Genomic DNA, 118,553 nt, shown 5'->3' on the forward strand with positions numbered 1-118,553 from the left:
TTTTAAGATTAACAAGGACCTTCCTAAAAATATTTTAAATTTATGTGGAACTTACCCTTAAAGTTTTTAAATTTATCAGGGACCTACCTGTAAAAATTTTAAATTTATCAGAGACTTAGCTACAAAGCTTTTAAATTTATCAAGGACCTACCTACAAAATTTTAAATTTATGAGAGACCTATCTGCAAAGTTTTTAAATTTAACAGGGACCTACCTGCAAATATTTTAAATTCTTATGAGACTTACGTGCAAAGTTTTTAAATTTATTAAGAACCTACCAACAAATATTTTAAATTTATCACAGACTTACATGCTAACCTTTTAAATTTATTAGGGACCTATCGCCTACCTACAAAGTTTTAAATTTTTTAGGGACTTACCTGTAAAGTTTTAAATTTATGACGGACCAATTTACAAAGTTTTTAAATTTAACAGGGACTCACCTGCAAATATTTTGAATTTAACCGGAACTTACCTACAAAGTTGTTTGAAATTTTCAACGAATTACCTATAAAGTTTTAAATTTATAAGGGACCTACTTACAAAGTTTTTAAATTTTAGTAGGGACATCCTGCAAATTTTTTAAATTTATGAGGGACTTACCTGCAAAGTTTTTAAATTTATCGGTGGACCAACTTGTAAATATTTTAAATTTATCTTAGACCTACCTACAAAGTTTTTAAATTTATAAGGTACCTACCGACAAAATTTTTAAATTTATGAGGGACTTATCTGCAATGTTTTTAAATTTATCATAGACCTAACTGCAAATATTTAAATTTTATCAGGACTTACCTGCAAAATTTTTAAATTTATGAGGGATTTGCCTGCAAATATTTTAAATTTATCATGGATTTACCTCCAAAGTTTTAAATTTATAAGGGACTCACTTGCAAAGTTTTTGAATTTAACAAGGACCTACCTACAAATATTTTAAATTTACGAGGGTCTTACCTACAAAGTTTTTAAATTTATCATGAAACTACCTGTAAATATTTTAAATTTATCAAAAAACCTACAAATCTTTTAAATTTATTAGGACCTACCTATAAAATTTTAAATTTTTCAGGGACTTATCTATAAAGTTTTAAATTTATGAGGGATCTACTTGCAAAATTTTTAAATTTAATATAGACTCACTTGCAAATATTTTTTATTTAAAAGGGAATTACCTCGAAATTTTTAAAATTTTCAACTACTTACATGTAAAAGTTATAATTTATATGGGACCTACTTGCAAAATTTTTAAATTTAATAGGGACCTAACTATAAATATTATTAAATTTATGAGGGATCTTCTTGATTCACTATGATGCACCGACACTTTAACATGGGTTGTGTATCCGTGTGCGACACGTATCCATGTTTGTTACTTTAGGATACTTTATCGATACTAATTAATGAAATATTTAATTTATAAAATCGTAGTACACTAACACTACCATAAATTTTTTGAATAATGACTAATTTTAGTTAAAAAAAATTAGTCACTATATAATGACCAAATTTATATACCAATTTAAAAACTAAAAATTATTAGCAACTAAAATAGTTTCAAAAAATTATAATTAGTCTCTAAATTGATAATTAAAATAGTTTCTATTATAAATTGATTTCTACATTGGTCACAAATATTAACTACCAAAGTTTTGACTACCAAAATAATTGATCTCTAAATTGATTTGTAATTAGAAAATTGGTCTCAAACATATTTTTGGTTACTAAAATTGGATTATTTGATAATTTTCTTGTAAAGGTACTTTTATGATAACAATAATTTATATTTTTTATGTGGACAACTTTAGTACATATAATTTTATTTTGAATTCACGTAATAACAATCATATATTTATTATGTTTTTAAGAATTATTGTTTACTTTTCGATATTCATATATCACGTATCTATTACGTATCGTATCTTATTATTTTGAAAATAAACATATCGACATATCAATTATGTGTCATATCCAATACACGTATCGTATTCATACATCATAGTTGATTCATGATTCTTCTTGTGTGTTTGTGTAATAAATTTTTTGTATATAGAAATTTTAGAAAGCATAGGTTATACAGAAACTTGATGAGATTTATATGCATTTGAAGTATCATAGGAATTTCCAGTTCTATATCTCTTGGAGAAGTGTTCTTTTGTGTTCAATTTAGATTCTTCTACGATAATCGTGATGCTATTTTTTTTTTCTTGTTAAACCAATTTCATAGTTAAGCGTGAAAACTCTAAAATCCAACCGATTACTCAAAAAGCCACTGCTCAACGATTCATGACATCATTTGACTCTCACGAATTCATGATATAGTTGACATTGAACTGATCAAACAGAACATCATTCACACATATAACTATTCTTCAAGGAATGTTTTGTGCTTTACCTCTTTTACCCCCAATAAGGATAGTAATCTTGTTTAGTTAATTTAATAATTTATTTTATAGTTATTTTTTATTTTATATTATTTTTTCTAAAAGTAATACCTTTTTATAATTTATTTTATTTTAATTCTTAAGTTTAAAAAAATAATTCAATCGAAAAAAATTATATTTAAAAAAAAGATAACTTAAAAAAGTAAAATTAATAAAATAATTATTTTAATAAAAAATTTACTAAAAGAGTAAATTTGGAAGACAAAATGTAGATTCTTTATATATACCAGTGAAAACATATTCACTTTTCTAATTTTAAAAACAAATATAATGTTAAATTACAATTTAGTCCTAAATGTTTTTTCCAGTGATATCTTAATTTTTGTCAATTTTGTTCAATTTGGTCAATTTTTTATAACTTCGTTTTAATGATGAATGGTAATAAATTGTGATTGTTACGTGTCACTTCGTGATTTTTTTTAAAATGTCCACGTGTCAACCTAACAGCGTGTCACATGTCAGAATCAATGTTTATATTCAATTTGGTATATTTTTATTATTTTTTCTCAATTTACTTCCATTTCTTTTTAAAATGGAAGAACTTTTTCTCTCTTTAAATGGAGACCAAATTTAATTTTATATAAATGTTATAATGATTTAATTAAAAGTCACATTTTTATTAAATATTTTTTGTTTAGGTCTACGATTAATTTAAAATTGGAATGAAAATTGTAAGGATAAGGATTAATATAATTGATCTAAAATTTTAAATTAATTGTAATATTTCAAAAAATATTTAATAAAAATTTAAATTTTAATAAAAACATAATTATAACATATATAAAATTCAAATTTGGTCTGAATTTGGAGATGGACAAAATTACTCCATTTAAAAAAGAATGAGATTAAATTGAATATAAAATATTAACTTTGACACGTTGGCACGTTGTTGGGTTGACACATGGACTTTTGTTCCTAATTAAAGAAAAAAACGAAGTGACAGGTGACAACCATTGTTCATTACCGTTAATCATTAAAACGAAATTAGCAAAAAAGACCAAATTGACAAAAATTGACAAAATTATGACCTGATTGAAAAACAATATTAAGACAAATTGACAAAACTGACCGAAAATAGACACTTAATGTGTAATTTAAACTAAATATAAATGATTTTTTAAACTTTATTGTAAATATTTTTATTTATTTCGTAGATAATTTGTTTGTATTAAAGATACTTATTTTTGTTAAAAGAAATAAAATAAAAGAAAAATTAAATGAATGAAACAGTTAAATCTAACAATATTACTTAAAAGGCGAAAATGATAAAACAATTGTTTTAATTTCAAAAAATGATTATTTAGGTAGGTAAAATTGAAAATATAAATGTGAACAATACATAAATATATATTATTATCATTATTGTTATTATTATTGTTGTTATTATTATTATCAGTAAAATTACTGAAAAGCATGTCCGCTTGTGTCTCCAATTTTTTTAATTTTAAAAGTGAATATAATAATTTTTTAAATTTTATTGTAATTTTTTTATTTTGTAGATAATTTTTTTATTAAAAATAATTATTTTATTTTAAAAATATTAATTTAAAAGAAAAATTAAATAAATGGAACAATTAAATTTAAACAATAGTTACTCAAAATGTAAAAAAGTAAAACAATTGTTTTAATTTTAAAAACGATTATTTATTGAAGGGTAAAATTTAAAATGTGGATAAATAGGACATTCTTTCTATATAGATTAGTGAAAACACATGCTTGCATGTGTGTTCACTTTTTTTAATTTTAAAAATAAATATAATTTTTTTTTAAAATTTTGTTATAAATATTGTAATATCTCAATTTTAGCAGCTTAAAAATAATAAAATAGGATATTCCACTTTACTGTTCAAAACAGATAAACAAATGTATAAAGTATATTAATACAGTCTTACAAATGATCAGACTATATAAATATATCAACTATACATACCAAACATTTCTAACTCTAAACACAAATTAACTACTTACAACAACTTTCCACTGAGACCTCCTTCAACCTAAAAGATAGCTCCTCAACCTCCAGAGGTGTCTCTGAAACTACATCCACCACTGCTCCCACCGAATAGGTGATCATCGCAAAAGGAAAACATACAACACAAGACAAAAACACAGAAGAAGGGTAAGCTAATGACTTTCAAAGAATTTTCTTAAACAATATAATATTGATATATCTAACAACTATAAACAAGCATATATTCACACACACATATTTCTAAACTACGACTCAACTAATCCGGATACATGCATTAAGGTCGGATCCAGTCAGTTATGCACTTGTAGTGGCATCTCATGCTCTGCAGAGCGACAGATTAAGAGTCAAAACTCTACCACATACAAGGTCAGTCCGTTAACACCTATGGTCAAGAAAAAATCCCTAGGCTAGGACCTCCTGCTCCTCTCACCACATACCCCATTCCTCTCTACTTGAGAATTTGAATGGTTATTAGAGCGTCAGGATAACTGCCAAGACAATCCCTACCTCAATGCATACACTACCACAATCACTACTAATCCTCCTTAGGTTAGCATCAACCAATCTCAACTCAGTCTTATATAAACAATCTCATACCATATACGCATCATTCATAATAATTACAAAGCTTCTATGAGAACTAAAATACCACCCAATTTAACTCCAAAAATACAAGTTTCAGATTCTGACTCACTTGCCCAACTAGTAGTACTCGCCCAGCCACTGGCTCATGCTCGCCCAGCTAGTACACTTGCCCAACCACTGGTCAAGGTCTGAAGTTTCTTACTTGGAAATTCGCCCAGCGAGCAGCACTAGCCCAGCCACTGACCCATGCTAGCCCAGCGAGTAGCACTCGCCCAGCGAGTATGTGAATCTGCATAATTCTGCAGATCAGTGTTCTGCATAATCCTGCATATCAACTTATTTGCCCAGCGAGTAGGCTCGCCCAGCGCGTAAGCAATTCTGCATAATTCTACAGAAACTAATTTAAGCATAATTATACCTATTCAACCAATCCATACAACTCCAAAACCTCCACCAAAGACCATTCGAGTATTAAACATTAATTCTATCAAAATATTCACACCAATTGCATCCAATTGCACCCATAACATACAATTATTCTCAAGCAACAGATAAAACCTAAGTATTTATCGTTTTCAAACATCACAACCCAATTCACATATCAAACACATCAGTTAATTATAGAATAATCATATAATAACAATCCTAACAGGTTTGTGAAACATAACAGACATTAGCTTCCCTTACCTGGTATCCTGCTTAAACAACTCTATAAACGCCAAACGTCTCTAACTCCACAGGATGCTCTATCTACATATAGAAACATCACAAGAACGATCAGGACATACCATTATGATCACTGATCAACAGAGACTCATATTGATAAATAAAATGACACATGCAAGCAGTAGAGTGCTTACATGCAACAGAAAATAGAAAAAGATAAAAAAGACAACGAAAACTTAACCTACACGAACGGAGAAACTGATCGGTCCAAATTGAAGAGCTCATCGAGAGGATCAATCCTACGGTCTCGGTTCTTCAATCAGACGACCAGAAAGACAGAACTTTTAGAGAGAAGTCAGAGAGCTCTAGAAAAGTGTTTTTTAGAGAGATGATGTGTTTTAAAATAATGAAACTCGTTTATAACAATTCTATTTATACTAAAACCTTTTTAATATTAAAATAATCGAGTCTCACTATTTTTAAACCACTATCACTTCTAAAGTACCATTTTTTGGGATTTTACAAATATCTTTTTATTTATTTTGTAGATAATTTTTTATTTATTAAAGATACTTAATTTAATTTAAAAATTATTAATTTAAAAAGAATTAAATGAATGAAATAGTTAAAACTAATAAAATGATTATTTAAAAGGTAAAAATGATAAAACAATTATTTTAATTGTAAAAAATGGTTATTAATTAAAGAATTAATTTAAAAATAGAAATCTATGACACCAAAATGGGATATCCTATATATATAAACCTTTATATATAAATATAAACAAGTAAAACTACACGTGAATAGCGAATGTGTATTCACTTTTTTTATGACAAAAAATAATGAAATTATAATTAAGAAAGTAATTTTTTTTTACAATTTAGTTTTGGATAGTTTTTATTTATTTAACTTAGAAAAAATGGTTAAATTTAAAAATCAGTTAAATTAAATAAAATGATAACTTGAAGAGTAAAAGTGAAAAAAAAGTGGAATTTTTTTTTTCCAATATATATATATATATATATATATATATATATATATATATATATATATATATATATATATATATATATATATAGGTTCTCATTAATTCAAAATGTGAGCACTATTTCTGCCAGATCTGATTAAGAGAAATTTTAAAAGTGTATTTTAAAAAAAATGAAATTAAAACAATTAAATGAACCTCAACAACTTACAATTAAGTTTTTTTTTTTTTCTCTCTTTATGTTTGTTTAAAGAGGGAATAAACTCTGTTAACTCTCTGATGAGAATGGGAGATTGTTAACCACACATTAAGGATATACTTTGTCAACAAATTGCGTATAGAGTTTAGATGCATGATTGCTTTAACTAGGTATCTATCTTACTTTTACAGATATCACAAGTATATTTAAATGTTTTATCCGAGAATTGACCTTAAAATGGGTGTTTAACTTAATTTTATAGACATTATAATTAATTTGTACATATTATTACTGAAAAAAAAGTAATGAATTTTTCTAATTTAAAATATTATTTTGAGCAACATTGCTCCTATACTAAATTTGTCATGAAGTAATAAGTATAAAAAGTTATCTTAACCTCTCTAAGCATCAAATAATTGGGCAGAAAAATAAGATGGTGAGTTGCAATAATGTTAAGAATTAAAAGAAAAAATGCATCAATCTAGTGAAAAAAATATATTTTCATCGTGATATTACTAAAAATTTTAGCAAATGATTTAAATTAATTTAATTCTTTTAATGTCTTTTTTTAATAAAGAAAATTATTAATAAATTTGGGTGGTGAAGAATATGCATATGACATCCAACATGAGATCAGAACATTTCATATTTCACAAGAATCTTTAGTACAAAAGAAATAGGACAATATTCGACGTGACAAGTCTTTCATATTTCAATTATGAGAAGAAAATTACAAAAACAAGGATAAGGGTGAATATGTGGTACTCATTAACCATCTTCCAATTGATGCATATAAGATGTATATATAACCTTATCAAGTATAAGCTTATTTTCCCTTTGAATAAGTGAATTAATCTTTTTAAACATACCAACCTACTTCCTTTCTCATTATCAAAATAAGTATAAATCTAATTAACATTAAGTGAAGTTGTTTTATAAATATATAAGTTGTGAGATTTTTCAACACTGCACACTCACCTCTCCTTAAAAGAAAATGCAACACGTGTAATAGGTATAATAATCTCATTAGAAAATGTAAACTAAAAGAATTTTTATGTTGTTTACTATTATTGTAGATTGCAGATCCAATAAGATACATCTACCTTAAATAATCATATCATATTTCTTGATATTGTAATTGACTTTGGCTTAGATTAAATGACCCAACGTATCAACCATTATGCTTGTTATAATTACTCTTACACACTGCATATGCAAATCAAAGTTTGACTTGATAATACAAATTCCCTCAAGAATCTCTTATTAACAAGTTTCACAGTTCTACAACTCAAAATAAACCGAAAATACAGGATAGAGAACTACTAAATTTTTAAAAGTACATTTTACTTACTTTTATTAGTATATTAATATGAGCACAAGTATTATAAGTATTATTAGATTCTTCGATATAATTTGTTTTCTCTTTATTTATTAGTGTCAAAATTTTGCTAGCTAAGACTTTATTGCTATAATCTTATGTTTTCCTTCAAGGTAAAAACTGGTGGTAGCGCATTGTGATGAGCTTATAAGAAAATATAGATTAAAAATATTTGTAATTGGTTGTAGTGAAAATTGTAACGAGGAATGTTGATACACCCATGCATACATAGATAATTACAGGAGATGAAATGTATCCACAAACACCCATTGACAAATCACGATGCAAAACTTAATTATACATATTATTTTAGAAGAAACTTTACATAGAAAATTTTAAAGATATGAGATGAACTACTAAGACACGATGCATTACATTTGTCATACTATAACAAAACTTAGCTTTACAATTTAAGTTATTTGTATTTACAATTAAACTATGTCTTGATGGATGAATATATAATAGAATTTTTTAATATATAAATGCTTTGATCATTATATATATATAACAAATTACTTTTTTAATAATAATTATAAAAAATGTTGAATATAAATCAAAAGTGTCTTACATTACATTTATTTATTTTTTACTAATTCTCTACTTTCTCTTTCTCTTTTCTTTTTTAAAACCAATAATATGACTAAATTTGCTTAAATTTTCCTTTGTCAACAACCATGACTTTTGAAACCTAAAAAGAAAAAAAAAACAATAAAAATTATCTCTTACAGACAAAAAATAACACACTCTTATCTCAAAACAAAACACTAAATATTAATTCATTACACCCATGCTCATAAATATATAATAAATTTGTTTTCTCTATTGTATTCTCTTATAAAAATATAAAAAATAATTAATAATTAGCTTTAAAAGAACTGTAAAACTAACAGTTATGTAAATACTTTCATAAGCTTTTCATTATTAGTTCATAGTTATTTATATTTAAATACGCAGATGTATCTCATTCAAGTTTTTAGGTCATAGTTTTTGAGTGTAATTATATCTATAAGTGATGGATATTGACTATTAATTTTGGAGAAGTGAAAATAATATTTCAAAATTTATGTTTTATCACAATCATTAGTACAACAAAAATAAATATATAATTTAATTATAATCATAAAAAAATCACATATATCTAATAATAAATCATAATTATTGAATTTATCAATAATTAAGCCAAAACATATATTACTAAAAAACATTTATTTCCCACAAGTTTTTGTTTTGAAATTTTTTTCATAAAAAATATTTACAAATTTTGTTATGAAAAATAACTTATAAGAAATTGCTATCAATTTTTTAGTAAAATATGTAGGGTTTCACATAAAAATTTGTAGAAAATGCTTGTAAATTTTAAAATTTTGTAAAAAATAATTATTCATGAAGGAATTAGAAGTCAATTAAAATTTAAAAAAAATGACAAGAAAAAAATTCTTATAAATTTTATAAAAAAATTGCAGAAAAAATATCATAAAATATGAAGAATTTTGATAAATTTTCGGTTATATTTTTTTTAATGTAAATAATTTATTATGTATAAAAATTTATCTTCTATTTTATTTCATAATCTTGTTTTACAAAAACTAAATAAATAAAATGTACTTCTTATTCTATTCAAGATTGCTATAGTTCAAAAATAATTGATAGATTTTTAAATTTTAATAATTAAGAATATTAACAATAAAATATTGAAATTAAAATTTTAAATTAATTTTTTATTGAATATGATATTAACAATTTAGTTATAAAATTACTAATTAATATTAAATAAATATAAAGGTGATAATAAATATTTTTTTTTTAAATTCATTAAATAATTAAATTTATATATAATTAAATTATTTTTTTAAAATTATAAATATATTATAAATTTTAATTACTAATCTATAAAAAGTAAAACATTAGGATGGGGACATGGTTCCTGCGGACCAACTAAGGTCTTGGTCCGCCCCTGCCTATAATCGTTCTCTGTCTTTCATGAATTAAGTTCTGACATTTTTTGTAATTTTTTTCTATTACACATGTTGTTCCTATACTATATAATATGTGTCTGCTTTAAAATATGTAATTTACTCAAATAATTGTTGTAAGTGTCAAAAAATAAAATGTGTAATTTGAAATAAGCAGATGAAGTATTGATATAATTTACCCAAAAATCATTTATTTTAGTTAAATTATTATGATAAATCAGTTATTAGAATTCAAATTGGTTTTGCCTTCAGCCTTACAATTTTGTCACAACATCATGTTCCACTCATGATACTAAGAGACTTTTCAATCTTATTTCTTTTTCAACTGTCAGACTCATGCCTAGGACAAAGACAGAAGAGAGGCAAAAATAAAAACATAATATATATATATATATATATATAGTTTAGTTACTTAGTAGATTAACAAGTTATAAATAAATTTTTAAATAGATATCTAAGTTATTTTAAAATTTGTAAAATTCTAAAAACAACTTTATACAATCTTTTAATCATGTATATAGTGTTACTAAGTTTTAAGATAATTATTAAAAAAATAATAAAATTACCATACATATTAAGTTAAGTTCAAATAATTTTATGAAATATATTGCTTATTTATATTTAGTTTTGCATGTGTAGGTATCTATCAGGATTTTGTTTCTAATAGAGTGGTCCATAAATAATTGTATAGATTGGAACTACAACCTTACAACTAGTTTTATTACTTCTTTATTTAATAATTTAGTTTATATTTGAATAAATAATTTCATTTAATATTAAAATTTATTAAAATGTTGGAAAGTAAAATGTGAGACATCAAACATAATAATTAACATGAATAGTTCCCTATATTATAACGAATAGTAAGTCGCATTTCTAAAATATGATTTCATGATAGATTTGAATATTTTTTTTTATTTTGACTATAATACTTTGAAAAACTTATTTTTTACAAATTTTAATAAAGTTTTCTTTTCAAGTTACATCAAATATTTCTTTTTCTTTTCTAAGATATATCGAACATTTCTTTTGTCTAATGAGGTAATGAGGTATGTTAATTATGTTGACATTATAAAAATTTGTCAAAAAATAATTTTTCTTTTTATTTTTAATAAAGTTGTACTTTATCTATACAATTTCACTTATTTTTATTTTTATATGAAAATTTTATCTATGAAAATCATACACATAAACACACACTACAAACTTAACATTAGTGAAATTGCTCGTTAAATATTCCATGGCCTCAGGTAAACTAATTAGAATTGTAAACTAAATAGAATTTTAGGTTGCTTACTATATTAATGCAAATTGCACAATTCCTATAAGGCACATCCACCTTAAACAATCATATTACCATTTTCTGAGATTGTAATTGACTTGGACTTTTATAGAGTAAATGACCAAATTTAAACCCTCCAACCATTATGTTTATTGTTGTTAAACACTTTATATGTACAAAATTAATGTTGACTTAAAATGATCTTTGAAAGTCAGAATTTAAGCACCAACCTCTTTTTTTTTTTTCATGGCGTGTTATGTTAAAGAGAGTACCTACAAAGGTAAACCTTAGACGTAGAAGAGTTTTATTGAATAATTATGGTTGTGCCCTTTGTAGAGAGCAAGAAGAAAGCGTAAGTCATTTGTTCTTTGATCGTAAAGTTGCCTCTAAAGTCTGGAACATGTGCAACAATTGGGTAAGGATCTTGAATGTCCACTATAATCAGCCTTACGAAAGCTTTCTACATTTCCATGTATTGGAACTCAACCATAAAGGGAATGATATTTGGAAGGGGGTATGGGTGGCTGTCATGTGGAGTATATGGATACATAGGAATATTTAGCAACGCCATATCTAATGCAGAAGAAATATTTTGTATGGCTCAACTAAGAGTGTGGGCATGGATGAAACATAAAAGCACTAAGGTAAGCTTCTCTTTTTCGGATTGGTGCATGTGTCCTATACACTGCATCAGATCTATAACATAGCAAACCATATAAATATTGGACTACAAAGGTAAGAACATTTGTGGGGTGGGTGGTTAGATGGAAGGTGGGAGGGAGGGGGAGGAGTTGAATTTTAGCAAATATATTCTAGGTTTGTTTGGATACAGGTGTGGATATAAAGGGCAGAAGGGACGGGAAGAATGGGCAATCAAAAGCTACCCATAACAAGGAGAAGGCATGTTATTACAATGTCAAAGGGTGATTGCTAAAACACTCATAACTGGGATGAACACATGTCGAAGGCATAATTAGGAAAACAACAAGCACTGAACGAGGGATATTGATGCGACGAAAGAAATATGCAATGTGTTTTCAAGAGCACCCTGTGAAACCTCTATATGGAAACAAAGACAGTTGAATAATTTCATCAAAGTCCTGGAATCATAGCTAAGAGAAAGTGATGAATGGTAAACCAACCACAAAAGTTATAGGTGTGGAAAGATGTAGGGAGTATAGCAACACAAATTCTTGTATGCTCTATTGAATATGCTTCCCTAGCAATGCACACATAAATCTATATTGCTTTACAAGTTATAGATGTGATAGAAACACCTTCATTTGTTTGGTTGGTAGGGATTTTTGATACCAAATGTACATGTCATTAACCTTGATATATAAAGGTAGAATAACTGGAAACACTTTATATATATTTTTTGTATACGGGTTGGAGTACCCCAAGTACTCCACTATACATATAAATACTTATACTTTGTCGATAAAAAAAACGATGTAATTAAAAATACGATATCAATTTTATAAATATTAAAAAATATATTAAATCGTTTATAGAAGAAACCGACACATATATATTAGATAGGTTATATGAAAAGCCTATATAAATCTAGATTTAAAAAATAACAAGAAAATTAAGAATACTTATATGGGTTATAAAAAAATCATATCTAATAGTTATCTTTTTTTTTAACATCACTATTCACGTTGAGCTTCGTTTTCTCTCTTTGAGAGAACCCTCACCCATCTTTTTCTCGCTTCCCACCACGTTTCATATTCTCTTCTTACTACTAGTATCCTCTATATTTGATGTAACATATTCTAAATAATCAATCTACTATGTAATTTTTGTACTAGTGATAGTATATCCTTATCCTCTGTTAATGTTGTTTTTCCATCATTCCTCTTCATCATAATGATGCCAGTACTTTCAATAGCAGTCAAGGTTGCTATCAATAAGTTTCATCTTTATTAAAACAATAACAATCACTCTCACAGAAAAAGCCACTCTCATCTGAATTAAAACCAAATACTAATTTATTAAAGTTAAAACACACATGCTCATAAGGTACAGTTCCTCTAAATTATTGTTTTGTCTATTGAATGTTACTATCCTCTAACGTGATACATCCCCTCTTGCACACATTCGACAATTAGTCAAAACAATTAAATGGAAAATAGGGTTCTATCTTCACACGCATGTGACTGAGGGACAATAATTCGATGTATAAATAATTGAAATAGAAATATCTTGATAAATATTTATTGTTTGGATGATAAATTCGAAATCAAACTAAGGTTATTTTGGAGATAAATATTTCTTTTATCAACATTAGTTGTTAATTTGGTTAGTAAAGAGAGTTGGTCCCATAATCTTTTTGATCCTTTATTTCAAATCTTTCGAATCAACTTTACTTTAAACTGTTAACGAAAGAACTGAATGTACAATTTTTTTCACTCTATTCTCACTTTTACCAATAGTTCAACCAGCTCCCCTTGAACACGATATGTACGTGGGTTATTAGTTTTCAAATTGGTTTTGCATTCGGCCTTACACATCTTGTCACCAACTCTATGTCTTACTCAAGATACTTAGTTAGTGCCTCTTCAGCTTTCTTCTTTCTCAACTTTCATTGTCTCGTACCCGTGACCAACACAACTTTCTAAAAGAGAGGCAGAATACAAACAAATAGTATAATTAAATAATTTTTATTTTAAAGTTAAATGCATCACACTCTCATAATGATATTTTTTTTTCAAAACGGTATAATATTAATTTATCACAATCATATATATGTGTAACCCAAAAGAAAATGAGGTGTTTTAAAAGCTAGCAGCAGAGAGCGTATGAGAGGAGAGGAAGAAGGCGAGGCTGAAAGACGGAAAAAGAGGAAGAGCGCGGTTTCTTGTGGGTGGCACAAGAAGACTTCGTAGCTGGTAAGTTTTCCTTATTTTGGTTATATATAGCGAAGATTCTCATCTTTGGTGTGTTTTAAATTTCTGTATTATGGTTCTGTGATTTGCCTGGTTATATCATGTTGCCTACGTGTGTTTTAAATGATATGGGGCAAACTAACCGTAAACACGTTATAACCCTAAATGAGATAAACCCAAAACAATTATAGAGAGATGCAAAGGAGGAGCCATGTGACTCCATGCTTCCGTCCCTTAGTGCAGTCCTAAATCAGAAGTTTGCATTTCAGAGCTTAAAGCTGCAGCTAAGAACCAAAAGGGGTTTGTATGTGTAAGTTGCAATGATTCCATTCAACAAACTTTCATTGGGTTGTTGGCAGCTTCAATGGGTTGATTGCTTTCATGAAAAAACATGTGGTATTCTGCATGCTCTTTTTAAAAAAAATGATAAGATATGATAAGTGTTTTATAAAATATTTTTTTTAAATTTGTAAATTTCTATAAATAACTTTATACACCCTTTTAATCATGTACTCTAATAGTAAGTTTTAAGATATTTATTACAAATTTAATGAAAGGGCCATATATTGCTTATTTGTATTTATTTAGTTTTGCATGGTACAGGTATCTATCAAGCTTTTTATATTTTTGTTTTCTGACAGATTAATTCTCCATGAACAACCCCATAAATTTGCAGTACTATACAGTGCTATACAGCTAGTTATTATTATTATTTTAATATTTTAGTATACATTTTAATTAAATAATTTAATTGTACATTTTATTGCTATTTAAAGTTATTAAAAGATTGGTGAAGCATAAGACATGGAACGGGAAGAAGAACTGCATGAAGCCTTCTTGAGCTCAAGCCATGATGATGAATCATCACACGTAACAGAATCCCGTCTGGAAGAGGTGCTATCGGACACCACCATACCCTTCTCCAAGCGCATCCTCTCGGCCACATGGATCGAATTCAACCTCCTATTTCCCCTTGCAGGACCTGCAATCATCGTTTATGTCATCAACAACCTCATGTCCTTCGTCACTCGAGCCTTCGCCGGCCACCTCGGAAACCTCGAACTCGCTGCGGCCAATCTCGGCAACAGTGGCATTCAGCTCTTCGCCTATGGCCTCATGGTAAATTTGTGTACGGATCACCAGTTACCAACTTTATATATCTTATATACTCATAAATAGTTGTGGTTATGTATTTGTTTTTATGTGTGTAATTGATTTAGCTGGGTATGGGAAGTGCTGTGGAAACTTTATGTGGACAAGCGTACGGAGCAAATAAGCATGAGATGCTAGGGGTATACATGCAGAGAGCAATTATTGTTTTAGTTGTGACTGGGATTCCATTAACGGTGGCGTATATCTTTTGCGAGCCTATTCTTCTGTTGTTGGGTGAACCCCCTGAGCTTGCTTCAGTTGCGGCGGTGTTTGTGTACGGTTTGATCCCGCAGATCTTCGGTTACGCGGTGAACTTCCCCATACAGAAGTTTCTGCAGGCGCAGAGTGTGGTGGCGCCAAGCACTTACATCTCCGGGGCTACGTTGCTGCTCCATGTTTTTCTGAGTTGGGCGGCAGTGTACTGGTTTGATACTGGGCTGATAGGGACCTCCTTGACACTGAGTTTGTCTTGGTGGATCATAGTAGTGGCCCAGTTTGTGTACATAGTGCTTGCCCCTAGGTTCAAGCGGACTTGGACTGGACTTAGCATTGAGGCCTTGTCTGGGCTTGGGGCTTTTGTGAAGCTCTCGGCTGCGTCCGCGGTTATGTTGTGTTTGGAGACATGGTATTTTCAGGTGCTCGTGCTCATTACTGGCTTGCTTGACAATCCCCAGCTTTCTCTTGATTCCATCTCTGTTTGGTAAGTAAATCTTGCTTCAATCAATTACTATATTAACCCCAATAATCAATATAATTATATCCGACTTTTAAAACGTGACTTCATAATATGTTTGAATGTACGATTCTTATTTTTTATTTTTAACAAACTTGAATTTTATATAAAGAATTTCACTTTTTTCAATTTTTTATATTAAAATTTTATAAACTAGCTTAACTTTTTTTTAATGTTTATATATATATATATATATATATATATATATATATATATATATATATATATATATATATATATATATATATATATATATATTCTAGTCAAAAGTATCGAAGTCTCATCTATTAAAACATTCAATGTATTATATATTTCCTTTCTCTCATATGCCTCTCTTTATCTCCTCTTTTCAGTCTCAAATCCTTTTAGTTCTTTCGTCTTCTCATTGTTTTATTATTATTCTCCTTCATTACTTTTTTATCGCCTATTATCCCTTACCTGACCTGTCTCTTTAATATCTTTTTCCACTTTTATATAACATCATAAGTCGATGTACTCTTTTTCTTTATAAACTATTTGATCTAGTATTGGACCGACTAGTTGGACTTAACACCACACAACTCTCACCATTTAGCTCTTTAGTTTAGACCATAAAGATTAAAAGAAAAATGAGTTCAAAATGACTTAATTTAAAAGAAAATCGATTGATTGGACCTATCACTACACCTCTCTTAGTCTTTAGTTTTTTGGAACGTAAAAGCTAAAAGGAAAAAACAGTTTATTATGCTCCTATTGACTTGGATCTGGGTCTTAAAAGTTACACAAATTTAAGGGTTGGTAAACTTGTAATAAACTAGAAAAAAACCATGGAGAAAAATGTGAATAAAGTTCAAATGGGTATACAAGTGAAACTAATGTAAAGTAGGCCAATTTAGCTAAGTATTTGAAAATCAAATAAGACCAAAATCATGTCAATAAAAATGTGAACAAATCATATAAAAAGGAGTCTTAAAGTCAAATTTTAGAATACCTACACACATGAATGATCATACAATAAAGAAAGAAAAACTCAAATCTCACCATCCGGTACACTTTTTTAGTACACAAGATGAATGTCCACATAGTGTGGAAAGTGAAACTAAAAGAATGTATTTGGTAAGAAATAGCCCTGGAGCATAATTTTTTACTGTATGCAGCATGTCAATATCAGGGTTGCTGTTCAACATAGGAATTGGATTTAATGCAGCCATAAGGTAAGGGTTTTGTGCATTGATTTTGCAACATGCATATGTAGATATAGATATGATAAAGATGTGATTGTTGTATGTAACAGTGTGAGGGTAGGTAACGAGTTAGGGGCTGGGCATCCAAAGTCTGCAGCATTCTCAGTTATTATGGTGAATATGGTGTCATTCATTATTAGTGTGATAGAAGCTGTGGTAGTCCTTGCTCTTCGTCGGGTTTTAAGTTACGCTTTCACAGATGGTGAAATAGTGGCCAACGCTGTCTCAGACCTCTGTCCCTACTTGGCCGTTACTCTCATTCTCAATGGAGTTCAACCCGTCTTATCTGGTAACTAATTAAGGATAATACTATTATCACTACTAATAATGCTATTTTTTCTAAGAAATTTAATTGACAGGTAATTTTTTCGTGGGTAATTATTTCTTATAAAATTATAAAATTTGCATGTATTTTCTACAAAATTTGTTGTGAAACATGTTTTATACAAAATATTTTGCAAAAAAATTGACAGCAATTTCCTGCAATTTTGTTTTCATAACAAAATTTATAAGTATTTCTTACAAAAAAAATTCAAAACAAAATTAGTAAGAAATATGAGTTCTTTTTGTAGTGTGTGATTCCTATTTTTTGACTCTCATCCTTGATTTCTTGATTTTTTGATGTGGTTTAGTATGGATCATAGATTAAATATACCAGTATTTTTTCATTTCAAAGAATCAATAACTCATACTAAATCACGTCAATAGAATAAATGATGAAAATAAAAAAATAGGAATCATATAATTTTTCATTAATTAAATAATATATATTTATTGTTTTCAGTCAATATTTTCTTATTTTAATAATTAAATAACTGTAAGAGTCACTACTTTCTGTAGGAGTGGCTGTTGGGTGCGGATGGCAAGCCACTGTGGCCTATATCAATGTGGGTTGTTATTATTTGATTGGAATTCCTTTGGGTTGCATCTTGGGCTTCAAGTTCGGCCTAGGCGTGCAGGTAGCAATATTTATTGGGCCTTACAAATCAATTATTGTATTTACATCATTAAAATATATTTATGTAATACTATATACAGGGAATATGGTCGGGAATGATCGGCGGAACAATGTTGCAAACTCTCATTTTATTATGGATCACACTTCGAACTGATTGGGATAAAGAGGTAATATTACTTTATCAATGACTAATTAAGCATTATGATTCAATATTCAAATTTAACACTTAGGTATCTGTATTGGAAATTATTCATTTCTCCATCATCAATGAAACTAAATACACATCAATTGTTCCTCCACCTTTTTATTAACCTTCATTTTGACACTGAATTCACCAAAAGTATGTAAAAAAAAATCTATTTTGTTTCGTTTTATTGATCATATTCCATGTATATGATAAACTTTATGAACATAGGTAAAAATAACGAAGGAACGATTGGAGAAGTGGGAGAACCAGAAGAAACAGGCTAAAGTTGAGAGTTGAAATGTTTCATCTTGTAAAAGGAAAAAAAAAAAGTTGGTAATAAAAGGTGTACTCATAACTATTTTTTTAGCATATTTAATAAGACAAATTGTACTTCCTTTGGAACTGTTGTTCAACTCCACTGCATTTCATGATTTAATTCATTAAAAAAATGTAGCCACAGTTGCTCTGTTGTGGGATTTCTTTAACATAGTCATGAGCCTTTCAATTCCTTCAAGCGTTTTGTTCTTTATTGTGTCCTCATCTCCTTCGTTATAAGAATTCTTTAATCTAATAAATCATTTTTTTGACCTTGAATATGTTCTCATCTCTTTCATCATGAAAAATTATGTAATTTAATAAAATCACCGTGGACATTATTCTCTCTCATACATACTTTGTTTTAACTGTTCACCATATGCAAGAAAGAAAAAATCAATGATAACTCCAATAATTATATCGGAAAAAAATTTCTAAAATTAATTTCTTCTTGTACATTTTATCTAGAGATGTAAAAACAGATAATTCGGTCCAGTCCGATCCATCATGGGTTGACCACTTAGTGAGTCAACTTAACACAATTTATCTATTAGTGAGCCAAAAAAATTTGAACCTGACCCGATCTAGCACGGGTTGGTAGGTTAAACAAGTTTACCCATTTACTCAATTAAAAAAATACAATTTTTTTTAGTCTAAAAAAGATTAAATTATAATTATGATTAAAGTCTAAGTAAACTTCAAAATAGAATCAAAATACAATAATCCAAAAGGATGTTAAACTCCAAATACAAACCAAAATCTCAAAAATACAATTATCAATGTGTTGGTTAAAAAAAATCTAACCTGACCCAAATAAAAAGCTTAATATAATAAAAAACACTTGTATGATTATTTATTTGTTAGCCGAGTCAAAAATTAACACTACTGAAATTTGTAAAAAAAAAATCCTGATACATATTGGTGTTGTATCTCCCCATTGAAACAATTCGTAACAATACCTCTCAAGTGTGAGACTTTCAATACAAGGACCTTAATGCACTCGTTTGAGCCGGTTTTTAACTATCAACTCTGATGCCACTTGTTCTCATTTCTAGTAAATGTGAGACTTAGACTATTTTCTCTTGTACCCATTCAACTTCGGTTACCAAATGTTTTTATCAATTCTGGTTGCATTTAAGAATAATTCTATAGTTATTTATTCTATTTTCTCTTATTCAAGAAGTATTTCTTAAGAACTTGAAGCATTTGCTAACCGAAGTTTGAGAAAAATAAATAATAAAGACAAGTTGAAGCGATTATTTTTTTCTCCTTTCTCAATAATTTGAGGTTCAGACGTTCTTAAATTCTCTTTTAAGTGAATCAGGAAAGTAATTTTAGCACCTTGGAATTCAACCGGTTATATCTGGTAACTACATTCGTCCCTATTTTTATATTTATTTATTTAATGTTTTCAATGTATGTTTTGTATAAGCTCAGTTTTCTACTTAATACTAATTATTACTACGTTCTCTATACTAAATTATCTTCAGAGATAACCAAATTAAACTTTGGTATTCATTACAAATCTTTTATTTTTATTTTGAGGTAATATGAAACTAGTTTGTATTCTTATTTTAATAATTTTTTATAGAATTTACTCCCCTAATAGTAGGTCTATTAAGTGAAAAGTAAATATTAATGTTTTGTAAAGGATTAACTATAGAGGTATTAGTTGGGTGCGGATGGCAAACCACCGTAGCCTATATAAATGTGGGCTGGGCTGTTATTATTTGATTTGAGTTCCTTTGGGTTGCACTTTGGGCTTCAAGTTCGGCCTAGGTATACAGATAACAGTATTTATTGGGCCTTGTAAATCTTTCACTGTATGCATACAAAAAATATATATTATTTATTTGTTGTCTTATTTTTGAAAACATATTTAACAAAAATACATTAGATATAATGGGTTCAATTGAAAATTTCTGAGTGTAATTTTATGTTCTACCATCTTGTTGAAAATTATTATGAATAATGAAATTATTGATTTTGTAATTATTCAATATTTGAAAAGCTGATGGGAAAAACGTATCCCAAGTATAATGAAAATAAAAAACAATAAGAAAACAATAGGAAAATACATAAATTTACTTTGTCATTTATTTGTTTATTTTCACATAATTGTCTCAAATGCTTTTATATATATATATATATATATATATATATATATATATATATATATATATATATATATATATATATATATATATATATTACATGTTTTATAGAAAGACTTGAGAAATTCTTTCTCAAATTATAATTGATATCATTTTTAACTCAAAATTTTAAGAAAATGAGTTTAAATTATTGTTATGATTATGTTATTTTTGTTCATAAATCAGTCTTGCTATTGATAAATATTCTAGCTTCTTTTCTTTTTTAAATCATACTCTACATTTTCACACTATCTTGTTTTCTCCTTCATTTAAATATTTTCTCATTTTATCCTGTTAAATTAGGATAAGTTGGTCTTCATCATAACATATATTATTTGTAAGTACGTATCCTTATTTCTTGATCATAGCATCATAATGATACACTTGTGTCATTACACATCATTATATTAATTAAATACATTGTAGTAGTGATAGCTCACCCACTTATGGCGCGACTAACATTGTTATGTATTTAACCAAAAGTCAATAAAAGTATTAAAAAGGAATATTAATAAATTTTCTATCAAATAATAATAATAATAATAATATTATTATTAAAACAAATAGGAGAACACTAAAACTGTGATAAAAATTGAAATGAGGTGAGAATATTGATGCTCATGCATGCCCCCACCATTGACTTTGGTCAGATTCAAAGCTTTCCAAAACGTGAAAGCGTGCTAATGGTGGGGTGGAGTTCAGCCTCTTCATACAACAACCTGTACTTTTCAAACAAATGTGCTGTGCATGGACCGCGCTGCTCCCTCTTGTCCCTTCACATTCGCAACAGCTACTTCTCGTTATTTTATACCATAATTAATAACAAATTTTATTTTATAAATAACTCGATTTAAAGTCTACTTCTTTAACAACGATAACGATCGATAACGATAAGAATTTATTGGAGAAAGAATTCTGTGGTGAGAAATGAGAGAACAAACTACATGTTATGGATGAGGAACAGAAGCACAAGTTAGCGAAAATTTGTGATACGGAAGAATTGTTAATTGAGAAAATGTAAATGATGTCTCATATTTACTAGCCAGGCTGGGTTCTTGCAACAGCAATGGGAACATTTGGTTGCATATACACCTGTACATGCCCAATTATTTAATGGTGAGAAGTGTACACAATTAGTTGCTGGATCACCAAGCTAGTGTAGTGGAAGCTGTATTTGACGAGTTGACTCTTTTCTCCAATAATTTTTCTCATTAATGCTTGCACTTACTTTCACACCTAGTTTTTAATTATTATTATTTCTTTTTTAATTCACATTCAGATCTTAGAATGAAAGAATCCTAACTTGCAACCATGTTTACCTTAAGAATTAAGACTTCTATCAAGTTCATGTTCCATCCATAAGTATCTGAGAAATTATCCAATTGGTAACGGAACAAAAGAAAAACGTCAAGTAGTGGAGGATTTTCGTACCATAAGATAAGAAAAAAATTGATGTCTTTTACAGTTGAATAATTATAATATACATCTAGTTGATTTGATCAGAATGAAGTTGTATTTGGGGAAGTTTGTGATTGTCCCTATTAATAATACATTATCGGACACAGATTGGGATCAACTAGACAATGTAATTGTATCAGCACAACGTGTTCCTGATTTGATGTGGCTTCGGAATTAATTAGGATGTTCATCGTCATATCATACATATAATCCAATATCAGATGGCAATGGCAGCAACCATCACATACTTAACTACTGCACCGTCCACTCCCAATGTCATCATAACGTGTCCTTTTCAAGATTAATACTCATTAAATTTGTGTCTATCACTTGTGCAAAACCACATCAGCGATTGCAGCATTTCAACACTTTTTATTTTTAACTCTATTTTTCAATAAAGGAAGTCCACCAGATTTTCTCATGAAAAATGGGATAGAGGGATGATTCAGAGATTACAGGTATAAATAATAACTTAGTTGTGTCCATTGTTTTGATTAAAGTATGGCTAGTTGTATATGATAGAAACAGTGTCCTAGTAGAACCTTTCAATATTTCAACTCAAGCACTTAATAATATTTATAGCTCCTCTGTCACCTCTCCAAACTTGTCAACAATTCGTTTTACCAAAAGACATTTTCATAACTTGAGACTGCAATAATGAAACTTATTCCACAAGAGACAGAAATCGTTGTTTCATCTACCTCTGCATAAGAAAGTACCAAAAGAGAGAGATGGAAAAAGAGGAACAAAACAACTCAAAATTGATCTACAGGCAGAACTGATATGATTTCACAATCTTTGTATCAGCTAAAGAAAAGACATAAAGAACAAAAAGACAGAAACATGAGATTGTGTCGCAGAAAACACGAGTTTCCTAGTAAAATGTTTACACTTAGGTAGTGATGATGAGTTGATGAGAGGAGGAAGGGTAATTAATGAGGGTCTGTGATTGTCTTCCTCTGGCAAAGAGTCTCTTCCATGTTTTGAGTTGAGTGATGAAGTTTCCATGAATGCCAAGTCTGAGTGTGGAAACACCTGATATAATTCTCTTCCTCAGCCTCATTAGCCTCTTCCCAATCTTAACCTTCAACTTACAAATTCTGAGTCTGAGGCACGATGGCTTTCTGCGTGAATCTGCTTTCTCCAACACTTTGTGGATCAAAAACTGTGCCCTTCTGTGGATTATGTCTTCAGGGTCCTCCTTCTCCACCTTTGAGTAAGCGTATGAGCTCCTACACAGATCCATTCTTCTTCAAAAATGAGTTTTTTTTTTTTTTTGTTTCTTTTCTGGAGTGAGAGAGTGAAAGAGAAAGAGGAGTGATAAGTTGATAAGCATAGAGAGGTCTGAAACTAAATTTATAGTGTAGTTTTGGGTGGTGGGGCCATTGAAGGATGTCATGTGCACTAATTTTTTTGTTGAAAATAATGAAGATGATGACTGTGCCTGAACTGGCGTGTATCATTTTGTCAAAATGAATCCTTCTCCTCAAGTACAAACTGCCATGGAAAGGAGAACTCCAACCATTATTACTTAATCATCAAGTATATAATTCAATTTAGGATAACAGATTAAAAAAATACAATTTATTATACTTTATAGGTTGGTTAGATTTTAAAGTAATCTTTTTCATTCAATCTAAGAAAATTGTTCAATTGAAACTAAAAAGTTAATTTGAATATTCCAAATGAAATTCCAACTTAGGTAGTGTCATCCCAGTCTGAATTTTTTCTGCATTTTTTGTTGTGATTTGGCTACTTACAAAAACCTGGATAAAATATGACATGCGTAAAAAATAAACCAGAATAGATTTAGAAAAATCAATGTATTCATTTTTAAATTCATTTCAATTAAATTGATTTTGCTAACCCGTGTTTTTAAAGAATAAAAAGAGAAAAACATCATCTGAAAGCAGATTAAGCAACCCAATTAAATTTTGTTATTTTTAATTTCATAATTATTGTAGTTAGTACTTATGAATTAAAGTCAACTAATTTAATAAGCTTTTACTTATCTTTTTCATATATAAGTCCGAAGATTATATTATTATAGAGGAAGAAAACTAGAAAAAACTATAACCAAATTAGTCACAAACTAACTTTCAATCTCTTCCAACTAAAGAACTATAACTACAACTCGCAATTTAAACATTTATCTACTGTGATGGATTTGGACTCTTAGTAACTTTTTATTTGTTCAATTTGTATTAGGAAATTTAAGAAAGTGAAAATTTCTAATTTGGTGAACACTGTGACGTGAAATTGAAATTTTGTGTGGCAAAGAAGTAAACGGAGGGACCATATTGACGTGTTCGGCCTGCGGGAATTATACTAATTTAAATAATGATACGTTGACCACAATAATTGTAATTATATATTCATAAATTATTTTGATTATAATAATACCATCACCAATAAATAAAAAATTAGATTCATGATAATATTCTCAACTCAAGAATTTACAGATGAAGATACTTAGAGATTTTTAAATCTTATAACTGAATAAATAATGATTTGTTATACATTAGAAATATTTTTGTGACATGAATTCTCTAAGAAAAAAATACACTATTTATAAGTTAATTTACAAAATCAGATTAGACATAATATGTTGTTATTATGATATGGTTGTGGTGTGAATACTAATAGAATTTATAATATCACCGACTACAAGAAGCATATTCTGAAATTCAAACATTCATTTAATTGTGCTATAGTTGCTTTCTTTCTCGTGATGGAAGCACTTCTGAAGTCAAAGAAACTCTTTTAAGTCAAAGAACAATTTGAGAAAAGCATGAGCCTTGCACAGTGTAAAGCAGACCAAATTTCTAAGGTAGGGATCTTTAAATTCCATCCATATAATCGTACTTTATTTGGCACCACTTCTTAAAGAAAAAAAAAATTATTGAAAATGATTAAAAGTAATTGTTCGTCAAAGAAAAAACGTCAAAATTTGCACAAACAACACCCAACTCAGTATTTAATATGTACATGCCTAAATGTGTGTTCCACTCCTTTTAGTGTGAGAAAATGTATTATTTTAAGAAAAAAACAAATATTCTAAGTAAAGGAACATTTACATTTTTTCTTTCTTTTGATAAGAGAGCCATGTCCCTTTTTAAAGCAATGTCTACATTGTTATTCAATGATATACAATATGTATATATATTAGAATTATTTTATAATAGAACATTACTAACCATATCTGACTATATTAATAGGTTACTACAAATAGAGGTTTTTTTTGGACAAGCATATATTATATATGAAAAATTTCAAATATTTGATATGTAGGATAATATAAAATATTTACATGGTTAATTATTTTTATATATAATTATTTAGACATAATTATTGTGTTATATTTCATATTTTGAGTAATTAAATATAAATCATGATGAAAATAAATAAATATAACATTGTTGTGCTATAGAGTTAAAGAATCCAACAACGGAGTTGGTTTAACTCATTTGGACCTTAAGTTGAAACGTTATCTATCATAACTTTTTGATTATGGTGGTGGGACATTAATCTATTCATACCATTAATTTTTGTTGTGTTCTTATCATTTTTTGTATTACTTTCTTTGTCCATTTTCTTCTGCTCGTTATTCCTCAGTTTTTGCTTTTGTTTTTCTTAAGTGTAATCATTATAGATTTTGGTTGTCTACTAAGATAAAGATTCTTCATCATCAACTTTCTTTCTTCCTCTGATTATTCTTTTGTTAGCATTTGTCCATTAACGTTTTCTAATTTTTCTCTACTGTTAAGAATTTTTTTAAGCAATTATTCAACAAATTTTCACCATGATTTAGTTGGATGTTTACTATAAACTTTATTCATAAATATTTTATCAAGGTAATTAATTAAAATCATTATCATTTTTGAAATATCCATATTTGATTATAAATTCAATAATATATTGAATTATTTAATTTTAAAAAATGAATGATTAAATATACAAAGTTATTAAGATAAACTGTCTGTGTGCATAATGTGAAAAGTAACATCAGGTACAAGGAAGTATTTTGAGTTCACTTTGTTTAAAATGAATGAATCATGAGTCTAATCAAGAACCATATAAATTTCTCTAATAGATATAAGCATTAAATTACTCAGTTAAACCATATCACAATGCCCAAACTATTTCTACTATATGTACCACTCAAGTTTTTCTTCTCACCCTTCTAACTTAAACATAACTAACATTACAGAATAAGTTTGGTCCTATTCACAGGGCATTCTGTAACTATTTCATTCTAAAAAAATTAAAAAAATCGAAAAGATTAGAATTTTGTAGAGATTGGATATAGCTACTAATTATCTGACATGTATATAATAAATACTTCATTGTCGATTCTACAAGTATGAAAGTCTTTCGCTTTCTAAAATTAACTCACACCTTCTTCCTTTTAATTATCTTTCATTTCTCATCAGTTGATGCATCTCTGTTATAACAATCACTTTTTTATAATGTAATGCTCTTCACCCTTCAAATAAGTTTTATAAGTATTTATGATCGAAATCTTTTGTATGCCATCGTATTATAACATCCCTACGCAGAAGACAAATCAATGTAACGGTTGTAAATTAATTAATCCTTAACGTTTTAAGGAATAATATTAAATAGAATTTTTTTATAAAATTTTAACTTCCTATTTTCTATTTTTATTTATCAAATAGAAGATAACGGTACCTAATGCCCATATTACAATTATTCAAATCCTATATCTAACCCAATTAAGAGACGTAAAGCTACCACTGCTATCAATCAAAATTATCAAAAATTTTGTAATATGAAAATTATTGATTAGCACTTAAGATATGGAAAATTCAAATGAATTGTCATTATATTACTTTCAGAACAAATCTCTCTTGGCCTGTTTTAGGTTTATAAGAATAGGAATAGTAGACATTATAAAACTTTATAAACGAGATTTGAATAACTAATCTGTCTTTGCATTACAAATTTAAGAACAAAATCTATCATTTAAAGAGCTCCTTAAATATTGGAAGAGTTGTAACCTATCTTTTATAAAATTACATATTTATAATTTTCACGTTTTTACAAAACCCTAAGTACAATTAATGGGCTCTTGTAGAATGATAGTATGAAGAGGATGAATCATATTCAGTCAGCTGTTCGTCAAAATTAAAACCAAACTACTAAAACAATAATTAAATTCAGGTATTCGTCAATTCCCACAACACATAAACAGTAAAAAATGAGATTATGTAATATAAAATATAACGAAACTAACAGTTAACAAAATTATTGTACAAGCAGCTCAATAAATTAAAATATATAAATATATGTTTAATACTAAATAACTTATCAAACCAAATGTAATGAGAAGTAAAAAAACAATAATTTAGCCGCAAACACAAACATCATCAACTAGAGGAGGTATCCTCAGAAAGGCAAAAATTTCCCATGTAACGTAATGGATCCAAAATAGAAAATATGGTGGATTTATAATCCAATCTTAAAAACATGGTAATGGCAGAGGCGTAATATCAAAGTACAAACATGATAATAGCATAATGCATAATAGATTAAGTAAACAAGTATTCCGCAAGCAATTTATGGATACAAAAGACGGGTCCCATAAAATTTAATGTCATTACGCAAACAAAGGAAAAGGAGAAACGCAAGACGATGGTGATAAGTATGATAAGATTACAAAAGGAAAGGATAAACTTCTCAACTGTATCCTATTTGCTGCTGTTGCTGAGGAGGTTGGTAACCGGGATACCCCGGATAACTGCCATACACGTTTGGATCTTGACCAGCAGGAGCATAACCATAGTTTTCATAACCTTGTGCATACCCATAGTATCCACCACCACCACCATTCCACTGGTTTGGATCTGCCTGAGCCTGATAATAAACAAACAATTCATCCAACCTCATTTTACCAATTATCACCAACTTTTGGAAAACAAACAGATTCACCACTATATAATTACCTGTTTGTTTGAAGGACTGCGTCCCCATGACAGACGAACATTCTGTCCACCCAATAGTGTCCCATTTAGCATCCGAAGTGCCTCTTCAGCACATTTCCTGATGCATCAAAATAAAACCACTATCAAAGATCTGCCAGGCTATAAAATGCTACAACACGCTGAACTTTTAAATTCAAATCGGATCAGATATGTTTACCTGTCAGCGAACTGGACAAAACCACATCGCTTGCCTGCTGGAATCTTCACATGAACTAATTCTCCATACTGGCTAAAAACTTGTCTCAAATGGTCATCGCTGACATTAGCATCCAAATTGCCCACAAAAATCTGCAATTAAGACTTAAGTCAAAAAAAGTGGGGAAAAAAAGCAGTTTCAATATTGCAAAGAAGTACGCACAGTTGTATTATTAGGATCATTTTCGTTCTGTGTGCCTTGAGCTTGAGAATTCTGATATGATGCTGCATGTTCAAAATAAAAGTGAAGTAAAATAACGAATTATACACAATTAGATGGAAACAGTTCATGGGAAAAGGACACCGAAAACGAAGTACAACAAAACAGTGCAAACATGTACCAAATAATTATTAAATAAATAAAGTTGCAACTACTTGAAAAAAAATTCTATGTATGAGCAACTTATAGCATGCAATTATTTAGTACGCAATCTACTGATCAACAAATTAAGACAACCGACCCCTTACAAGGCACCACATATATCTACAAATAAGATAAGATGAAAGCATGCCCAATGAAACAAAGTTAAAAATAGATAATAAATACACTAGCTAACTAGATAATATGTAGATAATAATAAAGCAAGGTGGACAACAACTTAAATTAATCAAATATAAATGTAATAATCAGAAAATTTCAACCGTTCCTATAAATTTAAGTAAATTCAACAAAAAAGTTGTCATATAGCAACAATTGCAGACAACTACGTTTAAAGATTATAGGTCTTGGCAACTGCCAATCCCAAAATATCTACTTTAAAATGACAAAAAATGCAACTAAGCTAAATATAAAACTCCAGGAAAGAAAATAATACCTAGTTTAAGTTGACAAGGAAAAAGAAAAAAAGAAAGTGAAGACAGCATGGGATAACATTAAAAAGTTATATAACACAAACATAGACAACAGAGAACCTTTAACTCAATCGTTCTTGCAGTAATATATAAATTTTCTAGCAATTGAGAAAATAAGATGTCAATAACAACGGTTTGAAAGACTGTGCTAACTGAAAGGAATGAGCAATATAAAGCAAACTACAACTTCAATTGCATGGCATCGCACTTAGAATTTGGGAATAACTGAATGGGTACAGAGCCTATCATCATGAAATATGAAACTACACGACAACATAAACATAACCAGCCAGCAACTGTAGTTTCGGGAAAAAACAAAGTATTAAAAACTGCCACTCAACATTTTTCTCCTATTACACTAGAGGTTGGAAACTGAAATTAACTGACACACGATGGAAGAACAGATGAAATTACCAAACGCAACTAAGTGTTTTTTTGGAAAAAGGGAATGTTACAAACGAAAGTAAATGATGTACTTCTTATGACAAGAAATGGGAGTAAATTAAATGAACAAAGATTAAGAACGGAGGGCTGAAAAATAAGAAACTAGAAAAGTTGCAAATGTAACTGGGGTAAATTCAACCAACAAATGGAAAAGAACTCGAAATTGTAGGCGAAAAAGAAAATGCCAACGAAAATAACTGGCAAAACATAAACAGGTAACTGACCTAAGCAAGGACATGCACTAAAATGGTAACATTTCAGCTGAAATCAGTTCCAGGCTCCGGGATGACAGAGCCTCTTGACACCCTGCTTTGAGACAATAGGAGTTCTATAAGACTTTATTATTATATATAATTTATTTAGCCCAAATTTTGAAAGGAAATAGCAGGAAGAAATGAGTTGCGGCTGAAATCTTCAAGTGAGTAAGAGAGAAAGATATAAATTGATAAAATTTGGCATACACCAACAAAGATATTTCGACACATACAACATTACATTCAATCAGTATCACTCATTTAATGGGGACAGCTCAATTTTCCTTCACCCAGATGCAAGAGACATTAATATTCGCAGAAAACAAAACAAAACAGCATAAATAAAAGATACAGACCTTTCGGCTGAGTAGCAGGGGTTTTGTTACTGGCTGGCCCAATTCTCATGGGTCTTGTTGAACAAAGAACCCCTTGCATCTCAGTCATAGCCCTCACTTGTTCACTCTCATCCGCAAACCTAACAAAGCCATACCCCTTAGTCCGACCAGTTAGCCGATCAATAACAACTTTTGCACCCTTTACGGAGTTGTAACGAGCCCTAAATGTCTCTTGGAGCAAGTAATCAGTAACATCTGCAGCCAAGTCGCCAACAAATATTGTGTAGTCAGGAGAATCATCATGGCGCCTTTCACCAGCACTAAAACTTGCCCAATTCAACCTGAAACTCTGCCCCCCATTTGGCATAATAGCCCCATTATATGTCTGAAGAATTCTCTCAGCTGCAGCACGACTATTAAATTCAATAAACCCGTAACCTTCTGATTGACTAGTTTGCTTATTTCGAATCACTTTGACAGAGGTAACCTACGATCCAATAAAATCGGACTTCAATGCATATAAATTAATACAAAATTCAAAGAAACAGGCACAGTACATCCCAAAATAGGACCGTAAAAATATTCAAATTATGCCAAAAACAAATATCACAAATAAATTCGAAAAATAAATTCGAATTTGAACCTCTAGTTCCACAAAACATCACACTAGTATATTACATTCTGTATACAAATTCAATAAAAAGGAAACATATACTCGTAAAAACATATATTCACGAAAATACCATTCAACTACTTCAGACAACAGTATACTCATAGTATACAATAGTATGAATCAAAAAACAAAATCGACCTAAAATGTCACAAAAATAATCCTCCAACGCATAAATCATTACAAAATTCAAACTAAAAGAAGGCATAAACTTTTAAAAACCTAATGCCTCTAAAATCCTAAAAGTACTCAAAATTAACCTGAACAAAAAACTAATATTGTGTCAACAAAAGCAACACAAACCACGACCTCAAGAAAACGAAAACGAAAGGGTTATCATACCTCGCCGGTAGGTGCAAAGCAGGTGTAAAGATAGTTTTCATCCATCCAGTACTGCAAATCACCGATCCACAGGGTCCGGACCTCGTCAACGCTGGCGGGCTGCTGCTGCGACGAAGGCTGGGCGGAGGGGGCCCACATGGGAGGAGGCGCCTGGGGCTGCGGCTGCATCATAACGTAGGGTTGCTGCTGCGGCGGCGGCTGCTGATACTGTTGCTGTGGCTGCTGCCCCATGGTGGGAGGGGCCATGCCGAGTCCTGGCTGCTGCATCATCTCGCCACCAACAAATCAGAAATTCTAGAGGGAGAAAAAAAAAAGAGCGAGAGTGAAAGGGGCAAACTGAGAGAGAGAATAAGTGAATGGGTCTCGATCCCCTTTAAAGCAAACTCAAACCCTAACCCTAAAAAGGGAGGGTGCGGTATGGAACCAATGAATGATTTTGGATGGCGTGATGGGCACTACTTTTGTTTTTCTCAATAATAAATAATTAATTTAAAAGATTGATTGATTTTATCGGTTCCTGATTAGGTGGGGGACTTTGATTGGCTGAATTGTGTAACCCTGAAAAAAAGTGTGAAGAGATTGATCTCCTCTTCCTTAACCAAAACGTATCTCCAGATTTTTTTTTAGGTTAATTATTTGTTTTGATATATTCTATTTACTGGAATAAATATTTATCTGTAGACATATAATTAATATTTGCAATTTTTAATAGATAAATATTTAAAAAAAAATAAGTGGTTTTGTGTTGTGATAATGTATAAGTTGTAGCACATATGGTGATTTTATAAATAAAATATTTTAAATTATTGGTGAAATATTCGATATTTTCCTAAATATTATTTAAGTTCTCTCTAGTTTTGCTAAAGCAGCCTTCACACTTCCTTAATTTAACTTTTTTAATAATTTTGTTATTAATAAAAAAGTATTCGTCAACTTTATTAATATTTATTTTTCACAAATAAAAAAAATACAAGGCATAAGATAATATAGTAATAAATCAATAAATTTGATCCATATAATTGTTCTTAAACTAACAGAATATTTTTGACAAAAATATAACTTTTCATATGCTCATAAGACGATTTATAATTGGGTGTCAAAATACTTATTTTATTGTTGTTTGTATACAATAGTTAAATGTAAGATATGTAAGTTTTACTGTATATATAAAATACAATAGAAATAAGAGTTTACTTCAAAACTATAATTAAGGTAAGTGTTGTTAGTATAACGTTAATAAATGTAATGGTAAATTCGTATAAATTTTATTTAGATCTACAAAATAATCTGAAAACTAATTTGTATGAGAGTTAAAAATTGAATATTTGTTTTAATCAGTAATCCTCGATATATTAAACTTTATAAGTTATTCTTAAACTGGAAACAATAAATACACTTTTTGAACTCCATAAATACTCACGAAAGCATATGTACAATGGGAATTAACAGATATATGAATACTCACAGTGAAACAGTACCAAATCATGAATATTGAATATGAATATGGATATTTACCACATTTTTCTGATAATAGGTTAATATAAAAATAGTGGTAAAAAGTACGATCAAGGTGATCTGGTTTACGTTAGACTAGAAATTAAATCATGAAAAAATACTTTAATTATTAAAATAGTTGAATTACATAAATAAATTTGTTTTGCACGTTTTTATATTATTTAGGGTTAAATATGTTTTTATTTCTCAAGTTTTAGGATTTAGGGTTAAATATGTTTTTATCTCTCAAGTTTTAGTAAATTTTGAAATTAGTTTCTATTCAAAATTTTATATCAATTTAGTCATTTATCTTTAAAAATGCGTGTATTTAGTTATTCTTATCAAAATTTATTAAGTTTATTTGACACTTTAAATGCATTTTATGATAATATTTGAGTTAACATTGAAACAAAAATGTGTCAAACGGTATAAACAATTCAAAAGTATCATAAATGCACTTGTATATATACCTCGACGTGAGATGATGTGTTAAGAGTCTCACATCGACTGAAAATAAGATAATTTCATAGTATATAACTCGGATGCAAACCTTACCTTACAAGTTGTTTTTTTTTCTGATGATTTTTCTGAAAAAATCTATATGTCCCTTTCTCCTTATAAGTTTTATCTACATGAATTACAAAAACAATCTTGCACATTTTTATAATTGTTATCACTGTTTTTTTCTCGTATTATGGTCTACATTTTTCAATTCAATAACTTTCTCAAATAATACAATAAAATACAACAATCATCATTATTACAATTAGTGTAGACACAGGCGCGATTATTACAACTAGCATACACACAGACGGAGTATAGTATGTTAGTAAGTGATTATATTGTAATGTTAATAAGTTAATATATAAAATAAATTTAATTTATTAAAAATAAAATGAAATGAATAGAAAAATTAATTGTTAATAAAAAAAATAAAACAATTTTATAGAAAATAAGTAAAATTAATGATTAATTTCAAAAAAATTAATAAATAATTATATTATAAAAAATAGAATTGACATTATGAAATGTGAACAGAAGATTCTCTTCGGTATATATTCCGTATATATTGTTATACACATTTTGCGTATTTTTTTCTCGGACGTGAAAGTTATTTTATTTGTTTCAAGTTTACTTTTTATTTTATCAGTTATCATCCATATTAAATTACTCGCTTTATTTGGTTTCATTTTCTTTAATTCATTCTGAAGGTGGCATAGAAAAAAGAATTTGGTTTCATTTTCTTTAATTCATTCTGAAGGTGGCATAGAAAAAAGAAGAAGAGAGAATATAAAATATGGTTGTTGAAATTAATAAATAAAATGAAAAGTTAGAAGCAATAGATGAAAAGATTATAGTTCATTAGATTGATATAATAAAATAATTTATTTTTATACGCTACATATTTAAAAGATCATTCATAAAATAATTTTCAAAATACTTTAATGTAAAAATAATTTATAGAATTAGAGTTAAAATAAATTTAAAATAAAAAATAATAATATTATAAAATTCGACAAATAGAAATATGTGTATTATTTTATTGATTTTTGTTTTAATTAATTATATAGAAAAATGATATTGCAATAAAATATAAATTTATATTTTTTATTATCTGCTATTTATTATATAATAATTGAATTAGTTGTACATAATCTCTCTTAATTAGGATAGTTTTTACAAATGAGATTTTTCAATTGGATAGAAGAGAGTAGAAATAATTGAGATATAATGAATACTTTATAAATTAATATGAATAAGTAATCGAATTGACATTTTTAATCTACGGAGGATCTTTAAGATACTTTTTTTATTAGTATTAAATATATAGATGGTAGGATTTCTAAGTTACGTATAGGATCTAATATGGGGTTAAATCAAGTTTTGGTATTATTTTAAGATTTTTTAATATGAATATATATATATATATATATATATATATATATATATATTTTGTAATTTGAAAATTTCTCTGCTCAATTTAGAATCTCTAAAATAACGTCCCTCGTTGAACTAAATTCCCGCATAGAAGAACTTATCAGGAGGAGCAAACGAGTAAAATATCACACCGTTTTTTAGTCCATTCTCCCAATTTCATCAAGTGCAGTCTTTATATCATTCGAACGCATAACGTAGCCTCGTTTCCTTCAGAAGTTAACAAATGTTCGTTATTGTTGTTAATTTATTTTTAAAATTTTAATTATTTAATACTAATAAAAATACTTTTCGAAAAAAATGTAAGATAAATTATAATATTTGGCTAAATTTATCTGTCTAAATTAGTTTACAAAATAATAACTTTTACCAAAACCTTTAACCCGCTTTCTGACTGGAAACTGGAGTGACCCGTTTTGCTACCAGGACCTGTTCTCACCGTTACCTAAACATATTGTCTACAAGTGTATCTACTCCGGATTTTACTGAAATTGTTTTTCACCGTTGATTACATAAAGTGTCCCATGATTTCGAGATGACAATTCCGAGCTCACAGATCACAAATGCGTATGCCCCTATATTGTGGCATTGCTCGTCAATTCCATAATAACGAGTTTGTGTGGAACGAAAGGAATTTAGAATTGGGTGTTGCAGCTCAACTTCGTCATTGTTTTGCGGGCTGGTACGAAACAAAACCTTCCATACTTTTTCTTTTACTTTCTGATTGAACATTTGAAACAATTGATCTTATTGTCCAATCAGTTTTGGTTTCATTGTCTGTTGCATGAACTGAATGGGTGCTGATTTCATAAGCTATTATTGACTCCTGTGCCCAAATGCTTTTTGGCATTTTTGCTTTCATAACCTTGTCATAGTGGGAATTTGGCTTGTTGAAGTGCAGTAGAGTTACGAGAATTTGTGAAATCAGAACCATCGTCTAATTTCAAGTGCTGAAAGTTGACTGATTTAGTTTCACTGGAGTCAATAGTGTGGGTATAAAAAGGAAAAGAATCTGAGGAATTGGGGAGACAATGGATTTGCATCTGAAGAGTCTGTTCAACAGATTTCAGGAGCAGTTTGGGTCTGGTCCTGGTCTTGGTCCTGGATCTGGGACTTGCATGATGAGAGTGGATGGCATTGCTCCAAATTTCATTAAATCTGTATACAAAGCTTCTGCGGCTTTGTATAGAACTGAGCCGTGGAAGAGGCTGCGACCGGGTCACTTGTTTGGCATCCGGGTTGGGAAAGATTCGGATTGGACTGGGAAGAAACAACCTTTTCCATGTGTTCAGTTCATTGGAGGGGATGGAGGGGATGTTGGATTCTACATGTTTAGATCAGAGAATGATGCTAAGAAAATGTTAGGGTCTAGAGAGACCATTCACGTTCCAAATGTCGAGGTTCTGAGGGTGACATACGAAGTGGAGAATTTGATGTTCCCTTCCAACCGGAAGATGATTAAGTCTTTGTCATTGGAAGCATCAGGATCTGATCGATTTCCTGTTATTGATGTTGCTCGATGCACGCCTTCTGGGGATCTTCGATTTAGAAATCCAACCATTGAAGAGCTTAGGTTTGTTTATGCATTCATGAAAGCCATTTCCCTGGTGCACTCCTTACTTCAAGTTGACAGGGAAAGTGGTCCAAAGTATTCCACAGTGGTGTCTTTTGAACCTTTTATAGAGACTGTTGATGTTCAGTGGCCTCCAGATGTAGCCAAGGGGGGTTATGACCTTGTTGCTGTTACTGTTTCCCACCCGCCGGGTCAGGCATATGAAGAAAGATCTAGTAGTGCTAGTGCTGGCTCTACTCCCACCAAGTATGTTGAACCACCTATGGAAGACACTTTCAATGACACAAAAGCATACTCAGGTACTGGCTTGAGACAGTGTGCAATGTGTGAGAAAGAAGTGCACGGAGAACAGTCTCTTTGCTGTGGGCGGTGTAGAGCAATTGTTTACTGCAGTTCAATCTGCCAGAAGCAGCATTGGAACGACACGCATAAAAGCATGTGTGGACTTTACAAAGCCATGATGGAGAGGGAAGAAGAGCTGGCTATAATGATTTTTTTGTTCCCATGTTCTGCTGACCAGCCTTGTAAGTGGCTTGAATCATTAGGAATCCACCAGAAGGGTATGTGGAGAAGAAAGTGCAGCTGCTATTCACATTGCCCTTTTGGTCTCCTTCCTGTGAAAGGTGGGCTACAGGAACTATGGGGTGGAATTGACGAATATGAATACCCTCATGACTCTCCGTTTAATAACCATTTCATCTCAAGTCCATTTCTTCTCTCTGGTTGGTCCGAGTACTACAACCTTCGCTCACTTCCATTGTCAAGTCCAGTCGCCGACATTCTCTCGCATCCATTGACTGTGTATCACATACTAACTACTCTTAATATAAGTTCAAAGAACCTTATATTGAAAGGGAAAGAGGTGATTGTCCACTACCTTGGACCTGAAGGTGAGTTAGATTGGATGCCAGCATTTGCAGAAGTAGGACACTTGCTTAATGGACTGGGCAATGTACAAATAGTGATGGTGGGACCAGAAGTGCCGACAAATTTGTCGGGTACAACCTCCGGAATAGGTAGCAGAGTTAGAGTGAATCTTGTAAGGGGTGTTTATCAAGTGGAAGCCTCATACCTACCTTCTCCACATGTTGTCATTGCTCTAAATTCTAGATTAGATAGCTATACTAGTTGGGGTGGAGCTATTGATTTAATCAAATCACTGGGGGTGCCTGCTTTCTTCACTGATCAATCTGAACTTTCATGTGTAAATGCTAAGCAAGTCCTTCGTAACGCTGGATTGCACATCACGCATCCGGTTACTCCAAATCCTTTCCGGGCCCCTGTGAAAAATCTCACTGCTTCTTTCAATCTTCCTTCATACAGCAATGGTTTTGTCTTTGGGGTGAATACTTGAATGCAGTCTTAAAAATTCCAAAAAAAAAGTTCATATCTACTGTCAATGTCACGCATTCTAAGACTGCAACCAATTTCACATTTTCTCGGTTGTCATGCAATTTGTTGAACATCACAGCAAACTAGAATATCCTTGTCAGATTTGTTGAATTATGTATATTGATTCTGTTTGGCCAGAGCTCTTGTATTAGTCTCTGAGTTATGGACACTGATTTTTATATAATTCGTATCTTGAGCCTCGGGTGGGCTGAGTTCTTTGGTTGTTTTCCTCTTGTCACATTGAAGTCTGTATCAGTTGTTTTGGTATAGTAGTAATATGATTGTGCTCAACCCCTTGTGACCAAGTTGTTCTGGAAAGAAATAAAGCAATGTCAGAAGAGTTATCCAATGAAATTCATGTTTACACTGCATCAAGTATATGTGACTGCCGTTCTTAACTATAGTTTTACCAATAAATATAAAACTAAGTATCGAATTTGGCGATTACCAATTCAAATGGTCATTTGTAGTTGATTTGAAATTGTAGAGCATGAGAAAAAATTTTGGATGCTTAATAAATAACGGGACGTTGCCATGATTGGAGGTGTCTTTTGTTAATGGTGTGGCTTTTTAGAGACCGCAGAGATATCAGAATATCAAAATGGGTTGTTCTTATCTGCATTAGCATTTGAATTTTTTTAGAAAGCAATTAAAGGAAAAAATAAATTTTAAGAAATATTAAGAAAGCAATGATATATAATGTCATTTTCATTTTCACGATTAAAGAGACATTCTTTTTACATCTTGATTGTGCTGGAAAGATGAATGAAATAAAAACCTCTTTCATTTTTGCTTCGCTGCTAACATTAAAATTTTTGGAGAAAATAAAAAACTAATTATATCTTGTATATTGTATTATGTCAATTATTTTAAAATTTTTAATTTTTCCCGTCCCCTCCTTTCCTTTTTTTTCTTTTCAAACATATACTAATATTTGTAAGTGTAAACACGAGTGGTCAATTACTCGTATTTTCTATTACTCTCCTTTTGATAAAGAAGGGAGTTACATTTTTCCTTCTTTCCTCTCTTCTGTTGAAACTCAGTAAAATTTTGTTCTGTTGAAGCATTTTTTTGGATAAATAGTTAAACGAAATACAAGAAAAAATATGAAACATTATAAATGCAATAAAAAAAAGTTAAAGAAAAAAAGGTATAAAATAATTGAAAAAATTGAGCTGTGCAAAAATAACATGGATAAGATTATAAGGGGACTAAAAGTTATGCAAGAGATGGAGAAGAAAGAAAAGAATGAGATCCAAGTATCCCACTGTTTAGCAGCCAAAAATGGAAGGCAGTGATGAGACAGACTCTGATGAGTTGCATTCATCATCCCAACTTGCCCACTTGTGTGTAAAAATAAACCAACCAACCACTATATATTCTTTTTTACCAACACCACAAAAGCCAAATCAACTACGAAACGAAAACTCTAAATTCCATCACAATGGAGTTCCCAACATCTCACTCCCTTCCCTGGCAATACTGCATCCCTTCTCACCTTCTCTTTCCCTACACTTTCACCCCTCAAAACTATGTCCACTGGACAGAAACCCCTGAATCTCACGTTTTCTCAGCTGACATCCCTGGTATGCACCTTAATTACCCATGTGGCAAAACAATACTAAATAAAGTCCTTTCCTTAATAGTGTCTTTCGTTTTCTTTCTTTCCAATTATTGTAAAGGGCTTTTAGATTACTGAATATAAACAAAACAAATTTATTTAACTTTCCAAAAGGATTTCTATCAGAGGAAATGCACACCGACCAAGCACAAATTCTGACAAAAACTCTAGTATCAGAATTTGTGTATGTTGCCTTTGATAATTTCTGAGCCACACCAACAGTGATTTGTAATAGGTTATAGGTGAAAATTGTGGCTTTTGTCATAATTTGCAAGATATTTGAACTGGGTTTGTTTATTTGATGTTTTGTTGTTGTGGTAGGTGTGAGGAAAGAGGAGCTGAGAGTGGAGGTTGAGGATTCAAGATACCTCATAATCAGAACTGAAGCAGTGGATGAATCCACAGAACCTGCAAGGAAGTTTGAGAGGAAGTTTAGGTTGCCTGGGAGGGTTGATCTGGATGGCATCTCTGCTGGGTATGAAGATGGAGTTTTGACTGTTACAGTTCCAAGATCAATTAGAAGAGGTTTCTACATTGACCCTGCTGATGTGTCTGAGAATTTGGAAGTTCTAGCCAGAGCAGCTTGAATGAATGAATGAATGAAGGGTCCTTGTTCTAATTAGGAGCTATACTGTTTACTGCATGTGATTGATTTCTTCTTGATGAAACATTGGTTATGTTGGCTTTCCATGATTTAGGCCATGTTCTTCTTATCTTAGTCACTATTGTGTACAAAATTGGTGGTGAGTTATGATCCATTTGTACTCTGTTGTTTTCAAATGTGACATCCAAGATTTCAGGTCGCAGATATTTAGCTAACTTTTACCTAACTTAGAGAAAAAATTAGATGACACTAAATGGTACTCAAAAGTGTTTGGGTTGTTGATTAATAAAAAGTGAATAACAGAAAAAATCTTGCCACCAATAAAAACAGGATCAAGTGGATGCAGATATTTTTGGGTACTCCTAATCGATATTTTATCTTTATCAAGTTGTATTGTAAGGAATCTATGAATGGAATATTTTCCTGTCCCACTCCCACTGGGAAAAGAATCACATCCACGTGATCAGACCGAGCATCAAATCAAATGAATCAGGAAAACCTTAACAACTCCTTTATAACTTCAGAGATTTCAACCCTAGTCATTTTAAAGAACCTGAATGTGCTTAGGTGCATGGTCTATACTTATAAAAAGGGTGGAAATTTAGAAGAGAAGCTTGAAGAATAACTTACCTAAGACAAGGCTCTATTTAGATTCTATACACACCTGTGAAGTTTGGAGGTTAAAGGGGATTCAAAGCAAAAAAAAAGAGGAATGATTAAAGAAGAAATATATAAGAACAAGAAAAACAAGACATTTGTTTTCTTTGAAAGAAAAAAACCACGAAGGATTTATAGTTGCATCCTGTTAAAAACTAAGTTCACCCTGTCCATTTGCTTTCGGCTTTCTTACCGTTTTAAGTCCAACTTAATTAACTCACATATTTTATTATAACCACTCATACTTTCTATTCTCACCCCCATATAGCGTATTATTTTTACTTTGTCAACTTAAACACAAATATTTTACTCTGTTTAAATTTAATATAAAACCACATGCACCACAAACAAACATATTAAATTAACTATTTTTTTGGAACATACATTAAAGTTAATTACCACTAGTTAAATAATTTCACAAACTTATTTTATCACATAAAAACAAGTTTTAATAATTCCTTAAAAAAAATCATCCTTCAAAATTCATTTATAAAGGAAATAAAATATAAGTCTTGCATTTCCTCCCCCAAGCTCTTATGCAACATCACCCGTTACTTACTTAGATTGATTATCTTAATTAGAATAATGTTTTTTCTTCTTATTTATTTGATTCGTTGATCATTGATTAATATGAACTGTTATGACCTAAAAATGAAATAACTTACCTTACATATTACTATAATTTTTGTGATTTATTGTAACAATTCAAACCTAATCAACAAATTCTTCCTATCTTAATTGCAAGATAAAAAATAGATACATTTTCTTTAACACAAATTTTCATATACTCGTGTCAATTTCAATATAGCATGATGGTTTTTTTTTTGTTGTAAATAAACTTTACTAAGGATAACATCTAAAAAATTAAAAAAATAGTATTAAGAAAAACAATGTACCAGTCGATTTAGATGTATGATTCATCACCTAATTCATTTTAAATTATAATCAAATAGTAATTTTCCAATCAATCTTTAAAAATTAAATTATAGTTTTTCAAACACTAAGTGATCATAGATAGAAAAAAAAAATCATATATCTTTATATTATAAAGTGTTTGACATCTCACTTTAGTTTTTTCGAATAGCTTAAACAAATCATGCTTGAAGTAAATTGGAATTAATAATTTCACAAAATGTTTATGTAATTTGAGAATTTGATATTTTTTTAACTAGATTTTTATAATGAATATTTTATTCAAGTGACACGATAATCTCGGTGTTTATCTCTAAAGCTTTCTAAAGTGACATGTTTCCATATTCTTAGTCTCTGTCTTTTGTTTTTCACTTTTATACTGGTGTTTCATGTGATTCATAGCTTTGAATCAAACATGTTCATATTTGATCTTCATGATTATTGATTTTAAAATTTTAAATCCGTGTCGATTTAACTTGCATTTGACTCGAAAAAGAAAAAGAAATAATTAAAATAAATTAACCTTCATAAAACATTTATAAAGTAACTTCATTTTATATAGTTGTGAACTTGTGGACCAAATTATATAAATTTTAAAAAATTGAACAAAATGAATAGTTTTTTTATTTTTTTTACATAACAAAATTAAATATCTAATTAAAAAAATATTTACATAAAATATTATAAGTAAAAAAAAATTAAATATATTTATTATTTATTACAAACAAACAAGAAACCATACTATAAAAAAATTAAAATATATTATAAAAAAATATATATATTTATATTTATAAATACATTATGGTAAATACAAATATTTAATTATATTTTATCTATATGAACAATTTTAGATAAAAATGAAGAGAGAACCAACTTACAAAGAATTGCAAATGAACTTATAATCCCTCTTTATTGTTATTCCTAATTTTTTAGTTGAGTTAGTAAAATATTAAAAAAATTGCATTTTATTATAATTAATTAAGTGCACAACCTATTTATATTTTTTTTTCCTAAAATTAATCTACGACCAAAACCAGGCAAACTAAGAAGAGTAACGTGATTGGTTCGTCAACCCCACGCGCTTCTTGATTCGTGCTGTCTTTGTCATTCCTCGTGTCCTCATCTCCTTCTTCTTCATCTTCTCTTCAAATCGCTTCTTCTTTTGTCTGTTATCTTCTTCTGTCACATTGAAAATCATCACACCGTTTCTTGGTTTCTCATTTTCCCCATCACAGTTAAATCTTTTGATCCTTTATCCAGTTCTTTGTAACCAGAGATTAGGGAACCCAACAATGGCTCAAGCGGTTGAAGAATGGTACAAGCAGATGCCCGTTATCACGCGCTCATATCTCACAGCTGCAGTTGTCACCACCATCGGATGCTCCCTTGATGTAAAACATCTCTCTTCGCACTCTCACACTTTTAGGGTTTCCAATTCCTTTTCTGCTTATCAATTTGGCACATCTAATTTGGGCTTTCCGTTACCAATCTCTTGTATTTCGTTTGTTTGTTCGTTTTGAAAATGAGATCGTTAATGTGGTAATCGGGATGTTTATTGTTGGTTTCAAGAAGTGCTTAAAGAAGCTGTGGTTGGATTGAGTTTGTGCTAGCTCGGTCTGATGAAACGTTTGTGTGATTTCTATAATTTGTTTGCCTGGTTGGATTGACTTCGTTTTGATTTCTCTGATTTGAGAACTCCATGTGACTAATTCTTTGTTGACTGATTCTGTTTTTGTGGTCTTGCAGATAATTTCTCCTTATCATTTGTACTTGAATCCTCGATTGGTGGTGAAGCAGTACCAGTTTTGGCGTCTGGTTACGAATTTCTTGTACTTTCGTAAAATGGGTAAAGTTTCTGCTGTTTACTGTTTAATGAATTAATATTCTTTGAGATTGGTTGTGGTGAATGCTTTGATTTTTAGCTTTCAGTTTTAAATGGAAAAGGTCTCAATTTTTTATTTCAACGTGTTTGGGACACTGATTTTCGTTTCAATTTGTTTTCGTGTTTGTGCATACATAGATTTTTTTTTTATCTCACTTGAGAGTAACTAATTTTATTCTTAGTGATAGAAGATCGTATAGTAAAATCTCCCTCTCTTAGGCAGTTAGAGATGTATGCGATAATATGATAATGAATGTTAGCGCTCCTGATTAATTTTCTAAATGGGAGTGTACATATTTTGAAGCATCATGAATCCAATCCTCACATGATGAAAATTACTATAGGAGAGCAATTACATTAAGTGAACTGCAACTGTTTTTAGAAGAACACTAGTGAAGAAAGGCTACAGCTGTAGGTGGGATATACCTACATTTTGGAAAAGGGGTCAATCCAATTGACCCTGACGAAATGATAAGGAGAATGACTATGAACATGATAGTTCCCAGAAATAAACTACTTGATTAAAGATATGAGCTTTTGTGGGCTTATCATAAGCAATGAAGCTGTTTTATGATATTTATTTTTGTTTATTGGAGAGTATATCGTGGTCCTTGTTCCGTATACACACATGGTCATAGTTCTTGACTTTACTGAACCCCTTGTGAAATTGGAAACTAAATCTAGTATTTCTGATTGTGGTGCTTTTGTAGTGTTATGCAAGGGAGACTGAAGCTTGTATTGATGGTTTGATGTGTATAAGTTAGTAAACTCTTGTATCAAATGGGTGTCTATTGTATAAAACGGTTGCCTCATCCGCACATCCCCTATTTTCTTTTACTTTTTTTGTGTCTGTGGTCTAGGTTATCAAATGCTAGATTATTGGATGCATATTGTATTCACATCTTCAGCACATTTAGTTCTTGACATTCTCTGTCCTGCATATTGTTGTTTGTATCATCATCGTCTGAAATTTAATTTGAAAATTGTGCATCTTACATCTAAATTTGACATGGTATTTTCTTATTAAATGCGCAGATTTGGATTTTCTGTTTCATATGTTTTTTCTTGCACGTTACTGCAAGCTTCTTGAGGAGAACTCTTTCAGAGGGAGAACTGCCGATTTCTTTTACATGCTTTTATTCGGTGCCACCGTATTGACCGGAATTGTTCTTCTTGGGGGGATGATACCGTACTTGTCAGAGTCGTTCGCAAAAATAATATTCCTTAGCAACTCATTGACGTTTATGATGGTAAGTCGCATTTCTATATATTTATTGTTCACTCCTGGTGTTCAAATCGGTCTCAAATAATCTTTTTTTTTTTTCAGGTTTACGTGTGGAGCAAACAGAATCCCTTTATTCATATGAGCTTCCTGGGCCTGTTTACTTTCACTGCTGCCTACCTTCCATGGGTGCGTAAGCTGTATATGATACGATAACAATGAACCGGTTTATATTTAAAAGAATTTATCTTTGGTTTTGATATTCTGCTCAAGTTCAAACCTATAATCAAGGCAACCTAACCTTGAAGTTAAATGCTTGTAGGTTCTCTTGGGTTTCTCTGTACTCGTTGGGGCCAGTGCTTGGGTGGATCTACTGGTATGCCTCTGATATATTAGTATTGATACTTGATTCCTAAGCAATACATTTTGTGAACAACAGGTTGCTAATGTGAATCTTGACTGCAATGTTCAGGGAATGATTGCTGGCCATGCATATTATTTTCTTGAAGATGTTTATCCTCGGATGACAGGTCGTAGGCCACTAAAAACACCATCATTCATCAAAGCACTGTTTGCAGATGACCCAGTTGTTGTGGCACGGCCTGCCAATGTCAGATTTGCCCCCCCACCAGCTGATGAACTTCACCAAGATTGAACCAAATGGGTAGAGGATTAGCAACGGAACAGCGAAGCGGTTGACCGTGTAATATATTGATTTAAAACATCCTTTTTCGCCTGCATTTGTTAATTATTAGGATTTAAGGGGCAATATGTCGAATGTCAGAGTTTTAACTGAATGAGTTCCTCTTTTTTCACTGTAGTTTATCAGACACCACCCTGTAGATATGATATTAATATCCTCTTTTTATTTTTATATTTTTCACCCTGCACTCACAAGTTTTCTTAAAACTAATTAATTCTTCAAATTTGGTTTTTCCATCTATAGAACACTTTTAAAATCTCATCTTTTAAATCTAGTTATCTGGGAGTTTATGATGAATTTGAAATATAAATACTTTAGTGGTCAAAAATTAGTGAAAAAATGATTCATTTTGAAGTATCTAAAGGTACTATCTAAACAATTTTCAAGATAAAAAACAGTACATTTCAAAATCAGAGAAAAGAAAAACATAGATGTCAAAATTATTTTTTAATTAAATTAAGAACATATTTCATCATGAATTTTAATAAATTACCATCAATTTCTACCTAAAACCATATTGGAAGTGTATATGTTGAGAAAAACACCAGTCCTAGTGGATCTATTAGTGAACGAAATAAAGACCTAATATAAGTGGCTATTCTATGTCAATGGAAGACCTATGTTGACCTAGTAAATAGTATTTTAGTTACTTGTAAGAATTATTTTAATAAATTACCATTAATTTCTACCTAAAACAATATTGGAAGTGTATGTGTTGAGAAAAGCATCGGTCCTAGTAGAAATATTAATGAACGAAATAAATACCTAAAATAAGTCGTTATTCTATGTCAATGCGAAGACTTATGTTGACTTAGTAAATAGTATTTTAGTTAATGTTTAAGAACTATTTCTTCATCTACTCTCTACCCACAGAAAAAAAAAAAAAAAAAAAAAACTAGAGTTATTAGCAGAATTCAACTCAACCGGCGAAGCTGACTGCTTGTACTGCTTGTACTTCAAAATGTAACCACTGAAACTATATAAATGTGCATGATTTTGTTTAATTGATTCATTAAAGAGTAATTGTTATTAGTTAAAATTTTATATTAAAAAGATATTATATATATACGATAATAGTGTTTATTATTATTATATTCTGAGGGTGTGTGTGTGTGTGTTTTTTTTTTTTTTTTTATAAAGATTGATTCGAGGGTAAGGATTTGGATAGATTTGAGTAGGGATGACAACGAGGCAGGTACGGGTTTCGTTATCCTATATCCATTTTCGTAAAAAAAATTCATCATCGGTCCCATACCCAAATCCAACGGGTATTAAAGTTTTATCTCATCCTCATGTCCACCGGGTAACGAGTATAATCTCGTACTCATACCCGTACTCGTTTCCTTATTATTTCAATATAAATTTTAATTAATTGTTATAAAATAATAAAAAATTACGGTAAAGAAAACATAACATTATCAAATATTCAATATTAGGAGGATGGTTGTTTCTTCAATATCAACTACTTTGAAATAAATTATAATTGTTTACATTCTATATTAGAATACCAAATAAAATAAAATTTCATGAGAGCTAAAACATTTATTAAATTTGCAAACTGCAAACATTAATGAAACCTAGTTGATAAAATTTAAAAATATTTTTTTAAAAAATTAAAGGAAAACAAATATTCAAATTAAAATATATTTTAAATATTTATTTACTTCAATTTTTTAAATTCTAATGAATCTATTTTTTTATATACTAATAAAAATGATAATACATCACTTAATCAAAATGACGCAAATAACGAATAATAAACATAATAATAAAATTTTAACATGGATATTGTATGTTTTAAACTCCAATATATCTTGGATGGTGATAAAAAAATATTCATGGCAATTACATTAAATTTTGATATTGTAGTAAATAAAAGTTATTTATACAATTATAGTGAAAAAATTACAACATGATTGATATAATGAGTTAGAAAATAAAAAATAATTAGATAAAATATACTGAAATAGTATTTTACATGATGAAAATAAAAAAAAAATTAACAAATGTATGTCTTAGAAACAATTTGAGAAACTATTGAAAGAAATCGCATAAAGGAAAACGAATGTATAATTAAGGGTATGATAAAATGAAAAATACCTTAGACATCTAAGAACACTTTTCAAATATCAACATATATACTCAATGATCGAGAAATAATTGTTTTAGCGAAACTAAAGAGTTTTTCAAATGAAACAAAAATTAATAAAAATAAGTAAATAATTTTTTTATATTACGTAGTAAATGAAAGGTTTATGCTATTAAACACTTAAATTGAGGGTATTAAACATACTAATGTGAAAGGAAAATATACAATAAATAAAAATATTAAAAAATAATAGAAATATTCAAATATGACACATAAATATTTTTTAATTGACATACATCATTTTAGCATAATTACATAAATGTTATAATAAGATGAAAAATCTATTGGAGATTCAAATGAGTTTCATGACAAACAAAATAATTAAAAGAAATAAAAAATTGAATATATATATATATATATATGGTTACTTAGTTAATTGTGAATATTTTAATGATTTAAATAATGACGGAGATATAGCGGGGATGAGTATTATGACGGTATATGTACATCCCCATAACCATCCCCATACTCACTTGAAAAAGTCGGGGATTTCCCATACCCATACCCATACCCAGTCAATGCGGGATTCTCCGTCAAAACGGAGACAGGTTCGGACAATACGCACGGAGACGAGTTTAGTTGCCATCTCTAGATTTGAGTGTATTTGAGAATAACGTTTATCTTTTTTCTTTGAAGGGAATTGAAAGTGATGGAGGAATTAATTTGAGAGTCAAATTTGAGATAAATTTGATTGATGTAACTAATTTAAAATAAAATTAGTAGATGAAAAAGTAAGAATATTAAATTGTTCTTAATGTTAAAAGTAATATAAAATGATATTTATATAAATTATAATTATTTGAATTTTTTTTGTGATGAATACAATGTTCAAAATAATTGTTAATTGAAATGAATAAAAAATATAATATATTTGATATAAAAAATTAAATATTTTAATTTTCAATAATTAAAGAATATAATATATTTTCAATATTTTCATCACTTCCTGCAACACAAATAACACAAAAACGTTGTTTGTTTTCAAGTTTTGAAGAATATTGGAATAGATTCCAAGTAAAATGGAACCGGTTAAAAATAAAAAGCAGGTCATGGAATCGGATCCAAAAATCCCATAACTAGCTCCATTTAATTGTTGAACCACACAGATCATCTGCAATGCTGGACATGTTATTTCAGTGAAATAAACCAAGGGTATTTCAGTAAAATCACTTAAATCACTCTTAAATTTTTTATTTATCTAAAATCAATAATCTCCTCAATTTCGCATTTCTTTTCTTTGTATAATCTTTCATTCCTTACAAAAAGAACACAACAAATCTTACAAATCACTCCTTACTATTCTCTTTGAATAGTAATTCCATGAAAAAAACACAACCTAAATTTCACAGGTCTAATTAATAAATTTTACATATTTCTTTCACGGTTTAACTATTAAATATAAATATGAAGTTGTGTAGAATTGTGTATAAAGAACTTTATAAATATGTGTACGACAGCACCAGAGGTTGGATCTGTGGCGCAATGGTAGCGCGTCTGACTCCAGATCAGAAGGTTGCGTGTTCGATTCACGTCAGGTTCATCAGTTATTTTATATAGTACAATCTATGAATGACTTTTTTGGACTAAAACAAAATACGAATATATGAAAAAAAAAATGTATGTAGGAATATTCAAGTGTTACACCAAGATTCATTGATATTTATTGAATATTTTAAATATATATACTCTGATTGTTATTTGTTGACAAAGTTATTTAAAATTAAATAAGTCATATTTAACAATAATACAATTTACCAATTTTTTATGTTATTCAATCTGATAATTAAAAAAAATCCTTCTCTTTATAAAAAAATAGAATGTCTATGTGAACATTTTCCATTACCAAAATTAAATAATGTTTAACTTGAATTATATGCAGACTAAAACATGTTAATCTCTTAGTGAAAAGAACAAATGATCAATTAATCATCAAGTATCAGTCTAACATACAATTTTTTCAAGAAATATATTCACCTTATAAAACAATCCGAAAAATTATACTTTTATTTTATTCATTATTATGACACTATATATGACACTATATATATATATATATCTTCACGAGCCATTATTATGACACTATATATATATATTGAGTTTATTAACAGTGTTTTGTCTTGTAGAATGTTTATTGGGTTTAACATATTCATAACCCAAGGATAAATAGGTTTTGTGCGACTGTTCACAATTCACACCCTAAACCCTGCCTAGCGCACTCTACTATCTTCTACTACACATTTATTAATATATAAAATGTATATGAAGATATCATCAGTTGGATCTGTGGCGCAATGGTAGCGCGTCTGACTCCAGATCAGAAGGTTGCGTGTTCGATTCACGTCAGGTTCATGTTTTTAATAAAATTATACCAATTCCACAAGAAGCTTTTTTGATCTCGCTTATGAATAAACAGTATTTTCTTTTTGGAGTAAAAAAAACTATGAAAATATGAAAAAGATTTGTATGTAGGAATGACAGAAAGAAAAAACTTATTTATCGTAAATATTGAAGTGTTACACCAAGATTCGTTGATAATTATTTAACTTTTTAAATATATGGACTCTAGTTGTTATTCGTTCAAAAAATTAATAAATATTAAATAAGTCATGTTTAACAATAATACAATTTTACTATTTTTTTATGTTATTCAATCTGATGATTAAAAAAAAAACCTTCTCTTTATGAGAAAAATGAAAAATCTACCTGAAGTTTTTCTATTACCAAAATTAAGTAATGTTTACATTTGAATTATATACAAACTTAAACATTTTAATCTCTTAAAAAAAGAGAGAACAAAATGGTCAATTAATCATCGGTTATCTTACTAATATACAATTTTTTTTCAAGAAATCACATATTCACCCAATAAAACAATGCAAAAGTTATACTTTTATTTATTTATTTTAGCTCATAATAATATCATATCTTCACTAGCCAGTATTATGACATTATATATATCGAGTTTATTAACAGTGTTAGAGAATCATGTTATAGCATATTAACATATTCATAACCCAAGGATAATTAGGCTTATAAAGTTAGCAATACAAATTAAAATAACAAAAACCGCGAAAATCAAACAAAAATTGAAATAGTAGTAACTCAAACAAAATCAAGACTTAAAAGTTTAATTAAGCTTTAAAGAAAATGCATCCATGAAAATGAAAAAGTAAAAACGCATCGTTTTGTGCGACTGTTCACAATTCACACCCTAAACCCTGCGTAGCACACTCTCTTGTCTTCTGTTCATTCTGTCTTCCCCTTCGCTAAACCTCCGTCCACCATTACTCCTCCGCCGTAAAACCCTAATCCTAGCCATGTCAGTCCTCTCCCGCCTCCGCCACTTCTCCACTTCCATCCTCTCCTCCAACTCCTCCACGCCCCTCACCTCCAAGCAGAAGACCCGCTCCGCCCTCCGCCTCCTCAAATCCGAGACCAACCCCGAGCGCATCCTCGAAATCTGCCGCGCCGCCTCCCTCACCCCGGACTCCCACCTAGACCGTCGCGCCTTCTCCCTCGCCGTCTCCAAGCTTGCCGCCGCGAACCACTTTGATGGCATCCGCCTCTTCCTCGACGATCTCAAATCCCGCCCCGACCTCCGCAACGAAAAGTTCCTCTCTCACGCCATCGTCCTCTACGGCCAGGCCAAAATGCTCGACCACGCCCTCCGTACCTTCACTGACGATCTCTCTGCTCCTCGTTCCGTCAAATCCCTCAATTCCCTCCTCTTCGCCTCCCTCCTGGCGAAGAACTACAAAGAGGTATCTCGAATCTACCTCGATTTCCCTAAAACCTATTCAATTCAACCTGACGTAGACACTTATAACACCGTTATCAAGGCCTTCGCTGAATCCGGTTCTTCCACCTCTGTTTACTCTGTTTTGGCTGAGATGGATAGGAATTCCGTTAAACCTAATGTCATCACTTTGAATAACGCGCTTTTTGGTTTCTACCGCGAGGAGAAGTTTGAGGAGGTGGGGAAGGTATTGAAACTGATGGAGGAGAAGTATCGTGTTTTTCCTGCTCTCAGTACTCATAATGTTAGGATTCAGAGTTTGTGTAAGCTGAAGAGATCTTCTGAGGCCAAGGCTTTGCTTGAGGGAATGGTTTGCAATGGGAGGAAGCCGAATTCGGTTACCTATGCTTGTTTGATCCATGGTTTTTGCAGAGAGGGGGACCTCGAGGAGGCAAAGAGGTTGTTTAGGGACATGAAGAGAAGAGGGTACTCCCCTGATGGTGAGTGTTATTTTACGCTTGTGCATTTTCTGTGTCGCGCCGGGGAGTTTGAGGCGGCGTTGGAGGTTGCTAAGGAGTGTATGGGGAAAGGTTGGGTGCCGAATTTTACCACAATGAAGGTTCTTGTAAATGGGCTTGCTGGTGCATCGAAGGTCGATGAGGCCAAAGAGCTTATTAAGCAGATCAAGGAGAAGTTTGCTGAAAATGAAGACAAGTGGGATGAGATTGAATCTGGGTTGTCACAGTGAGGAAGATTGTGGTCTCCTTGGGTTGTATAATTCTTTGATCAATTGGAGGGGAGCATTGAAAATTGAATTATCTATGGGACATCAGAGCTTAGGAAAGTTTTTTTCGCCATTTCCTCTGGCCATTGGCCTTTTGCTTGCTCAAATGAACTCATTGGTGACTGGTAATCTGCCAAGTTAGTTTAACATTTTTGCTGTTGTTGAGCATGCTTAGTTTTCCTGGAGAAATAATAGAATTGGAAATGTTTCTTATTGTTTTATCTCTTGAAATTGCGTTGGCCCTTTTCTTTCTTTCAAAGGAGACTTATACGCTGCATGGGAGCTTTCTAGACCTGTATATTACATTATTACCATTTTTTAGTTTCTTGTTCTACTCGTCCTGCATAGTTGCTGAAGCCAGAAGCTGGTTTTGATACAATAGTTCTATTGATTTAAAATGTTAATGGAATACGAGAATTGACCCGTTGGCATGTTCCATTCTACTGAAATTATGCAGAACCAATAGTAGTTCCTCTCATTGTTTTAATGTTCACTTGTGCGTATTATATTGTATGTCTCTACATTTGAATGCATATTGAGTATTTAATAGAAGTGTTAAACGTTAATTACCACCTTCAACTATCACCCTTGATGTAATGGTCCTTTTCGTCGTTGGAATATAACAATGGGAGGCAATTCAAGCAACGTGCTTCCTTCAAAGGAGTGCTGTATCTGAAAAGTACACGAGGGATGAATTTTTTAAAAAGGCACTTATTTTAGTATGTTTTATTGCTGATTTAAAAGTAACACGCCGAAGGACTCTGGTTAATTAAGATCATATGCAATTTGTTAGACAGTTTATATTTATTACACATTTCCGAGTATTGTAGCTGTGTCCTAAATCGACGGTCAAATGAGAAAATCATTTACCTCTCTATCATCTCCTCGTTTTATTTTATCTTTTTATTTTTTAATCTTTGCGATAGTTTTTCGCCAAACCATTTTTTTTAACCGTTAACGTGGCATTAAAGAAACGAAAATAACCAATTTGCAATGCGGGAGATCTTATGCTTCTATCTATACACGTTTATGTCACATATGCCTCCTATTTGTGCTTTCATTGTTCGGTTTAATAATTGAATGGACAAACTATTATGCGTATTTGTGAATTTAAATTGAATTGAGGTACGTTTAAGGTTTCATGTATCTACACCTCATGATAAATATACACATAGTTGATTTAACTGGAGTTAGCAGAAATGAAGAATAATAGCCGTAACTGTCACTAAAATAATCTTATTTTAATCGCAACAAAATCTCTCTTATAATACCTCAAGTTGAGAGGACTTTCTACAGAAGGATAGGTACCATCCAAATAGAGATACTCAAAAAGGAAACTCAAATAAAATAAAAACGTGTATGTATAATGACACCTCAAACTATGATTATTCAAATAAAATAAAATAAAATAAAAAATTGTATGTATAATGACACCTCAAACTAGGATTATTTTTATGGACAAAAGTATAGAGATACAACCGAGAGCAACTAAAATAAATAAATAAACAAACAAACTATTCCCGTGCTAGGTTTAAGAATAGAATGAATTTGCCTATTCCCGTGCTAGGTTTAAGAATAGAATGAATTTGCCTAAAAAAAAAAAGAATACAATGTGTTCATCTTATTTCCATCTATCTCAACCTTATTTTCTACGTCACTACATTTTCTAGTCTAGAAGGCCAAGTGTTTTTTTTTTTTTTAATGTGAAAAATGTTGTCTACGTGTTTTTTTTTTTTTTAATTCCAATTTCCAATTGAAAAAAGAGATCGTAAAATATGGTAAGAAGAAGTTGTTGCCATTGTCAGAATTCGTTTTCTTTCTACGTGTCAGAGAAAACCAGCTAAGAATAACTATGTTAAAGAAATTCATTTCGATGTTCAAAACTAAAATAAGTAATTAGAAACAAATATGAAACAGAAATTTTGACCCTGAATAAGGGCTTACAGTTTAGAAAATTTAGCCATCTCCTACCTACCGACCGTTATTCTGTTTTTAATTTTCTCATAAGCTTTGTGCATACGATTTTTTTTTCTGGAGATTGTTGTGTTGGTTGATTACAAATCTTTTCAAGGTTTGTAGCCAACCATCAACACGATCTCCGAAAATGAGTTGCTTCCCATGCTGCAAATCAGACACCAAACCAACCCCTGCCGGGTCAACCTCCGGCAAAGTTTCCAAAGGAAGAAGAACATTCAAATCAGTGGCTGCGGCTATGTCTCTTAAAACAGGTCTGTGGTATGCTCCATTGGTGATATAAATATTAATCTTTTCTAATTCCTACCCCATTATTCTTACATTCAAAACAAATCCACTTTTTATCCTTTTTATTCTTTTAACCCTATCATATTTCCTCGTAATGTTTATGGCAGTTTAATTTTTTTAATCATTTTCTGGCTTAGGAGATTAGCCCCCCCGCAGTAACATTTTTCCTTCAGGATATAAAAATGTCTCATGATGAAGATTTCTTTTAAGGAATTATTACCGATTAATTCTTCCTTGAATGTAATGAATTTCCTAATTGTATGGGCAGCATGCATGAAATATCATATTGTATGTGAATGGATAATTTTATAATAACTGGGTGATCTGAAATTGCAGGCAGCAGCAGACACAGACAAATAGACGCAGAGATAAGAAAATTTGGAAGTGTCAAAAATGATGTCAAGGTATTCACATATGCACAGCTTGTTGAAGCAACGAATAACTTCAGTTCTGAAAGCCTGATCGGTGAAGGTGGATTCGGGAATGTTTACAAAGGATACATAAAAAGTGTTGAACAAGTATGCCTCGTATTTTATTATCTAATAATGCTTAGATCTTTTCACAAGGTTATGAAAATCTCATGTAAAGAATTTTGTGTTCAGACTGTAGCTGTGAAGGTACTGAACAGGGACGGAGCACAAGGAACACGAGAATTTTTTGCAGAAATTTTGATGCTAAGTATGGTTCAACACCCAAACCTTGTGAAGCTCATTGGCTATTGTGCAGATGACAGTTATAGAATTTTGGTTTATGAGTTCATGGCCAATGGGAGCTTGGAAACTCACCTTCTAGGTATGATGACAGAAAATTCTGGTGTGGACTTAACATTACAGAAACACATTGTGGATTATGCAACTCTAACTAGATTTTATTTATGTCAGACTTAGCTGAAGGAAAGGAGCCTTTAGAGTGGAAGACCAGGATGAAAATAGCAGAGGGAGCAGCTAAAGGACTTGAATATTTGCATAGCAGTAGAGATACACCTATCATATACCGTGATTTCAAATCATCTAATATACTGTTAGATGAAAACTTTAATGCAAAACTCTCTGATTTTGGCCTGGCTAAGATTGGTCCCAAAGAAGGCCAAGAGCAAATGACAAGCAGGGTGATGGGAACTTTTGGTTATTGTGCACCAGAATATGCTGCTACGGGAAAACTTAGCACAAAGTCGGATATCTATAGTTTTGGGGTTGTGTTTTTGGAAATAATCTCGGGTAGGAGAGTATTTGACACCTCAAGAGCAACAGAAGAACAAAACTTGATTGATTGGGTATGCTCCGCAACAAAACTTGTCCATGCTTCTGAGTAATCTTCTCATAACACATAACTGAGTTTTTTGTATTTGGCAGGCACAACCTTTGTTTAAGGACAGAACGAAGTTTACTCTAATGGCTGATCCTTTGCTTAAAGGTCAGTTCCCCGTGAAGGGTCTATTCCAAGCACTTGCAGTGGCAGCAATGTGTTTACAAGAGGAACCTGACACACGACCTTACATGGACGATGTTGTGACGGCTCTTGCACATCTAGCAGTGCACAAAGTTGGAGACCAAGACCTAGCCGGAGACTCTATAAAATGTGCAGGCCATGTTGAATCTTTTAGAGTTTCAAGCTCTTCCGAAAGGGCGTAGCTTCATTCACCACAGTTTAGGATTACTGCAAAAATTCACCATAAATTGTTGTAGAAAGATGAAAGTGCTTGCATGCAATTCTGTTTGCGTAACATTCTACAGTTCATTTTTTAGCTGTAATTCTTCCCTTATGGAACTGATATGAGGCTCTCTCTAATTCAACTGTGTTTTTGCATTCAACAACTTACATCCACCTTCTGTTTCTATTTCGTTCTGTCTTTGAACATGAGACACTGAGATCCTGAAGGACAAAAGTAACATATATGTAGTCTCTTAAATGCCTTGGTATTATTCTTCACTCATTGAGTTTCATGAAAGATTAATCATATAATGTTAATGAGCGAAATTGTATCTGATTGAAAAACGATTTCAGAAGTATCTATCTTGTGTTCCTATCAACTTTATTTATGTTCCTCAGTTACAAATACTATTTATGTAGAAGTAGAAAGCTGATCTTAAACTGAATCTGAGATCTATAAAGGCAGCAGTAATAAGGCATTGAAGCAGAAGATGCGACAGAAAATGAAAATGACATGAGCATAAAATTTAAAAAAGTTGCCCAAGAGAGGCAACATAGCATGAAGCGTAAAATGATATGTTCCAAGTTTTGGTTCCCCACAAAAAGCTAGTGCACACTAACTCAAGAGTCATTTAGAGCTGAAAGCTGTTGATATCATTCCTGAGGATCCTGTAGCTGTAACCAGGAATCTGGTTTAAGTGATTCCCTTCAGCTACTTCAGCAACAGAACAAAATTTTGGAAGAAACCCACTTGAGCCTCTTCTCTTCCTCCTCTTCCATGTAGTTAGCAACTCCCAGAAACCAGGCCTTGAAATGGAATAGCTTCTGCCAGAAACCATGTCCACAAAGTGTTGCTGAGGCTTTTGTGAGCTTCCTCTTCTGTCTAACTCAAACTTAGTGAAGTATTCAATTTCCTTCCTGACTAGAGATCCAATAGTGCCCCTAGTCCCTATAGCAACAGGAGCAGCCATTTCAATTGCACTAACTAGTTGTCATGGCACCACTCTTTATATATAGTGCATAAATTTACTATTGAAACGAGTGAGGCTTTCACATGAAGAACATAGTGGTCGTGGCTCTTAATTTTCAATTTGGAGCATCCATCTTTTGGTCATTATTAAATAGTTGATGCTTAGTTGCTTTATGAAAAGCAAAAGCATGAAATTTCCCATAATTGAAACTTTAAAAAGTTGAAATTATCGTGATCTCCCAGTGTTTGATAAGAACTAGCTTGTTTTCCGGAAATGATACTACACTCTTTTGAGTAACTGTTAGGAATTCTGCTAAAATAGTTACCACATGGTAAAACACTCAGAGAGATTGGTGCATTTGTAGCGTTTCGCATCACAAACACATTGCAGTATTTAATAGTTCGACACACATTGTCTAACCAAAGACTATTATTGCATTATTGGCAATAGTACTTGTCATATGAAATGGTGTTTTCTGTAACCTTAAATTCCTCTGAATTTCCTATGCATAAAAAAAACACACACACAAAAATTTAAATTCCCCTGGTTTTCAGTGGTCGTCTTTTAATGTTCTTTATTTGTCAGGTCAAAGTTATTCTCCGCCATTCATGGCTTGGCAAGTGGAAAGAGAGGCAATTTTTTTAATGGTGTGACAGTTCTTTTGGGGCGTGATTGCTATGTTGTCCAGTGCAGATGATATTTCCATTTGATCAAATTAAAAGAAACAAATAAAGTTTTTGATTTCCTACCTAACATTACGAAAAGCTATTTTCAATTCAACTCGTTCTTCTATCAATGAAAAGAAAAAGAGGTCATCCACTTCGATCGGACAAATTAATTGTACTGGCGATATGAAATGTAAATGTGTAAGTTTACTCTCTCACGATTAGCAGTGTAGATGAGTTGAATATCAAATCTTAAACAATAAAGATTAAATTATTTTATTGGTTTCATTTTCATAAAAAAAATTTAAGTAGGTCTTCTACTTTTTTGTCTCAATTACGTTTTTGTTGGTTTTCACTGACACATCCCAGTATCTCTATCACTTGAAAATAAAATAAAAATATATATAATTAACGTATTTAGTGTATTAGTAATGAAAATTATCTAATTACAACAAATTTTTCAAAATAAAAACATATGCGAGACAAAAAAAAAAAAGGAACCTCCTCAAGATTTTTTTACAAAAATGAAAATCAATGGAATAATGATTTAAAAAGAAATTAAACATAGTGAATATAGTTTATTTTTATATTTACTTGAGTTTAAACTTTATCAACTGCTCACAAATGTTTTATTAATAAGCTATTTATTTGCATTTTTTGTGACAATTTTACAATAGTAGAAATATGTAAATTTAGAGAATTAAAATATTTTCTAAGTTTCATTTCTTTTTTGGTAATGGAAAAAGAAGTTTTCAAATTTCTAATAAAACATTTTAGTGGGAGGTTTCAAATCTTATAATAAAAACATATAATGAGAGGTAGAGGAAGATAGTGGGAAGTGGAGAAAGATTGATGAAAAAAAAAGGTTTCAAAGTATGTAAATTTTCACATGTTATACTTTTAAACTATTTTAATATCAATTTAATGAAAATAACTAAGTTGACACTGTTAAGAAATATAAAAACTAAAAAAAAATCTCAGATCAAATTACTCATTAAACGTAATTATTATTATTATTATAAAAATAGAGTAATATCAATATAATTATTATTATGTATAGATGAGTAAGAAATATGATTGGATCGACTACTAAAGTTAGGTAAAAGAGATTTCTTTATCAGTAAAAATACATATACATTAACCCAGTGGTTTTCCTTCCATAATAATTATTCTGATATTAGATTCATTTAAATTAAAACTGGTTATTTGATGTTATTTTCAAAGTTCTCAAACCAAGTTATAGATGTGTGTTAGGCAAATCCATTTTCTTTTAAGTTTCATTATACCAAAGAAAAATGTTTTGAAAGAGTCCCATCCTCTACCCTTATTCCATACTTTTGTACATAAATGATAAAAAAAAGAAAAAAAAAAGAAGTCCAGTTTATACATAAAAAGCAATCATACCTTATCCTTAACTTATCCATTATTATTCTAGTGGTATTTGGTTTTAGATATGCACGTATCTTTGTATATTGTATTGACAAAAGTAATGTAGTAAATTAAATGATTTTAGGATGCGACGTCAAACACTAACATTATTTAACTTTGTTACTTTTTTAACATATTATTTATAATAACCACCGTGTTTATTACAAGGTACTGTGCGTTTTTAAATATTTAAATTCTGTGATGATTTTGTTTTCAAAAAACATTTTAAAAAGTAAAAAGAGATATAAATATATTAATTTTGTCGGATCTTGACTTTTAAACGATGTGAAATTTATTATATATACCGATAAACACTTTTTCACTGTTATTCTTTCAATTTTGTTCTTCTTTCAACATAAAAACATTTACCAGCATGCAAATATTGAACCACGGATACTGTGCTATTTATTTATTTACCTAAAAATTTTCGTCTGAAGAAAGGAGTTGTAGCCACCATAACTCAACTGCTTCTCTTAAATTTATCATTTAATCAATAATTATTTTTTACCATTATAATAGTATGGTTAATTTCCAAATACTATATGTTTCCTTTTCATTATTTTGTCAAATTAGTTACTATTTGTATTTTAATTTTGAAAACTGGAGAAATGTTTGGGACAAACGCACAGTGTAAATTGAGCTGTATAACTTTTGCCGTGCATTGTGGCCCAGATTAGCATTTTCATGACATCATCACATAGCAACATCTTTTTTAGTATGTACAAATGCTAAAATAAAAATGTATATAATCATTTTTATTAAATTTCAAACATTCATAATTTACTAATAAAAGTTATATGTATGTCGAGTGTATTGTATATATATAAATATATCAGAATACTTAGTTAAATTATACGTTTTAGAATATGTTATATTTTATTTATTTACATTTCTCTCTCTCTTTCTCTAATTTTTATATCTATTAATCGCGAAATTTCCAAAAATAAAATAATTAATTTCTCGAAGATAATACGCCAAGTGTAGTTTTATATGTTAAGATTATATTTAAATTATTCATGTATTAAAATAAAAACTTTTGCACTCTTTTTTTAGATCTTTCTTTCCTCCTCTTTCTTTCGTTCTGTTTTTCTTTCAATCCTTTCTTTTCTCTCTCTATATATATGCTACATTTAATTTCTGCATAAAATGTTTTTTTAAGCTTTGAAAAAAAAAATTATAAAACGTAAATTCTCACAATAATAATAGTAGATATCTCGTGACGACTTTCGCGGTGACGTAAACAGATTGTGTTGTGTTAGTGTTTAGCGATAAAATCAAACCGTATTTTAAAAGGCAAACAAGTTTGAGTTTGACTGTCATAAATCACAATTTCAAAGATCACATTATATTATAATATTCCAAATTAAGACTTTGACTACTCATTTGATTAACTTGCCTAAACCACCCAAAAACGTGTACTTGTACTCTAAAACTAATTAAAATTTTATATTAGTCACAAAATAAATAAATGTATCTGTTATGTATTTCAAGTAGATTACAAACAAAACTTTCAACTCAATTATAAATAGAATATATTCTACATTTTTTTAGTAAAAATAAATAAACATTTTGTTTGGTAGTAGGTCATAGCTTAAAATTATGTGGGTAACTAGAGGTTAATTAGACAGACAAAGGACTGTTGTTGTCCAGATATGTTGCTTTCGATCCATACGTTTCACAACTGGCAAAGAACAAACACACATATTTTGGCCCACCACAACAGTACAATACAATTTAACAATTTTTTTTTAAATTATTGAAGCAAAAATACTCAATACTTCAAGAAGGATGAGTTTTTTTTTTTTTTTTTTTTAAATTAGGCTAGTTTATCTAAATGTTGGTGTCACCTACAAAATTTTCGGAGTTTTTAAATTATAGTAAAGGGAATTGATGAGTGTGAAGTGCGAGCTCAATGGAAATTATGAATTGTGATTCTTGAAATTCCAATCTCTACATGAGAAAAATATAAGACCTTTGAAGATTGAGATGAATACAAACAAAAGAGACGACAATAATGTTCTTCTGCCTCGTAACAAAATCACTTTCAAAAGACTTGTTGGTGAATGTTGGCAACATGAAAGAAATTCCGTGGCTACATGCGATAACAAGTTTATTAGAGCCACCTATATTTATCTTTTGAAGCATGAAGAGATTCCTTGCAACACTTCTTCATGTTGTCAACTTCAACGAGGGAATTAGAGGCTATTCTTGTAGTTTCAAATTCTAGAAAGTCTTTTTGGGAATTATGTTATTGGAGTCGTAGAAGAAGATTAATTATTATCACTGGTTCACCTCTTGTTGCTTGTCTTGTTCATCAATCTAGGAATAGTAATGTAGGTATGATATTGAGATTGAAATTTGAAGGCTTTAAAATTGTACACTCTTTTATACAAAGTGTACCGAACCCACTCTTTTCAGTTTTCACCACTGTGTGGCCAAATGGAAAAGTTCATTGTAGTGGTCAAATTTTAAAAAGTGGTAATTGCGGCATTATTAGACAAGGTTGTCACAAGTCAACATGGATTACGATCAAATGTTGTTCAAAAACCAACTACACCGTCCAATGGTCGCATCCAACAGATGCATATAATGTTCAATGTTCAATACATCCTTTATATTATAATCATGTGAAAACAACATCATTTTTATGGTTCAGATTGTGTGGAATTGTAGAAGATCGTGAATCGTGATCCAGTCAGCATATATATCCAATGACGTGACCATATTGCAATGGTGTGTAGCTAATCAACTTAAAACCTCCCAGAAGAGTCGCTAGATTGAATAATTTTATGAAGGACCAATTGCAAGGATTTAACTTGTGTGAAGTGACGTGCAAAATGAGAACATAGAGGACACTTTTGCTGCTGATTTCAATTAAAATACTCATAAGCTTGATCAGATGCATATACTACACCCTTATTTTATCACTTCATTCCTTTTTTTTCTCGACTACCGATTTCAATCTAGGATAAGGGACAGAACGAAAAAGGATCGCTAGCTAACATGTAAATGCAGATATTCTCTAAGATAAAACTTTAGTTGCACTTCCATATTTTTTTGCCACTGAATTGAAAAATTTTCTTAAATCCTCCTTTACTTTGCTATCTGCAAATGTATACTCAATAGCATTCCTTGACAGCTCAAACATTTCCCTCCTTCCCAGCCCTAATAAACAATTAATCAAGCATGTGGTCAGCAAAACCTGCTCAATTAATTCAAAAGTACTGCCAGAAAAAGAAAAGTGCAACGTAACGTACCAAATGAATCAGCAGCAAATTTGTATTCCTCGGTGAGACTGGTAGAGAACACACCCGAGTCATCAGTACACAGGACTAAAGGATGTTTTGCTTTGTACAGATCACCTGCATCACCAAGATCACGAGGTTAAAAGAGGATTTTATTCTAACAAGATACCCTCAAAATAAAAGTTTGTATACAACTCGGAAATTACTTTACAGGTGTTTGAGAATAAGAGTATGATTATTGCATAGACTTTTAGCTTAGTAGCTTATTTGTCTAGAATACCTAGACACTCTTGGTGATAGAATAGAACCACTAGTTTTTAACCCACAAAAGTGAGATTTGTTCTCCAACAACAAGAGATGAACTTCTCTTGCAAAATGTAAGAGCATTACGTGCTGTAATCACTTTATGGAAAGTCAAAACGGGTCTTGTTTGTTTATGTGTGTCCCCTGAACACGTTAAAAGGTTTGGTTCCTGAAAACCAGAACAAAACATTTGAAGAAACAGACGAGAGAAAACGTCTCCCAACTGTTTCTGTTTTTTTTTTTTAAAAACACGGTTTCGGAAAACAATTTCATCACTTCTATAGATTTCGGGGAGAAATTGGTTTATGGGAAATGTATGATTGTTTTAGAAAACAATTTTTAAGCAAAAAGTATAGAAGGGGAACACACATGCCTAACTTCTGACTTCTCCAAAAGTTCTACTGTTTATTAATTTTTTTCCCCGACATAAAAGAAAAGCTAGCCAAAATCCAAAGCCACTTTGAAGCATACAGCATCTTCTTTGTGAAGTTAGAAAAACGGCCCCTCCATGGATTCTATATTTATGATCGACTTCAACTATAAACAAATAGCACCTACCGAAATGGTGAACTTCTATGGACCGAATAGTCAGTGTCCTAATGTTTGATGTCAAACAGATTTCAACCTGAAAATAGTGAAGAAGATGGAATAAATAATATGAATCTTAGTTAGCTAGCTATAAATTGCAAAGTGATATTATGTAAAGTGCATTCCAACTTAGCATCGATCAGAAGCCCAGAAGTGTTGATCAGTGAAGACATAACCTTTTTTTTATCTATGAGGAGTTCACTGTATATATACATAATATTTTTTATTTGTTATGTACGAGGAACTTCTTAGATAACACACTTGAAATTCCTCTGTGAACTTGAATCATAATTTACTTTTACTTGTTTAATTTAACTATAAGGGTGGTGCAAAAGTCAGACCGGAATCTTGGACGACTTCAGCTGTCTCCAGTGTTCATCCTCCAAGTGACAAGCATGTCCAATCCTTTGGGGGCGAAAGTCAAGCATATTTTTTATCTCCACTGAATTAGGTACCTAAAATCACTTAGTCGGAAAAATAGACCAAGTCAGGGAAACTCCAAAAGTCACAAGTAAGAGCTATAGATTAGCTCACCTCTCCACAGTGAAGCGTTACATAAAGACGTTGTTCTCGAGCAAATTTCAATGCCGGCAAATACGTGGCCCTACGGAAGTTAAGAATGGGTTAGAATAAGCATCGATTTTCAAACATGAAGATGCATTACTACTACAATCAAGCCTTGGATCAGTTTGATGTACCAATCACCAATACTTGGATTTCCAGAGAGGTCAATTCCAACCACCCCAAATGGCCTCATTTCCAGTGCAAGCTTCACCTACACCAAAGAAATGTAACATTGAAATCCACCACATAGCTTTTAAGTGTTTCAAATTACTTGTTTGCACATATTGTCTTACAGTTTCCATTGCTGCTTCTGCTGTCTCCCTTCTGTCAATGCTCAAGAGAAGCCTAACATAGATTCTTTTTCTCACATGTCCAATTGCAGGTACAGAACTAAAAAGACTCTTTGAATCTTCACAATGCGGAATGAAATCCACGTCAACAGAAGTGATTGATCTCAGACCTTTCAGAACAGCTTCAACATAGGAGCGTTTGCTCATTCCCACGGAATCATTTCTCTGAATGGTGGAACCCAAAAAAACATTTTCTTCATCAGATCAATCAATTTTCACAATCAATGGAAACAACAAGAACACCCTGAATTATAATAAATCTCCTTCGGTTACCTTCGGAGTAGTCCTCAACTCCAAATAGACAACATTCTCTGATGCAAAATCCTCAATAACCTGCTTTCAAGTATTTTTATTACTATTAACTATTATCGCTTGTTAAAAAAAGAAGGCAATAAATTGGGCAAAACAAAATTTACGTAGCAACCAAGCAGCCATACTTCTCTGGTAATTCTTGTAACAGTCTCGTGATCAGTAGTGAGAATGTGGATTAGGTCAAACAGCTTGAAAACTTCAGCCACGGAACGATTGTCTGTATTTACAACAACACAATTAACATCAGTATGAGCATGAAGAAACACAAATGAATTGAGCTTAACAGAAACAGGAGTAAAACTGAGAAAAAAAAAAAAAAAACAAAGTCCGGCAACAGCTATGCAAGAAGCCAAAAGAAAATTAAGAAAGCACCTGAGTAGGTAGTAGTGGTGCCATATATATGTATATGTATTGTTTCATTAAAAGGTTAATGAAAAGATAATTGATGGATGGTTGTGTGAGTTGGTTGGTTTATCCAGGTATGAATTATGTGGTTTAAGTTTGGAAGAGAAGGGTCGGAGAGCATGTGGTGAAGCGTCAACATGAATTTGAAAATGGAAAAAGGAGCACATTGAAAGAGAGACAGGGTGGACAATTAACGAAAGAGCAAGCATAGAAAAACAGAAAGAGAGGGACATGTTTGTTGGCGGTCTTGTCTTTTCCAGCAACCAAACAGGAGAATAAACAAGAGAGGCATACATACATTTCTTGATGATATGCTCCACTTCCGAGATATCTATGACACCCTTTCCAACCAAACCCTCCGTGAGTTCTCTGAAAAAACAACAACAATAATGGTAATCAAGTTCAGATTGTGCATCCTCAAAGAGAGAAAAAAAAAGTAAATTGAAGTTAGATAGAAGAAAAGAAAGTTACAGAAGTGTTGAGTCTCGGATGGATCCATTGAGGTGAGCATGCAGTTCAACCTTTGGCATTGACAAACACCACTCCATGTCTCTTTTCTTCTTTTCTCTTTCTCTGCCTTTTGGTTTTGCTGTGTTATGAATGTAACTGAAAGACAAACGGTGGGTTTGGTTGCTTATGTATATGGCTCACGCAAACCAATAGCTCCACGACTTTTGTTCCCAAACTCCAATCTCTATTTTCTCGAGGACTAAGCTACACCGTTTTAATTTTCATTTTAATCATTTTTATTTTATTAAACGTAATATATATTATAAGGATCAAATTCTAAATATAATTAAAGAAACAACCTTTCTGTTTTTTTTAATTTCTCTTGAATAATATAAACATAAATAACTTTGAAAATTAACACAAAAACAAAATGCTTATAAATGAAATATTTAATATTATAGTTATGAGTTTAATAATCATGTACCACTATAAAATAATTGTTTTTTTAATAATTATTATAAAAAAATAAGGAAAACTTGGAAATGATACATTTAAAAAAAATGCATGAAATAGCCGTTAGTTAATTTAGTATTTGGTAATTTTGATGTATAGAATATGAAAAACAATATGCATGAACGGTTAGTTTAGTAAATTGTGCATTCTTTAGTTCTTTTTGACACAAGTATATCCGTGTCTTAAGGTTATCTCGTGTAGGACCATGATAATCTCGTGTTGAAATGTTTTGAAAGTTGTAATTTTAAAGAGGGATTTCTAATTTTCTTTTCTTCCAGACATATTAAAAAAAAAGGTTTATAAATTATTAGTAATATCTGCTTGTAAAATTTTATTTCGTTAAATTGAAGATTATATTTGAAAAACAATATCCCATTAAAAATAATCCTTAGTAAAATTCATACATATTTTACGCCAATAATATAATTATAAACTATAAACATATTAGTAAAATTCAAACATTAAAAAATAACAACATATGCATGAATGAATTGTATAGAAATTCTATCATACTAATTTTTATTAAAAGATGTATTATAACTTATATAAAAATATTCACAAATATTTGTTCTTAAAAAACTTGAACTATTAATTTAGCATATTTTTCAGTGGTAGTAACAGGCATGACGAGGAAAACGACACCATGAATCCCATCAATCTCATAATTGCACACAAAAAATGAAAACTTTGATCAACAAAACAATCTAAAACACCATGCTTTATAAAAGACATGGATTCACAGAGAAAAAATAAAATAAAATCTACACCAAAAACTTGAAAAACCTATAAAGGAAGCAGAAACAAGAAACTGAAATGAAAGAATAAGCAGAATTTTCTCACAGGGAAAGTTTCTGGCAAAAGGAACAGAGCAGAGTAGAGAGATATGGTGAGATTGAAAGCCACACCAAACAGAGTCTGCTTTTGAAAGCCTCACTGAGACGCAAGAGTTTAATAGGCTGCACATTTATACATGTTAACCAATCAAATATTATTTTTAATAATTATTATAAAAGTTAAAACCTAACACACACATGTGATTTACAAATTATAATTGAATGTGATATGCAAACTGAGAAAGTGTGTATGCCTTGTTTCTTCTTTAAGAGGAATGCATGAATTATTCAATCTATAATTGGCATGTGTGTATTCATTAAATTACAAAAATTAGGCATACATGTAATATTCATATTCTATTAAAATTATTCAACCTTGCTGTTTATATGTGAAACTACAATTTAATGTGAAAGAATATTGCATCAATTAATCTATGTGATAAATAATAAGTTTTAATAGGTTTCTTAGTTATTACATTTTAAAAGAAAATAGGTAAGCTAGCCAATATTTTAAGGATATTATTAATCAAGGCACAAAAATAATTTTAAGAAAATGTAATATTTAATGAATTATATTTTTATTCCAATTTTCAGTAAAGTACCTATTCATAATTCTTTGATCTTAGTACCTTTAAATTTTGTATCATAAAATGGTGTTAATATACAATACTTTTAGTTTTTATATACTTGTAACTTTTATGAATTTTTTTTTAATTGTTAACTTGTTAAACTCTGTGTCTTTGTGATAATTATTGATAAAGTTAACCTTTTAGAGGTTTTAAAAATATAAGGGAATCAAATAGATTACTACTTTAAACTAAAGTTAGAGACGATACTAATAAATTGATTTATATAGTTGTAAAGACAATACGATTTTGTATAAAATTCTCATTTTTAGTTACATAATATTATCTTTTACTAAATTAAAATATTTTCATTACTTCGTAAAATACATAATCGTATAATTCTTTTTTAAATAAATAGAGTGTCTGACCCACTTTAAAATAATTCTATAAGTTCTCAATTGCTTTTTTATTTTTGTTTTCAAATATAAAAACTTAGACCGAAAACATAAAAGATCGCACTAAATTCATAATAAAATTTATAATTCAAAAAATATAGACAAATTATATCTATTATTGAAATAATATAAAAAGTACATGGAGGTAAAACATTAATTTAGTTAACTTATTAACACAATTATTTTCTTTACAAAAAAAATGAAAAATTTGAAATTGTATGTAAATATAAGTTTTTAACTTAAGACTTCAAGGAATCACTCCTTAATTGAAAAAATCACGATAACTAACAAAAAAAACAATTTAAAAACTAAAACTTTTAAAAGTTCTCCTCTAAGTCTACTCCAAAACATAATGATCCCTATAAACTCACATAATTAGAAGTTGATACCCCAAGAATTCTTAAAACTATCCATGTATTTACTTTGACTTTCTCTAAAAATAGCGGTACATGAAGTCAAACAAAAAAAATCCCTATTTACATTATCAACATTCACTTTAAACTATTTAGCATAAAAAAATTTGTCATATTTATAAATAAAACAATTATACCTTCTAATTTGGATATTGAAAATTTTTAACATTAAATAAATAAAGGCATAACATAATGTATTCATAGGATGAGAGATTAAGTTTTGCCTTTTAAATGTAATTAATAGTTTTATTTGTAGGCTCACGCAAGAAACAATTTGGTAGGAAACGTCAATACCTGAATTCTCTTTACTATGGAAATATCAATAATTATTCTTATTTTAAAATTTTAAATATATTTAAAAAATATATTTTTTATTTAAAAGATCAATGTATTTTACAATTTTACCTACTTTAATAAGTGTAATTTTTGTGGTGAAATAAATTTAAAAAAATATTTTCTTTCAAATCTGTAGTTTGTTTAACATAAATAAATACGAAAAGAAACAAAGAAGATAAGAAGATGCTTACTTCCCCTCTTTGGATTCTTTGTATATGTAAGGAAAATATACATGTTATATAAAGTTGTTGCGTTTTGTTTTTTCTTCAACTTGAGAAAAAAAGGATAAGAAAGAAAGTTTCATTACTAAAACTTTTAAATTTGTTATATTTGGTAAAAAAAAACAATCTTATAAATATTTAGTGGGACTTTATGAAATTTTTCAAAAAATTCTACTCGAAACTAATTTTTTACAAAAATTTATAGAAAATCTTAAAATAATATCACAATATATAAAAAAAAAACTTATAGAAAATATTTAATGGTAACTAATTATAAATAATGTATCTTTTATAGCAACATAAGAAAAACATCCACCTATGGAATGTGTCATCGTTTCGTGTAATATGCAATATTGGTATGTTATTCTCTATATTACTAGTTTTAGAATATGTGTCATTGCGTAGTGTGCTGTAATTCTATTCTAATATATGCAAACTATTAGTTTGAAATTTCTCATTTAATATATTCATTTCATCTTTTTGTGTTAGTGAAATTGATAATAACATTTGAAACTAGTAGTCGATAGAATTGAGGGACAACAAAATAAATAAGAACAAGTTCTCGCAAAAAAAAAAAAAAAAACTTCTTTACATTATAATAGATATTTATAATATGTATTAAACACTCAAAATATATATATATATATATATATATATAATAATATTATATAATATAATTACGTATTAAAAACGATACAATTGACTTTTAACGACATATTATGATTTATGATATATGCAAAATTGTAAGAATTGATTTATATTTTAAAATACAATTTTAATAAAGAAAGTTAAATATTTATTTCTTTTATTTTATTTAAAAATATCTTTAAAAAAATCAAATTTATTTATAAGTCTAAAGAATATTTTACCTATCATTATTAAATTATATTGAAGAGAAAGATGGATAAATAATTATATAAATGAAGAATTTTCAATGATGACGAGATTTACAGAGGTCGAGGTGATGTCAAATGGGATGAGGGAAAAAGAAGCAAGGATGGAGGTAATGGTGTAATTGGAGAAAAAGAAGAAGAAAAAAATAACTCAAAAATAAATTTATTATGTCATTAATCAATCTGACGTGATAAGAGATAAAATCAAATTGACTTTATTTAAAAAATATAAAAATTTAATTGAGTAAAAATAATATATAAACAAAATTAAATCGTAAAATTAAAATATAAGGACCAAATTACTAATTATACTGTTTTATTAAGATTTTCATTTAATCTCTATTTTTTTTCTCTTTTTTTTCTAGTTGTCTCTTAAGATAAAATATTGTTGGTGTAAGCTTTGAGTTTTGAAAACGATAGAGGAAAGCTTTTATAATGAACACACTTCAATCCAATCAAAGATAGTTAATATTGATTTTTTACTAGTGCAACAAAGGATTTTTGCACCACTTTTTTTTTTCATTATACTTCGGTTCTACAACTTAAGCATATTTAGACAAAGTAAAAAAGGAGAAGTTTAGACTTTTGTTGGTAAGACAACTGAAGCATAAAATGATTGAAAAGTAAAAAAAAAAAAGAAAAGTAGACTTCAGTCAAATGAGAGTGAGAACAAGATTAAGAGCGAAAGAGACCATGACCAGCTGCTCAAACATGAACCAACAACCAAGACAACAAATGTTGTGGTATTCCAAATGCAACAGACCAAGATCAACATGAACTTACAATATTGGGATGCCCTAACACAAAAAGGTGACAATTGCCACCAAAATGCAATAGTAGCACCAAAACGAGATGAAAACAACATTAGTAGGAGGAAGAGAAAATCAAGAACGAAAGGAAGAGAAAATCAAGAACAAAAGGAAGAAAAAAACAGAATGAAAGGAAGAGATAAACAAAAAGGAAGATAAACAATAATGAAGAATATAACGAACCTCAACGAAGGCTATAATTGAAGAAAACACGAAATTGCAATTAGACAAAGGAGAAGAATGTAACAACACTATGCAACAAAACCTTTCACGGGTTGTAAAAACTCACAATTTTATCTTATGTAGATAGGTATAGGCTTCGGTTATAGATTAAACTGAAACCTACACTTGGTTGCATGAGTACAAACTTTGGTTTTTTCAAAGAACCAAAGCCTATACTCATGTAGTCATGGTAACGACTTTAAAAAACACGGTGACATTTTTGAAAATATTTACACAACTATAAGTTTCATTTTTTTAAAGAACCGGAGTCTATAGTTGCGCAAATATTTTTAAAAATGTTGTCGCGTCATTATCAGTTGTTTAAAGAACCCTGGTCTATACTAATGTTGTTAGGATATGAGCTTTAATTATCCTTTAACTGTTATATATAGTTGTACAAATATTTTCAAAAATGTCACCGCGTCATTATAGACTTTTTTTTTTAAATCATAGTACATTAGGCAATGTCGAATCCTATTTTTGCACTAGTGTTTATTAATAAATTGGTTGTTTGAAGTGTGGAGTATGCGATGGTTGAATTGTTAGATATATGTATATGGAAAATTGTTATATGAACATCTATGAGTGTGGTTTGATACAATATGAAGTATGTGTTGTGTTAAAGAGTATTCCAAGTATGTGAGTACAAAAACTCTATATAAGTAGTACCTTATTGTTAACCGACATGAAGTACCATGCTTTGTGACTTCAATACCCTTTTTTAGTCTTTATTGCTCTTTATTATTTTTAGTTTCTTGGTAGTTTCTGCGTACTATTTTTTTTTTCCAGCATATATATGAGGACACTCATGTGGAAGTATCACTCAAGCACCAGCATAACACTGACTAAAGCTCTGAAACTTGTTAGAAGATATACAGAAAGTGTGTACTATTTAAGCATTATATGTATACTCAAATAACAAACACTCAAATGTGAAATATAGTATAATACTTATACGAGAGAGGTTCAAACATAGATTGTGACACAAACGATGATATTTTTCAAAATTATTCAAGTCAATTATTGATCTAAAGATATATACATGAATTGTTCATGAAAATTATTATTATATATGATGTAATTATATATAATATATATTTTGATATATATATATATATATATATATATATATATATATATATATATATATATATATATATATATAACCATCTAAATGACTATAAACCACATATATGAAAAATATAACTCAACAGTGGTATCAGAGCCGATGATTCAGAGTGACTAACCGTATAAACACATAACCATAACCAAAAAGGGGTCACCGAAGTGACTGACCGCATAACCATAACCAAAAAGGGGTCACTCATACACCTGAAGGAAAATATATCATATGAAAAAAAAAAGGGACTCACCCTTGAGGGGAGATTGTTGGGAATAGTCCAAGTGTGAGTCAAAAGTCTCATATGGGATAGAAAAGATAAAGTTAAACACTATATAAGAATAAAGACCCATAACACTATTGCCTTTAAGATTTTGGGGTTAAAGTGGTGTTAAATGTCTTATATGTGTAAGACTAATGTCATATAACCATATGGAACCACAATCTCTCGATGTCATAATCATAACTCATATGACCTAAAATATAAAACCCAGCATATATGATGTAATTATGTATAATATATATTTTGATAGAAGATTTATATATATTTATATTTAAAACTTAATGTCTGTGTGGATAAAAAAAATGTTTTGTTTGAATGTAAAAATAATAACAATAATTAAACACGAGATTTAAAAAAATGTGAAGAAAAGAAGAGTATTTTATAGTGATCCGGAATGAAAAATGAGGAAGCAATTTTGGCCTGACTTTATAGGAATGACTTGTGGATGTGACATAGGTTGTTGTTGATGGAGAATTTAAAAGATATTGTGAAATGTCAAAAATACAGGTTGAAGTGCACTAAAGTGATTGTACAAAACCCTTTTCCATACATTGCATCTTCTTATGTGCGCATGTGGTCTGTCCATAAATGGATTTGACCCCAGCATGTGTCCCCCCTCTTCTCTCTTTCTGCATTTTCCCACGTAACCCTCTCTCACCATCCTGCGCTCTCTATTTTTTACACCTTTTCTTTACAATAATATTTCTTTCACTGTGGTTAATAATTTCAAAATTAACACAATTTTAACTTTATATTTTAAAAATAAAATTGTAACAAAGTTTTATATTTTAAAATAAATTATATCTTAAATGCTGTAATAGTAAAGATATTATCTCAACAATCTTAAGATTAAAACAGTGATATCTTGTGTGAAGATGAAAAAGTATAAATTTTCTTGTGTTGTATTCACTTCAAAAGATTTATTATTCAGAATTATTAGAGATAAATGATTTCAAGGTCACTATCGTGTTTATTTCTTAAGATTTGAAAGCAAGTCAAAAGAAGAAATTGCAATATTATGTTATTTCTTCTATCTTTTTTTTTCGTATGAGATGATTTGGGAATGATTAATGATAAAATATCATTATACTTTCATATTTTTTTACATGTATGTTTTTCGTTTATCAATAAATTTTCAGACATTTCTAAATTAGTTATAAAACAAAATTAAATATGTAAATATATTTTATTTTCATTATTTTTTTTATTAAAATAATTATTTTTAATTGTCGTATTTCTTGGACGAGGGAAGATACATCTCTCATTTTCGCATCTTTAATTATTCACACAACATAACCACTCAAACAAACAACCATGTCTCTTCCAAATCCATGCACTTAAAGACTAAATGAGGTAAAACAAACATAGACTAAATAAATTATTTTAATATATTCAATGGTCTCGTATAATTTAACAGTTAAATTAAGAACAATTTAAATATATTTTAAAATTGAATTTTTTGAGTTGTTCATATATGTAACCTTTTTAAAATACTGATATGTAATATATTAATTTTTTTTATCAAAATTAGTATAGTTTAAAAGCACATGACAATAAGAAAAAAAACACCATAAATTAATTTTGAACTCTATACCTTTTCTTAATTTTTTCAGCATATATATTTTAGTGACAAATCTATTATAGAACTTCAAAAATCCAAAGATGATATTCTAACAATGTTAAATATATAAAATTTTCCATATATAATACTTTTCTCACAAATATTAATCGAGTATAGAGTTTTTATTTTATTTTTTTCTTCTTATTTCTATCTATCAGCATGGCATAAAACTTGCTCTAAAAACTACTACTATCTCTTATATTAGCACAATGTATTTATTTTTAATAGGATAATAAGTTATTTATTTTTCACATATAATAACTTCTGAAAATAATAATGCAATTGTTTCATTATAAACTAAGATTAATTCGAGATATTCATGTCTGCTAATAAATAAAAAACTAAAGAAAAAAGTAGCCGACTAGAATCCAATTGGGATGGTCGAAGAAAACGATTCACATATGCTTTTACTTTCATTACAAATCATGAATGCTTTTATTTTATGTGATTATGGCGTTGACGCGTAGTCGTAATTTGTTTTTTCACATCGAATTTAAGTCACCCATGTACCATACAAGGCACGAAGCATAAAGTCATGATTAATTAAGAAAATGATTTATCACAAATCTGAATATTTAAATCCAAATTAATGAAACGGTTGACTAAATCGATGGAAGTGAATATACATATGAATTGAATCAACGTGTAACTTATGCTCTATGTATGCGATGACCATGACGCCAACTCATAAAACGATGAAAGTATAATATGTGAATATAAGACACTCATCGTATTATATGATGGAAGTGGTTAGTTTTTTTTTTTCTTTTAAATCCTATTTTGGCCATTTAATTCTTATACAAAATCCAATTAAATCTCTTTTTTAATTTTATTTGATTCAATTTAATTTTCTAATTTCTTTAAAATGATTCAATTAGATTTTTTTTATTAAATTGACGTTAAATTTTTTTATAATTTATATATCGGATCATTTCACCTACAAAATGAAATTTAAATATTTAAAATTTAAAGGAAATGATTTGATATATTAATTTTAGTGAGAATACCTAATTAGATCACTTTATAAAATTAAAGAATTAAATTAAACCAAATAAAAACTAGGAATTTAATTAATTTTTTTAAAATAAAAGAATTAAAAGAATATTTTAACCTAATTTTTCTAATTGTGAGAATGTCATGATAATTTTTTTTATATTAATAACATAAATGTCTCATTCATTTATCAGCATTTTTTTTTTGTATAAACTTGTAATGCGGTTTAAACAAGTTAAGTAAAATATTTTATAAATTAAATCATTTTTATATGATATTAAATTTCAATTACTTATATACAGTTATGTAACATTAAATATTTTTTCTTGTAAAAGTATGTAAGCAGACTTAGGATTATTATAGAGATATTAAACCCACTTAAAATACCATATTGTTGGTAATTTTATGTAATTTATTTATATATTTTTTATTTGATGATGCGCATTTATTGGTGGTTAAGAATTACTAGTAAATAATTTTATTTTCATTCCGTGATCGATCTACATTTATTGCTAGTAGTAGTATCCATCCTTCAACCACTCGTATTTCATTGTATGTTCTTGTTGCTTTGTAACTTTCAACATTCTAACTTTCTTTGACCTTTCACTTGTGATGTTAAGTTGTTATTTATCTTTGTTAAAATAAATAATTTTCAACGACAAATTAATGAAATAAAAAATATATTAATTAATACAATATTTTTACAGTAGAAACTATAAAAATATATCATTTATACAATAACACAAAATTTTTAAAGGTATTTCTATATTGAACATACTACATTATCTGCAATCTCATAACTCTAACTGAATTTTTCATTGCCATTGCAACCTCTACTACTCTATAAAGTCATTGTCAATGAATTTCATCCTACCATAGATAAGGTTAATCCATGATCATCTAAGGTCATTCTCCTGATTTAGACTATGACCTCCTACTACTCTCACCACATAATCCATTATACTCTATTTGAGTGTGAATGATCATTAGAGTTTCAGGATGTCACCTTACTTGAATCCATAGTTCAATGCATACACTAAAATAACATCACCATCAAATCTTCTCATAAGATCCATGAAATTACGTCAAACACATACAATGCTCGTGTATATATATTAATAAACTCATTATCATCATAGTTTTACAACAATCATTTCACAATCATGTACATCCTTAATCACATTTTCATATTTACATATTAATAAGTTCATCTCAAATTCCAAATATCAAACAAATCACATCACATATTTTACAACAACATATCAAGTCAAGTCTTAAAATACCAACATCATTCATGGATAGTTTCATACATCATATTTTTAAAATTAACTCATATAATCATAGGTTAAAAATAAGAAATTAAAATTTTGCAGCATTCTCGTATGAGCAAGGGATTCTCACTTAAGCGACAGGGGCTCTCACTTGAGATAAAAATTCTCGCTTGAACTAAAATTAAATAGAAGCAAAAAGAGTTACAGTGACTTTCTCGCATAAGCCAGAGATTCTACTTGAGCGAGAGGAGCTATCGCTTAAGCAAAAGATTTTCGCTTGAACTAAATCTCAAACAGAGACATAGAATTCTAACTATTTTTGCTTAAGCTAAATTTCTCTAACTTGAGCGAAAATAACAACTTTTCATCTATTCTCATCATTCAACACTAGAAACACAAACCACCACAATTTCATGTGCGCTCATAACTTCAACACACTAAATCACAACAATTCAAACAATTCAATCTATCAAATTATAACATGTAAGACAAGTTTACTTCAATAAAAAAGAAAAAGCTTCTCTCATCTCAAATATAAACAACGAAATCCCAAATACTATTTTGACCACAAAAACTCTAAATCAACCGCGATAACCCAAAACAAATGAATCACGGATAAAATGAAGTTGGAAAGGAGAAAATAATTGGAATTGAGAGGATGAGAGAGTCTTCATGGTTTAAAACAAAGAACAGAGTAAGCTGTGTTTGCTTAAAAAAAAAAAGTGGATTTTAAATTTAATGGTCAAATCTCTCAAATAAATTATCTTATAACTTTTTACAGTGGAGAATTTCAGACAAACTTATCCAAGTTGAATAATATCCCGAGAAAAAAAATTATACATTCGTTGTGCTAAAATTTTGTATGAAAAATAGTGTTTTTGAATGTGCGCAATAAATCTGATGAGCCATCATTTTTCTTTAAAATTTAAATGCTAGAGTTTTCATTAGTGATTGTCCCTTTTATCTAACATAGTACGCTAGTTTGGAGATTTTCCAAGCTTTTCAAATCAAATCGATCATCATGTTTCTTTGTCTTTTCTATACTGTCATGGTCCACTCCTTCTTCTCTGTTTCTTAGGGTTTCCTTAAAATTATAGACATTATTACATTTATTTTGTATGAAGAAAATTTGAAAATTGCGTTTTTGTACCAGAGCTGAGTCCTCTTCTTCTGTGCTGCTTCTTCCAATTTCCCTTAATACGTTGAAGAGAGTTTCCTTGTCTGTCTCCAATCTATTATTCCCATGTATAATTTTTTTTTTATTTCTTTTTGACTGCTTGATTAAATGAATATTGTTCAAATAATTTTTTGATAACTAAATTTTAAAATTTTTTTCTTATAATTTAATATGTTATATTTTAAATGTTTTTCTACTTTTTTAATTTTTATATTCTAAAACTATTCAAAAGATATCATCCAGATTATAATAAATAATTATTAAAATTTAGTAGTCAATATTCATTATTTAAATTTGCATTTATTTAAATGTTTGTTCTTCTACCACAATCAATGAACGGTTCCTCTACTCTATCTTCTCTCTTTCTTCTCCAAAGCTTTTCAACCAAATTTTATTGAATGAATATAATCAATGAAATATTAACTCTTAAAATGATTCGAAAATTAAAAACAGTATACATACATGTTAACTATTAAAATCATTATAAAAAATATTGATGAGTAATTTAGTTAAAATATATTAAAAAGTAAACTTTAACTAATTGAACTAGTTTTGTAAGGAAAGTATCTCGCAGCGAGACAGTGACTAAAATAAACTCTAATTCTATATTAAAAAGTAAACTTAAATGTGGATGTTAATATAGAAAATATATATTTCTATTTTATCTTTTTTCAAACTTGGTTTTATTCACTTTTCACGTTAAATTAAAATTCGTCTTATTCAAAATTTTAATATATTTTGGTCATACATTTTTAAAATAAATAAATATAATTTTTTTAAATCAATTAAGTTATTTTTTTTAAGTGTTTTTTAGCCGAGAAGATATCAAACAATATAAATAACTTAAATATTAGCATGAAACACATTTGACTCGTAAAACAAATTTAATATAATTGAGTTAAAAATACTACATTTATTCATTTTTTAAGTTTGAGAATCAAAATTTTTAAATTTCACGTCAAAATTCAAAAACTAAAAATATATTAATTTTTTTATTTCTTTAAGACCTTGAGTCCTTCTTTCACCTAACTGTAAAAACATTATTTAACATTTAATCTTCAAAGTGATTATAATTAACATGTTAATTTATAAACCTTCACAAAATAGCTCTTTTAGATAAAAAAAGAAGAAGACGAGAGTATAATATATTTAAATCAGAAGGACCAAAATATGTCAAATGAAGAGAAATAATAATTTTAAAAACTAAAAATATATTTATTCATGTTCCAAAGTTAAGTTTGTTGAAATATCATTGTTATAGTTAATCACTGTGTTAGAGGTATTATTAGATTTAGAGTTAAAATTTTTGTTATGATTTTATTCTTAGAAAATTAACGAATAAATATATATTTTAAATTATCTTTAATTTTACTTCTTAAATAATGTGAAAGTGATGGATATACCGGAACAATTTCCTTCAAAATATTTATATAGTTTACAGAATATGAAATTAATTAGCATAAATAAAATGAAAAATATCAGCATCAGGTATAGTTATTTGTCATTATCAGAATTATTTTGTTGTAATTTTGAGAACATGAGTTTTAATTTATTACTACTACTATTCGATGATATGATCCATAGTGTGAGCATTAATTTTTATGTGTTGATTTTGGCGTTGTAGACTCAACTCTCACCATTTATTGTTGTATTGGAAGTATGTGTGGCGTTAAGAGAAAGATCCAAAAGGGAAACCATGTTTTTCTAAGAGATGTAGAGGAAAGAGAAGCCAAGTGGGACACTGGATGGCAAATGTTTTCTCACTTCACCAAAATTTTGTCTTTTTTGTGAACAACATATCTTTGTTCTCTCTTCACAACTGCACTCACAAACCCTACTTCCCTTTTCTTCTACCTTTTTGCTTTTCACCCCATCATCAAATTATTAATATTCTTTAACTAAGTAGTATAGGTTAAATTCTTCGATCATGTTGTTTTAAGTAATAATATATAGTGTTTAAAGGAAATTTGGATTCTCTGCTGAGTTTTTGTATACTATTTTTCTACTATATCTTTATAATACATTGATTATTACTTATTTTGATATTTTAAAATATATTAAAAAAATATTTAAAATATCAATGCAGTATATTTTTAATGTTCAGCAGACAACAACATTAAAAAAATCAATAAAACATCTGTACTTATTCAAAAAAGAATGTTTATATTTTACATGCTCAACCTTCTTAATTCTATTAATTAATATTTACTTCGACTTGAACGATCAATTTATATGTTTTGACTACAAATTTATTACCGTAGTGTAAAAATACACATGTTCTTCTTATTCGTAAACAACTTGAGCTATTTATTATGTATTCATAGGCACCCTTTAAAAGTTGAAAATTAAAATGGTTTCTGAAAAATTAAGAAAAATGTATTCACTATATGATTTTGTAGTTTTTTTTTAAATAATTTAATGATATGGTAAAAAATGGTGATATTTCACGCAAAAACTGAAAATATGTATTAAAAACACATTACAGAAAATTGTGTTTTTTTTTTAAATGAGAATTATTTGTTTTATTGACGGTTTAGACTCCTTATTAAACGTGTAATTCGTTGACGCAAAAATTTAGTAAGACATTCGTGGCAAACAATCTACCAGCAATTTCAGGTAATCTCAATAATGTCTTACATTTATTTTATTTTTCTAATATAAGTTAATGTCATAATATTATGAACACTGATATTTTGACACCACCTTTTTTTTACTATCATTTGACACTATTCCTTATTACTATTCTCTTTCTCTTTCTTTTAAATTATAAAAGTTAAATTTTATGAAAACTATTTTACTCTTAGAAAAATTATCAAATGGTCGTTAAATGGTCTCAAACAATATTTTTTCTAATATTATTTATGATTTTATAACCTTATTGATGTTATAAGATTATATGTAATTTTACAACTCCTTAACACCATATCATCATCATATGTAATTTTACAACTCGTTAACATCATACCTTAGCTGTAATTTTATAATCTTTGTAAATGTCGTAATACTACCATTGCCACTTTTTTAATCACTATATTTTTATAATATTACTATTTTTTTTAATTAATTATAGAGTGATCACCCACAGAAATAAATTTTATATTATACTTACATTGACATAAGTTACATAAATATTTCAAAATTAAAATAAACTAAGACAAACAGTAAATTAAATTAATTAAAAAATAACGTAAAAATTCATTAAATATTAAATATTTATCACATGAAACTTATGTGATAAAACATATTTAAATAATAATAATTATTTTTAAAATATATAAACGTCAGTCAACATATCTAATAGTCGTTGAGAATTAATTGGAGATTGGCTAAGTCTTAGAATTGGTTGTACACTTCTTTTATCTAACACCTAAAGTATAAATAATATAATTATCAATAAAACTTGTTCCAAACCATTCATAAAAATTCAATTTTGATCTTGACGAAACTCTTCTCTAGTAACACATGTTTAGAAGCTTGTTTCATATAATTTTTATTTTGGATTAGTGTAATTTTTAAATTTTCTTATAGCTTTAAATGGTGATGAGAAACTATTTTAATTAAATGTGAACTGGATATTTTTTGAATGGTGACTTAAAAGAAGAGATATATGTTAAATTAATCTGCATTAAATAACTTTTATATTTGAAATCTTTGTTAGACTGTTTATGAAATGGTGATTGGTAACCGTGTTATTGTATGTATATGTAGGCACAAGGAAGATCGCATCTAGATGGAGTGAAAACACAAGACATTATTAGGTTGGATGTTTACTAGACATGAATCCTGCAGTGTTCTGTCAAATTTTGTACACGTGAGACATGAATGCTCTAAATTTTGGCTTGGATTCGACTTCGATCAGACAAACAGGATCTCACCAATAGATCACAATTGACAAAAATTAAGACACTGCATGTGCATCTCATGAATCAACTCTCGTCTTATCTTCCTTCTTCTTTCAAACATCTTTCGTCTTTAACCTATCAATAAATAATATATACTTTACAAAAATAAACCATTTACTTTTGTAAATATGGAAGCCCTTTTCAGAAATTCAGAGTGTAATAATGTTACCACACAACAACATGAAATTAAAACAATGCATGTGATGAATAGGATGCATCTTCTGTTTCCTTTTTGTTTTTCTGTTTCTATTTTCTTATATTATGCGAAGCATCATATCTCAATATTCCCTATGAATCTCATACCTGTTTACTCAATCTATCTACGTACCTATTAAATAACTTACCCTACAAACAGTGAGAGTTGGGACCATTTTCCAGGGAAGTGTTTACAGCTAAGTCTACAACAATTCATACACATTATCCTAATTTTTTATTAGTAGGAATTCAATAGTAGATCTACCACAATTATTCATACACATGTTTAACTTGTGGAATTTAGACTCTTTCAAATGCATTTCCCTATTTTAACAATGACTCGTAATCGGTTTGAAATCTCACTTCTAACATGGTATCAGAGTCAAATTATAGCATATAAGTAAGACCACCCACTGATTTCTTGTTCCACATACGAGATAAAGGCGCAAACTCACTTCTAATATAATCTTCTTACTTTTGCAGGGATAGGTTAAAAAAAATTAGAAGTTATATTTATAATTATCGAACCATTATTTTAAAACTCGTGTTTTTTTGAAAATGATTCTATTGTCTTTAACTTGTTTTAAGTCTTTTAAAACTTCTTGTCTTTTTCTAATGAAATATTTTTTCTTTTATTTTCTCTAAATTTTTTCTTTCGTTTTAGTCGGTTTCATTTGAGAATACAATACGATTTATAAGTTTTACAAGCTGATAACGTTTTGCTTATACTGATATAGTTTATGATTATTATTTTTAGGTTAAGTGGTGCAATTTGGAGTTTCTAAAGTTTATGGAATTTGTAAGTTCTCGGTTGAAGTTGTTGTTTAAAAGACAATTTACATAATTACAATTTGTAAAATTGTCAAATCAAATTATGGGATTTTATTTTACATATTATTTAATTTTATATGTTTTGAAGATACATACCATTTAAGTTGGGTTGTGGCTCAAACATTAATCATTCAAAACAATACTTAGTTTACTCTTATTGTGATTATGCGTAATCATCTTTTGATGTAGAAGAAAAATGTTTTGAATTTGATAAAACTTATAGATAATTGGGGTATTACTATAAAAAACTGAACATAAAGTAATTTGCAATGGAATAACTTTACTCGTTTTCTTTAAATGTATGTATAACTATTTGTTTACTTTTAAGTTTTTAGCATGATGAGAACGCTAGGAAGTTATACTGTAGATTTCTTTTAAATAATCTTACATAAGAAGTAAGTGAATTATTTTAAGATAATCTCTAGTTATGATTTTCTAATTTTTAAAAAAACAAATAGTTATATTTTAGTAAATTCTTTTAAGTGCACTTTATTAGTTCTTTTGTTTCTTCGTCTGTTTATTTCTTTTTGCTTAATTTATTACTAAAAAATCAATATAACAATATTCAATAAAAATATAATTTATTGCATGAATTTAGAAATTATTTTAATATATTTGTGTTTTCTTTTCAATTTGTCAAAAATTATTAATGATTATTTTCAAATATTCCTTTTATTTATACTCAACTCTCAATACTTTGCACACTCAGTATAAAAGAAGAAAAATAATTATGGAGGTAATATCATTAAGGTATTATACTTTTAAAGTAAAAGTTATTTTAACTATATTTTTTATATAGTTGAATTTGTATTATCAGTACTAAACTATTTGCTATTTCAATATCACTATACCTTATTTATTGTTCTAGAATAAAGTTTCACGGAAAAGTGTAATATTGTTTCTATATTTCTACCAGAATTTGTGGTTTCTTAATTTCACAATCATTGTGAATATTTTTTAATATATCAAAATCTTTTATTGACCAGGGCACAAATATATAATTTATTGACGATTAAATTATATTAGAAAAGTATTACGAACCTTTTTGTTAAGGCGCAATATGTGTCCGTCGTCTAAACAAATATAAGGTCAGCCCAACATTTCGGATTAAAAAATAAATAAATTAAAAGATGATAAACTAAAAAAATAATAATTATGACTATGAGCATGACCCAACTTAAGTCTAAACGAGACGACCTCAACTCCAAAAGTAATACAAAATGATATGATATGATATGATATATTATATTTACTTTATAAAATTCATTTAGATATTTTAATAAAATATATTTTATTGAATTTATTGATGATTAAATGATGACCTCAACTAACATTCATATATTTTAATAAAATAATATTATATTTACTTAACAAAATTATTTTTAATTTTAAAAAATGGATTGATTTATTATTAACCTACGTATGGACTCAACTTATATCAATATAAGATAAAAGATTGAACTAAAAATAACTGAATTCAGTTTAGATATATATTTTTTTTTCTAGCCCAATCTTTGAACTTTTCTATCTTATGGTCAGCCTAATACTGTTTTCACACTTAAAACTTAAAAAGATAAAATAAGTGTATTTGTGTAGATCTGGCACCAACTTTTGATTGAGTGCCACGTTACGTGTCAGTCATTTAATGTATGATACGAAAGTAGTGAAGTAGTTCGATACAGTTATCAAAGTACTTGCTTGACTACGTAACTTTCTACGTAATTTGTAAACTTATTTTATGATATAAATACTTCCGTGACTTTCACAAATACGTAGCTCGAGTCACCACATTGTATGTGATAATACAGTTTCAAAAATATATTATTTTGTTTTTCATTTCAAAAACATTTTTCACTTTATGTTTTTAATATAACATTTTTTGTACTGTATTTTTTCTCTGATCATAATTGCAGACCTATCTAAATACGAAACCAGACCAAAATTGATAACAATACAGACAATAAACAACTTTTCTATTTGCACATCTTTTTAGCATTTCATTCGAACTTTTTGAAAAATTTTGAGGCTTAAATTCACTTTTTCCTCCCTGTAATTTAGTAAAATGTTCATTTTGATCTTACACAATTTTAATTATAAATTTGGTCATTCAGTTTTCTAAAGTTAAGATAAACTGTTTTTACCGAAAATGTTGTGTATATGTAAGTAATAAAATGTCAACTAATCATTGACAAAGATATTAATAGAAAGCCCTTACAATAATAAATCTTGATACGTATTCGGATATGCTAATATTTCTATCATCAATTGAATAATATACTTACGTGAACTAAAATTTATTAATTAAAAAAAATGGAGACCCAAATATTTTATTAGATTTTTATAAGGGTCAAGAAACGCATTTGCGAAATTATAAGAATTAAAATTGAATTGAAGCCATTTTTTAAAAGTGAGAGGATTAATAGAAATATGGGGTGCCAATAGTAATCCCTTATTTATATGAAAGAAGGCCTAATATTAAACCAAGTTCATTGACGTAGCCCAATGTTGACCTCTCTGATAAATGGGTTTACTTATCTTCAAAGGTTTTTACTTTCTACACTTCCACAATTTTTGTGTGCACTGTTTTAATTCTGAAATAAGTTTTTTGAAATAAGATTTTCGGAACAAATTTTCTGAAATGCATATGATAGTTGGTAAGCAGTTTTCTGGATAAAACTTTTCAAAAAATGCGAAATGAATTATGGAAAGAGCTTTATGAAATGAAGTTTTTCCGTATTCTTGTTTTATTTTCTTCCTCAGTAGTGATAGTAATGGAAGTGGTGGCAGGAACGGTGGTATGATATAATAATAAAGGATATTTTAGTCTTTTCGACGTGCAGTTAGTAATTGTGGGGTTTAAGGAAGTAATTCCCATCTTCAAAACAAAAACTTGGCTGCCTCGTATAATTGCGAAGAAGAAGCTAGGAGTCGGAGATAGGAGAGTGAGAATGGGCTCAGTGGCAGTGACGGTGGCGTCAATGTTGTTCTCTGGTGGCTGCCGGAGCCTCACGGTGCCTGCAGCGGCGCACTCCCTTTGCATCTCGCGGACAGCACTTAGAAATTACCGCAACAAGAACGCGCCGAGTTGGTGCTGTCGGAGTTCACACAACAGTTACACTGCACTCGCCACTGAATCTGAATTCTCAAAAACCAACGCCGAAAGCTTAACTGCTTCTACATCTTCCGATAGGTACCTGAACATTCTCAAGAGTTCGCGTTGAGTCTCCAATAGTTAGTTCCTTTCCACTATCTTCGCGTTTTGCTTGATACTGAACTTGCTTCTGTTTAAGTTTCCCGAAGTATGATCGATTGCTTCCATGTCCGTTGCAAAAATCTCCACCGAGAGTTGAGCACTTAGTTGTGTCCGAGGGCGGACCAGTTTTAGAACATATTTGCAAGGCGCTGGAACTTCCACCTTTGTAAGCGTTTTTTCTATGCCTCTGCATGCCGTAAGATTCATTATTTTCTCATATTTTCTTCACGCAAGTATTATTAAATGGTATGTTTCATTTTGTGTAGGTATGTTAAGGATCTGATTCAATTTGGAGCTGTATACTACGCTCTTGTTTGTCCACAGCCTCCTCCGAGTGCTACTGAAGAACAAATTAGGGTATTCAAAGAAGTAACGAAACCTTCGGTATTGCGCCAAAGAGCTTCTATCAAAGGCAAAACTGTGCGGGAGGCACAGAAAACTTTCCGTGTAACTCACGCGGATCAATTTGTTGAGCCTGGAACATATTTGCGAGTCCATGTGCACCCCAAACGCTTTCCTAGGTACACTCAGAGAGTTTGTTGGAATGAATTTACATTTTAGATTATTTTGGGAAGATGTTATTTGACATTTTAAAGCTTTTTTTTTAGGTGTTATGAGATTGACTGGAGATCACGGATCATAGCTGTGGCGGAATCCTATGTAGTTTTGGATAAACCTGCTGGTACATCAGTATGTAATCAATTCCATATTACAAACTCAAAGTTTATAAATTCTTGTATATGTGCACAGTACAATTGTTTCTGTAACTATTTATGCTTGATGGTGCCGAATCCTGTAGTTAGTGAAAATTGATATTTAGATCAGGCTAGATGATTATCGATTGATTTTTGTACTCATTGTCTGTGTCAGTCCTCAGCTTTCACTGTTCTAACTTTTTGGTTTTACAGATGTCTCAGATTCAGCATACTACAATCGTAATTGCATTGCGTCTAACATTAAGATTAGCCAGACTAGTTGAATTTGTTGGTTGTAGGACACAGATGGTATTAGAATTTAGGAGGCTGAAATTTGGAAAACAGGTTTTCAAATTTGATTTAAGGTTTGAGGGATGGTTAGTAGAAAAGAACAGAGATAAAAATATACTGAGCCGAGATTGGTTTAAGGTGTCAGATCCGCATCTGCAATTAATTTATGTCCAAATTGTGCCAACGATGTAGTAGTAGAAGCAACTATCACATGCTTTGAAATTGACGTGCCTTAGGCCTTCTAACACTCAACCAAACACAGTAAGTTGGAGTTCTCTTTATATTGCCAAGGGAAGATTAGTTCTCGAGTCTTGAAACCTGAGAGTATGTAGTTTTAGGTTTGCAAATGATTCATCAGAATTGATTAAGAAGAAATCGGATAGTTTCTATGTGGTTTAGATCCTGAATGTCATGAACCCAGATTTTGATCATACTCTAAATCAAATATTGACCAATCAAGAATTTCCATCAAAGTCTAACAAAACGACTGCTTTGTGTTCCCACCCTTACCAGCATAAATCTTCATGATTCTGTTGAATCATCTGTCATGGTATCTACTTATAGATGGGGAAACTGTGGTAATTGAGGAGGATGAAGTAGTCATGGATGTTCTCCATACTCTTATTGTAAAGGAATGTGCTATACTTAAAAGAACTACTTCCCTTTACACAACTTCCCTTTATTGATATGTTTACACTATTAAATAATTAATTGCTTAGGGTTTCTTCATAATAATTTTTTTCAAATCTTGGTTAGGTAGGTGGCACCACTGACAACATTGAAGAAAGTTGCGCGACCTTTGCTACTCGTGCCTTGGGATTGACAGCCCCTTTGATGACTACTCATCAAATTGACAATTGCACGGAAGGCTGGTACTGCATTTATGTTAAAAGCAATTAGAGCTCTTTGTCATTCTGACTGTCATAGATTGTAATGAAATGTCATTACGTGCAGTGTGGTGTTGGCTAGGACTAAAGAGTATTGCTCTGTCTTTCATGGTAAAATCAGGGTATGTCTATGATCCCATTTCATATCTTATGCTAGAATAACCTTCGTCTACTTGAATGGGCACACTCTTATTTAATCTACGTTGTGAGACAGGGTTACAGCACGATATGGTTCTTTTTTAATCAATTGAAAGTAAAAATTGCTTGTAACTGAAATGTCATTGTTTGTATGTTACTGAGTACATGTCCAATCAATATTTTTCAGGAGAAAAAGGTGAAGAAGCTCTATCTGGCTCTTGCATCTTCTCCTATGCCAACGGGAATCATTACCCACTACATGCGCCCTATTAACATGGCTCCTAGACTTATTTCTGAAGGTAATCACATGATTTTGAGTGATTTAGCAATAGATGTAGCTAATAGTGATAGTTAAGGGTGCTTTCATTGACTATCTTTAGCAGCATGCAGGAGAAGGCGGGACCTCATCATGGTATTGGTGGCTCATAAGCTTAATTTTAGACCTCAGATTTGGCTGTTGAGAATAATATATTCGTTTTAAACTATTTGATGGAAATTCAGATGTCATTTACACCTCAACCAAATACTTTGGTTAGGTGCATTACCTTAGATGGAAATTAGTTCCTTAATGAACACACGTAATTGTATGATATTTGACTGAGTATAATTTGAATGGTTTAGCCTTGCCTAGTGTTATGCAGCATGTGTTATTATTTGACTGAGTAATTTGAATGGACAAGACAGTTCTATCAAATATGCTCCAAAAAGGGTCTTGTATTGTGGATTCAACCCATTATGTTGATTTGAATGCAGATTTTATCAAGGGATGGCATATGTGTCAACTCGAGATCCAGGAATGCAGAAAGGTTCCCTGGCCAACTCCTGCTATACAGGACAAGTACTGTGTTGAAGATTGTGGGTGGCCTTCTCAAGATTTTGCTTACGAATGCAAAATCAACCTTCTTACTGGTCGTACACATCAGGTCTGTTAGTGGTCATTTTATTTATTGTTTGTATTTTTAGGGAAGTGTCCTGTTTTATTACGTATGTGTTGGCAGATTAGAATAAATAATCGTTGATAATTCAAAAACTTAATGAAGATATAGTTGAGTGATATTTCTAATCCTCAAGTAAACTGATGAGAAGTTCGTGATCTACTTCATTCTACATATTTTTTTCTTGATCACTGCCATTGTTAGTTAAATGTATACTGTTCTTGCCATTGTTGGGTCTAAATATCAGAATACACTTTTTCCAAGGAGGATTTTAATTTGAAAATGTCTTCCCTCGTTATTTTGGTGGTAATATCTCCCAAAATCTGGTATCAACCACTTAAATGTTGCATTCTTTTATACATTTGGCAGTTTTCGAAAACAGATTATTTGGATAAACATCTCTATAAGTAATTTTAGGAGAGGAAAATAAAAAAAATGGAATAAGTTCTTTCCATAATCTAAAACTAGTTCATGTATAAGTTAATTTTAAATTATAGGAGAAACTTTTTTTTTCCTTTTTATTTTCTTTTTTGAGTGTATTAAGAAACTTATCAGAATAGGGCCCAATTAGAGAATCTTGGAATTTCTTTTATTTGATCATCCTTAAGGAGAAAGAAGCTACGTTTTGTACCTGAATAGTAACTAAAATTTAAATGCAGATTCGAGCTCAATTTGCTGCCTGTAGAGCACCATTAATTGGTGATTCTATGTATATGCCAGCTGCAATTGCGGATATAAGTAATCCTGGACTTAACCCGTTTGGAAAATACAACAGAGATTTCAGTAGTGAGAGTGAGAAAGAAACGGCTGTTGTAAATTGGATTGCACAACATGGAAAAGAGCCAGGTGTTGCAATTGGCCTTCAAGCATGTCAAATTTCATGGGATGATAATGAACACTTTTACGAATCTGGTTCCCCTTGGTGGAGGTGTTAAAATGCTTGAAACGTGTGCTAATGTTGAGGATAGGGATTCGCCTTTATAGTTATGTTTTCATCATGCCTCAGTTTCAAGTGAGTATACTATCATTCATTCTGATAGGAAACATCTTGATTCAGAGTTACAACTGATTTGTTTGGCTGAAAAATAATAAATGTTTTTGTAGGCAGAAGCAGATATTCAAAAGGTGGAAGAGCGGCCACGGACGACTTGGTGCTGGTTTCTGCTTCAGCGGGGGTAAGGTTACAATATTTCCTAGAGGTTGTTGAGTGAAGGCATTGAGATTTTCAGGTTTGAAAAGAGAATCCCAAATAAATGGAAAGGAGGAGGACTTCATGCAGGGTTTTAAATAGTGCATGCTGTCATGTACTGGTGAGCATTATGGCACATTTTCTAGCAGAGTAAAGTCTGAACAGGTAAGCCAGAGGATAACACATTCTCTGATAAAGGAGTATTTTTTGAGAAGATAATTTAGCTTTATATATTTTACTAGGAGATTGAAGAACTGAGATAATGACACAACTCTTTAGTAACATGTGATCAGGCCGTTAATGTATTAAGCTCACGTCAACCACAAAATTGTTTGTATTGTATTTTGCCAATCTCTGTAGCGTTTTGGGCCAGGATGACTATCAATTGCTTGTACTAACTTGGTAATGATTTTAAAGTTCTTTCTCTTCAACTATTTTAATCAACATTATCAATATTTTAACATATATTTAATTTTGCATAGGTAACATGTAATGCTTATCAATTATTTTTCATCAATGATTTTAAGGTTCCACTAGTCACATGATTACGGGGATTTCTAGCTGTTACTCATTCTGAGACATCGCCTATCACTTTGTCCAATGGGTGGTCTTATATTGTTTGTCACTCCTAGGCAGTAGACCCGTGTTTCATTTGACTTATATTTTCAGTCCATTCTCTTTGTTCAATGTCGTTTAGATCATCAACATTCTTGTAATGTAAACTCTGTATTTTTACTAAATGGTGAATAGGTTAATAATATAGTTTCATATAATTTTGCATCAATTTTTCCAAGGTTACTATTGTCATTATTCAAAACAAAACATTTGCATTCAAAGGTATGGGAATGTGACATTAATCTTTCTTACCCTTGTAAACCTCATAGGTGGCTTCATCAAACTAGGTCTGGTGAGGATCTTATTCATGACATAGTGGTATTTACTGCAGCAATGTCAAACTATATAGTTAATTTTCATTTTATATTGTTCTAACTATCACTTTTTAGGACCTATAATTCCTTTTCATTTTCCCATTTTTTTTTGTAGAGTCCAAGTGTTGAAAATTTATGATTAATTTTCAAAGTCATTTTTCAAGTCTGCGTGTGATCACTTCCTATTGACGCTCTTTTTTGCTTGGTTTTGAAAATTTCCTACATTCGTAAATACTCAAGGGATTCTGAGAGTTCATGTGAACTTTGTAGTCATCAATAATGCATAGTAATTAAAATTTTCTGCAATGTTACTGATTTGAAGACGAGTTATCTTATTATTATGAACAGGCAATATGTTCTACAAGGAAACAAAAAGCAATAGGGAAAAAGAAGAAAAGACACACCTGAGATAATACAACACTGCAGAGAGAAATAAAGTACTGACGTATGCATTAGGAGGAATTAAAGTAATTAAAGTTTTATATGAATGGATAGATCAAAGTTGTATATGAAAGCACTTGATAGTCATTTTATATGATATGCAGAAAAAACTTTTTCATTACTGGGCACAAAACATACAAAGACAAAAGTGCATGAACTAGTTTGTTAAAAGAAATGTAAGTAAATAGAAAAGGATGCAACCAAGTGGAAATATATTTACATAAACAGGTATTTATTTAAATTAAGACAAGTTTTCATTTTATAATTATTTCTAATCTCTAGTATCTTTTATAACATTTTATCCTTACAGAAGAATACAGATAAAGTCAAATTCTTATCAAGAAACATTAAATTAAATTTAATGAATAATAATATGTATAAAATAAATAAGTCATTTTAATGAAACCAAAATATACCGTGTTTTAAATTTTGTGTAACATTCATAAAGTAGAACTTATCATCATCATCATCATCATCATTTTCTTCTAAATTTCAATCATCCATATAAATTTAATAAAATATGACTTTGAATCGACCTATATACCAATGATAAATCCCAATTGTTTGTTATACATTACAAATGACACTTACAAGAAGATTGGGCCCCAAAAGTCTACAGAAAACAACAACACTAATTACACACTTCCACACTTAAACTTCTTCCACCCCCATTAATTTCTTGTCTCGCCTATATTTGACAAAGTCCAATCCAAAATGAGTAAATGAGCAGGACGTGACCAAAAACATAACGAGGTATTGTACTGGACGATATATCACAAAAATAAAAAAACAAAGGAATTACACGTAGACTTTCATCCATGTGAGCATCTTCTGCTTCCGTTTCAGTGGCCCACTAATAATACCACGAAGGAAAATAACTGCTCTTATTTTTCCTTGAAACCAAATCATATACCATTCCATTCATTCTTTGTCACTCTTGACTGTGTAGAGGTTTGGTGGCTGGGCCAAAGCCATGAAGAGCAATGAAGTTTTTGTACCAAGAAGCAGACATTCTTGGAGTTCTTTCCAGAGTGTCATAGTCCACACGATGAAGTCCAAACCTTATAGAAGATCCATCGGTCCACTCAAAGTTGTCAAGCAAAGACCACAAAAAGTACCCTCTCACGTCTGCTCCTTTCCTGTTCCATGCAACAAACATTTTCTTAACCAACAATGCCTTATCATAATTACTTATTTCTTAATATTTTATCAAGACAAAAAAAAATCAAAATTGTGCAAGTTTGGTTTGTATATTTTTCAAACAAAGATGGGTATATCAACACCTCATTGCTGTAACCAAGGCATCCAAATAAGCACGCACGTAGTCTATTCTGTCCTCATCATTGATCCTTTCATTAATGGTGAGGTTGGGGCTCTCCTTCCACCCAACTCCTGTGCAAGACAACATATACAATTCAAACCAAGGTAGGAAGATAAATTGTTAATAATATCAGTTAATCAAGTTTTATCAATTAATCTTTTTTTGTCCATATTAATAAACTTGTAAGAACTAACTTGAAAAAAATAGGTGTAATAATGTTAGAAATGTTAAAAAAAGAGTGATCGGTATTTGTATTCACCATTTTCGGTAACGAATATTGGTATCTTGAACCTCTCCCAAATGTAAGTCACAATCTTCTCCATTCCTTGTGGGTAAATGAACAACCACTCAAGTGAAGTCTGCATGCATTAACTCTCAATGATTAACATTATGTTCCAAATTGCAGGTGCATGGTCTTCGATCTACAAAAGCTATTAACACAGGGTTTCATATATACACACCGGTTTTCCAATGGTCCTGCCATCGACATGAGCCCATGTCAGAGCAGAACCTTCTGTTCTTGTAGAGCCTAGTCCTCCTTCTTCACACGCTGAGTGGAGACAGTCCTTTACAAAGTAACTGGTATAGTGGTTTACTCCAATGAAATCTATTGAAGGTTTCAGTCTTTTTAGGATTTCTGGAACTGGTGGGAGGTCGTCTCCCAATATTTCACGCATCTCTTTTGGATAATCCCCTCGGATAGCTGGGTCCAAAAACCTGCATGTTTCACCAGCATAAACAATTTTGAAGAAGCCATTCATGCATGCATGCATGAATTCATTCAATGACAAAATATAACAAAGCCATTTACCAATTCATATAAAATGCTTGAGCTCTCTCAAGAGCCATCTTGTCTTCTGTGGAGTTGCTGATGGGTTCAAACCACATGGTATGCGAGGCAAGTCCAATTTTCCCTCCCTGAATTTTCTGCCATTCAAACATTTCCCGTAAGCTTCCTCATATTTCGACAAACTCTTAATTCACTCTATCTATTTCTCTCATAACTAACCTTACTTGAACTATAGAAATATGATTCATTAGTGTAAATTTTGCCTTACACGTTCTTTTTATGTTACCTGATATTTGGTTCTGTAGAGTTCAACGATAGAGCCATGGGCTAAGAGAAAGTTGTGGCCTACAATGAAAGGTTCCTTCTCTGAGTTCCCACCAACGCTGCAATTCCCAAATGAACCAGAACAACGACCAGGTGGCCATATCCCAATTCTATAGCCACGAATAAATGCAACGTTTGGTTCATTAAATGTGATCCAGTATTTCACTCTGTCACCGAAGTTCTTGAAGCATACGTCTGCATAATACGTGAAATCCTTCCTACAGAAATCAACGTATATCTGTGAGCATACTCTTTTATTTTACTTTTATTATGCGTTGATATCAGAAGTACTTACGCAATCTCAGGACTTAGCCAACCGTCGTATCTATCCACAGCTTCTTGAGGAATATCATAATGTGAAATTGTCACAAAAGGTTCTATTCCTGAAATAAAATCAGAGAATGAAAAGAGTTAGAGATAGAAAAAGTACAGAAGAAGAATAACAATGATAACAAAAGAATGAAACCTCTGGCGAGAAGTAGGTTAAGTAGCCTGTTATAGTAATCAATGCCAGCCTGATTCACCTTGCCGAATCTACCCTCTGGATCAAATTTACAATGCAGTGGTTAGAGATAAAAAAAAAAAAAAGTAAATGCATTTTGTTAACTAATGTTTTAGGCTTTTGATGGAACGTTAACTATTGTGTTTATGATTTATTTTCAAATAAGTTACATCAGTTCAATATTTGTATTTTCAACTGATATAAAATCAATGCTTTTACAGTTTCAAAATGTTATTTTAATGTGATTAAAGTTCACAACTATGATATGTGAAGATGAAATTGTAGAATTAAAATTTAAAAATAAAAATTAAACATTTAAGAATTTAAAATGAAAAGTATAATTAATTTGTTAATTAAAAGAAAACTTACTGGGCAGAATTCTGGTCCATGATAATGACATGCGATAACTGTTGACTCCAAGGTCTTCCATAAGATCCACATCTTCCTGTTTTCCAAGTCATATATTCATCAAACAATTAGTTGGGTTGTATCACTGAAATTAATACCAGCAAAAAAAAAAAAATCATGTTCCAAAATGAGTTTTCAAATGTATCTAAAAATGTTTATATAATTTTTTTTTCAAAAATATCTAAAAGATCATTTCCTCTATTTTATATTTTTTTTTCTTAAGAAACTATTAATTATTATTTTTTTCAAACGCTTTATTTATATTTAGTTGAGTAATGTGAAATTGTGTCAATTGGTTATTATTGTTACCACGAAATTCATGATCTCATCCTATAAATTACGATCGGAAATACCCTGACCAATTAGACAACAAACAGAATAACATTAATATATATATATATATATATATATATATACTTAATTAAATTAAGATTTTTAGTATTTAAAATTAATTAATAAAAGTATTTAACTAAATAAATGGAAAAGAATTACTATTTTAACATGCTAAATTATTCAGTTATATTTTATAATTGTATTTGTTATATTATTATATATTTAAATCTTTCTAACTATATACCAAATAATTTTTAGGTTATTTTTTTATTTATTTTATAAAAAGACCAATAAATTCTGTCATTGGACCGCTAACGGCCTAACGTGAAATGACAACACATTAGTTCAGGATGGACCAAATAGGTACAACACATTAATGTAGCGTGATGATAGAAACTTCCTATTTTTGAATTTGGATTAAATATATTTTGATTAAATTTTAAATTAATTTAATCTTTTAGTTTTTAAAATATGTAAATTTAGTTTTTTTAATCAGATTTTATTAGATTTAATTAATATTTTATACGTATTTTATAATTATATTTAAATTATTTATTCTATTTAACATATTTTTATTTTAATGTTAAATTAAATAATATTATAAAACACGTTTAAAATATTAAATAAACTTAATAAAATTTTATTAAAATAACTAAATTTAAATATTTTAAAAGATAAAAAATTAAATTATTCTAAAATTTCAAAATACGCTAATTTTAAAATCCATTTAAAGTTAACGACCTAACCCTTCAAATTTTAATATCTCCTATCATGAAGATCCAAAACTTCCTATTTTCAAATCTTAATATCCACGTACTTCTTCTTTTCTTCTTGGTCTGAAAAGTTATTATGTATTCAATTTTTAAAACAAATTAAACTAATCAATACTCTCACTTTATTAACACATCAGATTTATTTATTTTGTATCTTTAAATTAATTCTTTTTACATATTAATAAAAAATATTCATTATGAAAAATAATCAATAAGTATATAAATATTTTATTTTTAGTAAAAAATAGTAAGTCATTTCTTTTAACTATTATATTTAAATACTAAACTTTTAAATAATATACCATCTTTTCTACATCATAACAAACTAGTCCTTTTGTTTAGATTATTGATTAATATTTTATGAAATATAACCAATTTTTATTCTAAAATATATTCTTACAAAATTTATATTAATTTAAGTTATTTTTATTTTATTGATTTATTAATATTTATATTATTTTATTTAAGAATATAGATTTGGATTTTAGATCTAATTCAATTATTTAGAATTTTAGTCCACACAAAATTGAACTTTTTGTTTTTCTACAAAAAGTATGAGTTTAAATCTATTTTCAGTAGAAGTATTTAAATTTATATCATATTTAAACTAAATTTTGGATTAAATTTTTTAGAATTCAATTCATATTCTATTCTTATTCCATCACTACAAGGATATAATTTACTCCTATTAAGAAATCACATGTGGTGAATTATTCAAATCGAATAACAATCATAACAGCTAATTTCACATAAAACATGTATTAAATATTAAAAATTAGTTTAATTCTACAATTATTAGTTAATTTCTATGAAATATAAAAGGTCTCAATCAATTTTTATTTAGAAAACTAGTTTTAGTACATATAGAGTAATTTTAAATCATTTTGGATTTAAAATTAATTTTTAAACATCCAACCTATTTTGTTATAAAGAATGTAAATTTAAATTTAAAAGTCAATTCAATTATTTAAATTTAAATTTACAAAATCATAAACTGATTTTTCAAAATAATATAAATTTAATTTTAATTTTAATTAAAATATCTAAATTTAGATTGTGTTTGAATTGGATTTTGGTAGAGCATTCAAAACGAGTAATCTGGTCTGACCTGACTCGACCCACCATGGGTTAATCACTTAGTAAGTCAATCTAACCCGACTCACTTATTAGCAAATCAAAAAAATTTGAACCCGGTCCGACCCACCCCATGTTGGTGGGTTAAACGGGTTGACTCACGGGCTAACTTAATTAAAAAATATATAATTTTTTTTTTATTTTTTTCAATCAAAACTAAATTATAATTATAATTAAAATCTAAATAAATTTTAATACAATCCAAATACAAATTAAAATCACAAAAATACAAATTATCTATATGTTGGCTAAAAAAACAACATAACATGACCCAAATGCAAAATTTAACTTAACAAAAAATACTTGTATGACTCTTTATTTATGAGTTGATAAGCCAATTTGGCTTACCATAAATTCAATTCGAGTAAGTCAAATTTTAAATAAATCGGATAAAAATCAACCTATTAAAATTTGTAAAAAAAGAAACTTAATTTAACCTAAACTCATGAATTGAATTGACTTTGAAAAGTATAGATTTTGGAAATATCTACTGACCCATTCCTATGTGTCCCCGCAAGTGTATAAATACGAAGTGCCCATCATTTATGCATTCACCAAAATCGATACTTGTTGACTCTTGTGCCATTTTAATCTCATCCACATCTTCTTCATATTAAATTTTAATATCCACGTACCTTTTTCTTTTCTTGGTCTGAAAAATTATTGTAGTTTCAGTATTTTAAAACAAATTTAATTAATCAATATTCTCACTTTATTATAACATTCAATTTTGATATTTTAGGTCTTAATAAATACAATATTCTATCATAAAAAATTATTTTTTTTATTTTTAATTTAACCTCTGAAAAACTCCGACACTACAGAAGAAGGAAGAGATATTTTGGAGACAGTTGGGACTTTTATTGAGGCAATATTTCACACATTTATGTGATGTGTCTTTTTTATTGAATGGTACAACTTTTCCGACCACATGTTATCTTCAAAACAAAAACTACCTTATCTTTTATTGTCCCATATCTTCGGCCATCTTATCTTAGATCTAAACTTCTGTTCTATTTAGAAAAATACTTTTAGGCACTAAAATAAAATGCTTTAATACTTAATATACATTTAGAAAAGGAGTAAATTTAATAAATTTATAAATTATATAATATATTAAGAAGAGATAAATAGTAAGAAAAAAAAAGGTATTAAACATTATTTAGCAGTTCACCTAATCACCATCAAGTCAATACAACAATTAAATCCATTAAAAACCATTAGACATTCATCAACATCAAGTTACTAACTTGATTTTTAATTTATGAACAATAAAATATTATCACACCAACATATATTTATTGTCACGGAATAAAAGAAACAATAGAAATCGACAACTTATCTTTAACTAAAAAATACATATGAATTTAAAACCTTATATTTTTATTATCTAATATTATATTGCAGGTGTACTAGTCATTTCAACTTACTTAAGTATGGTTTAGATTTGAAATGGATCTAACAGCAAAAAGAAATTATTTGTCGTCTATATTTATCTTACGCATAAAGTGTTAAGATGCAAGGTCTAGTTCAAGCCACACCTTTTCTTTTTATGGATTATGATTATTTTTATGTCCAACTTTGTCTTATATAAAATCATTGAATCATATTTGTTCCGTTTTAAAATAAATAAATAAAAATTTAGATAAAATAAATAATTAATAAAATATATTTTTAAAATTAATTGTTATGATTAAAATAAATTTATTGTTACATCTAAATTATATTTAATGAAATAATATTATTCAATACTTTCAACTTAAATTATTTTTATCATTATATTTATGTGGTTAGGAAATGAAGAATACAATATAAATAATGTAAGACTCACTAAAAATTTAAAAATACAAAAAATATCGGCTGTTCCCCTCTCCATGGTTTGTTATTTGATAATCATTATTTAGCTTGATGGTAAAGTACCAACAAAAGTTGTTGGATTGACTTGAAACAATTGTTTAAATCCGCAAGTTATGTGGACTTCATTGAAAAAGACTCTTATATAAATAGGTTAAGACTCACAATTATATAACTTTTATTTCTATTTTTTACATAACATATACTAATTTTTTTTATTTGTTATAGATTAACAACCACTCAAATTTACACAACTTTTCACGACAGATTTTATTAAATTTCTATTTAATATTTCAGTGAAAAGTGAGTGGTTAAAATAATTTTTCCATTTTTTTTACATATTGTATTGATATTAAATTTGTGTACAACAGAAGAGCATGTGAAAGTTTGTTTGTTAGTTGTATTAAAAAGAGTGAAAGTGAGATGGATCGAAGGGACGGTGGATCTGTTTATAAAAATTAAAAATAATAAAATAAAAAAGCTAATTTCAGAGAACTTGTCTTGTTGGAAGGTTTGAAACACATCCTCCAAATTATTATTGAGGACTGTGTTTTGTTTAAAAGTGATAATTATTTGAGTCCATAAGTTCCGTAGAGAAAGCAAGGGAAGGGAATAATGAGACAGAATAGAAGATGATACCTTATAACGATGGTAATGGTCATCAGCAACGTCACCATTACTTCCATCAGTGACAGTTCCTAAAATGTACAACCACATATACCATTGGATTTTTTTTCCAATATAAACGATAAATGTTTTAGAAAATAATGAGTAAGAATGTGAACCTGGCTTGTGAGTGAAAACATCCCAGTTATTTAGCCCCTTTCCATCAGCCAAGTAAGCTCCTTCGATCTGCGAAATCGTTCATTGTTTGGCAAAATCATTCACTGGAGAAAATAAGAAGAATAACCAATCACAGTGTTTCACAGAGAAAGAACCTGGTACGAAGAAGATGCAGTTCCAAAGAGAAAGTTTGGTGGAAATGGAGATGAAGATGAATCGTCTTTGACAGACAGAGAATGAGGGAAGAGAATGGAGATAGAGAAGGTGAGTGCAAAGAGTGGTAGAAATGGAAGTTCCATTGTTTTGTGTGTGTGTGTGAGGGAATGTGGAGCGACAAATACTTATATGCAAACAAACCTATTAGCAACCAATAGAGAAGCACAGTGCTTGGCATGTTGATGAGGCCCATATCAAGGTATATTGATAATTGACAGGGACTCTTTTGTCATTCTCCCGTCCCGCTTTGATTTCCACCTCAAAAATAATGCCTTGGATAATAGGTTTATTCAAATTTTTCATGTATATCAATTTTTCAAAAAATCATTTGTTTACATTTAAGTTTTAATACAGAGATATTGATACGATATCAGCCAACTCACTTTATTTTTCGAAAAATATTTTATGAAAGAGACCCGTTTAATTTTTTTTAATTAAAATAATATTATATTATTTTTATTAAATTATTTAATATCATAATTAATTAAAATTTTAACATATTCTTTTTAATTTGTAGGATGTATACAACCAATCATATTTTTTCACTAAAAAACAAAATTTAATCAATTATAAGAGTTATACTTGTTACAACACTTGATTAATGTTGCTTTCTTTTCTAAATTTTTATTTTTTATTTAGTTTCTATGATTGATGATGTTATTTTAATGTTATGATAACATCTTCACATGAGATGTTGGAAAAATTGTCAAATTCAACCATGATGTTATTGTTAACATTGTCTCGTCAATATATAACATTACCGGAGATTAAAATAAGAAATGATAATTTACAAAGATTAAAATAAAAATATATTATCTAAAGGACTAATATAAAATAAAAACTATTTTTATTGCATTTGATAGTTTTATATTTTTTTATAAAATGTTGTCAATCACTTTTCATTATTTATTTATGTTAGATTAAATAAAAAAAATGTTTGTTTCTGAAACTTTGTAACTTAATAATCTTTAAATAAAATATAAAAAAAAACCCAACCTAGGAAAAATACATACTCATGGTTCAAAATACTATGTTCTCTGTTTATCCTTATTTTGTTAAGGGGTGAGAGAATTTACTGGTGTCATAATTTACTATTGTATTGTTCCAATCACGCATGTGAGAAGACACTATGTGTAGGTCCAATCAAGTCGGACAATAACCTTAAGAATAATCACTACGTTTTTTAGGTATTGTCTGTTTTCAAATGTGAAGCTTTGTTATAATTTTATTCTTAAAAAATATTTCGAAAAATGAGAGAGGAAAAACTATTTAAACTCATTTTATCTCAACTCCTAAGCGATGTGGAACTTATTAGATGTACCGGAATAAACTCCTCAGTCGAGAGTAAGGGGAGTTGTTCGACCCCACGGTGGACGTCAATGTTCCAACCCGACCCAAGTTGGTACGACAGTATCGTTAGGAACAACAATCGCAATCTGAGATATTATTCGCTTTGGAGCATGTAACTCTATCACAATTTTGTCCTTAAAAACCCGTCAAAGGGTGGACAGAAGAAAAAAATATTTAAACTAGTTTGACCTCAACTCTTAAACGACATGAGAGTTATTGGATGTACCAAAACAAACACTATACAAAATTTTTAAAATATATCATCAAGATTATCGACAACATTTATCAACATTATTTTTTGAATTACATTTTTCTTTAGGAAGACGATTGAACGTATTGAATTTTATTTAATCTTTAACTTAAGATAAAAAAATAATAAACAAAATATTTATATTGTTGTGAAATCTTAGAAGACCAATTAAAAGTAGAAAATGTGTTTTTTTTTTCTAGTCAAAGAGTAAAATCGTATTGATCAAAATATATATATATATATATATATATATATATATATATATATATATATATATAATGAGTGATATATCTTTTTCTTATCCTTATCTCTTTATTCCTATTTTTCATGACCTTTTGGTTGTCCTCTCATATATTTTTGGTTAACGTTTTGTTTAATTATGTCATTCACATTTCTTTAATTGATCAAACTTATAAATGTATACCTTATCATGTGATATAGAAGCGGAGATTGTGCGACCTTTAGATATATAACTATAGTTCTTATGAGACAAGAGTGAGAGGTGATATGTGCATGATCTTTGAGTCTATTCAATACACGTATTTTTTAGGACTAGAATAAAAAAAGTTAATAATTTATGAATTTGTGTGATGAATTCAATGTTATTATTTGATTTTATTTATTTAGAACAATTGAAAATATGTTGTTTATTTAAAATGAAATTTAATCGTTTTATTTATATTAGCTCACACTTCTTTTAGTTATTGGTCTATGATTTTAAGGATATTATATATTTTTTATATTACTTTATATCCTAAATGTTGATACTAGTATTTTTTTTATGCTAATATAAAGGTGTTAATTTTTCATTTTATCTTTTAAATATATTTTAAGATTACATTTATATTATTATTGTTAAATATAAGAAAAAATTGTATAGAGTTAATTTTCCTTGTGTCTAAAATACACATAGGGTAAGTATATTTATAATAAAGAGTGATACAAATATGTATGATAATAAAACATAAATATAGTAAATAAAAAATATTGTTATAGAAAAGGTCAACAATATATACCAATATCAAACAATGTTTATGTTTTCATAATAAATAACATACATTATGTTTTCCTAATTAACATAAAATGTAATATATCTAACAATTATATTATGTATATTAAGTTAGTTTACTTCTTTTTTGAACTTGAAAACAAAGTTTTTTCCTTCTATACCTTTTCTTCTTTATTTGGTTTCTCTCTCATCCATATCTCTATCTCTTTTTCACCTCTCATTTCTAACTCAATTTGCAATCTCAATCTTTCATTATTTTCAAAATCAAATTCTACCACATTGAAATTAGGGATTTAAGAATCAGTTTGAACATTCTTTTGAATAAGTTCATTTTCTACTTTTTTTTAAATAACCTATTTTCCTTTTACATGTGGTTTAGGGTGTAGGGTAAAAGAATTGTCTCTTTTTTAAGAGGGAGATTTGTGATGAAGATGAAAAAATACATATACATTAACTAAACTTGAGAAGTTTCATGAATTCCAAATTTGAAGAAAAAAAAAACTCTCTAAATTTAATATAATTACATATAATGACTTTGAAAATTCTTTAACAAGTATGATAGTTTATATTGAAAGGAATATTACAACAAATTTTAATTTTGATTCAATTATTAAAAATTTCAAATCATTTAAAGAACGAAGATGAACACTTTGAATAAAAGTAATCTTTAATATTTAATGATAATTTTTATAATTATTTAATAAAAAAATAATTAATGATAATCATATTTGTTTTAATTTTAATATTATATGTGCTTATTTTTAGTAAGAAAAATAAACATAAAAAATAAATATATTTTTTTTAATTACAAAATAATTTATACATAAAAATTTAATTTAAGATCTCTATTTTTTTTTTCAAATTTCATCGCAGGTTACACTGCACATTTCGGTAGAAGATGAAAGAAGAAGTTAAATCACACTATTTTATAATATTTTATCAAAAAAGAAAAAAATAATATGTATTCCCGTTGCTTTCATGTTGAAAGTTACAGAAGTATTTCAAAAAAGTTGGTGAGGAAGATAAAAACGTGATTGGTGATGGTATATTTTGAGAAAATGTTAACGACACGTTTTTTTTTAATTCTTTAATTGAAATTTGTTAAAAACTTGTTTTTGTTCACAACACATTTTATTCTTTAATTATTTAATTGAAATTTATTAGAAACTTGTTTTTTTTATATATGATTTAAAAACTTGGATATATAAATTTAACATAAAATCCACTAAAATTGATAATTTTCAACAAATTTCTAAGTTATAAAAAACATTTTTGTACTTTTGTACAAAATGTAGCTAACATTCCTGTCGTATAATTTATTCCAAATTTTGTTACTAAAATCGAAAATACAGCCTGTTATTGATATTGTATTCTATTTATTCATTTATTTTATTTCATTTAATTTCGTACAACAGTTATTTATCTCTCTTATTACACAAATTCAGTTAGGAGCTTAATTTATCTAAATATATAAGTGATTTAAATACAATCAAAAATAAATATTTTATTATGTAAGTTAATAAATTTATAAATAGAAAAAATATTAACTATTCTAAAACTTCATTTAAAAGAAATTATTATATTTTTTTATTTCCTCTCTATATTTTAAAGATAATTGTTGATCATTTCATATATCTGAGTTTATCTTACAGATTTTAATAGGAATTAAAATATTTTTGTCCATTCTGAAGTTGTTTTAGAGTAGGTTTGATTTAGTTCTATTTTAGTTTATTCTATAAGAAGGATTGTATGCTAGAATTAAGACTTTACATGTGAGATTTTAAAAATAAAGACTGAGATAGTACATTTAAATTATTAATTAAAATATTCTATGCATATGTTAACCTTAGTATGAAATTAATAAAGTTTGGGACTTGAACTTTGTAAAGCAAAGCAAGTTGTAAAGATAAAAAAAAGTTACTTAAAATTTTACAATCGATATGTGAACTTGATTTTGTCCCAATATTTAGAGTTTTGTGTGGGGAGTGTCTTTTATTATTCAAAATGTTGAATTTTTTATATAAATCGTATATGTGACGGTTATTATCTTTTTAAGTCGAATTAAGTTGGATGAGATATGTCGTATGTTTTAGGGTTAAAGTGTAAAATGGTGCAAATGGGTCCAATTTAATTCAAGCTGATGTTATTTAAAAGTAATTACTCAATTATGCGTATCCATAATGAGGTGGAACATTTTATTTACCAATTTAACATAATTTATGTCATTCTTGTTTTCTACATATAGTTCTATTTTGTTATGAGAAAATTTTATTTGAAACCAAAGAAGTTTAGTTGTTGGATGCTTATTTATTCATCGGACAAAATTTAATTTAGTAAAAACTGAGAGTTATTTTGTTCGTCATGAGAAAAAAAAAATCATTAAACAAACATACCTTTGGTTGAATGAGAAAAATGGTAGTTAAGTGAATTTAAATATATGTTGAATTCACTAAGTGAGCAAAATTGGTAGTTGAATGAAAATAATGTTGTCTAAGCTTTAAGTAATATATATATATATATATATATATATATATAAATGTTTAAATTGCTTATATTTCATTAAATTATTATATATATACTTGAACATTATTATAGTCTCATGATTAGTAAATTAAATTTTATGAGTATTTATTTTTATGTTAGAATATATCATTTTAAATGATAAACTTTATATGTAAGTTTATCAATTATTAATCTATATATATATATATATATATATATATATATGACTATACGACTATACGTAGAATTTAAAAGTTTTTTCATCGAAGTAGATTTTTTTTAATTTCTTCAAATGTGTAATTTTTAAGAAAATTACTAAGAAAATTACGGATATAAATAAGTCACTATTGTAAATAAGTCATGTTAAGGTGTTCCGATTTTTATTTAAAATATTTTTAAAGTTCAAATCATATTAAGGTGACACAACTTTAGTTCAAAGCATCGTGTTATCCTAGTATGATTTCTAACAAAATTTAACTAAATTCATGTTATGATTCTAAGACGATTTTAATTTAAAATGCATTAAACTAAATTTATGTAACATTATTAGCATGACTTAACTTAAAAATGCTTTGTGCTAAAATAATGTTACTCTGACCCAACTTTTTCTCAACAAAGTCATGTGAATGTTAAACAACTTATCCATATTTATTTAAATTGTCCATTTTGACAATTAAAAAAAATCACACAAATTTATGAAATTTAAAATGCATGATGTAAATTATGAATGATATTAAATAAAATATGAATTTAGTTGAAATACACGTAAAAACAAATATATAAAGATGTTCTCATATATGACAAGTGATGTATCGTAAACATAATTATTTTAAGGGATAAGAATAATATTTAGGTCGTGGATTGAATTTAAGATTTTGTATAAGACATATTAATTCTACTAATAAACACATTCCATATGAGTTTAATTTAACATGTCTTCTAAAAATATATTAAAGTAAGTGATAGTTTTACAATAACTGTTTATATATATATATATATATATATATATATATATATATATATATATATATATATATATATATATATCATATTTTATATATCTATATCTATATTAAGAATAGTTTTTTTGTCTATATTTATTTTTCAATTTTATCTTTTAAATATTTTTTAATAAAAATAATTATTTTATTAATATTATCTTTTAAGTGATTATTTATTTAATTTAATCAATTTTTTATTTAATTATTTTTTTAAACTTAATTATTACAAATAAAAATTAATTATAGTAAAATTATAAAAATTATTTATATTTAATTTTATAATTATAATAATAATAATTTTATTATTTTTTATTATCATAAAAAAAAATACAATGTCTATACTAGTTTATATAAAAATTTTGTAATTATTCTTTTGTTTTTTATTTTCATTTAAAGATATCAAATTGGTCTTCTAGTTTTTTTTAATCTCAATTTGGTCCTGATTTTTTAGAAAGTGAATGCAATTTGATCATTTTTCCGTTAAATTTCTTGAATCGGATTAATGTTTTCTCATCAAAATTGAAGTTGAGTAAAATTGATTTCCTTTGTTGGTCTAATTGACATAATGCTAATGTCAATTATGATGAAAAAATCTTACTCTTCTTCAAATAATTTAACGAAACTAATCAAATTGCATCAATTTTTAAAAAATCGAAATCAAATATATATATATATATATATATATATATATATATATATATATATATATATATATATATATATTAAGCAGATGCAATTGTTTTTAAGTGCTACAAATTTCATTTATCTTGTAGACATTAAAGATATCTCTTGGCTATTTATTGATAGTTAAAGACCAAGTCTTTTATAATTAATGTGAAAAAGATATTGAAAAAAAGCTTCAAATGTTTATAATTATGATAGTTTTTTTTTTTTTATTACTATATATCAAAGATACTAGCTTGACAAAAAACGAAAATATGTTTTTAGGTATCGTTAATGTTACTATTTTTATACGTATTAAAAATGTTGTAGCCATTGTGCGCCTGAATAACTAATGTTAGTTATCATGTAAAAAAACTTAGTTCAATCATTGTCGACAGCTCATTCCAACTGCAACTGCTTCGAAATATTTGTCCAAACAATAATTACTTTTTTTATAAAATATCTTCAATCTTTTCAGTACTTTGTGGTAGGGGAGTGCTTCAATAATTTCTCAAACAAAACATCTCTTAGATATGCCAAAAAAAATTATAGACCTATGAATAGTTTGATACGCCTAAATAAAAACTTATGGTAAAGAGTGATTTTTCTCATAGTTACAGAGATATAGAAAATTTATTGAAAAATTTATGTATTATTTCATTTTTAGTATATTTTGTATTGTGGCTATCAGACCATTGGTCAGGCGGACCAATTATAGGCCGCCCGTTACAGGCGGACCTTTTCCTAGGACGTTGATGTAACAATTTTTCCTGAGTGCTTTAAGAGAGCTCGCGACCAAAAGTCTCCCGCGTTCTCCGGATGAACTCTCAGCTCTAAACACGCCAAATCGGCTACCTGGAAGGTCCCATCGCCGGCCCGTCGGTCAGGCGGACTAAACGCCCCTGCGTTCATTTTCAATTGCACTTTGTCTCCACTTCTGTGGAGACCCTCATTCATGAGAACAACCGACAGAACGCACGACCCTTCGATTTGGCGACCACACCAAAACTTGGATCAGTAAGTTAGAAATAAATTAAGATAATACAAGTCAATAATCAAGTTTAAAAAGTGATTGAGCCATGATTAAGAAACTCTAATCACATGTCATATCGAAAACTATAAATAGAGGCCTAAGGTAGGTTGGTAAGAACCTTTTAACTCGCATTTATTATAACATTTATTGCTATCCACCGATCAAACTTAAACTGACTTAAGCATCAAAGTCTTTTATACAGGTTCATCGATCGTCCGATTAGCCGAGAGGAGGAAAAAAAAAGACTTTGAACTAAAAAGAGAAGACAAGTTAAATGAGGAGAACATCAGACAAAAAAATTAAAGGAATACTGAAAATAGGTGTTTACTCCCTACACCCGAAACATATTTAATTTTTCTTTTGTTCTTGAACTGGTTAATCACTTTATGGAAGTTTCGTGTCTTATTTAAGAAAATGTTGTCATTCATCTGAATCCTCATATATTGCAAAAAGACTTAAGATAAACACTTATATGTTGATGAATACATATGAATTAGCTCGAGCTTTTTTCTCATATTTTCATTATCAAATCTACACTTTAGCAGCATAACAAAATTTAATGGACCCAACTAATGCCATGCCAGGGCCATAAAATATCTATCAGGATTCACACTATTCAGGATCGGCTTCTGGGCGCGGAGTATGATTATTCCCATTTCATATCTTATGCTGGAACAACATTGTATTTTATATAAAATTGTTATCTCTATTTTGTTATTAACATGAATTAATATTAATCAATAAATTATATTATTAATTAATAAATTATATTATTTATTAGTATAATTACATTGCATAATATTTATTAATTTTATGAATAATATATACTAAATTAATATATACTAAATTAATATCAATAAATAGATATTTCATTAAGTTGTTGACAGATTTTTATATCGGTCAGTAAAAATATAAAACTGATTCAATTAATTTTAAATAAAAGTAAATAAAACCCTAGATACTTGATTTTGTTGTGTTGAGCATTCGATCTACAGGAAATATCTTACTAGAAAGAAAGTATCATCGTCTCACACAGGTATGTTTCCGCATTATACTGTTTAGGGTATTGGGGAATGTTCAATTAACCTAGGGTTGATTGTTTTATGATTGTGTTTTCTGATGCAAAATCTAACACAACCTTCTTCTACTTGAAAAGGCATGAAGTATTTGATCTTCGTTGTGAGATGGGAATAGAAGAAGCTAGATAGTGACAGTTCTGTTCGCTTTCGCCGACTATCTTTAGCAGCATGCAGGACAAGCCAGGACCATGCCTCATCGTCATGGTATTGCTGCCTCAACCTTAACTTTAGACATTGCGTTTGGCTCATACTGAATATTCAATTCCCTGAAAGGGAATAATAAAAACCAGAATCATACTCTTGATAATAGTAGATTCGTTTTAAACTGTTTGATGGGAATCGAGATGTCATTTACTCTTCAAACAAATACTTTGGTTTGGTGCATTACCCTAAATGGAAATTAGTTCCTTATTGAACATGTATGATTGTATGTATTTCATTTAGTATAATTTGAATGGTGTAGCCTATCTTAGTTTACTGCAGCAGCATGATGTGTTATTATTTGACGGAGTAATTAGAATGGACAGGGCTTTTCTATGAAAGATGTGTTTGCTACGTAACTTGCGTGGTTATATGATGTAGGCATTTCTATCAAAGATGTATTTGTCTATGAATGGACAAGGCATTTTAATCTGAAAATATATCACAGAATCTGGTATCAACCACTTAATTATGAACGGTGAAGCAGCTTCTGGAGTTTGAATCTTGTGTAAAAATAAGAAAGTTAGAAGATTATATAAAAATACCTAATCTTTTTGGTGTATTTCTTTGAGAAGTATCTTACTGTAGTATACAGAAAACATGTCTCATAAAGTGGGACAAGTAAAGGTCAATGTAGAAGGACAGTATATGGAAAAATACAAGAGAGATTTCAGTAGTGAGAGTGAAAACGAAACGGCAACTTTGGATTGCACAACATGGAAAATTGAAAACATCCTGGTTCTGTGTTAGAACTGATTAACGTTTTTATACACAGAAGAGTGCAATATTTCCTAGAGGTTGTAGAGTGAAGACAATGAGATTTGCAGGTTTGAAAAGAGAAATCAAAATAAAAGGAAAAATTGAGGAGGTGATACAGGGTTTTTAATTTTGCATGCTGCAATGTACTGGTGGTGAGTGCACCTTTTTCTAGCAGAGCCAAGCGTGAACAAGTAAGCCAGAGGTTATGACATTCACGGACAACTTGTTATAACATTTGATTAGGACGTGTTATTATTGCGTTAAGCTCGAGCCAACTTCAAAATTGTTTGTATTGTATTTTATCAATCTCTGTCTTGGTCAATCTCTGTCTTGGGTAGGGTCATTATGACTATCAGTTGCTTGCACGAAACTACCAGTGATTATGGAGTTATATATATATATATATATATATATATATATATATATATATATATATATATATTGATTTATTTATTTATTGGACAAGATTACAGTAGATTGAAGGCCAAAAGTCTAAAGAAAACAATTACAATATACACACTTTAACTTCTTCAGCCCATTAATTTCTTGACTCACCTGTATATATTTCAGAAAGTAAGTGAGAGTGAGCCAAAACATTAACGAGGTACAGGAAGATATATCAGAATATAAAAAGGAATTATATACCATTCCATTGATTCTTTGTCATTCTTGAGTATGTGAAGGTTTCGTGGCATGAAGAGCAATGAAATCTTTGTACCAAGAAGCAGACATTCTTGGAGTCCTGTCAAGAGTGTCATAGTCCACACGATGAAGTCCAAACCTTATAGAGGATCCATGAGTCCACTCAAAGTTGTCAAGAAAAGACCACAAAAAGTACCCTCTCACGTCTGCTCCTTTCCTGTTCATGCATCAAACAATTTTTTAATCAACAAGACTTATCATGCATGTTATTTTAAGTTTAACTTCGAATCGGCGTGTAAAGTATATATTATAAAATTGTTTTATCTTTAATTATCTGGAATCTTTCTGTACTTTCTAATTAATTATCTCGTAATATTTTATCAAGAGAAAAAAAATGTGCAAAGTTTGGTGTGTGTATGTACACTTTTCAAAGTAAGATAGGTATGTCAACACCTTATTGCTGTGGCCAAGGAATCCAAGTAAGCACGCAAGTACTCCACTCTTTCCAGGTCATTGATCATTTCTTTAGTGGTGAGGTTGGAGTTCTCTTTCATCCCAACTCCTATGCAAGACAATGTATACAATTCAAAATCAATATTTCCAAAAACTACTTTTACTCAGTTATTCTCCATGTAACTCAACTTTTTCTAAAAGGTTAAAAAACTCCAAATAGATTATGGAAGTGTTTTGTATTAAAGATTGGAGGGAAGAACGATGGGTATTTCCACTCACCATTTTCAGTAATGAACATTGGTATATTGTTGTACCTCTCCTTAATGTAAGTCACAATCTTCTCTATGCCTTGTGGGTAAACATACAACCACTCAAGTTGAGTCTGCATGCATGAACTCCATATGATTAACATTATTTCCCGAATTGAAGGTGCGTGATCTTCGATCTAGAAAAGTTATTACAGGGTTTTATAGATACACACCGGTTCTCCAATGCTAAGGCCATTCATTTTGGCCGATGTGAGAGCAAAACCTTCTGTCCTTGTAGACCCTTCTCCCGGTTCACACACTGAGTGGATGCAGTCCTTTACAAAGTAACTAGTATAGTGGTTTACTCCAATGAAATCTATTGCAGGTTTCATTCTTTTTAGGCTTTCTGGAACTGGTGGAAGGTCTTCTCCCAATATTTCACGCATTTCCCTTGGATACTCCCCTAGGATAATTGGGTCCAGAAACCTGCACGTTTTCACGAGCATAGTTTTGAAGAATTCATGCATGCATTATTCAGTGACAAAATTTAACAAAGGCATTTACCAGTTCATGTAAAATGATTGAGCTCGCTCCGCAGCTTTCTTGTCTTCTGAGGAGTTGGTGAAGGGTTCAAACCATTTAGTATTCATGGCAACTCCAATTCTCCCTCCTTGATTTTTCTGCCATTCAAACCTTTCTCGTAAGATTATTGCTCATATCTGGACACCTATAAACTCTATACACATTGAGTAGATAAGAAAACTCATGTCTTACCTGATATTTGGTTCTGTAGAGATGAACAGCAGTGGCATGGGATAAAAGAAGGTTAGAACCTGCAATGAAAGGTTCCCTTTCTGAGTCCCCACCACTGGTGCAATTCCCAAATGAACCGGAACAACGACCAGGAGGCCATAACCCTTTTCTATAGCCACAAATAAATGCAACATTTGGTTCATTAAATGTGATCCAGTATTTCACTCTGTCACCGAAGTTCTTGAAGCATATGTCTGCATAATACTTGAAATCCTTCCTACAGAAATCAACGTATATTTGTGAGCATACTCTTTTACTCTACTTTTATTATGTGTTGATATCAGAAGTACTTACTCAATCTCACGACTTAGCCAACCTTTGTATCTTTCCTGAAGTTCTTGAGGAATATCATAATGTGATATTGTGACAAAAGGTTCTATTCCTAAATCAAAATCAGAAAAGGAAGAGTGTTAGAGATAGAAAAACTACAGAATTAATGATATAGAAAAAAATGAAACCTCTGGAGAGAAGTGTGTCAATGAGACTGTTATAGTAATCAATGCCAGCCCAATTCACTTTGCCGAATCTCCCCTCTGGATCAAATTTATAATGTAATAGTCAGAGATAAAAAAAGTAATTGCATTTTGTTATTTTTAAGAATTCAAAAATAATTAAATTAACTAATGTTTTGGGCTTTTGATGTAACATTAATTATTGTATTTATAATTTATTTTCAAATAAGTTAATCAGTTCAATATTTGTATTTTCAACTGATAATAAAACTAATACATTTACTGTTTGAGAAGGTTATTTAATGTGATCAAAGTTCACAATTATGATATGTGAGGATGAAATTGTTGAATTAAAATTTAAAAATAAAAATTAAACATTTAAGAATTTAAATGAAAAGTGTAATTATTTTTTAATTAAAAAGAAAGCTTACTGGGCAGAATTCTGGCCCATGATATTGAGAAGCGATAACTGTTGATTCCAATGCCTTCCATAAGATCCACATCTTCCTGTTTTTCAAGTCATATATCCATAAAAAAAAACATTCCATCAAACAATTAGTTGGAGGCCCTCCATATATTTTTCTCTGCAGCTTATATAAAAAAGTTTTGATTTTTCTCCTCTTTTGAATTTTACAATTTAAAAATTATAAATGACTTCTGACTCATATGATTTATAGGTAAAAAATATTCATAGATTCCTGGAGTGTACAATTCAAAAGTAAAAAATAATTTTGAATGTATATTATAAAAATTAAATAACTTTTTTTAATTGTATTCTGAAAACCATTTCTTTTGAAAAAAATTAATTATATAATTTAAAGTCATTTTTGTTTTTCAAATAAACAATCCAAAATTAAATAATTTATATATATATATATATATATATATATATATAAAGTATAGGAGAAAACATATGGAGGTGGAGGAAAGTGCCTTAGTTAGATTGTATCACTAAAATTAAGATCGACAAAAACAATCATGCATATTTAGATACCCATACTTGAACAGTTAATCTTAATTTCTTTTATCAATAGTAAATTATCTACTTATAAAAATATGCATAATCAAAGATGTAAAAACTAATTCAGTGGAATAAGTATCAAGAAAAAAGTCTCAACAAGTTTAAGAATATTCTGATTATACGAAACTGTTGAAAACTACCAACAAATTCAATGCGTGACCCTACTTACAACCAGAATATCATTTTTAGTGACTAAATTAAATGTTGAATGTCTCAAACTGAACTAAATTTCTATTTTACTCCAGGACTTGTCTAATGGACTCAAGCAAACAAGGCTCAAACTATATATATATATAACAAAAAGAAAATCATATTATTAAGTTATATTAAAGGTTATACATTCTATATTTGTCAATTATATAATTTTTTTATTAAATTGAGAAAATTAATAGTTTTATATAATAAGTTACTCTGTTGTAATTTTTAATTAGAATTTAAATAGTAAATAGTCATCATTTATATTAAAAAGTTATTATATATATAATCTTCTAAATAATATTAAGCATATTTTATTTTTTAAATTAATTTTAACTAAAAAATAGACGAAATCATAAGTTAATGCTGGTTGGCCCACTATCACCATCTTACTTTAGACTTAACTAAAGATGCGTTGACAAAAATAGATATCTGCTGCCACTAAGATCTCATCTTCCTGTTTTTAGAATTTAATATCTACGTACATACTTCTTTATTGGTCCAAAAAATTACAATAATTTACATTTTTTAAACAAATTAAATTCTTTAATACTCTCACTTTATTAAAATGTTTGATGTTTATAAATTATTTCTCTTTAAATTAATCTTTTACGTGCTAATATAAATAATATATTTATTATAAAAAATATTTATTGCTATTTTTAATTGGATTTTTTATTATTGAATGAATAATAATATTTTGCTGTATTTCTTTTACTCACTTTTAATCTAATACACAATGAATTAAAAATGTGTCAAAAAAAAGTGAATCAAAATAGACCATTCTGTCTTTCTGTCTTTCGTGTTTAAATTTGTTTTCTATCCATTCCAGATAATGCAGTGTTTTATTTTTAATTATTATTTGGGCTATATTTTATATATATTATTTTAGAGTTGGTCTAGTAACTTAATATAAATAGTAAATTCATAAAAAGCATTGTATAGTAATTAAATTGATTAATAAGGAAAAATTATGACACCAACAATGATTTGTAGTCATGAAATATAAAATATGATAGATGAAAGAAAATGACATCTTATCTTAAAGATGAATCTAAACCCTCAACCAATCCTCAATATTGAAGTGGACTTAGATTCATTTCAACTTGTTTAAGTACTCTATTCATTGAAATGGAATTCACAAGTAAAATATCTTATCCATAAAGTGTTAAATAGCTTTACCTCAACCCACATTTCCTACCGATTAGAATTTTTTTTTTGTGCTCAAACTAGTTTTATATAAAATCATTAGGCCCATTCTAAAATAAATAAATAAATAAAGATAATTTAGATACAATAAATGAAAATTTAAAATCTTGTTCTAAAATTTGTTTCTTATAAATAAAACTAAATTTATTATTACATATAAATTTAATACATAAAATATAAAATATGTACACATATTTAATAAAATAATATTATTTTAATTGCTTTTAATTTAAATTATTTTTTCTCATGCACCTACCCAAATTCATTTGATTCGACATACTAAATAATCAAACTAAATTTGAATGGTGTTTTTTTACCGTCCAACCTAATTTTATTTGATCAAGAATAAAATATAAATACAATCAAACTCAGTAAAAATTACAAAAAAAAAATATTAGTTTCTCCCATAGTTAATTAACTAATTTCATAGATAGGATAAAGTACAAAAAAGAAAAAAAATGTTGAATTGGAAATGATTGACACCATTTAGGCTCTATTTTAAGGCTCCCACCAGTCTCTATTTGAAAGCTGCAAGATCGATGCAAGTTGGTACTTTGTATTTATTTATACTATTATTTTGAGAAGAAGGTTTATATTTATTTTTTTAAATTAAAATAATTATTTCATTAATTTTTTTTAAATTTAACTGTTTTTTTCATTTTGACTATTTATTTAAATTAAATTATTTTAAAACTAAAATAACTATTTATAATAAAAACGATACTTATAAAATAAATATCTAGTAAAATATTTATATTTATATTTATAATTAAATTAAATATATTATTTTTATTATTATAAAAAAAGAAAACGACATCTATTTTCAATGGTACATGAAAATAACTTATTGAAAATTCGATTCATTATAACCAAATAGAAATAATATAGTGAAGAAAAAATTGATTCATTAATATTAAAATCATAATTATTGCGAGTACTTTCTCAGTTTTTCCTTATTTTAATTTACAATCACTTAAAGTAAAACGTTATAAATATTTTATGATTGATAAAGTAAAGTTTACTCTATTAGTTTTAATTACTTTACTTTTATATTTCTCTTCAACAATAATTTCCTAACGTCATTCTTTCTACACCCATGGTGGATATTTATTTCAGTAATAACAGGTTAATTTCAAATTAACTTTTAACTTATATTTTCTTATCACCCCTTCGTCTACTATTATTTTCAGTCAGAAAAGCTTTATGATTAAAATTAGGGTGTGCAATTTATTTTATACTAAAGAAAGCAACTTGAAAAACGATGGATAACATGAACCACGTACAAATATAGAATACATGTTACATAAACAAAAACATGCTATATATATATATATATATATATATATATATATATATATATATATATATAAATGACATAAATCTAATTTTAATAATTTTGACTTCTTGAAAAGGAATAATTATATAAATATTTAGTTTGATTATATTTTTTATCCATATATATTTTAAAAATTTGTAGTTTTATTTTTCTTTTTCTTCAGTATTCAGTCATTATTATAATTGTAGTTTTATTTTTATTTTATTTTTAATGTTATAAAAATAAGCATCAAAATTAAAATTAAATTATGCTATTATATTTTTTTTTACACATTTCATAGCGAAAGGTTTACACTGATATTTTATATATAATGGAAGAGACGTGAAAGTTTATTTTTTCAGATGTAGGAAAAAGAGTGAGATAGATTGAGGTAGACTTTTTAAAAGAAATATTATCAGGAAATTTGTTTTGTTAGAATCTTGAAAACATCGTCCCAAATAAAACCCAGGATTATTAAAAATAATAATTATTTGTGTTGATAAGTTTTGTTAGAGAAGGAAGAGGAAGCGTTGGATGAAGCAGAAACAGAAGTATGCAAGATGGTACCTTATAACGATGGTAATGATCATCAGCAACATCGCCGTTACTTCCATCAGTTATTGTTCCTGAAATGTAGAACCATGTAAATAGCTATGGATTCTTTCCCAATAAATAAGTATTTTAGAAAATAATGAGTAAGAAATGTGAACCTGGCTTGTGAGTGAAAACATCCCAGTTATTTAGCCCCTTTCCATCAGCCAAGTAAGCTCCTTCAATCTGCGAAATTGTTCATTGTTTGGCAAAATCATTCACCGGAGAAAATAAGAAGAATAACCAATCACAGTGTTTCACGGAGAAAGAACCTGATACGAAGAAGATGCAGTTCCGAAAAGAAAGTTCGGTGGAAATGAAGAAGTTGAATGGTGTTTGAGGGATAGAAAATCAGCAGAAACCCATCCGAAGAGAATGGTGAGAGAGAAGCTTAGTGCAAGGAGTGGTAGGAGTGGAAGTTCCATGTTGTGTGTGTTTGAGGGAATGTGGAGTAACAAATACTTGAATGCAAACAAACAAAAACAACCCATAATGGCTAAGATGTCATCCAGGGAAATTGATATTTCACATGCTCTCCTTTAACTATACGTGATTTGATTTTATATCACCAAAAGTTCAGATTAGACAGGAAAATAATTGAGTTTAGCTCCGTCTATTTATTTCAAATATTTTCAAAATATTTTAGTTTAGGTTCAAGAGTATGTGAACATTGATAAATCTTATACATAAAGCAGCACTACCTCAATTATTTTATTAATGCTTATATTCATATTCTATAATTTCTGTTATTGTTATTAATTTGAGTATCACAATCTTACGATAATCTTAAATAGTAACTCCATTATTTTATTAACTTTTATATTTATATTTTATCATTTTTCTTATTTTCACTGTTTTAGTTAAAAAAAGACCGGAATCTGATTAGTCAGAGCATTCAAAGTGTTTTTTATTTTTTATTTTTGTCATATGTCACTCTTTATTTTACTTTTTCTAGTCTCCTTAAGACTCTTTTAATGTCACTTTAACGCACTCGTTACTCTTTATAGTCCGTTATCTGACTTATCTCTTTAATTCCCTCTTTTATCATCATGGGACATCCTAGGCAACATCTACTATTTTTCCTCCTAAAGTATTCAATCGATATTGGGTTGACTGGTTGGGCCTATCACCACACAACCCCCTAACCTTTAACTCTTTGGAACATAAAGGCTAGAAGGAAACCTGTTCAAGATGACTTACTCAATAAGGGACTGACCGGTTGTACCTATCACCACACAACCCCTTAGCCTTTAGCTCGTTGGAGTGTAGAGACTAGAAGAAAACTTGTTCAAAATAACTTACTCAAAAAAAGGACGACTGGTTAGGCCTATCAGTACACAACCCCTTAGCCTTTATCTCTTTGGAACATAAAGGCTATGATAAAGCTTGACCAGGTATGGACTTATGGACTTTGACATGGGTCCGTGATTTTCAAACTTCCAAACGAGAGGGATGAGTTCTATGATAAATTCCTACGCGTGAAATATGATTATGAAAAATATCGAGACAAAATACAAGAGGATCGAGCTGGATGGGAGAAGAAGGAAATTGATTTGACCAAGGCAATTCTAATTTGATCACCAATTTGGAAAGAATGAAGATTGATCTGGAGGATGCCAAAGACTTTATTGTTAAGTCTTTTTGAGAGGAATTCACAACAACTATGGAGCAAACAAAGATGCTTTATCCAGATACGAACTTTACTAGTTTAAATCTGACGAAAGAAGTTGTGGATGGTCGGTCAACTTGTTGATATTCCTACATGTTCCTGTTGAAAATACAATTTATGTCTTTTAGATTGAGTTTTACTTGGTGTAATCGTTTTGGATGTGTGCTTAGTGCAACACTTTAGTACTTGTGTTGGGCATTACTTTGGTTGCATATCGTATTTTGCATGTTTGTGTTTTTTAATTGAGAATTTCTTGGCCTTGCTATCTTTTTTATTTTTGCGTACCTAAAGAATTGGATAGCGTACGTGCGCAAGCTGTGTAAATATTTTTTCATAGATGATATCTTTATGAACTATGGGTGTCACCTTCAAAACCTTGATTTTAGAGTTTGTTTTTCAAAATATATAGAATAATGTACCTGCCCACTGATTTTTACCTTATTTTGAAAGAGTTGGGGTAGCACTATGTTCTTCTTTCTTAATGGTCTCTTGATAAAGGAGATTATAGCAGACTTTGACATTTAGGAGATTAGTTGCCCCACAGTAGATTTTGAGATTTAGGAGACCAGTTGCTCTTCTAGAAGATTTTTTTTATTATTTTAAGAAACTGATGGCTCCCGTTATAGACTTTTTTGACATAGGAGACCGATTGCTTCCACTCCATAATAGATTTGTTACTCTTAAAAGAATTATTGCACTCATAAAAGATTTTTTGGTCTTAAAAAAATGGTTGGTTCCATAAT

General features: G+C 29.2%; 13 protein-coding genes, 1 long non-coding RNA gene and 2 other non-coding genes across 21 annotated transcripts; 10 read left to right on the plus strand and 6 right to left on the minus strand.

Moving 5' to 3' along the window:
- The first annotated feature begins 14,070 nt into the window (after nucleotides 1-14,070).
- Nucleotides 14,071-19,139, plus strand: LOC114188160 (protein DETOXIFICATION 40-like). The gene is made up of 8 exons (XM_028076711.1): nucleotides 14,071-14,375; nucleotides 15,149-15,491; nucleotides 15,593-16,224; nucleotides 17,394-17,450; nucleotides 17,531-17,769; nucleotides 18,321-18,439; nucleotides 18,519-18,605; nucleotides 18,854-19,139. The coding sequence occupies exons 2-8, from the start codon at nucleotides 15,177-15,179 to the stop codon at nucleotides 18,920-18,922; spliced, it is 1,518 nt and encodes a 505-aa protein (XP_027932512.1). The 5' UTR covers nucleotides 14,071-14,375; nucleotides 15,149-15,176; the 3' UTR covers nucleotides 18,923-19,139.
- A 4,030-nt stretch (nucleotides 19,140-23,169) lies between these two features.
- LOC114187443 lies at nucleotides 23,170-23,887 on the minus strand. Its single transcript, XM_028075704.1, has one exon. The coding sequence runs from the start codon at nucleotides 23,795-23,797 to the stop codon at nucleotides 23,444-23,446; it is 354 nt and encodes a 117-aa protein (XP_027931505.1). The 5' UTR covers nucleotides 23,798-23,887; the 3' UTR covers nucleotides 23,170-23,443.
- A 4,177-nt stretch (nucleotides 23,888-28,064) lies between these two features.
- Nucleotides 28,065-32,054, minus strand: LOC114187557 (polyadenylate-binding protein RBP45-like). Of its 3 annotated transcripts, none has more exons than XM_028075835.1 (6): nucleotides 31,649-32,041; nucleotides 30,658-31,123; nucleotides 28,915-28,976; nucleotides 28,714-28,844; nucleotides 28,518-28,614; nucleotides 28,065-28,428 (listed from the first exon to the last, which is right to left on the minus strand). In XM_028075835.1, the coding sequence occupies exons 1-6, from the start codon at nucleotides 31,916-31,918 to the stop codon at nucleotides 28,252-28,254; spliced, it is 1,203 nt and encodes a 400-aa protein (XP_027931636.1). In that variant the 5' UTR covers nucleotides 31,919-32,041; the 3' UTR covers nucleotides 28,065-28,251. The 3 variants fall into 3 exon arrangements, 2 of the variants coding, with proteins under 2 accessions (XP_027931636.1, XP_027931637.1); XR_003605278.1 differs by lacking the exon at nucleotides 28,065-28,428 and adding an exon at nucleotides 30,272-30,353 and having other exon boundaries at nucleotides 28,602-28,614; nucleotides 31,649-32,054; XM_028075836.1 differs by lacking the exons at nucleotides 28,065-28,428; nucleotides 28,518-28,614 and having other exon boundaries at nucleotides 28,710-28,844; nucleotides 31,649-32,046.
- A 3,504-nt stretch (nucleotides 32,055-35,558) lies between these two features.
- LOC114188235 (zinc finger MYND domain-containing protein 15) lies at nucleotides 35,559-38,411 on the plus strand. 2 transcript variants are annotated; one of them, XM_028076802.1, is made up of 2 exons: nucleotides 35,559-35,759; nucleotides 35,953-38,411. In XM_028076802.1, exon 2 carries the CDS (start codon nucleotides 36,109-36,111, stop codon nucleotides 38,002-38,004), a length of 1,896 nt encoding a protein of 631 aa, XP_027932603.1. In that variant the 5' UTR covers nucleotides 35,559-35,759; nucleotides 35,953-36,108; the 3' UTR covers nucleotides 38,005-38,411. The 2 variants fall into 2 exon arrangements, with proteins under 2 accessions (XP_027932603.1, XP_027932604.1); XM_028076803.1 differs by having other exon boundaries at nucleotides 35,979-38,411.
- A 1,007-nt stretch (nucleotides 38,412-39,418) lies between these two features.
- LOC114187361 (15.4 kDa class V heat shock protein) lies at nucleotides 39,419-40,469 on the plus strand. The gene is made up of 2 exons (XM_028075599.1): nucleotides 39,419-39,628; nucleotides 39,985-40,469. The coding sequence occupies exons 1-2, from the start codon at nucleotides 39,487-39,489 to the stop codon at nucleotides 40,248-40,250; spliced, it is 408 nt and encodes a 135-aa protein (XP_027931400.1). The 5' UTR covers nucleotides 39,419-39,486; the 3' UTR covers nucleotides 40,251-40,469.
- A 2,473-nt stretch (nucleotides 40,470-42,942) lies between these two features.
- LOC114186884 (derlin-2.2) lies at nucleotides 42,943-45,830 on the plus strand. The gene is made up of 6 exons (XM_028074947.1): nucleotides 42,943-43,227; nucleotides 43,583-43,682; nucleotides 44,754-44,968; nucleotides 45,046-45,129; nucleotides 45,263-45,316; nucleotides 45,413-45,830. Exons 1-6 carry the CDS (start codon nucleotides 43,129-43,131, stop codon nucleotides 45,593-45,595), a joined length of 735 nt encoding a protein of 244 aa, XP_027930748.1. The 5' UTR covers nucleotides 42,943-43,128; the 3' UTR covers nucleotides 45,596-45,830.
- Nucleotides 45,831-49,260: 3,430 nt separating this feature from the next.
- Nucleotides 49,261-49,332, plus strand: TRNAW-CCA. Its single transcript has one exon. It is a non-coding gene; the product is annotated as a tRNA-Trp (tRNA).
- Nucleotides 49,333-50,069: 737 nt separating this feature from the next.
- On the plus strand, nucleotides 50,070-50,141 carry TRNAW-CCA. The gene has a single exon. It is a non-coding gene; the product is annotated as a tRNA-Trp (tRNA).
- Nucleotides 50,142-50,983: 842 nt separating this feature from the next.
- Nucleotides 50,984-52,750, plus strand: LOC114188202 (pentatricopeptide repeat-containing protein At1g61870, mitochondrial). The gene has a single exon (XM_028076761.1). The coding sequence runs from the start codon at nucleotides 51,110-51,112 to the stop codon at nucleotides 52,274-52,276; it is 1,167 nt and encodes a 388-aa protein (XP_027932562.1). The 5' UTR covers nucleotides 50,984-51,109; the 3' UTR covers nucleotides 52,277-52,750.
- A 1,666-nt stretch (nucleotides 52,751-54,416) lies between these two features.
- On the plus strand, nucleotides 54,417-56,362 carry LOC114188201 (probable serine/threonine-protein kinase PBL23). Its single transcript, XM_028076760.1, has 5 exons — nucleotides 54,417-54,540; nucleotides 54,911-55,092; nucleotides 55,177-55,366; nucleotides 55,456-55,847; nucleotides 55,927-56,362. Exons 1-5 carry the CDS (start codon nucleotides 54,417-54,419, stop codon nucleotides 56,203-56,205), a joined length of 1,167 nt encoding a protein of 388 aa, XP_027932561.1. The 3' UTR covers nucleotides 56,206-56,362.
- Nucleotides 56,363-56,723: 361 nt separating this feature from the next.
- Nucleotides 56,724-57,287, minus strand: LOC114188203. Its single transcript, XM_028076762.1, has one exon. The coding sequence runs from the start codon at nucleotides 57,193-57,195 to the stop codon at nucleotides 56,857-56,859; it is 339 nt and encodes a 112-aa protein (XP_027932563.1). The 5' UTR covers nucleotides 57,196-57,287; the 3' UTR covers nucleotides 56,724-56,856.
- Nucleotides 57,288-62,153: 4,866 nt separating this feature from the next.
- Nucleotides 62,154-66,999, minus strand: LOC114186652 (adenosine deaminase-like protein). Of its 2 annotated transcripts, none has more exons than XM_028074622.1 (12): nucleotides 66,859-66,999; nucleotides 65,527-65,661; nucleotides 65,354-65,424; nucleotides 64,776-64,867; nucleotides 64,612-64,671; nucleotides 64,282-64,503; nucleotides 64,123-64,199; nucleotides 63,959-64,028; nucleotides 63,766-63,879; nucleotides 63,395-63,461; nucleotides 62,546-62,650; nucleotides 62,154-62,453 (listed from the first exon to the last, which is right to left on the minus strand). In XM_028074622.1, the coding sequence occupies exons 2-12, from the start codon at nucleotides 65,601-65,603 to the stop codon at nucleotides 62,311-62,313; spliced, it is 1,098 nt and encodes a 365-aa protein (XP_027930423.1). In that variant the 5' UTR covers nucleotides 65,604-65,661; nucleotides 66,859-66,999; the 3' UTR covers nucleotides 62,154-62,310. The 2 variants fall into 2 exon arrangements, with proteins under 2 accessions (XP_027930423.1, XP_027930422.1); XM_028074621.1 differs by having other exon boundaries at nucleotides 65,527-65,769; nucleotides 66,859-66,964.
- Nucleotides 67,000-85,045: 18,046 nt separating this feature from the next.
- LOC114186855 (RNA pseudouridine synthase 6, chloroplastic) lies at nucleotides 85,046-89,991 on the plus strand. Its single transcript, XM_028074898.1, has 10 exons — nucleotides 85,046-85,349; nucleotides 85,450-85,578; nucleotides 85,679-85,933; nucleotides 86,021-86,102; nucleotides 87,155-87,270; nucleotides 87,353-87,407; nucleotides 87,611-87,722; nucleotides 88,177-88,346; nucleotides 89,018-89,370; nucleotides 89,463-89,991. Exons 1-9 carry the CDS (start codon nucleotides 85,108-85,110, stop codon nucleotides 89,291-89,293), a joined length of 1,437 nt encoding a protein of 478 aa, XP_027930699.1. The 5' UTR covers nucleotides 85,046-85,107; the 3' UTR covers nucleotides 89,294-89,370; nucleotides 89,463-89,991.
- A 1,435-nt stretch (nucleotides 89,992-91,426) lies between these two features.
- On the minus strand, nucleotides 91,427-99,514 carry LOC114189212 (beta-glucosidase 47-like). 2 transcript variants are annotated; one of them, XM_028077925.1, is made up of 12 exons: nucleotides 99,295-99,514; nucleotides 99,142-99,208; nucleotides 98,996-99,054; nucleotides 94,224-94,299; nucleotides 93,819-93,893; nucleotides 93,648-93,735; nucleotides 93,315-93,570; nucleotides 93,050-93,165; nucleotides 92,700-92,955; nucleotides 92,498-92,597; nucleotides 92,201-92,309; nucleotides 91,427-92,056 (listed from the first exon to the last, which is right to left on the minus strand). In XM_028077925.1, the coding sequence occupies exons 1-12, from the start codon at nucleotides 99,436-99,438 to the stop codon at nucleotides 91,849-91,851; spliced, it is 1,554 nt and encodes a 517-aa protein (XP_027933726.1). In that variant the 5' UTR covers nucleotides 99,439-99,514; the 3' UTR covers nucleotides 91,427-91,848. The 2 variants fall into 2 exon arrangements, with proteins under 2 accessions (XP_027933726.1, XP_027933725.1); XM_028077924.1 differs by having other exon boundaries at nucleotides 98,996-99,208; nucleotides 99,295-99,513.
- Nucleotides 99,515-108,105: 8,591 nt separating this feature from the next.
- On the plus strand, nucleotides 108,106-108,802 carry LOC114187953. Its single transcript, XR_003605366.1, has 2 exons — nucleotides 108,106-108,199; nucleotides 108,320-108,802. It is a non-coding gene; the product is annotated as an uncharacterized LOC114187953 (long non-coding RNA).
- Nucleotides 108,803-109,647: 845 nt separating this feature from the next.
- LOC114187951 (beta-glucosidase 46-like) lies at nucleotides 109,648-116,684 on the minus strand. Its single transcript, XM_028076399.1, has 13 exons — nucleotides 116,414-116,684; nucleotides 116,261-116,327; nucleotides 116,118-116,176; nucleotides 112,242-112,317; nucleotides 111,817-111,891; nucleotides 111,653-111,740; nucleotides 111,320-111,575; nucleotides 111,110-111,225; nucleotides 110,779-111,031; nucleotides 110,577-110,679; nucleotides 110,298-110,406; nucleotides 109,848-110,061; nucleotides 109,648-109,757 (listed from the first exon to the last, which is right to left on the minus strand). Exons 1-12 carry the CDS (start codon nucleotides 116,630-116,632, stop codon nucleotides 109,866-109,868), a joined length of 1,617 nt encoding a protein of 538 aa, XP_027932200.1. The 5' UTR covers nucleotides 116,633-116,684; the 3' UTR covers nucleotides 109,648-109,757; nucleotides 109,848-109,865.
- Nucleotides 116,685-118,553: the final 1,869 nt, after the last annotated feature.

This window comes from Vigna unguiculata, chromosome 6 (assembly GCF_004118075.2).
Source record: "Vigna unguiculata cultivar IT97K-499-35 chromosome 6, ASM411807v1, whole genome shotgun sequence".
NCBI lineage: Eukaryota > Viridiplantae > Streptophyta > Magnoliopsida > Fabales > Fabaceae > Vigna > Vigna unguiculata.

Bases quoted from the DNA above. Each gene is read 5' to 3' on its own strand.
- LOC114188160 (XM_028076711.1), top strand. From the start codon at position 15,177: ATGGAACGGGAAGAAGAACTGCATGAAGCCTTCTTGAGCTCAAGCCAT. The intron at 17,770-18,320 runs GTAACTAATTAA...TACTTTCTGTAG, and splicing joins AGTTCAACCCGTCTTATCTG to GAGTGGCTGTTGGGTGCGGA. The intron at 18,606-18,853 runs GTAATATTACTT...TTATGAACATAG, and splicing joins GAACTGATTGGGATAAAGAG to GTAAAAATAACGAAGGAACG.
- LOC114187443 (XM_028075704.1), bottom strand. From the start codon at position 23,797: ATGGATCTGTGTAGGAGCTCATACGCTTACTCAAAGGTGGAGAAGGAG.
- LOC114187557 (XM_028075835.1), bottom strand. From the start codon at position 31,918: ATGATGCAGCAGCCAGGACTCGGCATGGCCCCTCCCACCATGGGGCAG. The intron at 31,124-31,648 runs GTATGATAACCC...ATTGGATCGTAG, and splicing joins GCTTTGCACCTACCGGCGAG to GTTACCTCTGTCAAAGTGAT. The intron at 28,977-30,657 runs GTCTGTATCTTT...TTGAACATGCAG, and splicing joins CCCTGCTACTCAGCCGAAAG to CATCATATCAGAATTCTCAA.
- LOC114188235 (XM_028076802.1), top strand. From the start codon at position 36,109: ATGGATTTGCATCTGAAGAGTCTGTTCAACAGATTTCAGGAGCAGTTT.
- LOC114187361 (XM_028075599.1), top strand. From the start codon at position 39,487: ATGGAGTTCCCAACATCTCACTCCCTTCCCTGGCAATACTGCATCCCT. The intron at 39,629-39,984 runs GTATGCACCTTA...TTGTTGTGGTAG, and splicing joins TTTCTCAGCTGACATCCCTG to GTGTGAGGAAAGAGGAGCTG.
- LOC114186884 (XM_028074947.1), top strand. From the start codon at position 43,129: ATGGCTCAAGCGGTTGAAGAATGGTACAAGCAGATGCCCGTTATCACG. The intron at 43,683-44,753 runs GTAAAGTTTCTG...TTAAATGCGCAG, and splicing joins CTTGTACTTTCGTAAAATGG to ATTTGGATTTTCTGTTTCAT. The intron at 45,317-45,412 runs GTATGCCTCTGA...TGCAATGTTCAG, and splicing joins GTGCTTGGGTGGATCTACTG to GGAATGATTGCTGGCCATGC.
- LOC114188202 (XM_028076761.1), top strand. From the start codon at position 51,110: ATGTCAGTCCTCTCCCGCCTCCGCCACTTCTCCACTTCCATCCTCTCC.
- LOC114188201 (XM_028076760.1), top strand. From the start codon at position 54,417: ATGAGTTGCTTCCCATGCTGCAAATCAGACACCAAACCAACCCCTGCC. The intron at 54,541-54,910 runs GTCTGTGGTATG...CTGAAATTGCAG, and splicing joins GGCTATGTCTCTTAAAACAG to GCAGCAGCAGACACAGACAA. The intron at 55,848-55,926 runs GTATGCTCCGCA...TGTATTTGGCAG, and splicing joins AACAAAACTTGATTGATTGG to GCACAACCTTTGTTTAAGGA.
- LOC114188203 (XM_028076762.1), bottom strand. From the start codon at position 57,195: ATGGCTGCTCCTGTTGCTATAGGGACTAGGGGCACTATTGGATCTCTA.
- LOC114186652 (XM_028074622.1), bottom strand. From the start codon at position 65,603: ATGGAGTGGTGTTTGTCAATGCCAAAGGTTGAACTGCATGCTCACCTC. The intron at 64,504-64,611 runs GTAACCGAAGGA...TCCACCATTCAG, and splicing joins AGTTGAGGACTACTCCGAAG to AGAAATGATTCCGTGGGAAT. The intron at 62,454-62,545 runs GTACGTTACGTT...ATTGTTTATTAG, and splicing joins ATTTGCTGCTGATTCATTTG to GGCTGGGAAGGAGGGAAATG.
- LOC114186855 (XM_028074898.1), top strand. From the start codon at position 85,108: ATGGGCTCAGTGGCAGTGACGGTGGCGTCAATGTTGTTCTCTGGTGGC. The intron at 85,579-85,678 runs GTAAGCGTTTTT...CATTTTGTGTAG, and splicing joins GCGCTGGAACTTCCACCTTT to GTATGTTAAGGATCTGATTC. The intron at 87,271-87,352 runs GTACTGCATTTA...CATTACGTGCAG, and splicing joins GACAATTGCACGGAAGGCTG to TGTGGTGTTGGCTAGGACTA.
- LOC114189212 (XM_028077924.1), bottom strand. From the start codon at position 99,438: ATGGAACTTCCATTTCTACCACTCTTTGCACTCACCTTCTCTATCTCC. The intron at 93,571-93,647 runs GTAAGTACTTCT...TGATTTCTGTAG, and splicing joins TGGCTAAGTCCTGAGATTGC to GAAGGATTTCACGTATTATG. The intron at 92,598-92,699 runs GTGTGTATATAT...TAATGCATGCAG, and splicing joins GCAGGACCATTGGAAAACCG to ACTTCACTTGAGTGGTTGTT.
- LOC114187951 (XM_028076399.1), bottom strand. From the start codon at position 116,632: ATGGGTTGTTTTTGTTTGTTTGCATTCAAGTATTTGTTACTCCACATT. The intron at 112,318-116,117 runs GTACCATCTTGC...CTTGAAAAACAG, and splicing joins ATCATTACCATCGTTATAAG to GAAGATGTGGATCTTATGGA. The intron at 111,032-111,109 runs GTAAATGCCTTT...GAAAACGTGCAG, and splicing joins CAATCATTTTACATGAACTG to GTTTCTGGACCCAATTATCC.